Source organism: Melitaea cinxia, chromosome 2, assembly GCF_905220565.1.
Source record: "Melitaea cinxia chromosome 2, ilMelCinx1.1, whole genome shotgun sequence".
NCBI classification, from domain to species: Eukaryota; Metazoa; Arthropoda; class Insecta; order Lepidoptera; family Nymphalidae; genus Melitaea; species Melitaea cinxia.
Genome location: NC_059395.1, coordinates 1212435 through 1356613, shown reverse-complemented (window position 1 = coordinate 1356613; position 144179 = coordinate 1212435). Strand labels below are relative to the sequence as shown.

The 144179-nt window shown below is 34.5% G+C and overlaps 1 protein-coding gene and 2 long non-coding RNA genes across 3 annotated transcripts; all 3 read left to right on the top strand.

Moving 5' to 3' along the window:
- Positions 1-11394: 11394 nt before the first annotated feature.
- Positions 11395-34568, top strand: LOC123659606. The gene is made up of 3 exons (XR_006744040.1): positions 11395-11493; positions 20289-20294; positions 34558-34568. It is a non-coding gene; the product is annotated as an uncharacterized LOC123659606 (long non-coding RNA).
- Positions 34569-44338: 9770 nt separating this feature from the next.
- On the top strand, positions 44339-119653 carry LOC123662811 (neuroligin-4, Y-linked). The gene is made up of 11 exons (XM_045597610.1): positions 44339-44789; positions 60345-60500; positions 78846-79043; positions 100402-100518; positions 106696-106821; positions 109992-110130; positions 110500-110712; positions 110968-111106; positions 117464-117615; positions 118173-118331; positions 118801-119653. The coding sequence occupies exons 1-11, from the start codon at positions 44339-44341 to the stop codon at positions 119651-119653; spliced, it is 2703 nt and encodes a 900-aa protein (XP_045453566.1).
- On the top strand, positions 86801-87526 carry LOC123662823. Its single transcript, XR_006744543.1, has 3 exons — positions 86801-86982; positions 87086-87175; positions 87278-87526. It is a non-coding gene; the product is annotated as an uncharacterized LOC123662823 (long non-coding RNA).
- Positions 119654-144179: the final 24526 nt, after the last annotated feature.

Genomic DNA, 144179 nt, shown 5'->3' with positions numbered 1-144179 from the left:
CTTCCTTCTTGTATCGTCCTATGCCAAAGGTTATCTGGAAGAAATTGCTCTTTAGCGATAAGATCGCCCTTGTACATCTAGTTTTGTATCTTTTCTATGTGTGTTTATATTTCTGATCACAATAGGAACTTGTGTTTGCTCACAAACGAAAAAAAAGCCGACGTCAATTACATCGACAAGTAAAATAACGTAAGTAGACGAAAATACACAACACTGTGGTAAAGCCAACCCTACCATCCAGCTGCTGGCTTTCAAATGGACAGACTGAAGACAGGCAGCAACGTCATCGGTGCGACAAAGCCAGCCCTGCGGTCACCAATCCGCCTGACCAGCGTGGTGACTATGGGCAAAACACATGTTTTCACGCCATTTTTGGCGCGAACTTGTGGAGGCCTATGTCTAGCAGTGGACTGTAATAGGCTGAATTGATGATGATGATTAGACGAAAATATAGTCAAATAAATACGCGTTTTAAAAGATTTTTAAGAAACTAAAGACAAGCTTTCGGTTAAACTAAGAATTATCATAATCTCTACACCCCAGTAACAAGTTATGAGGTATAATACAACGTAGGTCAATGAAAAAACGTTGAAGTTTGGGGGTGCGAGGTACAGGGTTTGAAATTCCTCAGCCACCAATGAAAAGGGAGGATCCTACAACTAGATGGCTGTTATGTCTACTGGGCTACTGCCCCAAAGATTGTTTTCGGGTTCTTGTATATATACTCAATCGCTCTGATAACTTTGATAGCGCGATATAGGATACGTCAGTTTTCTCTAGTTTGTATGTCGCGAGATAGATGTCACTACAGAAGTAAAATCGCATTATTAGATATAACTCAAACAGAAGTTGTCATATCTCGATCAAGTTTAAATTGGACCACTTGAAAAGCACAACCTTTCGATTAAAAAAAATCTTTGAAATCAGTCCTCACAGTAAAAAGTTCTGAGGTAACATACATAAAAAAACACAACCAAATTGAGAACCTTCTCCTTTTTTTGAAGTCGGTTAAAAACTTACAATATTAATTCAATCGATTTTCCCTGTATATTTCCTTATGCAACATTTGTGTATTCTGTCAATCACTTAACAAAGAAAAGAACTGTCCTGGGAGGTTGTAGACGGAAAAGATGTGAAAACGTTTAGAATATCTAAATATAGACATTGAAATGAAGTTGTGTCGTATATAAACAAGGGTCTTATAGAAGTAAATACCACGATAGATATATGTCGAGTTGAATACATATTACTTTATAAACTGAAAATTAAGGAAAATATAAATATAAAACAATTTAGAAAAATTCGAAATAGGTACCTATTTTCTAATTACTGGACTTTCTAATTACTAATACTGGAGTTTCAAGTACAAAATATTTTGATTACACTTTTGCTTGCAACGAATTTAAGTAAACTTTAGGAAAGACTCTTACTGAGGGTACAGCAGGAAATATCCTCGTCAAAATCTGGCACAGCCCGATTGGGGAAGTACCTCGTCCTTACAAAAGATCACGGCTAAACACTCGTAATACTGCTTTAGTAGACAGGTCCTGGAGTGGAGACCGCGTCTTGGCAAACGCAGTGTGGGACGTCCTCCGGCCCGTTGGACCGACGATCTACATAAGATTGCTGGTGTAGGCTGGATGAGGATTGCGGAAAACCGGATGTTTGGCGCGAACTTGGAGAGGCCTATGTCCAGCAGTGGACTGCAATAGGCTGAGCTGACTGACCGACTGACTGACTGCTTTAAAACAGTGTTGTGTTCCCGAGGTGAGTAAGGTGACCAAAACTCTTGGGGGGATTGGGGTGGGGTCGACAGCGCACTTGCGGTGCTTCTGTTGTTGCAGGCGACTATAGGCTATGGTAACCACTTACCAACAGGTGCGCTGTACGCTTGTTTACCGACTTAATTTTATAAAAAAAATGATGAAACCTATATGTTTCTCACAAATTCCCACCCAATAAAGTTGATGAATTGATTGGTTTTATAACAAAATAACATTTTTTTTAAACGTTACAAACTATAAAAGTAACCACAAACGACTATCTAGTTACAGTATTTATAACAAAATTATTAATAATAATAATTATAATCCAGTCTAATAATAATAATAATAAATATCTATAATATACACACACGACTAACTAATAACGACAAAATCTACTGCAGATCGTTCTGCATGATACGCAAAAGTAAAAATTTCAAAAAATATATGGAAGTAACATATTGTAGAAAATTGAAAATTCAAACTAAAAGAATGTTAACATCACTCGAAGCGCGAGCAGATCTTTCTCGAAAGTTCCCCAGATACGAGTAATTAAGCTAAGTTCCTTCGCTAAGCGTCCTTATAAACTTTTTCCTCTTTTGCCTTCCACAAAGCAACTGTTAGCTCACCTACATAACCTAGAATTTTTAATACTACCCACCTGAGTCTCATTTGTAGAACAATTATATGGAAATGAGGCTCTGGGAAACTTTCTTGAACGCATTTCGACTGGAACTAAGTTTCGGAATCAAGTGTGTGTAAGATGGTCTTCTATTTTAAATGTTTTAATAAAATTTAATTTTTTCTTTCATTTGAATTCAGAAAAGTATATTTAAAAAAACGAGTGTAATTCTATTTTTGTAAAAAATGTTATAGTTGGCCATACAGATATTAGTTTGTGCAAACACTGGGTGGTGCAGTCCTTGTGGGTCTCCCCACCGTGCGTCGACGTAGAGTACATTAAGCCGTCACCACCTGATAGCAATCGTTGCTGATAGTAGGGAATATATCCGCCAACCCGCAGAGAAACAGCGTGGTGGATTAAGCTCTGACCCTTCTTGTACATGGGAAAAGAGGCCTATACCCAGCAGTGGGGTATTACAGGCTGACGCGTGAAGCGTGATAAGTGATTCTTAGCCTAAGTAGGAATATTAGGAGTTCATGACTAAATTTACTTCATATTGGGAATCGTATTACAAGTATTTTTGTATTGGTTTAGTTGTCCTCTATCTTTCACCTCATTTTGACTTAAAAGTGGTGATATAAGTCTAGCGAGAAATATGATATTTTCATAAAAATTACCAAGGTGAACATTTGGTTCATAAATTTATTTATATCAAGAACATTGTCACTTACCCTTGAAAATGAGTCTTTTTATCATAAAAATACTGTTAAATCTATAAACATCTAAGTCTGCCAGCTATAATCATAATTATTAAAATTAATTAAAGCAAAAAATCTTTATTTTATTACTCGAATAAGTCTTAATAAAACAGTTATAAAAACCAAAATTCAATAACAACTCATTTAATATTCGTACTTCATTTTATTCCCAGAACTCGCCTTGAAATAAGATACTATTAACCCGGTTAAAAGAAAAAAAACCTTTACTTAGGTCTTCGTGACGAATCCGGGAAAGGGGACACTTAAAGTCGCTAATGGACCAGGCGGATGTATCGCTTTTACGCAAATAGCTACGGTTTATTGGTAGGAAATGTGGTGCGAAATGTTTGAGTTGCGTTCCTTTTGTTTTCGATTCTCGCGTTATTTTGAACTTTGATAGTGCTGCAGATGTTTTCTTTTAGCTCTGTCACGCAGTTCGTGAAATTTCGATTTGTATTAATCAACGTATCGTAATATATTGTGACCAGTACATGAGCCATAAATTAGTAAGATACATTCTATTATCAATGATAAAGATTTCGTGATTTATGCTGCTCTGGTACTACAAATTTACGTCTTAGATTTTTTACGACCTGCACGAATTCCTTGGGTTGTATTTTCAGCGCAATGCATGAAATGAACTTTTAAACAGATTTGGATCCTAAAAATTCAGCAATACCTGATTGAATTTGAGTCTGCAACCTTTCGACCACTGCCAGGCACATTGCCAGCGAAATTTCAGACGGATTTTTAATTTAGTTAGTGTTATCGCTATGTTAACATTAAGATTGTTAATATTTAACCATTAGTGTATCTTTTAAAGTAAAAAGTATTGATATTAGGTTAATAGTAGCAATGCTGAAATAAAAAGAAGTACATCTTTATTACCTATACGCTAACACTATTTAAAAGTTAAGTAGCTGTAATACATTTATTTTTTTATCAATGATAAAGGTTTGTGTCTCTACCATGCTACTAACGAAATGGCAAATTAACATGCCGCTGATTTCGTGAAACATTTAAATTTAATCATAATGTTATCCGTCACAAGAAAAAAATGTGAAAAGATTTGAATCAAAATCACAACTGGAACGATCGTAAAGCGTGATGTCGACTTCATCTTACAAACGTGATTGGAAATTCTGAAACGGCAAATCTCAGATCAAAGGTCGTGTGACACCAAACCCTTTAACGATGACGACACTTGATATTTACGACATTATCATAATAGGGCATTTCTTTATAAAATTTGATATTACTGAAAATTTATACTCAAGAGTATTAAATTTAGGTATTTTTATCAATAGAATAAAAATAATAATCTATAAGGAAGAAAGTGATCGTTAAAAAAGTACTTAAGTAAAGTGCTTATTACTTTCAATAAACAACGAACTATAGCATATTGGTATACTAATATTGGTTTACTCGTATATTTTACTGTTGTCAGTTAATTCAAATTTATTTATCATGGAAACGTTCTACTGATTTTTTTAATTTTTGGAGCACCAACCACAGATGGCGTTATATACTACGCCCATGACAGAACCCAATAATTGTATTTGCTCGCAAACGAAATAAAAACGACTTCAATTATATCGACAAGTAATACAACGTAGATCGACGAAAAAATAGTCAAGTAACTACGCGTTATCAAAGATTACTCAAAAAGTAGTCATCAGATCTCAATAAAATTTAAATATGACCACATGATAAACATCAGCTTACGATTAAATTAAAAATTATCAAAATCGGTATACCCAGTAAAAAGTTATGCGGGTTTTCGAGAGATTCCCATTATTTTTCTGGAATTCTATCATCAGATCCTGGTTTGAGAATTATCAAAATCGGTACATCTAGTAAAAAGTTATGTGGTATATAATACAACGTAGGTCGACGAAAAAAGCGTCAAGTAAAAACGCATTACTAGATATAACTCAAAAAGTAGTTGTTAGATCTCAAATAAATTTAAATGGGACCAATTGACACACACCACCTTTCGATTAAAAAAAAATTGTCGAAATCGGCCCACCCAGTCAAAAGTTCTGAAGTAACATATATATTAAAAAAACAGTCGAATTGAGAACCTCCTCCTTTTTTGGAAGTCGGTTAAAAAGGAAATTTAAGTGCAGATATTAACATTAAAAGAATATTTATCGTAGACAAAAATTTAAAAAAATATGTATCATGAGATTCGGCCTTCCACCAATAATAAAGGTTTATTTAATTCCATACAAAATTCATCAATAAATTAAACAAGTTTTAACAAATTTAATAAATTAAATTAAACAAATTATATAAAATAAACAAACATAACAAAATTAAATTAAACAAATTAAACGAATTAAGATTAATCAAATTAAACAAAATTTTAATTCAACGAATTAAACAAAATTAAATTAAACCAAGCTAAAATTATAACCCTAAAAATAAATGATAATTATATATAATAAAAAGAATATTTACAATTGAAAAGCTCCTTAGCCAACTCAAGATTTATCGTACAAAAGATAGACATTTGTGTAGTTAACATAAATAATATTACCAAGCCTCACGCAAACTGCTTGTTACAAAGGTTTATTAATACCCAAAGGCTAACTCCAAAATCAAATTCCCTACTATATTATAGTGTTCAGTCAGAATATTTCGTGATTGAGTAAAGCATCAGCACAGATTCTCATAAATTTTGAGCCGGGGTTTTTGAAAAGAACTGTAGGATTAAATGATTATATAGACGTTTTGAATTGGACTAAACGAAATGTGTGAGGAAAGCTTTTATAATAAAAGAACAAATACTGAATGGTGAGTGAATATCTATAGAAATAAATAAAATTTGAGTGTCTGTTTGTAATATTAAAATAACCGCTTTTACTAAATGCATGTGGTATACACGGTACTTATATCAAAATAACATTTTTTACAATTTTTATCTGTGTCTGTATGTCTGTTTGTTCCGGCTAATCTCTGAAACGGCTGGACTGATTTTGACGGGATTTTTACTGGCTAGCTGATGTAATAAGTAGTGCCTTAGACTACTTTTATTTTAGATTTTTTTTTGTTATAATTGCGAACTGGACAATATTTATTTTGTTGAATTCCACGCGAACGAAGTCGAGGTCACAGCTAGTAATGAATATACTTTAAAGGTTTACATACAACGAGAATCTTGAATCGAATGGTAATTTTCGAGTGTACCATATCTTGCCTTGAGATGTAAAGTGGTGCTTAGGGTTAACTGTGTGGTTACGGCAGTAAAGAATATAGGCACCCCCTCTCTTCCCGTGGGTGTCGTAAGAGGCTACTAAGGGATAACACAGTTCCACTAGCACCTTGGAACTTAAAAAGCCGACCGATGGCGGGATAACCACCCAACTGCTGGCTTTCAACAAACAGCAAAGCCAGCCCTGCAGTCACCAACCCGCCAGACCAGCGTGGTGACTATTGGCAAAACACATGAGCTAACGACATTTTTGGTGCAAACTTGTGGAGGCCTATGTCCAGCAGTGAACTGCGATAGGTTGAAGCGTGTGTGATGCTTAAGGCCTATGCCTGACATTGCTTGATTAACTGGCTTTCTGACACAATTAGATTTTTACCTAAAGCACAGTCTTCGTTTTATTATTCAAATCTTTTATGACTAGATTGCTCAAACAAATTGTTAGTTTATTTTTAATAGCATAATTTTGACGATGCGTTGACGCAGCGGTCACAGCACTGGCAGTTCGTTCCGCTCATGAGTGACTTTTGTATTGGCCACATAAATATTTATCGTGATCTGGGCGTATATGCATTGTGTGATTTAGGACTTTTTTTATGTCACTAGGTCGGCAAACAAGCGTACGGCTCACATGATGGTAAGCGATTACCGTAGCTTATAGACACCTGCAACACCAGAGGCATCGCAAGTGCGTTGCCGACCCAATTCCCAATCTCCCCAGGAGCTCTGGTCACCTTACTCACCAACAGGAACACAATACTGCTTGAAAACAGTATTATTTAGCTGTGGTCTTCTGTAAGGTCGAGGTACTACCCCAGTCGGGCTGCTCCATATTTTGAGCAGGAAATTCCTGCTGTGCCCTACCTCAGTAAACTAGGACTATATTATTTGGACCGCTGATATAGGTGAAAATACCGTGAAGCGCTTATTTATTATTTTATTTAATTGTAAATGTTAATGTAAGAAGTATCCATTTTAGATTATCACACACAGCAAATTTTTATATTTATTATAGAAATTAATGATATAAAATATAGCAAAATTACCTTAGGATAAAAAATACAAACTTGTTTCCAAATGTTACCTCTGAAATCTTTTACTTTCCTTTTTCACTTTCAAACAGAAGCGAAATAAATTACATCGTAATGAACAGGTATTTCCCAGAAATGAGATCCTTTGATTTATAAAAGTCTTTTGATAGATTTTTTAAAGATATCGGTTGCTTTTTCATACTAAGGTTTTAAAGGAATGTTTAGGAATGAAATTAATGATATGGAAGCGTTTATATTCGGTCATTTAGGGTATTAATTAATTGATATTAATGGAGTTGCCAATGAGAATTTGTTACGTACATTAATTTTTTGGTAAAATAGCAATTTTAGAAACCTACTAAACTAACCGACTACAAAGAAGAGATGAGGTCCTCAATTCGAGTGTTTTTTTTTGACTAATATATTTTTAGTAAGTGTATTCTTGTTTAAATTTGAGCGAAATCTGATGAGTCATTTTTTAGTTTTCATTAATAACGTGTACTGTACGGAGCATATTTCCTCCTGTGCCCTACCTCAGTCAAAAAAGTTTTATTCTAAAAAAAACCTGTTTACCGTACAAAACGACTCTTCGTACAAGTTAATTGTATAATTATGTCCATATACCCTACATTTACGTACATATATAGATAGAATAGACGCCGCGTTGGCGCAACAGTCGCAGTCATGGATTGTGTCGGTTGCGCTGACGGTTGCGGGTTCGATCCCCGCACATGACAAATATTTGTATCGGCAATACAGGTGTTTGCCATGATCTGGGTTTGCTTGTGCAGTCCTTGTGGGTCTCCCCGCCGTGCCTCGGAGAGCACGTTAAGCCGTCGGTCCCGGTTGTTATCATGTACACCTGATAGCGATCGTTACTCATAGTAGGAAATATATCCGCCAACCCGCATCGGAGCAGCGTGGTGGATTAAGCTCTGATCCTTCTCCTACATGGGGAAAGAGGCCTATGCCCAGTAGTGGGATATTAGAATGTGTCTGTATATTCCAGTCAGTGAAGATATTTGTAATATAATTACATACCAATAATACATTGATGAGATCAAAATCCATTTGGTCTTATCAAAAAAAAAAAAAAAACAACGAAAACATTTAGCTGTGTATAAAAAATACACCATTTACACTTCTCCAATCGAATAAAACGGTGAATCCGTAAATCTTTACGTAAAGAACGAAGGTCAAAGGAGTGGAATCCTTCGGAATTAAAACCAATACATACACATAATATCGGGACTTACTCTAATACCAGGATTCGAGCAATCTTCGACATACTCGGCTTCACTTTTATCTCTTATGATTTATTTGCTAGCTTTGCTTTTAACCAATTACGAAGAAGTGGGCTTTGTTTTTATTTAATTTACTTTTTATAATATCCTATTCTCTGTATCCTATCATGTTCCAATGTAAACAATTTTTCTTTTTTGGTGGGTAAGAGTCGACTCTTTTGTTTTTGTCGACTCTTTTGTTTTTATTCGAATAAAAACAAAATTAAATTGAAATACAAAGCGATGAACGATAACATTTTAAATTGATACCTGAATTCGTGTGTTGTCGAACGTGTTATGTTCATTGGGACATCATCCATTCTTTCCATATACTTACAGCCTTACTTATAAAGTTTAAATAAGAGAAAATAAACGTATCACTTTATTTTTCTTATGTAAATATATTAACTTATGTAAAGTAAAACACTTAACGCAATATAATTCAGTTCAACTTCTCGACGACAATGCTAATCGAGAACTGGCCCACAACTTCGGTGTATCTGTTTTTATATTGCACGCCATCCACTGCGCCGGATGTCAATCTACAACTATATTATTTTGTCTTTCGTTACACTTAAAAAGTTACTGTATTGTAGGCTCTCCATAGCAAAGACTACATTTTGAGTCTGTAGTAGATTTTCTTTAATTATATACTTCTGACGTGGCATGTATATTATTGCGATGACAAGGCGTTCATTACTCATAATATTATATAGGTAACTTAGGTAAATAATTCAATAAGAAGAAGTACATTTAAGCATCGACCTATCCATTTAAGGTTTAGGTCTTAGAGCAGGGAAGAGCTTACAGGCTTTTCACTTCAGTGCATACAAGAAGCTCCAGGGCACTCTAGTTGCTAGTTCAGACCTGCAATTGTTCTCAAATATTTGTACTGTCGTATCGGACCTCCCTTTACAGCGTCGAGTGTAATTACAGTTGAGTGTTACGGTTCGTAGCGCATCGGTAACTTCAGACCTGCTGATTGTCATTGCATTGTAAATATACCAGTACATATTTGACATTAAATGTTCGCTTTTTTTTCCAAAATGTCGCGTTGTTTTTAATTATATTTTGGTTACTCTTAATCAAAAAATCAGTATTGTTTTAAACAAAAAGATAAAATCAATTTTACGTGGAATATCAAGATTTATTATTTATTTATTTATTTGGAGAACGGTACAGAAACCATAACAAGAATAGCAGCGTAGCATAAAACAGAAAAATAGATACAAATTGTCCCCTTTATGTTTCACTAAGAACATAAGGATAAGACTTACAACAAGGACAGTAAAGATGATTAGTTATTACTATTAATAGTCTAGAGCTAATGAAAATAATCAGGCTATTAATTGATCTAAACAAATAACTCCCTACCTTTAATTTTAAAAAGATGCCGGGAGCGTGAAAATATATCTTTTTCATTAAATAAACTATTTTGTAGGACACACGTTGTGTGAAGTGGCGCGCGTTGACCTATATTTGTTCTAGATAATTCTATATGGAAAAGATGGTAATTATAAACATAATTAATAACTATTGGATTAAGTTCCGTTCTTTCTCCTGTGTGGAGAGAGAGGCATATGCACAGCAATGTGATGTTACAAGCTGAATCGTGATTATTTGAATATTACAATGTAGATCAGGGTTGTCAAACTCAATTTCGCAGAGGGCCATAAATTAAATTTAGAATATGTAGACGGGCCAGATTCAAATAAAAAAAAAATTGTGTGCGCAATTAAAAACTTCCGTATAGGAATAGAGTGAAGTCATGATTCTTATTTCGGCGACACATTACGATCGTGGGCCGGGCGTACAGCTCGGGGGCCGAATGCGGCCCGGGGGCCGAATGCGGCCCGCGGGCTGTACGTATCTTTGTTGTACGTATGTTTTGTTTTTTAAATCACTGATGCTTACTTGATTTATGGAGAAATCAACAAATTACCTTACATAGGTACAAGATTATATTAGTCGAGCTAAGGCAATATAACCGCAATCGTATTAACCATTTTCATTTATTAATAATTACTATTACTAAATGCTTTACAATACGAGTATGTTTCAATACTCTATATATGAGTACTAGAAATAAAATTTTGACGTAAATTCCATTCAAATTATGTTAAAAATATATCGCTAGTCAATAAAATCAGAGACAAATAACAGTGTGATTATGAAATCTCAATCACATGACAATTATAGTGAAAATAGGTGTAATCAAATTGTGTTATTATAAGTTTAAATGATTTACTGTTTCATAAATCGCTGTATCTATAATCGAAACCGCATTATCACTGTTTCACAGTTGTCGTTTCAAACACTACACAATACAATACTCTGACCCAGATACTCACTGACAGATCCAATTTCGATTCTGATGATCGTTTTTAATCAGGCCACACGCTTGTTGAATTTTTATCAAACTCTGAAGTTCTTGACGTCATGAAAAAAGTAATAGCTGATATAAGATCCAATATAAAGGATGTTTCAACATTGGTTACAAATAATGGTATTACATACTTATTAGAATTATGATTTTTTCGTTGTGTATCGATATGAGTAGTATGAGTTTGTCGATCTCGATGTGGCGACATCTATCGCGCGCATTACGTACGACTACAAACTACGTAATTAGAGAAAACTGACGTATGCTACATCGCGCTATCAGAGTTTTCAAAATCATTAAGTATATATACAAGATCCCGACAACAACCGTTGGGGCGCAGTAGCCCGCCAGACACAACACCCGTCTGGTCGGAGGATCCTCCCTTTGCGACGGCAGACGAGGAACTTCACAACCTATTCCTCATACTTCCAAACTGGTGACCCCGACGTGATGTGAGCCGCGCGTCCCCTCCAATACGACCGTTTCGCCCTGGACGCTCGCAAGGATAAATTAAAGTGGAGCGCGCGCGCAGCCTTCCGGCGTGGTGATCCGTAATAGACTGCCGGGCGAGGGAAAACCGATCTCGTACGATGAATCGCGAGGCGCGCCCGAGTACAGCGTCGGCCGCCTAACGGTGCTTTAACCGACGCTGATGATGGGTGGTAGTGTATTTACTCGCGCGCCACATCAGCCCCCCCGGAGACCGTTAAGGTCGAAAAAAATCTGGGAATCGTACTCGTCTTCCTGATCGAGTTCGACGATCCTCGATATTACTACGGTATCTCTCCTTTACATTTGGGGCTTCCTCCTTAGACGGAGTTAGGTCACTCAGCAGATATGCTGGTTTCAGCCTGTCAATTGAGACGGTGGTAGGTTTCCCTCGAATATCTATAGTGAAGAATTTGTCTCCACGTTCAACGACGACACAAGGTCCAGCGTACGGTGCTTGTAGGGGTTTTCGAATAAAATCTTGCCGTAAGAAAACCTGTGGTGCAGATTTTAGGTCTTTGCTGATGAACACAGGTGCTGTTCCATGGTGAACTACTTGCGTGGGCTTCAGCTTCCGTATGTTGTGTCTCAACCGGGAAAGAAAATCGGTGTAGTCCGTCACTTCTACGGGAGAGCTATCGAGATCGAAAAATGCACCAGGTAAACGTAGGGTCTCTCCGTAGACGAGCTCGGCTGATGATGAGCTTATGTCTTCTTTCCAAGCCGAACGTATTCCTAGGAGTACTAATGGAAGCACTTCGATCCAATCATCCTTGGCGTGGCACATGATCGCCGCCTTTAGCTGCCGGTGAAATCTCTCCACCATTCCGTTTGCAGCTGGGTGGTACGCTGTGGTCTTTAAGTGGTTTACACCTATTATACGTGACAGTTCCTTAAATAAAAATGCCTCGAACTGCTTACCACGATCTGTTGTGATCCTCTCCGGACAGCCAAAGCGTGATATCCAGCCAGTGACAAAAGCATTCGCCACTGTGTCAGCTTTGATATCATGGAGCGGTATTACCTCTGGCCAACGTGTAAATCTGTCTAGGGCTGTAAGACAGTATCTATAGTCCTGTGACACGGGCAAAGGTCCGATGAGGTCTATGTGCACATGACTGAATCTGTTCGACGGAGGAACAAATGTATGTACAGGGGATCGAGTATGTCGTGAAACTTTCGAACGCTGGCACGAAAGACAGGTGCGAGTCCACGCAGCGCAATCCTTCTTTATATTAGGCCACACGTACTTTTGTGTAACCAATCTTGTTGTTGCCTTTACACCGGGGTGACTCAAACCGTGAATGCAGTCGAACGCTTGTCGACGGAACTCTGGAGTCAGGTAGGGTCTCGGCGATGAGCAGGAAAAATCACAGTAAAGTTTCTTACCAGAGCCAGTTTGGAAGTATGAGGAATAGGTTGTGAAGTTCCTCGTCTGCCGTCGCAAAGGGAGGATCCTCCGACCAGACGGGTGTTGTGTCTGGCGGGCTACTGCGCCCCAACGGTTGTTGTCGGGATCTTGTATATATACTTAATGACTTTGAAAACTCTGATAGCGCGATGTAGCATACGTCAGTTTTCTCTAATTACGTAGTTTGTAGTCGTACGTAATGCGCGCGATAGATGTCGCCACATCTTAACACATCGAGTAAGCGTGGACGTGTGTGATGGAACATAGCATTAAGAATACGTCTGAATAAAAATAAATAAATATTTTGCACTCAACGGCCCCCAGTGGGATTTTATCCTGTATTGGGGATTTGGAGACACACAATACACAAACACAAATTCGTAGAACACCACAAATATCTATAATTATGGCCAATACAAATGTCTGCTATGTCGAACCAACGACCGCCAGCGCAATAGTCACTGCGGTGATGGCTGGGATAACGCCTCGTCTTTACGCCACGTTACAATTTAGCCTGTAACTTCCCACTGTTGGGCATAGGCCTATTCTGCACGTAGGAGAAGTTTTTGAGCTTAATCCAACATGCTGCTCCACTGCGGTTACGTCATGTTATTTAGAATGTGGTCCCAGTATAGTTTGTAGGTGCAATGTTTATTTGATTGCCACGTTCTTGAAACAAGAAAAAAAAAACATTTAATTAATTCACAATATTTTTTTTCAATCGTCAAAATTACCCTTTTCAATGTTGTGCATCATAATCGTGTAGAATTAATGGCAAAAATATTTAACAACCGAAATTGATTTCACTAAGCGAATTAAATGGTATAATAACATCCTCGTAATAAAATCCGCTTAAACAATATGTATTATAGTGTTCATCTCACTAACAGCCGATAAATAAACAGTTTGTCTAAACAAACAATCCAATTTAGCGCTGAATCTACCTAAGAAAATTATTTAGGTTTTGTCTGGAAATAGTCTTAATATTCAATTTTTTAACCGACTTCCAAAAAGGAGGAGGTTCTCAATTCGACTGTATTTTTTTTTTTTTTTTTTTTTTTTTTTTTTTTATGTATGTTACATCAGAACTTTTGACCGGGTAGACCGATTTCGACAAATTTTGTTTTAATCGAAAGGTGGTGTGTGCCAATTGGTCCCATTTAAATTTATTTGCGATCTAACAACTACTTTTCGAGTTATATCTAATAATGCGTTTTTACTTGACGCATTTTTCGTCGACCTACGTTGTATTATACCGCATAACTTTCTACTGGATGTACTGATTTTGATAATTCTTTTTTTGTTGGAAAGGGAATATCCCTAGTTTAGTACCGTGGTAAGGAAACCAGGATCTGATGATGGAATCCCAGAGAAATCGAGGGAAACTCTCAAAAATCCGTAATAACTTTTTACTGGGTGTACCGATTTTGATAATTTTTAATTTAATCGAAAGCTGATGTTTATCATATGGTCACATATAAATTTTATCGAGATCTGATAACTACTTTTTGAGTAATCTTTGATAACGCGTAGTTGCTTGACTATTTTTCCGTCGATCTACGTTGTATTACTTGTCGATGTAATTGAAGTCGGTGTTTTTTTCGTTTGCGAGCAAACACAATTATTATATAATAACAACGGCGTCGCAACGGCTAGACGACACAATTGTAGCTCTTGTTTTTTTCCCACGTGTATTGGTATAATAAAAAGCGTTCTGATATCGTTATAACGTGAAATTTAATTTGGTATTTCTTTCGTTTTTGAAGCGATTTAAAAAAAGGAGGTAGTTACATTTACACAGAGCGACTTCAAAAAAGGAGGTGGTACATTTACACAGGGATTTTGATATATTTTTTTTTCTGTCGGAAAGGAGATATTCCAACTGTGTACCATGATAAGGAAACCAGGATCTAATAATGAAATCCCAGAGAAATCGAGGGAAACCCTTGAAAATCTTAGTGACGACTAGTGCGTTTGTTAATTTTTTTCGTCTATTTACGTTTTAGTAGTTGTCAATGTAATTGAAGTCGGTTTTTTTCGTTTGCGAGCAAACACAATTATGTAAGTATCTTTTAATTTTAAAATCTTTGATAAGTTAGCAATTTCGACGTTCATCTGTACGTTTTAGGAGATTAAGAATTCCACTCATAATAAATCGTTGATTTGATTTCGGTTTGGTGCATATTTACAATACATACATCTACTTGTGTTGTGCACACAACCTAAAGAAGACAGCGGGAATACGCTGGATTCAGAGAGCACAAGACTGGATAGAGAGGCGAAAATTAAGGGAGGCTTACGTCCAGCAGTGGAGTTCTAAAAGCTGATGGATGGATGGAGAATAAAATTTGTATATTATATAATAATAGTATTTTAGTACTAAAATTTTTTCTGGTTAATTTTTTTTTTGTGTGTCCCACATTTATTCTTATAGTTCTCTGAACCGTGCTTCAGAGTGTAAAGCCGTTGCGTGTCCTCATTGTCGTACGTAGTGTACTATGTTAACCTTCAACCTTACTTCTGGACAGAACAATTGTGTTTGCTCGTTACTAAAAAAAATCCCCAACTTCAATTACACACACAAGTAATTCCACGTGGGTAGACAAAAAAAAAAATACTCAAGTAAATACGCATTATTAGAGATACCTAGCTCAAAAATTTCTTATCAGATCTCGATTAAATTTGAATAGAAGTGTATGACGAGCACCAACTATTGATTAAAAAAAGGAACTCGAAAATCGGTCAACCCAGCAAAAAGTTTTGAGGTGACATAAATAAATACAGACGAATTAAGAACAACCTCCTTTTTTAAGTCGTTTGTAATATGCCTTTGACCTACAACGTGACATTGACTGGCTTTCACTTCTATAATAACCTATTTATGTTTTAAAAATTAGAAAAAAAATACCACAGCTTATTTAAAAAAAAAATAATATTAATAACACTCACACATTAAACAAATCATTTGTATGTCAAGATTTCCTCTCGAAAAATACGATTAAATACTTAAAAATTAATAAAAGTGCTAGAACAAGGACTACAATCAATACAAGCTCTTGGATTGTTATTAACGACCTCTCGTGAAATATCATTCCGTTTTTCCCATAACGAAGAGCCCTGATCACAGGCGGGAGATAAATGGACGACATTAGCCGGCTTAAGTGTGTTTCGGTATTAACAAAATAATCAATGCTCCTAGACAAGAAGTTGGACTTTTTAATAAAGATTTGGGCTAGCAATAATGAAAATTAATTTAAAAAAAGTAATCAAATGACAGTATTATTAATTTTCTTTTATATGTTAAATTTTTTATTTTTTATTTTTTATTTTTAAAAACTGATAAAAGAGAAATATTTGACAATACATAGTTATTCCGTCAGCATCATTTACGACATACAAAGTAGAAAATAATATATAAATAATTAATTTAAAATCGAATGTTGTTTTTTTTAAATATGTGTATGTGTATATTACATTTAACTTAATTTCAAATTTAGAAAATAGTCTTGATAGATTATAAAATATTATTTTTAAAAAGTGATAAAAGAGATATATTTGACAATACAGAGTTATTCCGTCAGCATCATTTACGACATACAAAGTAGAAAATAATATATAAATAATTAATTAAAAATCGAATGTTTTTTTTAAATATGTGTATGTTTATATTACATTAACTTAATTTCAAATTTAGAAAATAATCTTAATAGATTAAAAAATATATTTTCAAAATCAAATTTTTGATTGAATATGTATTGTTTTTATTTTATTTTTTTATTTATTTATTACATACCCACTACGTGAATATTGATCACTTTGACTGCAGTATTTAGATGACATCAAAATAACAATTTATTCCATTCAGAATCAAATGCGAATTCGTCCAAACCCGCTACACCAAATACTCTACGAAAGTAACATTTACAAATTTAGTTACAAAATACGAAATACGATTAAACGACGATTTCTGATCGCTTTTAACATATATCTGATGAAACTACAGTCAGAATTTCCTGACAGGAACGACTGTCTCTTGCGTTTCTAAACTCGGTTTAATTAAACCGCTAGTTCTAAACTGGCAGAAATAGTTGGAAATGCACGCGTGCGTCGGATTCAATCGATGTACATATGGTGTCAGTTTGGCACGGAGAACCTGAAACTGACCTCAATGCAGTCAATTTTATGTTTGAAATAAACCTGGATTCGGTGCCTCGATTCGGAATTCAAGCGTTAAATTATACCTAACAAATATCGTTTCTATTTTGAGATTTGAATCGTGTGATTTATAACAGTTTGTATTTGTATCAACCCATAAACTTAAAGGTTAAACTATCCAACTGATACTATAAATGTGAAAGTTGTGAGGATGTATGTATGTACGTTTGTTGTTCTTTCACGCAAAAACTACTGGACCGATTTTAATGAAACTTGGAACGTAGATAGCTAGAGATCTAAAATAACAAATAGGCTACATTTTATCCCGACGTTCTCACAGGATTGGAAATTACGCGGGTGAAACTGCGTGTTGTAGGTACAATCGTATATATCTACTTATCAAAATCAAAATTCCGTATGGTGTCGGCCGAGTAGAATAGCACCACCTCCTTTCTTCCGGTGAGGGTCGTAAAAGGCGACCGAGGGATAAACCTGGCTCAAAATAATCAGGGTCCTGGAGAAGGAAAACTTCTTTTGATTCCCGGAATGGGGTCTCCGTCAAACATTCGTGGCATAGCTCTAAAATACGAAAGACTCCTGCAGCCGAACTGGCTCCACACGTATCGACTCGTCGTTCCTGTGGGCCTAGCCAGTGAGGTCGAGAGGGTGGCGCAGAGATTAGGCAACTCTGCGTTTTCTTGAAGAGTGTCATAGGCGACACAGTGTCTGTCTGACACTGTCTAAATCATCTGCAATAGACGGACTAAGGCTAATGATGATGATGAAAATCAAAACTTTATTCAAGTAGGCTTTAAAAGTACTTCGTATCGTCGTTTTACGAATAAAAATTATGTTTGTTTTTTAGTAAATGAATTAAAGCTATTATCAAGGTGTCACCAAATCCAAATGTAAATCTTGCAGATAAGAACGCGCAAAAAAACATCGCTGCAAAAAATCATAAAATAAGATTTCGTAAACGTCTCACAAATCTTGAAGGTCTCGTCTACTACGAAAGAAGAGACATGAAACTTGCGCTATAACCAGGCACTCTATTCAATCAAGGCTTAGCGGAAAAACACATCACAATATTGTCGCGTACGTACTTCTACATATAAATATACTAGCTGGTATCCGCGACTTCGTCTGCGTAGGATTTGTAAGTACTTCGAGTAGATTATTATCTTCTCAATATCTATCCTTATACCAAAATACATCAAAATTGGTTCTGCGACATAAAAATCAATTCGTTACTACCAAATGTGCATTAGAAATATATTATCAATCTTTATTATATTTATGGTTGCCTGTTTTTGCGATAATGGCTTACTCATAAAAGATAGATATATGCTGTCGCTGACTTTTTTGTACGACTAATTAAGATAAATATTTCTCTTGGATAATAAATACGTGTGAACTCTATAGTTTTTGCAGCGTACGTCAGCATAGCTCGCAGATGGCAAATTTTTCGACTTATTTGGATATTGTCGTTATATTTTGTACAATTCACACACTATCTTTAAAAATTATAGCCTATGTGTTATTCTAATGTATAAGCTATATTATTGCAATTTTTCAGTAAAATCCATTCAGTAGTTTTTGGGTGAAAGAGGAACAAACATCCATACATCCATCATCATTTAGTTAGTATATATAGGTATATATGTGGAATGGATAGGTATATGGAACGACTGCTTGTTTTAGTTATAGGATCAAAATCGTATTATAGCTACTTAATTCACAAAGAATCTGTACAACTGTGGTGATTTTATATGAAATCTATTGTGGCATTTAGATAGCAATAAATTTATCGTGACATCAAAACGTGACATACAATTCACTCAGTGTCTTATATTGTTTGTAATATTTTTTTACCATTTCCTTTATCTTTTCCTCGTCATTTCGTAAAATGAACATTTCTTACAGAAGCTTCATATTGTACAGTTGCTATTTTTGTAGCTTGTGTTAGATTTGTCTGAATTTTTTACAGTTTCTGTCGACAAAGTTGATATGTGATGTCTTTGTATATGTTTTTTTTTGTAACGTTCATTTTTCGAATCAGAATTATAATTTCACCGACAACCGTTGAAAAAAGTGACTTTTTTTAAATGTTTATTTTGACTTCATTCATTATTTATTTTACTCTTTTTTTGTCTATTCTAAATCACACTAGATGTCCTTCGCTGTTTCATTAGCATTGCCTTTTAATACTCATCACATTGTCGATATTTATATAAATAAATCATAAGGTTAACTGAGGACACAGCAGGAAATTTCCTGCTCACCTTGACCTTACAGAAGATCACAGCTTAATAATATTGTTTTTAACCAGTTTTGTATTCCTGTTGGTGAGTAAGGTGATTAGAGCTCCTGGATAGATATGGGATGGGGTCGGCAACGCGCTTGCGATGTTTCTGGTGTTGCAGATTTCTAAAAGCTACGGTAATCGCATATCATCAGATGAGCCGTACGCTTGTTTGCCGACCTAGTTATACAAAAAAAAGGTTGAATATGATTTGACGGTGATGTGATGTGTGGTGATAATTTTATTTCTTACAAATTATGTTTTTAGATAAATGTTGAATATATTCCTGTTCTGATTTTATTATTTATTTTATTAATCTTTACTTAAAATCCGAATCTCAACGGGCGTGAACAATAAATCAAATTGAATGATGACATTGATTAATTGCCGATGAATTTTAAATATTATTTTAATAACCTCCGTAGCTACGATAGTTATAACAAATCATAAATTTATTATGATTTTGTGTCTGACTTTAATACTCATTTCATTAATCCATTCCACGATTTTCATTACGGGTTATGTTATCCATACTAATATTAATTTGATTTAATGGTTTTGAAATTAGAAAGTTATGGGCTGTAAATAATATAACGCGTTATTACTTTGTTTGGCTCGTTGGCGCAGTTTGTAGTGGGCCTGCTTTCTGCTGGTTCTAGGTTCGATTCCAGTCTGAATGTGGGTTTAATATATAGATGTATTATTTATACTCGTATTTATCGTCGTTTATACATTAATCAACAAAAAAAAGTGTGTGTGCTTAAGACCGCGTGGCAGAAGTGAATACTTCTTTTGCAATCGTAATCAAGCAATAACGCAATTAAGTTCCGAGTTCACCCGATCAAGCCTTTCACCGGTCAGTAGCGAAGAGCAGCTATCTGTTTTTCTCGTTCGGGTACGTTCGGTGGTCCCGAGTTCACCCGATCGAGCTTTTCACCTCAGAGCGTGACGGATCAGCCTGACTTACTACCTACGAGAAAATGTCTACAATGTGCGGTGTGCCAAAAGAACTTTTCACTTCAAAAATATGTAACTATAACCGCTGTTATCTATAACACAAGCGTTAAGTTGCTTACCATAGGAACAGAAGACTGTGTGACTGTGTGTGTGTGTGTGTGTGTGTGTATAGGTCAAAAATATTAATTAATTTATTTATTTATTACAGCTAGTAAATGACCTATAACATGTTATATCAGTTCAGACGTTTAATCTGGCGTTATTGACTTAAGTTACTATGCTACGGAGAGATAACTGTCACTGCAGATAGTGCAACATGAAATACATACTTGATTGTTATTCAGACTTCCTAGTGACTACCTACTATGATATATGTAACCCTAGTACTGAGATTGTTCTCTATGTTATGAATAAGTACGTACCGATACTTATTTTTAATGTTTTTAAATTTTAAATGTCTTGTATCTATCTATCTATCTATTTATCTAATTCTGAAACGAGTGCAGAAAATTCGATCATTCTTTTTTGTCTTAGGATAGAATTTGGTTACAAAAAAAACTAATTAATGTATATATTATGTATGTAAGTTTCCATGTATTTATTACGTAGATTACGGCTGAGGATTTATGGTAAAACCCAAAATGAAATTCACAAGAAACAAGTATTCAGAAAAAACTAGCGGTCGTCCAGTGGTCGAAATTCGACCATAATTGTACCACAGACTAAAAAGAGTATATATGCGTGTGTGTGTCAAGTACGTGGTAGTGTGTGTAATTTTTATTTTATATATTTAGTTTATTTTTTTAATAATTAAAAAAAATAGGATTCTGCACTCCTCTATATAAACTATAAGTGCGCGCTCCTCCGTCCGCGCAGTTTTAGGGATACAAAGTTTTTGTTTCACGTATTATCACGTATTATTATTAATACATATATAAATAGAATGATTAGTTCTAAATTGTGTATGTTTATTTGTGCGTTATAATTTTAATAAAATAAACAAAATATTGTAGTTCCGGACCGTGTCTACATTTTGTAAGCCAGTTCACAGCCGTAATCGGTTAAATAGGCTGCGTCTCAATAAGTAATTAGATCAGCCGTAATTCCATAATTAGATTTCAATTATAGTATAGCGACATCTATCTCGCAACATACTACGTATCCTACATCGCGATATTAAAGCTATCCGAGCGATTGAAGATATATACAAGAACCCGACAACAGCCGTCGGGAGGCTCCTCGGTTTATAATATCGGTTTATAATATTAACATAATATAAATATCAGTTTTCTAAGTTGATATTATTATCTATAATATAAAAATGAGTCGCTGAATGTGTTGCTAAGCGCAAAACTCGAGAACGGTTGGACCGATTTCGCTAATTCTTTTTTTAAAATATTCCTTGAAGTACGAGGATGGTTCTTACGGAGAGAAAAATTCTAAAAAAAAAAATTTAAATTTCCTGAAAAAGTCTAAAAACAACACTTTTCTATACTCCCATACAAAAGATTTGTGATAATACTTAAAAGTCAATTTGAACTTTAATACCATACGATAAAGTTTGTGTTAGGCGATACGAAGTTCGCCAGGTCAGCTAGTTATAAATAATTATTTTTAGTATTTTACGAACTTCAGAGGAACTTTGAATGCTTGTTTACTTTTTAAAGCATTTTGGCATTATTAAAATAATAATTCGCATCGCTTTATTAAGTTTTCATCGCTCAGTCGGGGACGAGAACGCATCAATTATTTATGAACTTCGAGAATAAACTTCAAAAACGATTTCAACATTCGCCGTGGATAATAATAAATTCTGTAAAATTATATTTTTATAAAGCAAGGGAGAGGAGTTTGCATACATCAAAAAAAAAAAAAAAAAAAAATTTAAAGTTTCATCATATTTTTATTTAATGTTGCCAGTCTTAACAAAATTAACGCTATGAATGCCCATGTGTGAAAAAATACCCCATACACACACATGTAACATGCATTTGCTGACGTATGCATGCATGCATATTAACAAGAGTAGCATAACAGAGGTATGAAATGCATATGCAACAAAAATAACATTCGTAATTGTTATGACTAACAAGGCAAAGAGCGCACATAAAGCGCTTCAAGCCAGCCAACACGAAATTGAACAATCGATCATAAGCAGACTGAAAAAAAAAAAACTATTCAAAACATTAAAATCATTACAAGCGCTGTTTTGTGGACTCCAATAATCGTGTATGTGGGTTAATGATACTTAAAAATTTGCAAAGTCAAACAGTACTGGAAAAAATATGAAATAAAAAAAAATGTGAACGTCTGCATAGCATGCGTTTGAATATAGGTCGTTTCGACATTCAGCTACAATGTAAAGGATTTGCGTGCAAATAGAATGGAAAAAATATTTCCAGAATATTCGTTATTTTACTGGTATTTCTGTATAAAAGTTCGACTCGTCACTATACCTCGAGTTATCCGGAGCTTCTGTATAGCATCGTTGGCTATACTATCGATTTATTAATTAAATTGTAGATTTATCCCAACTAACACTATGAATATGAACTACATTCATACTACATACATATACAGACGTGACTTTGTTCACAAATGAATTAACATTTGTTTATTTGTTCTACACCTATAAAATATGAACGGACAGAAGCACACTTCATTACATCTTATATCGCTTAAAAAGTTACAAATCCATTTTCGTAAAAAAAAAAAAAAACAAATAAAACAAATGAAACTCAAAGATTACAAAATTTAAACGAAAATCGCTTTAATATCTAGTAACTATTTTGTATAAATAGGCTGAAATTATACATGAGAATTATATTTTATATACGAACAATAATTTAAAAAATAATTATATTAATATTACACCGCCTGACTATCGTACAATAGTTGTTTTTTTACAATAGCTTTATAACACCTTACCTTAATGAGCAAAAAAATAATTTTAAATTTCGAATATAAAATTTATTTACTAGGATTCTTTTCAAAGATAATATTTATATTTGAAAACCACCAACCGTGATTAAAACTGCTGAGCTAACTTATGTACAGATAAATATATCGACGTTTTATATATATCGTTAAAGATAGTAAAGGAATATTCGTTTATCCGTAATGACGTCCATATCGACTCTCGAATGCGTTTGATTAACGATGTAGCCGTTAATCGAGGATCCTTAATGACACGATACTGAGTCATTGGTCTGATGCTGGACGTAATAGCGTGCGAACTGATAGCGTTAGTGTAATACAATTGGATAGAAAATGTTATTCTATTTATTTCATCTTTTGTAGGTTGTTTTGTCGTATTTTTTTTTGCAGTAAAGTTCTTTACGCACGAATTACGTTTACCAAAGCCGATGGATGGAAAAAAAATTACTTTTAATTTTTTTATTAATAGAGTTAAATTATATTAAAACTTATTCTAAGAAACAATAGTGCTCGACGCTAAAGGCTCTATTGAATTCCTATCCTGTGTCCTATCTGGTGTCTCACGACACCATACGGTTTATTTACATAATTAATTTATTTCTTCAGATATATTTTTATCTATAATTATAAGACTCACTCACTCAATGTTGCAAAAAAAATTAAATAACCTATCCTCAATCTTGTTTACTAACGAGAGATTTTTTTTTAATATATATTAATTATAAATCTTGTAATATTCAAGGTATTCGCGTAAATTCATTTCAGTAATTACTCGATGTTTAAGATTAATGCCGTAACGTCACAATTTCCTGAAAGTGGCCTCGCTGCAAATTCTCTCTGTAGGGTACGATAATAATCTTCGACGTTAAAATTTACTGTACAAATCTGTTCTTTAACATTTTATAGTTTTTTGAAGTAAAACTTCTTTACGCTTGCTAGATTTGGGGAGTAAGATGGTGAATGATTAACGAGGGCGTTACGAAAAGTGTGATCGGACGAGGCGAACGCAGCAAGAGAGGTGCGAGCAAACATTTTCTTTCTCTCTTCCTCTCATAACCAGTTACGTTTCGTTATTGCTAAAGAAATTTTACTTTAGTCGTGGGACACTTATTTTTTATGTTTTTTCATCCTTCTCTAACCGATTGAGCTGTATTGATAAAATTGATAAAACAAGTTTATTGTTATTTATTTATTACAAAAGTCGCAACTATAGGATCAAAACTTATCATTATTAACCCCTTTATTCCCCTCTCCCCTTATAACTTAGAGGTATGAAAAATAGATGTTGTTCGATTCTCAGACCTACCTGATATGCACACAAAATTTCATGAAAATCGGTCAAGCCGTTACGGAGGAGTTTAACTACAAACACCGCGACACGAGAATTTTATATATTAGATAATTATTTATATTTCAATAAGGATGCAAAACTAATTTTAAAAATATGGTATACACATTTTTTTTTTCCTAGTTTTACGTGGTACAGTATCAACATCTACTGTATCACAATAAAATGCACATTTTTTTTCTGAGCTAAATTAGCTCTCATTCCAACAAAAATACAGTAAGCGACATAGTTTCATGAGTTCTTATAATAACGACCTTTATGTCCTTCGTCGTAAGGATGATTGTGAAAAGGAATATTTTGTGGGTTAATATTCTCAGTGGTCGCAATTTCCTGAGAAATCTCGCTCCAGGCGGTTATAGGATAGACAATACGTCCCGTTTTAATTTTAAAGCTACGGATAGTAGCAAAATTTTAGCAAAGAATGTACCAGAAAAATTGGTAAATTAAAATTACATAGAGCTAAGAAAATTAATAGTATATTGACTTATTTAAATACAAGCAATTGTGATTTTTTAATTACTTTTTTATAGATTATTTTGTATTCTTAATTGAAAATTATGATTAAATACTTCGTACTATCTTCGAATGAAATCTGCGTTTTATTTTAGATATATAAATAGGTCGGCAAATAAGCGTACGGCTTACTTGGTGGAAAGCGATTACCGTAGCTTATAGACGTTTACAACACTAGAAACAACGCCAGCGCGTTACCGACCCTGTGCCCAATTCCACCCAGCAGCTCTGGTCACTTTACTCCACCAACAAGAGCACAACACTGCTTGAAAACCGTATTATTCAACTGTGATCCTCTGTAAGGTCGAGGTACTACCGCAGTCGAGTTGCTCCATAATTTGAATGAGCAGGAAATTACCTGCTGTGCCCTACCTCGGTTTATTCATATAATTGTTTCTGATTAATAATTGGAAATACGAACTGAAAAGACAGCCTTAAATGTCTGGTCCGATAAGCCATTTTTATATTGCAAGAAGATCAAACAAAAAGTCGTATCTTTGTTACTTTTTGAGTTGTAAATAATGCTGCTAATCATTTCAAAAGTTCTTGTAGATCTTTTTTTTGAAACTAAACAGTTACCTAAGCATATGGTTTAAGCTCAGACTTATCCTTCCTTCTTGTGCTAATTTGCTTTCATCTCTCTCTCTCTTGTCGGTCCCTCGTGTCTGAGGATCGTGGTCAGCATCAGGGTTGCATCTGGAGCGGATGATGTGCCTCCACCGGTCTCTGTCCATGGCGTCTCTTACGACCGTGTATAACTTAGTGGCAGATGAGTTTTTGACCTGGTCTGCCCATCTCATTGGTATCTCTAGGTTCTGGTTTGGTTCTTTCTGGTTTGCTTTCATACACACATCTTATCAAGCAACCTAGTTTCAAATCCTCGCTCAATGGTTGTGATCTGCGTGTTTTTATGTAAGATTAGTAGTTTTAGCTGGTGAGCTATCTTAGTTTTAGCTAGTTAGCTACCTCGACCCTTAAGCTCTTTTGTCTGTAAACAAAATCAAAATCTCATAAATTAACATTGTTAAGAGGGCGGAAAAATTTTCTGGAGCGTACATAATTGGAACAAATAAAGCATTTCAGACGTTTCCCGTTAGCTTAGTGTGGGTTAATGGAATAGCTTGGCTGTTTATTAGGGGTAATGCTGAAAAAGTCTTCGACTTAAGTGCAGGAATGTTTTCTAGTCAAAGTGAAGGATCGCTTTTATCCGCAAAAGGAAACAGACTTATACGTATTTTATGTGTGTCTGAACAAACATGTTGATTTTATTTAACTAAGACATCGAGATAAGTAATTTTCTTCGCTTTTATTTTGGTACAAACTGTTGGAAAACAAATAAACAAATTTGTCAATTACGTCACATGATCTTCGACGTCATTTGTTTTCGATCGCAAAGTGATTCATGCCATGGTTGAATCTTAATAGTTTGACTATTTTTAATTATCACTTCAGCCTTTTATATCCCACTGCTAGGCGTAGAGCTCTTTTCCCATGTAGGGGGAGAGTCATGTCTTAATCTTCACCACGCTGCTCTAATACGGGTTGGCGGATATATTCCCTACTATGATTAGCGATCGCTATCAGGTGTAAATGATAACAACCGGGGCCGACGGCTTAACGTCCGAGTAACGGTTGGGAAACCCACAAGGACTGCACAAACGCCCGGACCACGGCAAACATCTGTACGGCAAATACAAATGTTTGTCATGTGCGGGGATCGAACCCGCAACCGTCAGCACAATAGCCACAAACTAGTGCTGTGACCGTTGCGCCAACGCGTCGTTGTATTTAATTAATATACTTAATTATCATGTTTTAAATATGTCCGCAGTGCTAAAGACTGAAAGACCTGACGAATTTGGTATGTACATAATCCGAGCATATTTGCTTAAGGTGTGATTCTCATATATCTATACAAATAATTAAAATCGAAGTGTCTGTTTGTAATATTAAAATAACCGCTTTTTACTAAATGCATATGGACGTATACACGGTACACATACCAAAATAACATTTTTTACAATTTTTGTCTGTCTGTCTGTTTGTTCCCGCTAATCTCTGAAACGGCTGGACCGATTTTGACAGGACTTTCACTGGTAGCTAGCTGATATAGTAAAGAGTAACTTTGGCTAATTTTATTTTGAAAATTTATTTATTTTATAACTCTGCGAACTGAACAATAACTTTTTGTTATTCCACGCGGACGAAGTCGCCGACACAGCTAGTTTTTTTCGTCAATCGTTGACTTTGGAATTTAATATATGTAAAATTCTACGTACACGAAATTGGTTAAGGTCGGATGAGATTAAAAAACGTAGCTGCCGATTTTTAATTGGCTCAGCCAATCAGCCATGTCTGTGTTCAACATATTTGTAAACTGAACGATTCTATTGTTAAGTTTTTGTTACATTTTCCATTCGTTTCCATTGTGTGACTAAAATCCATCGGATTCGTTGTATTGTTTTCCTTTAATCAAAATAAAGTTTTTATAGTTGACATAGGTTTCTAGACTGACCTGACTGAGTGACTAGTGGTTATCCAGTGGTCGAAATTCGATCATAATTAATAATTTAAATAACAAAAAAGCAAAAAATGATTTAAAAAAAGAACTTTTTTTAAACTGTCAATTTGACTAAAGACTTAAAATAAATAAAAGAGTATATATATGTGTGTGTGTCAAATACATGGTAGTTTGTGTAATTTTTTTTTTTGTTATTAATTTAATATATTTTTTATGCATAATTAAAAAAAAAATATTAGCATTCTGGTATTCTCTATATAAACTATAACTGTGCGAAACCTTCATACTCCTCCGTCCTCGCAATTTTCGTATAAAAGAGTACAAAGTTTTTGCTTCACGTATTAATATGTAGATTTATTCTATATCTTTTTTTAAACCTTTTTGGAGTTCCCAAAAAAAAAAAAAACAATAAAAAGTAATAAAGTTTAATTATCTCTCCATCGTATCGCACTTGTTATAAATTTAATTCTATAAAATAAAAGATTAAGTGTAACAAAATAACAGATTAAATAGAGAACACAATAAATTAACGCGTAAAAAAAGCTGACTACGTCATTACGTAGCAAATTGAAGCAAAACAGCGCCATAGACGCTTCAATACAAAAAAGAAATATCCAATATTAATTTCGATCCAATATATTGGAATCCAACGCCTTCGTGATTGGAAAGACCTTATTATTCATCGAACGTATCAAGTACTGGCTTTATTGCTTCTGGACTTTTTACGACTTCTCGAACTTTCCGTCCATCACGCGCTATTTTTATTACTGAATGTTTTATATAAATTGTAAGCAACTTTACCGATATTGATGCCGTAATTTTTATTTACGAATCGTTACTTTTTCGTCCGTTTCAAAAGCGGCTAAATGGATTACCTCCGGTCTTTGAGTTTGTGTATTTGATTGAAATTCTATATTTTTTTTTTTGTATTTTTCCTTTAATAACTTGTATTTAAGACGTGGTCATTATGCGAATTAGAAATAAAAAATATAAAATAAATCGTATTCGTCCGATATAATTATGTGGTCCAAAAGCTGTCTTTTGACAATATAAGCAGATATAATCTTATATATTTTTGCACTTCATAAATGTTTGTTGTTGTATTTTAGCAGTTCATGTACTTGAGTAATAACACAATTATATTCAAGACATGATGATGATGATGATGAAGACTTCAATATTTTTTTACACAAGCTAAAAAATAACAAAACAGAAATTTTTGAGTTAAATCGTATGAAACTTGATTAAACTTGATTTGCCCTTAAATCATACTAAAATGAGTCTGAATTAGATACCCTAAATAAAGAAACATCAAAACTATGTTTCAGCGTCGGAAGCGAAAAATGATTTCACATACAGACACGCTCCTTCAGTATTATACGTAGCTATGGATTGTTACTCATCTGACTGCATTGAATCGCTCTGCCAGCAATTTCCTGCAGACGTTTCTCTCGTAAGTTTACTGAATGTGACTGACAAATGACGTCTGATTTATGCATCGATGTTTGTGCATTGTAGGAAATTTTTATACAAAACGAATATATTGCAGATACTTAAAGATAGAATCTGCTTCTATCAAGACAATTTTATTGGAAAAGTTTCTCATTTTGCCAAATTGTTATCTCACTTTACCGTTACTAAAGATGTTTTGCCACTCACTTAATTTGTTTTTAGTTATAAGTTTTGCCATTTTCTATATAGTGCTATCTTGAATCATTATGCTGCGGTTTTTAATGTGAATAGTTAGTTCAATGTTCGGGATTTTGACCAAGTAACAGCTTATTGGAGTGTGAGGAATGGCATTTCCAACAATGCCAAAACTGCAGTCAATTATACGGATTGGGATATTTGATACAAGTATTATATAGGATTGATAAAATTGTGTTTTTAAATAACTGTTAAATTCCGACAGCTTGTCTTACAAAATATTATGTTAATTTTATGATAAAATCTTTTGTTCGTTAAAATGTATTTATGTGACTAAATGAAGATGAAATAACCAGTCGCGTAAAGTTAGTATTAACATACATACGTTTAATTCATTATTATTTTAATTTCTATAACAAATAGAAAATCTATGCATTGACATTTACTTTTAATGGCTACTGCTTATTTTAATCGACTTTCAAAAAAGAAGGAGGTTCTCGATTAGTCTGTTTTTTATGAGTGATACCTCCGAACTGGGAAGAGCGATTTAGATGATTTTTTTTAATGGTCCCATTTAAATTTAATTGAGATCTAACAAGTATTTCTTAAGTTATATCTAATAATGTGTATTTGCTTGACTATTTCTTTGTCGATCTACGTTAGTATTATACCGCATAACTTTTCACTGGCTATACCGATTTTGATGATTCTTATTTGAATCAAAAGCTGATGTTTGTTCTGTGGTCCCATTTAAATTTGATCGATATGTAATAACTACTTGTAATTGAAATCTTTTTTTTTTTTTGGTTTGCGAGCAAACATAATTATAATGAAACGTATAATTGGTTAACCTACAAGTTGCCTCACACTGGCTATGGCTTATAACCGTAAAACAATTTCTATATTTCTTTCTTTTAATCTCGAATTTAATGCTTTTCACTTGAAAAAGAGAAAGAAATAACTATACACATGAATTCTAGTAACACGAATCACTACACAACATATTACGTATTTCAAAATTCTATATGAAAGTGCTTACCGCAACACAAAATCATCGTACTCTACTAGCGATGAAATCAACTACCGTACACAGTAAAGGTTTGTAAGTTCGTTTAATTCACCCAGTTGTAATGCAAATGACAAGAGCGCGGTTGAACGGGTAGCGTTTGAATGCGCTTATGCGTTTATCAAACATGAGATTCATTGCTCGCAAACGTCATTTATCAATCGTGTTTGACTTTCATTTCAATCGTTAACGTTTTGAATTGGTTCGAATTTTTATTGAGTATATCGTTTTTCGAGCTGTATTTGCGGACGAAATATGTGAATATATTTCAGAAACTTTTTTGACATTTAAATGTCAAACTGTTTTGGCTATGGCCGTAATCATATTTATTACAATCTGACTTACTTGATATTTAATAAAGGCTTATATATTTAATATAGGCTTATTTAATAAAGGCTTACACTTTAGGCGCCTTTGACTAAGCTAAGATGTTAAAAATAATAAATGGCTTAGAAAAATGAAACGGTAATGTAACAGAATAGTTCATAATGTATTTATCGTTCTTAGATTGTTATGTAAAACAAATGTACTGTATTTATTTAATCATTTTTTTTAAATCAAATATAAGATTAAACTAATAAATTTCATTTAAATTACCAAACAAATGACACCTTTTTTATTATATCAGAATATAATCGATTCTAGAACAATCTCTTTCCACATAATCAATTATTCTGTGATCAAATGTATAACTTTTTACGCCCTTTCTTGATGTAATTTCCCAGTTGCTCAACATATTGGGACTTTTTTCTAATCGTACTTTTTAATCGACTTCCAAAAAGGAGGAGGTTTTCAATTCGATTGTATTTTTTATACGCTACCTCAGAACTTTTGACTAAGTGGACTGATTTTGATGTTTTTTATTTATTTCGATAAGAAAATTTTAATCGAAAGGTGGTGCGTGTCATTTGGTAACATTAAAATTTATTTGAGATCTAACAACTACTTTTCGAGTTATATCTAATAATACGTATTTACTTAACTATTATTTCGTCTACCTACGTCGTATTACTTGTCGATATAATTGAAGTCGTTTTTTTTTTTCGTTTGCGAGCGTTTGCTCGACAATTATTATTCAATCGAATGATATAATATTTATTCACTTTCTATTTTATTGTAAAATTAAAGATAATATAATACCTAAGTTAAACATGTATATATTTATATAAATAATTAATATAGATAGATAAATTGTTATATGACTGTTATATTACTAGCCTGTTGGCGCAGTTTGTAGTGACCCTGCTTTCTGCTCCGAGGGTTGTGGGTTCGATTCCCACCCCGGGTCTGGGTGTAATATAAATATTTATTTATGTATTTATATATGTATTATTTATCGGAAAAAATATATGTAGCTATACCAGTCGGCTGTTACCTTATAACACAAGCATTAAGTTGCTTACTTTAGGAACAGACGACCGTGTGTGTATTGTGTAGATATTTATTATTATTTATTACATGTATGTATATAATTTTCAAACGGCAGCACCGAAGAGGAACATTATTTTTTGTACTCGTTATTGTCAGAACAAAGTAAAAATTATAAAAAAAAATATATAGCATAAAAAATGGTGGTACCAAGTTAGCTGGGTCAAATATTAATATTATATACACGTACGTTTACTTAACGCAGTAAAAAATATAAAAATTCATACGAAAAATCAGAATCCAATGCATCAATATCAAAGGTACACACGAACTAATTCACAGCCGCGGTCCGTGTAAATACAAAACGCATAAAACCAATATCCCGAATGTAAACAACGAAGTGTGACCACTGTGGCGGATTAATTTCTCTTATTCATCGGATAGACGCTTTCAAATTCCGGTTTTAGATATGAAAAGCTTTGTTATCATAGCTGATTGCTATTTTGTTTTTATTAAATTACCACCTTCCTTTATATTCTCCTATACTCATGAATACTCCCCAGACATATATGGAGTTTTCGGAGTTTACTGCTAAAGTAACATAAGCAGTAAACTTCAAAAACACGTCAAATGGATAAGCAGTGGATAAGCAGTGACTCTTGCTAGAAAGAAGAGTTTTAACAAGAAAACTCCACTCCACTCCAGTTGCATCTTGGAGCTGACACGCGCGCTATCCTTTTCGTATAATAGTAGTGGCAAACAATCTTGAGATCCGCATAACGGTAAACGATTACAGTAACATTTGAACGTTCGCAACATCCGGAGAGTCATAATTATTAATTATTTTTTAATTTTTAATTAATTTATTTTTTAATTTTAAATTTATTCTTTTCTTAATTTTTAATTTTATGTATTTTGAATGTTTGAATTTTTTGATTTTTGATTTTACTTTTACGTTTTGTTGTACTAACCCAATATGAACTTAAAATTTAGTCTGAAATAAAGTATTATTATTATTATATTATTATTATTATTTTGACCATATTTAGCGCTTGCCAGAAGTTCTGGATAAGAACACAACACTATTTAAGTGTCGTATTACTTAGATGAGATCTTCTAAAAGGTTGCGGTAATTCTCTCATCTACTCCCAATTTGGAGCTAAATATTTGCTTGTGCGGGAAAAATTGTGCCAAATATAACGCTATGAGAAATATCGAAGTTAGTTGTATATATTTTTAAACATTTTTGATAGATTATATTCAGTCGAGAAAACCTTAGATTTTCGATTCACGCACGACTGCACAGACAATATTATGTTCATCACACGGACGCACGTGTCATTCGTTCGTGCGTACTTTCCTTAAAATATATCTGATGTTCTAGTCCTTTTTCTGGGGAACGTTTTTTTTTATTTATTTACATGTCTCACACTAAAATATAAAAAAATATTTGGCTTTTTATTTGATATATTTTTTTAATTAGTACCTCATTGTTTCTTGTAGGTTCTTTGCCCTAGAAATATATTATGTTATGACTTTTTTTACGTTATGACTTTTTTATAAAACGGAATGATCATACGTCTTTTATACAATTGATACGTTAATAGCTAAGGAATAAAGCGTTCTTGTATTGTGTGTGTGTGCATGCACGTATTTGTGTATGGTTTCATTCCGAAATGTCTTGTGTATGTTGTGTGTATATGTGTGAGTTAGTTAAAAAATGACCATCTTGTCGCGTTACATATATTCTAAAAATATCATACATCAATTCGATTCAAATATAACGGATTCTTTCTAGGCGTATGGATTTAAATCCGCCTTTTCCGTCGGAGGTTTCATATTCGATTGTACTTTTGAAGTTCTTTTGGCGCACCGCACACACATTTTTTCGTAGGTAGTAAGTTAGGCTGATCCGTCACGCTCTGAGGTGAAAGGCTCGATCGGGTGAACTCGGGACCGCCGAGTGTACCTGAGCGAGAAAGATACAGTCAGATGCTCGTCACTGTTGTGTCGCTGGGTTTAGTATAATAATACTTAATAATTGTCATTATTATTATTAAATTATAAATTGATTGCTATTGTCAAGGCAGTTTCACTGCTGCCGCGCAGTCTTAAGCACACACTCTATTTTTCTTATACATAATGTTTGTATGGTTGTGTAAGGAAAATATTAAAAATTATTTTTTAAACGTTTGTTAATTTATGCATGTTCATACAAGGCATCTCTTCTGTATTAACTGTTACGTTGGTAGTTACTCCTACTGCTCTAGAGAAAAGAGCTTATAGAGTATGATGTAAGGTTTGACATTCTTTAGAGATGAAAACTTACTAGTTAAAAGTTTTGTTTAGTCATTAAACTGCTTTTGAATATTTTCATTAAGTTTGTTCCTTTGATGATTTTTAGCAGCCCGTGAGATTCTTATTTTTTTTTTTTTTTGAGCGATATATGACATCGAAAATTGTGTTTGCTCGCAAATAAAAAAAAAAACCAACTTCAATTGCATCGACCAGTAATAAAACGTAGGTAGACGAAAAAATAGACAAGTGAATGCCCTTATTTCTAGATAAGTCAAAAAGTACTGGTTAGATCTCAATTAAATTTAAATGGGACCACATGATAAGCACCACCTTGCGGTTGAAAAAAGAATCATCGAAATCGGTTCACGCAGAAAAAGTGCTGAGGTACCACAAAAGAAAAAAAATACAGTTTGATTGAGAACATCCTCCTTCCTTTAAGTAAGTTTAAAATGTAATCAAATAAATTAAATGTATTTTAACACTCTTAGTGAAATAAAAAATATTAATAGTGTTTTGAAACACTCACACAGATATCAGGAAACTTGTTAACTAACTCATATTTTATCTTTATTCTACTCCAAAAAAGTTATGGGCTGTAATAGTGATAGGCTATAAAGCCTAATATCTTTTTAGAAAATAATTTTACAAGAACTGTAACTAAAATCAAACATCATATGATAAAAAAAATCCAGTGGAAACATTATTCAGCAATTACACAGCCTGTGTACAAAATATTATTATGAAATATAATTTTTAAACCATAATAACAGTGAGTGAAACTACAAATGACTAGCTGCGCCACGTGGCTGCGTCCGCGTGATTTCCGATTCCGTATGAATTTCGTGATAAAAGTAGCCTATGTGTTATTCCAGATGTCCATCTATCTGCGTATAAAATTTCATTAGAAGACAGATTTTACGTGACAGAGTTCCAAAAATACATTCATTTATCCTCACAAATATGTGAACTGAATAACATATAATTGGAGACGTCGGTACGTAATTTTAGGTCTAAACACATTGCATGAATATGCAATGAATGTTTTAGTTTTCGTTGAATTTTGTTTTTAATGAGACTGGCCATAGAAAGTACGAGACATATTCGAATAAAAAAATTTAAAAAAATGTAATGTCTGTTGTGTTTTCATTTTGAATTTAGAACATGTTTCAATTGAATAGACGACGTTAATTATACGACAAATTCAATTCATTGTATTCAATTTATGAATTTGGAACATTTTAATGAGCGGATAATGAGCGTGTTAATTAAATTACCTTTTTTATTTCGACTTTTTTTAGCATAATAGGAAGTTGAGTGAATAGCTCGACATACATTAGATAAAAAAATGTAATTCCTAATTTAAAATTTATAAAATCCATTGACTGTGGAAAATGTGACGTTAATTAATTTAATTTCAAATTCGTAACTAAATTTTATCCCTTTGAAAATATATATATTAAAAACAAAAATTATTTCGTCAAATAATTGTCTTTGCAAAAGAAGAAAACCGACTTCAAATCACATCGACAAGTAATACAACGTAATGAAATAAATACACATTATTAGAGATTCTCGTAACTCAAAAAGTACTCGTCAGACTGATCTTGATGAAATTTGAATGGGACTTCATAACAAGTACCAGTATAAAAATCCCTAAATATTATACAGAAAAAAAAAGTGTGTGTATAAGCTCCGACACACGACTGGAGTTTACTCCTTCAGGTCGACTGTCTAAATAAGGCTAGTCTAATAAAAAGATTAATACCATATCAAATAATAAATAAACGAATCAAATAACGCCAAGTTTTCAACAAAAGATTAATATAGATTTGATATAAAGTATAATGTATTCAGTTCCTTCATCTGCTAATAGATGGCGTTGTGCGTCCGACGCTAAGACTGATGTATTTAGTTCCTTCATTTAGAAATAGATGGCGTTATGCCGTCTGTTAAATTGCGCTGTCAAGATTATTTCACAGAAAGAGACTTCTGATTGTATTTTTTGAGTTAGTTTAATTATTAAACATACGAGTTAAGTTAACGTGTGACTTGTGAGTGTTTTATTTTTAACACCAATACATCCAATAGATGGCATTAACAAAAACGTAACGAGGTCATTCGTTCAATAGATTTTGCGCCTAATATTTTTTTTCATACCTGGAAAATCGATTCTTAAGTAGTAAATTTCAAGTCGGTGTATCTAATAAAAATGTTTTGAGTTAAGTAAGATTTTATTTTTCGGCTCTAGCCAATTAAGCTATGGAACGACACGGTCAGTCGGAGACGCGGGTTCGATCCCCGCTGGAGCGGTCAATTTTTGATATGATATTCAAAAATGTTTAGAATTCCTAATGTGTGGGTAACACAAAAATAAAATCGTTCATATTAAAAATAGCATGGTGTCGTCTCTTGTCAAAGATTTTCATTGTAATATGAAACTTTGAATAGTTACGGGGTTCTGTAAAGAACTCACTATAGAAGGTGTCACGGTTCGCTTAAACCGAATATAAAAATCATCATATCAAAAATTTCGATCTAGCGGGTACATCGTTCCATAGTTTAATTAGCTAGAGCACCGGCACGGTCAGTCGGAGACGCGGGTTCGAGTTTTGAGTTATATGGCTACTTACGTTGTATTAATTTAATAAGTAAATTTAAGACGGTTTTGTTTGTTTGCTTTTTTTGATTAGTTCAACTTCAAGTAGCCATGACTTAGGTTATCATCGCGAGTGGAACTACTAGGTATGTCCAGTAAACAACAAAATCGAATCTGTTTTGCGTAAAGCCGAAATCAAGGATTATCTTATTCCAGTATCCGTTTTGTTCGTCCATACAATAAATATTCAGAAACCCTATCTACGGGTTTATGTTCGCATTCGAGAGTTACAAGATTCCTTTGTAGGTTTTACGACAGTGTATGTTTATCTGAGTTAAATTTATTGCACCAATAACTCGGAATGTCGATGTGTGAGTGCTTTTTGTACTTCTTATCTCGTACACAAACATTTACGTGTTTTATGTAACTGAAAATAAGACTAGATTAATATAGCTTTTAACTTAAGACGGGAGCTTAAAACTTCGTCTTTTCGGATTTGCTGTGCTGTTTTGTCTTCAAATTTACATTACTGAAATCGCTTTTATTCGAGGTTTATGGTGAAGGCCTCTCCTCCGTATAGAAGGACGAAAAGGAACTCCAATTGTTATTTTTGAAAAGTCTTCATTATAATTTAAATGTATATCACAATGAGGATCACAAGAAATTTAATACTGTATAAAAAAAAACTGTAACATTAATTAATGTGAAGAAGAAATTTATTTGGTTGTCGAGAAATAATGAATTATTTAGAATTCTCGTAAAAACATCTCAGTAAAAAACTTATAGTCATGAAAAGACAAATTGAAAAAAAAATCTAGAAAAAAAATGTCTTACCTAATTAACGATCTTGGAGCTCGAATTTCCCTGCGGATAGTTATTACAAGGTTGACGTATCACTAATTTATTTAATATCTATCTATTTTACTATTCAATTACTAAAAAAAAAATCTTACATGAAAGACATTGCAACAAAACTGTCTTGACAATTAGTAATTAACCCAAAAATCTTTTTAACAATCGTTCCTCAGGCGAAATGAAATAGTTTACGCTCAAAAATTAAGATTACTGACCTTTCAGGAACTGCAGAACGTGAACTTAATGACCACAATTAGTAAACTCGACTCGTGGCCCGCCTCACAGCCATACCGATATTGATTTTATGACCCTCGTTGTTCCTAAAAATAGCGACTCCGAGAAGCCCCGTTATTACAAGTTTTTCTTAACTTATGAAAAAAGTATATTTTTCTTATTAGTTGATTTACGAGCGAAATAAAAATATTTTATGAACGGTAAATAAACGAAGCATACTCAACCCTATAAGCTTTAAGATTTACTCTAGTGACGGGGGTCCTCATTCTACATTACGTTACATTTCGGAGAGTGTGCTCTAGAACTATACAATTTGGTTCCACCATCACCTTTCTACCACCGAACTGCAAGGCATCGCATGAATCAGCACCGCTATGTGGTTGAAATCCCACGATCTCGCACTAAACGATTTGCTTCCTCGTTCCTAATACGCACCGCAAAAATTTGGAATGCCCTTCCGGCTTCCGTTTTTCCAACGAACTATAACTTGGGTATCTTTAAATCAAGAGTGAATAGGCATCTTCCAGGCAAGCGCACACCACCTTAGGCTGCATTTTCACTTGCCATCAGGTGAGATCGCAGTCAAGCGCTAGTCTATATATAAAAAAAATACATCTGTAACACATTTCTACAACAAAAACGATATTTAAATGACTCACAAAAAATTTCGTTGCGATTGTAAGTGTGTCAGTCAGTTGTGGTGACCTCTGCACCAACATATCTTCAAATCGTAATAAATTCTGAGGACAAACAAACAAAAATCGATTTGAATAAATTTCCAAAATATTTTTTGTATAAAATGTCGTAGAAATGAAGCAGCCTTACTGCCTACTACTGGATAAAGATCTCTTAATTAAAGAGAAGTTTTCAAACTTGGACCATTACATTGTTCCACTAGAAATTGGCAGACAAATTCTCTACTATGGATAAGAATCGCTATGAAGTACCTGTAGTAACAAACGGAACCCAAGTACATCTGGAGACAAGGATACTCATAATTCAAAGATATACATTATACAACCATATCGGTAGCATATCTGTGTATAAACCTTTTATTTTACGTGGGGAAAATCCATCTTGGATACCCTCTAGCGCGGGGGCGCCAGAGGGTTATGTCAGACTCCTACTAACTAAAAAACCACCACGTGTGAGCAGTCGCCCGCCTAGGAGATGGGGTCGCGCTAGTATTCGCCACCTCGCCCCAACGGTAGGCCTGGACGAAGCCTCCGGGTTAGTTCGTTATATTCCTGACCCAAGCAGGAATATAACAAAACTGTATTACAGAGGAGAGTAAGCATACTGTACAACAAAGTCCTAATAATGTTTCATTAATGATCAAAAGTCACTTTTTGACGTGACGACGTCTAATAAATCGATAAACGCCAGCTGCATGCACGAAAAATGATGACTCATTGTAGGGTTACACTCATTGTACTATTACGCCGCATCTATCTCTCTTCCACTCGATTGTCCTATGCGTCCGAGATGTTTTGTTATGACGCTATCGCGTTAAACTATCGTCCATAAAGCAACTTTACAGACAGTCAATTTTTTAAGACAACTAGATCGGCAAACAAGCTTACAGCTCTCCTAATGTTAAGCAATTACCGTAGCTTATAGACGCCTGTAACATCAGAAGCATCGCAACACGTTGCCGAACCTAGGAAGCATTACCCCCTGAGAGTTTTGGTCACCTTACTCACGACATGAACACAACACTGCTTGAAAGCAGTGTTGTTTAGCTGTGATTTTCTGTAAGGTCAAGATACGTAAGCAGTCAGGCTGCTCCAGATTTTAAGCAGACTATTCCTGCCGTGCCCTACCTCAGTTAAATTCGTTACTCGTTTAATGTAAACGAAATAATAAAAAAAAACAATACATATATATATGACTAGCTGACCCCGCCAACGTTGTTTTACCATATATGTTATTAACCCACTCAATCCTCCCCCCCATAATTTAGTGGTATGAAAAATAAATGTTAGCCGATCTTCAGACCTACCACACATACAAAATTTTATAACAATCGGTCCAGCCGTTTCGGAGGAGTACTTTAACTAACATTGTGACACGAGAATTCTATATATAAGATTTCATTGCAATATATGGTCTTTCGAGTCATATACATAAATATATATATACTGTATAAGTTCTTGTATATAATTATATATTAACATCGAGTTACGTCAGGTGCGTGTGATTTAAAGATGATGTATGATATATGATGATTGATGACACGTAGAATATTCCTACGGAATAATTGTAAACATATAATCACATATATACGAATGTTGAATTTATTGAAGTAAGTACAAAATATTGTGCTGTACGTTTGTGTTTTAAAAATAAAGAAGAAAATTTTAAGAATACTATATTTATTTAACTTATAATCAAATTCTTAGTCATATTTTTTACTAATTATAGAAAAATTGAAATTGCAAATATTTTTATCCGATATATTTCAGTTCACAGAAGATTAATATATTTACTCTGAGCCAATAAATTGAACTGCTCTATAATATAATATATAATATATATGTGATTCAAATCCAGAATCTCTTTTGATGTAATTTCTAAATAAATTATCTATACAACTAAATAAAATTGAAGTGTCTGTTTGTCTGTTTGTAATATTAAAATAACCGCTTTTTAATAAATGTATATATTATATAATGTATTATAAATAATATAATAATTAATACATTTTATAATGTATGGCGGGTCGGTGACCGCAGGGCTGGCTTTATCGCACCTAAGACGCTGCTGCCCGTCTTCGGCCTGTGCGTTTCAAAGCCATCGATTAGATGGTTATCCCGCCATCGGTCGGCTTCTTAAGTTCCAAGGTGGTAGTGGAACCTTGTTATCCCTTAGTCGCCTCTTACGACATCCACGGGAAGAGAGGGGGTGGCTATAGTCTTCTTTGGTGCCGTAGCCACACAGCACATTCTTTTATATATATTTTATATATCGTCATTATTCAAGGATAAATTTATAGCAACAAAGTCACACGAAGACTTCCCAAAATTTTTCTTTAAATGCTTTCCAGAAGCTAAAATTTTAAATGTTGCTCGCAATTTTATAAAACTTCGATATTTCGAGCGAAAAGAGCTTAGTCTTTCACGGTGTGTCTTCGATGATAAATAGTGCATATATTTATCGTTATAAGAGACGGGTCAACTGAACGTGAATAATTCATGATCAGAATTGACCCAGATAGTTTGAAATCTCGTACACTTTAAAATGTGCTCCAACTATTCGTTGATTTACAGTTCGAAAGGCGGATCTGCTGTTATGAGAAATAGCTCTAATAGTTACGATAACATAATCGTAAAAATTAACACTTAAAAAAAAACCTTTAATATCAAGGATAAGACTTTTAATCGCTGTCAAATAGTATTGATCTTCCAAAGATATGACATAATATGTCTAAATAGACCTTCTATAATCATAAATATAAGACTAGGTTAGGTTAGGGGGTGGGTTAGGTTAGATGGCAAATGCTAGCGCGACCCCATCTCACCCCACCCAGGCGGATGACTGCTAACACGTGGTGGTTTTTAGTCAGTAGGAGTCTGACATAACCCTCTGGCGCCCCCGCGCTGGAGGGTATCCATGGTGGATTTTCCCCACGTAAAAAAAAGGGGGGTGGATTAGGTTAGAGACTAGGTTTTCGGTAATTGATTCTTATTCCAGTATAACTTTGCAGCAGACACTTTGATTTTCAATTACTAAACCTTTTTTTATTATTAGTGCCCCCATTAAACTATTTAGCTTAATGATGATAGTTCAAATCACTAATATAGTCAGCTACAGGACTTGAAACTTTTCACAAGACCCATAGACAGATTATATGGGAAACCATCTGAGGATCTGACAGAGCACATGAAGATGAAATCATACCCTTTCTCAATGAATCACAAACCTTTAAAATGTACAACGAACAGCTTACGGAAAATACATTTTCCGGTCTCACTACTAGCTGTAGTTACATTGACCCCGTAGTATCCTGTGTACGAACTTTTGTAGTATGGAACCTATGAAGTATTTTTAATACAGCCTTTTAATGGCGTCATCAAAAGTTGAGAAGTTGTATTCTTAGCGAAATCTTTGCAACTAACATATACTTACTGATGAACTTCTTCTTCTTCCTCGTTCCCTCAATTATGAGGATCGCGACCACGAATGATATGTCTCCATTGAAGGCGATCGTAAGCAGCATGTGTTGCGCGGTGAAAGCTGTCTCCCACTGACTGCTGATGAACTACAACATTCCTTCTAACTATTCTTTAAACTAAAAAAAGATATTAATAAATCCGATCAGCCCTATATCCGCAGACAAGTGCTTTCAAACAAACTTAATGCACTCGAATGTTATTTATTAGTTAAAAATCTTTGCCCGCGACTTCATACGCGTCATCATCATCATCATCATTTCTGCTTATTGCGGTCCACTGTGTTCGTCCGTGGAACTTAAAAAAAAATATTATTCAATTCAGAGATTAGCCGCAATAAACAGACAGGCAAAAGTTGTAAAAAGCGTTATTTTAGTATATGTACCGTGTATACATCCATATGCATTTAGTAAAGAGAGGTTATTTTAATATTACAAACAGACACTCCAATTTTATTTATTTGTTGTAGATATATGACTAGATTGTACTACATCATTATGAATACTAATAAAATACTAATAAAGTATGGCATAAGAAATTTATTTTAAATTCTCTTGTCTGCATCTTAATAAAATTAAGATGAGTATTTAATTAGACACAAGATGTCTCCATAGCTAGTTGTGTTCAAAGACAATCTGTCCATTGATCTTGGATACAAAGGGATGCCTTAATTAATTATACAATATGGTGAAACATGACTGACAAAATATCAAATTCCCTTGTAATAATTTTAACAACCCAAATGTAAATCTGAACAAAAAGGTTATTAGCTCAAATCAGGGTTAAAACTGTCAATGATTTATCAAATGCTTTTGTATATTCATCTAATGCTCGGGTTTAAAACAATTTATAATATTAACTAGCTGACTCGGCAAACGTTGTCTTGCCGCTAAACGCTGTTTAAAAATAGGGTTTGGTGGTAGAAGGGTGAAAATTTAGGGTTGTATGTATTTTTCAACGCCAAATCATAATAAAATAAAAAATAAATCATGTATCTAAAAATTAACATACCTTTGACATTTAGGGGGGTGAAAAATAGATGTTGTTAGATTCTCAGACCTACCCCATATGCACACAAAATTTCATGAAAATTGGTCAAGCCGTTTCGGAGGAATTTAACTACAAACACCGCGACACGAGAATTTTATATATGTATTAGATATATTAGTAAAAAAATATTCAACTAAACTTTATTTTATTTAGTACTAGCTGTGCCTGCGACTTCGTCTGCGTTTTGGGTATTTACGTGTTTAACGTGCTTCTTTAAATAGGCATAGCTTTTTATTTATAATCCGATAGACATGAAACAAACTCTAAATGTTAAGTGAATCTTACCATACCATAATAGTGAAAACCACATCTAAATCAGATAAGCCCTTTCTGAGACTAACGTGCACAAATGCACAGTCAAAAAGACAAACAGACAAAAATTCTAACAATCACTGTTTTGGGTGTTATTTTCGTTGATAAAGTTCCTAATAATATTTTTTTCTCGTGTATCTTCCATGTACAGACAGCGATCCATTACATTTTTATTCTATGTATTGATAAATACTAGGTAGGAAAATATGAGTACCGATTTCATGATTCAGCTAAAATATATTCTTCGAAAGGAATATACATAAATTGCTTGTTTAAAAGTACAAAATAAAATTACATTTTTTTTTTAACTAAAAAAAAATTGAAATTATATATTATTTTGGTTAAAAATAAAATTAAGTAATAATTTAGTAATTAAGTTACATTAGAATATATAAGTTCTGATTTAATTATAACGAGAAAAATATAGTTATTTTTTCCGCTTATAAAAATGGAAGACTTAAATAAAACATGAAGCAAATATTTTGAAACGTTCATTCAGCTTGCTCGAACCCCTCTTGACAGTTTTATGTTATTCCGAATTGTACATTTTCGTTTTGAGGTCGCAACGCGGAAACAAGACTTACCTACATGCGATGGATTTTGAAAGCAATTTGACATGAAAATGGGTCACAGCATGACGGTTGAATGTTTCAGAAATGCATGTAAAGAGCTAAATATTTTTTTATTATTTTGAATCCTAAAATGTTTTCAAACTAAACAAATTAAACTGTAATATTTTGTTAACAACACATTGATTCCACTACTCCAGTAATGAAAATCCTAGAATAAAATAATGGCCGTATACATGAATATAGAGGACCTTAAAGAACGAGAAGCGAAAGTAATATCACGGAACCTCATTAAGCGTAATGTTGACAACGAAAATAAAACCTACTATCCAATTGCCATCCTATTTATTCAATGGGATAATGATTTCCATTTTGTTACAGATAAAGCGGTAAATGGTCCGGCGAGGAGATACGAAATTGCAAAATGGCAGACTTATAGCACCAGACACTGTGGTCTACCTCAAACGAAGTAAGCGGAAAGATGCTCATACTGATCATAGTACACTTTGTCACTCTACCCGCACTGACCTCGAAAATAGTCAGAGGGGACACAACAATGGAAGATAAAAGTCTACCGTTAATTAGCTCAAGAGTTGTAAGAACTAAATATGGTGATATCAGAGGTTTTATTGTGACGCCTGAATCAAGGTATCTTGAGCCAGTTGAAGTTTTCCGAGGTATTCCTTACGCATCACCGCCAGTTGGATCTTTGAGGTTCATGCCTCCCGTGTCTGGTGCTCAGTGGTCTGGTGTCAAAATAGCTGAAGAGTTTAGTCCAGTATGTCCGCAAGTTTTGCCTGATATAAGAAATGAAACGGCTGTTCTGAAGAGGATATCGAGAGGAAGGCTTGAGTATTTGAAGAGAATTTTGCCCTTTTTGACAAATCAATCCGAAGATTGCCTATACTTGAATATCTATGCTCCGGCACAAGGTAACTACAAATATTTTTTTTCGGTCTTAGAATATTTAAAACTAACTTTTATCAGCTTTATTTAAAAAACTGGAAGTATCATCGACGTTATAACTAGTTATTGTTGACATGAATGGAATTAATCATCAATTTCTTTTCATTGAGAAATCCTAACTTGAAGAATTACTTTATTCTATTTGAGACAAATCAAAATAACTTAAATTATTATTGGCAATCTGATTTATAATTACAAAGGGCGAAGCGTTGAGTTGAAATAATTTCAAAAGCAATTTTGTCCTTCGAATATAATCACGATATTCGATTGAACCTCGAACGAATCGGAATAAGATGGAATTAAATAGGACCCGAAATGCTTTCTAAAATTTCTTGGACATATTATTGCATTTTCGATTTCTAATCATAAGGCAATGTCAATATCATTGACAATTCGACTTTTTATTTAATGGGTGTAATATTTGTATGAATGATATTTATATAATGAAAAAGATTCGTCGAAATGTATGTACGCCCATAACTCCGATCACCTACAACGAATGAAGTTCGTTCTTTTTTATACTACTAGGTCGTTAAACAAGCGCACGGCTAACCCGATGGTGAGCTATTATCATAGTGAGCTAGAAACCTGCAACACCAGAATCATCGCAAGCGACTTTCGAATTTTCGACCTAAGCTCCCCCCCCCCCCCCACCAGGAGCTTTGGTCACTTTATTCACCACACTAACACAATAGTTCTTGAATGCAGTATAATTTACCTGTGATCTTCTGTAAGGTCGAAGTATTTCTCCAATCGGGCTGCTCCAAATTTTGTGCAGGATCGTTCCTGATGTATCCTACTTTAGTTGAAATCGTGAGGTAATCGTTTAATAATAAAGGAAAGCCTGCCTCAGTTCGTCATTATTAAGACACATTTTGTATCAATTAAAAAAAAAAGAAATATTCATGTGAAATAATTTTTATATAAAAAAAAGCTGTACAAAGTTTGCCAAAGCTAGTTCGAATACATTCTATACTACTCATAAGTTTTCGATATCTAAGAAATACCTCTATTAATTTCATTGTGATTTTGGGAGGTTTATCTTGTATTTAATCGAATTGGAGGTCTTCTTTAAGGAAATCCCTTAAAATCAATTTGTCAAAGAGCAATGACGGTCTCGGGTGCGTAAGATAATTGAGGTGATAGGATTATACTGATTTCTTAATTAAATAAAGTAGATTAGGGATAGAAGAAAAAGGAACTAGCATATGGAAAACTACTAGAGTAAAAATCATTGAAACAAAACTTTTCAACGCACGCTTGACTTGGGGGGTAAGCTTGACAATGCGTGACGAGAGCGTTACGAAAATTGGGATTGGGTGAGGCAAACGGAAGTTGAGAGGGGGATATAAGTTAGTGAAGAAAGAAAGAGAGAGAGTTCGGTCTAAGGCGGTGTGCCTTTTTTTATTAACTACAGATGAGTCAAAAAATTACTTAACTTTTTTTTCATCATTGTAAAATATAATGAAGAATAAATCGGTGATTAGCTACTTCTAAAAAATAACAATCAGTTCTTTAACTTATTCATAGATTATTATTAAGATAGCAAAGACAGCGCGTCGCTTTTTCTTCTTCTTCTGAATTGATTGTACAAGCGCATCGGTAGCAAATTGCTAACTATCGCGTCATATATTTTGTATCTACCTTCTTACCATTTTTGCTTTCTCTTCCAATCGTCACGTTCGTGGGCACACGCGCTGTAAAATCCTTTGTTCTTAAAAATATACCCGGATATACTTGTGCAAATGCACAAGTTTGTCTGGGTTTCATTTAAACTCCATTACATAAAGCACAAAACGTTATTTAATAAAACAAATAAATAATAAACAAACGTTATTTAATAAACAAACAATTGTGCAAATGCACAAGTTTGTCTGGGTTTCATTTAAACTCCATTACATAAAGCACAAAACGTTATTTAATAAAACAAAAGTCTATACTAATAATATAAAGCAAAAAAAATTGTAAAGTTAGTTGAGAAGATTTAGTTCAAAAAGTGTGTCTGTGCAATTAACACACGGCAGAAGTGAAACTTCTAAGAAGTAGCTTGCGAGGGATTTTTTTCATCGAGTATATAAAATACTATATCCTATATCATTCACGCCGCTAAACGCTATTAAGAAATAGGGGTTGGTGGTAGAAGGATGAAAATTTAGGGTTGTATGTATTTTTTAATGATGTATCATAAAAAATAGAAATTAAAAACTTTGTCTAAAAAATAAAAAAATAAATTTTAGGGGTGGACTACCCCTAACATTTAGGGGGATGAAAAATAGATGTTGGCCGATTCTCATAGATACCGGATAAGCACAAAAAATTTCACCAAAATCGGCCAAGCCGTTTCGGAGGAGTATGGCAACGAAAACTGTGACACGAGAATTTTATATATTAGATGTGTTTGTTTATTTATCGTGACGCATTCTCGTCGTTTCACTTCGATAAATAAAGTTTCATATTCATATAACTTATGAGATAGAACCCGTAAAAATACACAACAAATCACGGAAGCACGAAGTTTTCAACATCCGATACGAGAATTGTTCCTGCAGCGTCGTAATAACTCATCGATACTAATCACCGGAACCCTAAATACGGTGCCTCAATTTCAACTACATCTGCACCGAATAAAAGCAACAAAGGCTTACCCAAAAAAAGGAGCTCGCTTAGTTCTTTCGATATTACGTCGAAATGCCAGGAATACATTTCGACGTGGAGGTTTTTTTTTTGCTTTTGTTACGTACGTACTAACGGCGCTTTTTTCGATTGATGTAAAAGATCACTTTGCTCTATGAATTCGACGGAAATGCTGGAAGTGTTTTTGTAGCCATGTTATAAAATGATACAAATATTTTTTGTTCAAGTCGAAAGTTCGAGTTTGATGATGAATCGGTTTTCTTATACACCATTTATATTAAAGTACGAAAGAATTGAAAATAAGTCATCCCTTTAAGCAGGATATCTAAAACAAAGTATTACTTTAGAAAAAAATAATTCCGTGCAAAAATTGATACTAATACAAATTAAAAAAAAAAAAAAAACGAATATTCATTAAATTATCACTAGTACGTCATCAGTTTAATCGCAAACCCTGTGCAGAATTCAAATTTTAAAAGTAAGTTTTTCTAATTTAAGTTGTGCAAATTCGACTTATTCTACTAAAAGGTTGCACATAACACTGGGTATATTACCTAAGTTTGTAATGTATCCAATGTTAAGATATAAATTATTATTTTATTGTTTGATTTTTTGCTACCTAAACTTTCTTTTGTTATTGTCGAGTTCTTTTTTTTTTAATTTAACTGTATTTATTATAACTTTTGTAAATAACATTACTTTGACTTTCGTTAAGTGTGTATATCACCTTATGACGAAATAAATGTTATCGTTTCATTTTATTTCAAAAGACAACACAAGTCAAATACACACTTGCACTACATCACTGATAATAATTATGAACGTATCCTCATATATCTACATACCATATATCATGTATTTCTCCGAAATATGCAAATTTGGCATCTATAATAATTCCCTTCGTTAAAACTGTGATTAATTTTAAACAAATAATGGCTTGAAAAAACTCTACATCATTGATGGCTTTAGTAATCATGACCATTTCATGATTCACAATTTCTTAAATGTCGAGGAGTCACCAATGATTAGTATTTTATACCAGTCTTAGCTTCAGTTACCTTTTAGATAAACACGGTCTTTCAATAAGCCATGTCTAGACTGCCGTGTTGCTTTTACATTTAACAAGAGTCGAGAGCTTAATAGTAGCCTAGCTAGGCTTCTGCGCCATGTCGTAAATAAGACTACCTATTCCATATCTTGAATTAAGATTTTGTCTTCCTATATCCCTAGTGTATAATAATTCAAAACCAGTTTAATATATTTTTTAATTATATATTTGGTCACCTTTGTTCTTAAACAAAAAAAAAACTACGCATTTTAAGAGATAGCTCAAAATTTATTAGTCAGATCTCGCTCAAATCAAATGAAACCATATAACAAGCATCAAACTTTGAACGAATAAAATCCAATCTAGGTAAGAACCATCTCATTTTTAGGTCTTGAAAGCAGGCGTAACTACGGAGGATTTATTGTAAATAAATTCTCTACACTCATAAAATTCAACTATCCAAGATTGGGGACTAAAGTGATGAATAAGCTTTAATAATCCTTTCAGTTCATAGTTCAAAAGAAAAGTAAAACGTGAAAGATTAAAAAGTATCAAATAGGAAAGCAAATCTCTTCGCGGCTAAAGAACTCGAAAACGAAATATCATATTGTAAAGACCGTTAAATCCTCATTGACGTCTAACCTTTACACATAATACTCGTACATATGTTTCAAACAGGTATTCAATTTGAGAGTTTAAAATACCTTTTATAAGCGTTCAAAATCTAAATCTTGATATACAAGGCGTCCTTTGCAATTTCACTCGCGTTACTTTTCGATATTTGTTAGTGAGTCAGTGAACATTTCTTAAATGTCTTATGGAAAGACATTATGCATTACGATGGCATATCATAGTTGCGATTAATTATTGATTGTCACTCAATAAAATATAAAAAAGACCAACTCTTAATAATTAATGCAGTAACGTAGCTTATATTCATATAGTGCGAAAATACTGGTAAAAATAAAAGTCGGAAGCGTTAGAACGTTTAAACCGATCCCTTACGTTGTTTTTGATCCATTACAGTATTTTTTTGTAGTGTTATTTTAACTCATTAGAGGATTTTTATGGTTATCAAGCTTGTATAAAATAATGCATTATTTGCGAAGGTGGTTTAATAGACATGAGATAAATCCTTACCCAAATGAATACGTTATAAATCACACTTATTTCTTTTTTAACAAAATTGTCCTAGATATTCCATTTCAAGGAAAATCTTGGAATATATCTTACATAGTTTTAAAATAACTTTGCAATGAATGAGTATCACAAAAAATTAATAGGTTATTGCATTTTATTAGTCAGGAATATGAATCCTTACTAATAGGAAAGACTCCATCAACAAGATAATTTTATAAAGGTAAGCTTTGTCTCTTCGTCTTCTTTTAATTTGGATCCGTAATTTAGGAAATAATCTAGAACGAAATGAAGCGTTACGTCGAGCGTCTTTGTAATTTGCCCGAGTTGCACAGTAACGGTTTAAAAATATTTTAATACCTTTTTTCTTCAAAATAACGCGGGTGAACCGCGGGGCACAGCTAGTGGTTTGTAAAGAAATGACACACATTTTAATTGCTAAGGACAGATCCTAATGATATTTATTAACTAAATTATTTGGGCATTATAAACAAGCTATGAAGAGAACAAACAATTGAATCAGACTAGAACTAAACAACTACTATTGTGCTAAATCGTGTGAACAAGAAAGCGGAAGTTGTGTACGCGGTTAAGAAAGAAAGCTTGAATACTTCGGCCACATCATGAGAAGTTCTAAGTACCAGCTGCTTCGACTTATTATCCAGGGCAAGATCCAGGGCAAGCGCAGTGTGGGTCGTAGAAGAACATCTTGGCAAAAAAATATACGCCAATGGTTTGGGAAAAGCACCCGTTCGTTATTCGGGGCTGCGGTATCAAGGATACAAATTGCCAAAATGATCGCCAAACTTCGTGAGAAGACGGCACTTTAAGAAGAAGAAGAACTAAACAACAGCAGACCGCCAGATTAATTATGTTTGTCAAATGGAAATAAGCAATCATTAATTACTATCTTTAAATATCTTTAATAATTAGGATGTTATAACATCCTAATAAACAAGAGAGTATAATAAAATATTCTTTAAAAAGGCAACGAGAAAACGCATTCTAAGCGGATCTTTTCGCTTTGAACAATATCTTAGAGATAAAATCTTAGGTGAGCGGATAATTATATTAAACAAGTCGAGGTGCGTCGTCTCATTGGATATAATACGCAGATTTTAACTTAAAAGCCGCAAGCGTAAATTTCAGATAACCTTATACTAACGTAGGATTATAACCGAAAATCACAGCAAATTTGTTTTAAGTGTCATAATATAATAACTTAGGCTTTTTAAGTATTGCGCTAAGTATCACGTGAAGTATACGTGAATAGTTGCACTGTTCCGACTTTTGTCATAATCATTTTGTCCTTATTCTGGAATTGGACACTGATATTTATACTGTTACCTTACAAAAGAACATAGTCCAAAAATACTATCAGTGTTGTTCTGGTGGTTATTAAAACAGCCAGATTTTCTAGGGATACGCTGAGGACAGGCTGAGAGATTTTGAGGAGAAGGATGACTATTGTGATGCTGCTGGTGCTGCAGAAATCCATTGGCTTTGGTAACTATTTAGCGTCAGGGGAGCCGCTTTTTGTTCTAGTAAATCAATAAACAAGAAATTTTCATTTGATTTTGCACGCCTCCAGGGAGGCTGTGCTTCATTATCACAAAATGAAAATTACGGGAAGTGCTTACTCTTAAGCCTTTATATTTTTGTAACAATGTCAAGTTTTGCCTTTTTTTAATACTATTATATATAGTAAAGGGAATCGAATCGGTCGAAATCGACTTCAATTAACCATCAAATCAGGTTAATCATTTGGCGTCAACTTTTTGGATGTATGGATGATAGTAAAATAACGCGAAAACCGATTTACGTAATTAGCCCTTTTTTTTTCTTATGCTAGAAAACTATGAGTTAATACTACAATAATTTATTTTTTATTATCTTCGAGCCAGTAATTCAATTATTAATTATACGAACTTTCGTAGTAAGCTCAATAATTAAAATTTCTAGTAAATAGAAGTTGGGGGCGTGCACTTTTGGATTTTCCAAACTATTTTGTATTCCGATATATTTGGAACACCACATAATATCTAAATGTCGAATAATTTCGAAAAGTCTGCCCCCTAATTAAATTGTGTTTTGTATTTAAATTATTTACTAATTAAAAGTGTACTTTTTTCAAAAAATTCTGTTACCTTTCAATTTATAAGAATTTTTCGGTTCTTTATTCAAAAGTAAAAACATTAAATAAATACGAAAAATGAAATGAAAAAAATACTTTATTTTCTTACCCGCAAGTAAATTCGTTTAAGAATTTTATTATAAGAAAAGCATATATTTTAAGCAAAATAAATAACGTTTGTAAACGACATACATAAGTAGGAACATTTGTCTGAATCTCATGGATATTTATGTATGTTAATGCAAATACAATATTTCTAGTGAATAATGTCAAAAAAAAAAAAAATACGTTCTTCTTGTATGAAATTTTTAAAATGTGGTGGATGTTATATGTGTTATTGGTGATGTGTGCTGCTGCTCGTCGTATGCCTCGATTGTTACTTGTCTTACGCATAGCATGTAAATTCATGTAAGTTCCCTGGTATTATGATTGCAATTTGAAACAATTGTAATGACATTCATTACGCTTGAAAATCTAATTGGAGCTTCACTTCAGCCTATCGCACTCCACTGCTGGACATAGGCCTCCACAAGTTGGATATTATTATATTAAAAACTATGTTTGCCATTAGTCGCCTCTTACACCCACGGGAAGAGAGGGGGTGGCTATTTTCTTTAGTGCCGTAACCACACAACAGCTTAATTGAAGCTTACTACTTAAGAATTGATTTTCATATAAGACCCCCGGTATGAAAAAATATGAGGATTAAAATCCACTGAACGAATGACCTCCTTACGTTTTTTTTTTTTTTAATTTTTTAATTTTTTTTGTTTAATTTTTTTTTTTTATTGAAGAGGGGGCAAACGGACATTTGGCTCACATTGGTTATCACGTTGACATTGGTTGGGTATCTCGTAACGCCATCTATCGGAACCCAATAGGGTTCTTTGATTCGTTATTTACCATTTGATGTGGTACTGGTCTTTTTTTTAGACCTGTCAACCTGAAGGACTAAACTCCAGTCGTGCGTCAGAGCTGAAAAACACAGTTTTTTCTCTGTTCTTTTAAATTCTCATCTCCACAATTAATAAAAAATAAATAAATAATAAACGTCTCACACCCAACGGCCCCTCTAGGATTCACTGCTATGTACAGGGTCCGAAAACACACACACACACACACACACGCACCACACAACAAAAACACAAACGCCCATACCACGGCAAACACCTGAATTGACAATACTATTGTATATCATATACGGGGATCGAATCCGCTACCGCCAGCGCTAATTTTAAAATTCTTTAAAAACGTAGAGCTTTTCTAAACAACAAAACTTTTAAAAAGCGTAAAGCAAATCTCATCTTTAAAAGTTAGACAACGACCCCTGAGCAATGAAATCCTAAGTATAAGTAAAATAAATTTTAGCGTTAATTGTGTGTCATTAAGGTGTCAGTAGTGTTGTCATGCGATTGTATTCTAGTACGCGTGGTAAGATTTCATATATGATGGTAGCTCACGTCATTTACTTTAATTATATATCTTATAACCCTTACTTTAAGATTTATATTCTGGTAAAGTGATGATGACCCATAACTCCCATTAATGTTCACGGTTCTATAATGCAGCTGAAAACTATAAAAATCGATCAGATTTTAAAAATATTATCTGATAAGCTTTTCTAAGTCAATCCTTATATTAAAATTATATCTTTTGGATTCACATATTACGAATAGACATCCAATAAATAAAATGCAATTTGATGGTGGAACCTGCCAGTACCAATCAGCATCAGTTCCTTTCAGCATCTCATTTTAATATCATACATTTCCTATAATAGTAGTCATATGAATTTTTCGAAGTGATCTCATAAAATCAATTGTAAGAATTTTTTTTTTGGGTTTTAGAAGCAAATAAATAAAATTTCATTCAGTGTTGCAGTTACACAAAAACTTGCTAAAGAGTTGATAAATAAAATTTAAACGAAAACAGAAAATAATTTTCCAGCCTTACCTTTTAAATTTCAGGAGTTTAAATTTAAATATTTGATGGATTAAATCAAGAAAAGTTTTATCGTGAAGCATTCGTAAGCCTGCCAAGCGGTTTAAAGTTTGAAAAAATTAGATCCATTCCCTCTCTGTGTCTACAAAGAGTTTCACACTGAATGCGGTATTACGCTGTATTTATACATCGATTGAATTTAGCTTCCTAAAATTCATGGCAAACATCTTCGTCATTTTATATGCACCATTTTTTTATACTAAAAAGAGCAGCGGATACCTATGGATTCCTGCAATACTAGAAGCGTTATAAGGGCGTTGCCATCACTAGAAAGATTGCTCTCTCCTTTGTCTCTGGGTACCTTACTACAAGAAAACAATAGAACTTGAGTGCAACATTATTTGGTTTTTATTTTATGTAAGATTGAGGCACTTCTTCGGCCGGAACGATGAAAATTTTCTACAAAATATTTCCTACTGTGTCCAAGCTCATTTAAAAATTTCAAATAATAGCCATTATTTTCCTATGAAAATTTAAATCCGAAGATAATAACAATAAATCGTTATGAGGTAAAAAATATGTCACAATGGCACCGCACCAAATCGCGTTCGATGTGAATTCGCCTTAAAGCGTTTTCTTAACAAAAACTTGATTTATTCCGCGATCCATCATTGCCGCGATAAGGCCAGCTTGCCAATTCTGAACCTCCGAGGCTCTCTTTTTGTAACGGCCCGCATTTGAATGGGAGATACGAACTTTGTTCCTGATAGGTATTTGATATTGTTCCCTTTTAAATAAAGTACTAGATATAACAATAGATTTAGGTCTCATAGAAATAGATTTAATCATATTTTGTGGTATTCAATACAATAAATAAGCTTTGCTTGAAAAGGGTATAACAAAACATCACGGGACAGAAGCGTATAATTCCAATTTATGAGTATGTAGTAGATTGGCTGATATTTGTTAGTGACCCTTTAAGTGATGTTGTTATATGGCTTATATATATTTTTTTTTATATAACTAGGTCAGCAAAAAGTATACGGCTCATCTGATGGTAAGTGATTACCGTAGCTCATAGACGTATGCAACACCAAAAGCATCGCAAGAGCGTTGCCTACCCCATTCCCAATTTCCCCAGGAGCTCTGGTCACCTTACTCACCATGAACATACTGCTTGAAAAAAGTTTTATTTTGCTCTGATCTTCTGTAAGATCTAGATACTACCCCAGTCGGGCTGATCCATATTTTGAGAACGAAATTCTTTACTTTACCCTACCTCAGTTAAAAAGTTACTAACATCGAATGTATGGTCCCATCTATCTATGTATTTCAGCTCTAAAAACATTGACCATGAACTTTGAAAATGACGAATTCTTATAAATTGTTATTGGTACGACTATGGAGTATCATATTGTAATTATATCGGATCGAATAAAACATATTTCAAGAATATTGTTTTACTACACTTATGACACTTTGTGAATAATAAAATAATTTTCGAAGTAAAACTTATTTACGCACGCTTGACTTAGGGAGTAAGCTGGTGAATGCGCGACGAGAGCGTTACGAAAAGTGTGATTGGGAGAGGTGACTGGAAGTTGAGAGGGAGATATAAGTTAGTGAAGATAGAAAGAGAGAGAGTTATCTTTCGTATTTTAATGGGACAACTTAAGTGGTTTTCCTTCAGTCGTGTGGTCTAAAATACACTCTTTTTTTTTTACTTGTGCGCAGAGGAACATTACCGACTAAAAGTTTGGATAGGCCATACTAATATTTGAATTTGTTCAGACCCTCGTTTTTGTGATGTGTGTTTTCCGGATTCTTGCTCTGCTGAAGACCGTTTATTGTAATGCATTTGATTATTATTTCTAATTTTATCGTTCAAACTAGACTTGATTATTTACATTTTTTTATATAAAGTTATGTCCACAGGCTTAAAGTGCCCATGCTTTTGTTATTCCGATTTTTAGTTTTATTACTGATCGTTTACTTGTTACACTACTGCAGCTTACATTAAGAGAACTAATTATTCTGTCTTAGTATCCCTAATGCAGACGTGAGTCCACCGACCAAAATTATGCTAAACTTAATTGATATCTTACATGCAAAAAGACATAGAATTATATTGCGCCTTACTTTAATTATTGTTGTCACTATTATAATAATTATTATTATCTATGTTTATATATACACTTACTTGCTATCAATAATATATGTACACTTATTGTCTAGTTAATGTATATGTACATTATGGCCTACTTGGTTTGGATTATTTACATTTACATTATTAGACGTGTAAGCTTTGTATTAAAAAACTGTAATCATCGCAGTGGTTCCGGAGATTATCATCCACACAGTCAAATTCTTATAAATATTTCTCTCATAACCCTCGACCTTTTGATGTTTCATTAATCAGATAAACCTCTTAAAGAGACGTCAAGTGACCGTCCTTTGCTCGTCAGATAACTCGTAAACATAACATATCGGTATAATTTGTTATCCTTAACTGAACAACTTTGAGATTATTTCATTGATATTGATATTGTTATTTTTAGTTGTTTTATTACTTTTGTTTTTTACTGATTTTGTTTATTTTTTTATTTCAATTTATCCACCGTGCCTCGGAGAGCACGTTAAGCAGTCGATCCCGGTTGTTATCATATACGCCTGATAGCGATCGTTACTCATAGTAGTGAATATAGCCGCCAACCCACATTAGAGCAGCGTGGTGGATTAAGCTCTGATCCTTCTCCTTTATGGGGAAACAGGCCTATGCCCAGTAGTGGGATATTACAGGCTGAAGCGAGGCCATTTATTGTGGGAGGCAATATAGTATTAACTCAACCAATAGTAGAAGAGCATGAGATATACAAACAAAATTTCTTAGAGAAATTTGGTTTATATGTCCGTATATCTTGTTCTTCGTTGGAAGCTTGTTTACATATAGCAAAAAAGGTCGTCTTTACGCCTTCCTTGTCTGCTTTTCATTACCACTTACTTGTTACAAAGTTAACAATTATCTATAATATAAAAATGAGTCGCTGAATGTGTTGCTAAGCGCAAAACTCGAGAACGGTTGGACCGATTTCGCTAATTCTTTTTTTAAAATATTCCTTGAAGTACGAGGATGGTTCTTACGGAGAGAAAAATTCTAAAAAAAAAAATTAAATTTCCTGAAAAAGTCTAAAAACAACACTTTTCTATACTCCCATACAAAAGATTTGTGATAATACTTAAAAGTCAATTTGAACTTTAATATCATACGATAAAGTTTGTGTTAGGCGATACGAAGTTCGCCGGGTCAGCTAGTCTTCTATATAATAAATAAAAATAAATGTTGCTAAGCGCAAAACTCGAGAATGGCTGGACCAATTCAGCTAATTTATTATTTTGTATGTTCCTCAAGGCCCACGGAAAGTTTGAATACTAAAAAAGGTGGACAAATAATAAAAATAAAAAATAATTTTACTATTAACTTTTGACAGAACAAAGTCTGTCCGGACAGCTAGATGATATGATAATTTGAACAGTTTTATGATACAATTAAACAACAATTTCGTAGAGATGACGAGAGCAAAGCTATTACAAATATCCAGCAGCATTCTATAAAACCGTATGCGTTAGTTTTCCAACATGTGCTTCGTTATTAGTTGGAATGGTGTTACAAGTTTCGTTCTGCCTCATAAATTGTTTTCAGCCAGTTTTATTGTTCATCGTTTATTGGTTTTGATATATACGAAAAATTGTTTATGATCATATCGTAACTGTTATATAAAAGTTATCAGACGAGTATTGTTGTATTTATTGATGGATAATCTTTGATGGTATTGTAGGCTAATGTTTGTGTGACTTACCGAGTACATAAATGATAAAGATTTGTGAACTTAGTGACTCTATATTTCATACAAAACTGAGGTAGGGCACAGCAACTGAGGTAGGGCACAGCAGGAATTTCCTGCTCAAAATATGGAGCAGCCCGACTGGGGTAGTACCTCGACCTTACAGAAGATCACAGCAAAATAATACTGTTTTCAAGCAGTATTGTGTTCCTGTTGGTGAGTAAGGTGACCAGAGCTCCTGGGGGGATTGGGGATTGGGTCGGAAACGCGCTTGCGATGCTTCTGGTGTTGCACGTGTCTATAAGCTACGGTAATCGCTTACCATCAGGTGAGCCGTACGCTTGTTTGCCAACTTAGTGACATAAAAAAAAATACAAGATATTATTTTTTTATAAAAACACAGTTAATATATTTTTTTAAAGTGTAACTGCGGAGTTTCTTTCCAGTTCTTCTCTTCAAATTCTGTATTCTCAAACGATTAAATTATTATCATCTCTCAATATAATTGATTTCAAGTAAGGCATGAATGAGAGACGAATACTTTTGAAAAATAAATTAAGCACTTTCACTAATTAAATATGCAATATTCTCACTTATCTTTCAATTAACATGTAAATTTCTTTCCCATACATAAAAAGTACTTCAAGCAATTCAGCGCTGAAATCTGAACAATACAGCAATGCGAGAAGATTTAAACCATCCATAATTATTTCGAGTCAAACGTAAATATATATCAGTATATATCAAATTATTAATAGAACAAAACAGTATTATTTACTTTCAAATAAGTTAAGTGACTTTATTGAAAAAATTAAAAAGCTATATTAAAGTTATAGAAAATATAAAATATCCCATTAAACTCCTAACAATGGAGCAGTTATGACAAATGTCAGATACTTAAAATTTAACGCTTTGGGTTATCAAGTTCTTTATGTGTTCGAATATTAAATCATATAGCAATAATACGATATTATAATAATTGCATGTAAATTGTATTTTAAAATGAAATAATAAATCACTATTTGATTGGTGTCGATATTTTTTTTATATTATTCTTTTCAATTTGTCGAACTTATTTTTTTATATAATACCTATTTTACCTTACAAAGGCTTTTCTATTGAAGTTTTTCGAGATTAATAATTTTCTTATACAACTGTCACATAAAAAATTAAAAATAGCAGCATATTTTTATCGTGTTTTAAAAATTAGTATAATAATAATATGCTTATATGTATGAGCATCCTTTTTTAAAACTTAAGTCAAGATTAATAAAAATATTAAGCTAAGCCAAGATATAACGAAGTTATTAAGCACTAAGTAACGTCTGGTCGTTCCTTCAGATTAAGTATTATAGCGTTAGAATACATAAATGTAGATAAAACATAAAAAGTGTGACCGTACCCGCGAATGATGGCCGCAGGACGCCATTTTATTAAAGCTTCCATTTAACGAAATGGCGTCATACGGCGGCCATATTCTTTTTATATCCTTGGACATTGGCGGAGTGATTTAGAGATATTACTTTTTTTTTTAAATTGTAATTCTCTTTATCACTAGCTTATCTGGATAGTTTTCATATTGCGAACATTGTGTGTTGTAGCATTACCTCGTACACTTAAAGATAACACCCGATTTGTGGGCAAAAATGCGATATTGTCAATAATTTAACCATTAACCTCTCTAGATCTTGTCTAGCTGTGTTTTCTTACTATTCAAAACGCAGAACCTTTGTTGATTTACAGGTTGCGTAAGGACCAATATTTGCATTTGATTTAATATTCCTTACCATACAAAAACAAAATAAATTTATCAATCTTTTAGTAACTACAGGCAAGAGACGTGATTTTCTACGAAGAAATGTTGGAGCGTAATTAGGCACACTACTCTTATACGGAGTGGCGAATATTCATGTTTCCGAATTTCTTCTGAAATGTGCATCATAATGTTTAAATATTTATATTTGCTTTTCCCGACGAACCGAATTTGCATAGTGATAACTATATTTCGCATTTCAACTAAACCGAAATGGAGGTTATACGGGAGTTCCATAAATTTTTAACGTGAATAGACTGAATTATGGTATTAAATAATTACAGATTTAGATATTTCTACTCTAATACATAAAACATGACTATTCGAAATGGTACAAAACTATGATTACTATTGACGCCACGTTGGCGCAACGGTCACAGCTATAGATTGTTTCTGTGACGCTGGCGGTTGCGGGTTCGATACCCGCATATGACAAACATTTGTATTGGCCATAAAGGTGTTCGCCGTGATCTGGGTGGTTGTGCAGTCCTTGTGGGTCTCACCACCGTGCTTCGGAGAGCACGTTAAGCCGTCGGTCCCGGTTGTTATCATGTACACCTGATAGCGATCGTTACTCATAGTAGGGAATATATCCGCCAACCCGCATTGGAGCAGCGTGGTGGATTAAGCTCTGATTCTTCTCCTACATGGAGAAAGAGGCCTATGCCTAGTAGTGGGATATTACAGGCTGAAGCGTGTTATGATTACTATTCAAAATTAGTTAACTTTGAACTGTTACTAACTAAATTGTGTTCAATTTGATTTTATTTAAATCTAAGTAAAAAGATAATTTCAAGTACATATTTTTAAGCACCTATTCTTTTAACGACCCATATCTATCTAAAAAATAACCATTTAATTACAAAGTTGGAACCAAAGAATGAAGAAATAATGAAAAGATAATTTTTTGATATCTGTTCCAAGATCCCTCTTGTCACTAAAGACTGTATTAAATTTGAGCCATTCTTTCAGCTGGTGTTCGTGACGCTGTAGCGAGGTATCCAGTTCTAGTCTTCGTGCACGGAGAAAGTTACGAATGGAGTTCTGGAAACCCATACGATGGAACCGTCCTGTCGTCCCACGCGGGTCTCGTGGTGGTCACCATAAATTATAGACTCGGTATTTTAGGTACGTACGATTTTAATTCATAATTAAGTGAATAGCTTTGAATAACAAGCGCTTGAATTAGCAATAATTAGTTTCAAACGATAAATAACTATAAAATTTAAAAATTTAACCATCTCGTTAGTTGTAAAAATGTAAATACCCTTTAAACAAAGTCGCAAATAGAATGTAAATAATAAAACTTAAATCATTCCAGAAATTAATATCAGAAATAACGATATAAACGTAACAAAAGATACTAAAAGATTTACTAATCGTAAAGACGAGTTAAGATCTGTAGATGACAACAATGAACATAAAAACAAATGTAATTTCGTGGTCCATTGCGTACGAGACTTGGCAGTAACTGACTTTTGATTTGCATAATATAATAGTTAATAGCAAATATGGGCTATATGGAGAAAATTAGAGACATATCCTAGCTCATAAAGTATATGGACATATCATGTGTAAACATTTAGTAGGGCTTGTCGCTGTGATTACTATAATAACCAACGCGCAATAACACGGAGTTTGATCATGCAATATTGCTATTAAAGATTCCATGTTATTATGATGCCGGTTTTAATATTGTTTACGTAAGTAAGCTTGCAAATTGTACATGGTAATTTGATTTCGTTTTTTGTGTCACGAGGAATATTAAGTTTTATTAGCTTGTTAATATTGTGTCAAATATGCTGTAAATTAAATTTTAGACGTGTTTTTCTGGTTTAGAAAAATTATAAAAATATTTTTATTAGCTTATTATTCTATATAATATTTAAGATGGACCAACGACTTGAGGAGGGTATATGGTAGTAACTGGATAGCTAAACCGATTGATTGGGTCATGTGGCGTACCCTGGGGCTTACATCCAGCAGTTAACTTTAATAGGTTGATGATGATGATGATCCCTCAATAATTATGTAGTAGACCTTATTTAAAAAAAAAGCTGTTGAAGAATTAATGCCATAAACACATTCGCAACTCCTATATCATTGCAGATATCTTAGCTAGTATTAACTTAAATGCCAGGTGGACATATCTGATCATTTGCACACCTTATATGAAAAATAAAGTTATTCTATCTTATATAGGATCTTAGTCAATCTTATAAATTTATTACTTACTTGGAAATACATAAACAAAGTGACAATCGAGTGATCAATTGATCGCAGATTCAAGTCAAGACTTATATAAATCATTAATTAGTCCAACTGTGTCAACGGCTTCTGACGGATTAATATCCAATCTTTCTTCTTCGTTTGAAAAAAGAAGACAAATGGAAGTGGATCATTCGTAATCTTAAACAACACAACGAATATCTGCTGAATAGAATTGGATTAAATCATATTGTATAAGTGTACTTCAGTGACTTTAAACAAAACAGACCAAAAGATGGAGGCGGGGAGACAGAAGACGTTTTAAATGGAACCGTTAGGTACTTTCAATTAAAATTTCATCGTATTCATTTTTTGTGTCGATTATAAAGTTAGGGATTGTCATTTATGTTGATAAAAAAGTTTCAAACATTTAATTCTTTTAAAAAATAAAGCGAAAAAATTTGTATTGTCACCAATTCTACAATACCACGTTTCTTAAAATTATCTTTTAGTACACAATACTTGTTGCAAGTACCAAAGTATTTGTTCGTTGTTTGAAATAGTACCCTCATTACTATAGGACCTTGTTATGGTTATATGTTTCTGGAAAATTATTTTTAACCTATTTGTCAAACTTTTGTTGTTCGAATAAAAAAGTTATGTTTAATATGAAAAACAAATAAAGACATTTGTAAAGTATCAAAGTGTATTTGTATTCTTGTAACGCGTATACGGATGACGGTATCCGACAGGTGAAAGTTTTTGATTCATTATTCTGGTTTTTTAACATCGAATTCTACTACATTTATTAGATATTTCTAAGTTGTAGTTTATTAATTAAGGAGAGATAGATTCTACTGGCCTATTTTATCTGCCTATTTGTATCGTCATCCCTCAAACAGAGTATTCCAAAGCTGGTGAAAAAGGTCCTAAACATAAAGTTAGCGATAAAATTTAAGTCACTTATATATTTTTTTTAATTTTAATGGTCACTATGATAATCAAAATATTTTATTTCGAGTTTTTGATGTTCCGGTACTAATACAATCGCCGTGATTAAACGGGGGCGCTAAAGTTTTTGCGGGTAGACGTTAAAATATTTATTGATATCGTGCCTACCCTCTTTGTTTTTCGTTTCGAACACAAGTGTCAAACCAAAATCTTATAGTTACATATGGGCTTTACCTAATAAAGTCAGTATTTCACAACTTATGTCTTACAACACAAAACACTTTCAAGCTATTGTGACATCCCATTTCTTCTCAAAATATTACCCTAGATATCTCTTCGAAAGGATTATTTGTAAACCCTAATCTAATATCAAATTATTGCTTATAATATCTTTTATATTCCTCAGGAACAATCTACACAATTTAGACAAGAGAAATAATGTTTCTCGAGCCTTTTAGATTAGACTGTTACGTTTGTAACGTCTTTTCTGGAATTATTCCTATATTTATGAAACCATCAATGTCAAGTATATTACAGGATGTCTTGTTTTCTGAAAATGGGATTGTTGAGGATAAATGTTTACTCGAGTTAGTGGGGTGAATGAGATTTTGTTCCGTTTATTTGGTCAAGTGGTTGGTTGTTGTTACGTTTCCTTGAATTGCTAGAATTGGTGTAATTATAATTGGGATAATAGCCATAGAAAAAGGTTAAGTGTGTCAACTTCCAGATGTTATATTTTCAACAGTTTTTTGCAATTGAAACCCATCATAAATTTACGTTATACGTTTTAATAAACGTTTAACTATACGTTTTAACTATAAATGAACATATATAATAATTAATACACGTAGAAATATTTTAATATTTTTAGCAAAATTTTGATTAATGGATTTTTGGTTATTAAATCGATCAGTAAAAATGTATAAAGTTTCCTTTATTATAAAATTCAATTGTTTATTTATTGTTTATCATCAATTTAATAAGCGTTTCGAAATAGTTAATTTCGACTGCTGAATGATAAATTATTATTTAAAATTACAAACAAAATTCAATAGGCACTTTAATAAACTCAAAATTTATACTCGAGTCTGATTAAAAATAATTTATATATATATATACTAGCTGTGCCCGCGACTTCATCCGCGTGAAATTTAATAAAAAAGTTATCGTTCAGTTGGCAGAGTTATAAAATAAATAAATTACTAAAATAAAAGTAGCCAAGTTACTCCTTACTACATCAGCTATCTGCCAGTGAAAGTCCCGTCAAAATTGGTCCAACCGTTTCAGAGATCAGCCGGAACAAACAGACAGGCAGACAGACAGACAGACAGACAAAAATTGGAAAAAATATTATTTTGGTAGCGGTAACATTAAGCGGTTATTTTAATATTACAAACAGACACTCCCATTTTATTTAGTTGTATAGATATTGATGCGTATTCTATAATCGAAACTAGTACATAAGGAAAGATTGTCGTCAATTTGTAAACTCTTAAAAAAAAAAACTCTAAAAAGGAAACAATGACACAGAGTGTACCATACAAAAGAGTCTGTGCGAAGCGATTGGTAGATTCGGCTGTTAGTAGAAGTCAATCAGAATTATTGGGCACTCGCTATTAGGAAGCGAGTCAGAGTGACATTGTGGTATTCCTTAGTTGGAAGATACACATACATATAGAAGATCACAGCTGAATAATACTCCTATCAAGTCTTGGTCGTATTTACCCTAAGGCCAAAAGGGTCATCGCCTGAAGCGGTACCTTGACAGGGGTTACGCAAGCCTTGCACGAGGGGCGGCTTAAGCCGAGCATACATAAAAAAAGGCTAGCGAAAATGTATTACAGATATTTGCCTTTTACACGATGTATGGGTGGAAAGAGAGGCTAAAAAAGGTCAGCCGAAGAATTTCAAAGACAATAATCAATTTTATTCCAATCATCCGTAATAATTATATACGCTGCTTCTGGGACGGCAAACGGCCCGGGGCACTGTTTTAAATACGCCATCAATCATATTATAAATTGTCAGTTAATATTATGTTCCTGGTGATATGAAAAAACTAATAATGGAATTTTCCCTATTCCATTTTCAAAATAAATATGAGATACCATATCTCATTATGGCTGGCCCACTCGTCCAGTTGTTGGTGACCCTGCCTTTCACTCCAATGGACGTAGATTAGATTTCCGATTTGAGTCTGGGTGTAATAACTAGATGTAATATTGTAACGTAAACATATATTTTTGAAAAAATATATTTGAAAAATATTATCAGCCGGCTGTTACCTAAATCACAGGCTATAATTTGCCTTTTATAGGAATAGATGATGATACATTTAAATCTATTACTATCTAATACTTCTAGACTAGAATAATTGTGTTTGCTCGCAAACGAAAAAAAAAAACTGACTTCAATTACATCGACAAGTAATACAACGTAGATCGACGAAAAAATAGTCAAGCAACTACGCGTTATCAAAGATTACTTGAAAAGTAGTTATCAGATCTCGATAAAATTTATATGTGACCACACGATAAACATCGGCTTTCGAATAAATTAAAAATTATCAAAATCGGTACACCCAGTAAAAAGTTATTACGGATTTTCGAGAGTTTCCCTCGATTTCTCTGAGATCCCATCATCAGATCCTGGTTTCCTTATCACGGTACCAAACTAGGGATATCCCCTTTCCAACAAAAAAAAGAATTATCAAAATCGGTACATCCAGTAGAAAGTTATGCGGTATAATACAACGTAGGTCGACGAAAAAAGCGTCAAGTAAAAATGCATTATTAGATATAACTCGAAAAGTAGTTGTTAGATCTCAAATAAATTTAAATGGAACCGATTGGCACACACCACCTTTCGATTAAAAGAAAATTTGCCGGAATCGGTCTACCCGGTCAAAAGTTCTGATGTAACATACATTAAAAAAAAAAAAAAAATACAGTCGAATTGAGGACCTCCTACTTTTCTGGAAGTCGGTTAATTGTCTTCGAGTATTAACAATATATCGAGTATTATAATATAATTTTTTAAACTATCTTCAATTTACGGAATTCGACATATCACAACTTCGTGGTAAATAAAGACAAATCAATCAAATTATTTTATAAGAATAATTGACACAATACATGCTTATTCACGTAACACTTCGGGCTTTACTATGTCTCTATAAATTTAAGAGCGAGCTTGGTAATATATAATTCATGTTTCTCACGGCGGACGTCCGATTTTGCGGGCAACACGTATCAAATAAAGTAATGTATCTCATTTCTTCTGTAGATCCCTAGAGAAACTAAGTTGCTGACGTTGGCTGAAATATTACACGTATTCCTGTTTACTGTTGTTTTCTAGATTCAATTGAATTCTAGATGTACTTTGCCTGACTTCGGTTAGGATTTTATACTTGTTATTTTAACTCTAATGGCATTAGTTTTTTCTGTAGAACAATTTTACTAAATTTTATAGATTGTTGGTTGTTAAAATTGTAACTGCGAAGTTTTGTTATTGATTCTTTCACACAAATTTACTTTCTGAACTGTCGATTTATTTGTTAAAGTGGATTTGTAAAATTGCAACAAAAATCTACTCTTGGACTCTTAAACAAGTAACACACAAATAAAAAACACAAAAATAAAATCGTACATATCCTCTATATCGACAGAATGAAAACGGAATTGAGTATTATTTATTTTTGACCGAAGAGAAATTTCAGCAATAGTATTGTCTCTAACACTAGGAGTCAAAACATCAACAGTGGTGAAATAGTTGTTGAGTGTGTCAAGATCAGTTGATTTACAAATATTATCACGTTACCTCCCAATCCCTAATGTGTTCAGAAACTTCCAAAGTAAGTACTTAGTAATTACAATCCCTTTTAGAAGCTTTAATTAAAATAACAAACTTGAAATCCATATTTTTAATTATTAAGCGATGAAAAAACAGAGGAGGTTCTCAAGTCAACGTATAACTTTTTACGAAGTGGTACGATTTTGATAATTCTTTTAAAGTGAAACTTTTAGGCGCATGAGGGTAAATTTTCAACGGATAAAACGCAATAATAATAATATTAGCGACACGAAGATGTGTAACGTTTTTGTCGAACAACAGAGCCACCTAGCGTGTACTGTAGAAACTACAAAAGATTTATTATATTAATATCGATAGTATTACATAGCAAACTAACTAGATGGCGCTGTAACGGAAATCTAAAGCTTTAGGTTTGTATAAATATAGACGAGATTTAAAAAATAGTTTGCCAAAGAAGTTTCACTCTGACAGGTGTACTTTGTAAGCACGCACTTTTTTTATTGAATTTTTATACCACAAAGTTGGTCGCATATAGATTTGGGAAAAAAATTCCAACCCTAAGAATGGGAAAACAGGGATGATTTATTGTTCACTCACAGGCTTTAATACTGAGGTGTATATTTTTTTCTCATTATTCGATTGTTCTAAATATCCTTTGTCATTAGTAACATTTTTGTAGACCTACCCATATTGGTTATAAAGCCTGTTTTCAAAGTATTTATACTGTGGAACAAATAATATGTAAAGTAGGATTATATAGCAGTTAATAGTTAAAGTAGCTTAAAGTAAGCTTGTAGTAATTAGTAGATTATATATACGATATTGTTTTGTTAATCTTGTACCTACGTATTTTTATCCCATTTAATAAAGTACACGTTTTCGGGAATAATTATGAACAATTGAACAAAATATTTTCGCCTTTGATTGTAAAACTCAATCGGGCTTATTATAAATGTGCATTATTATAATTGGATAATTATCTTTTATCTTTTGTCAACATATCTGACGTTTGAACAACAGTACTGATATTAATTATACCAAAGTCAAATTCAGAGAAAATCTATTTGTAAATTTAATCTATTCAATAAAATAGGCTATTTATAAATTTTCCATTTATAATGTTAATGAAATTTTTAACTGAGGTAGGGCACAGCAGAAATTTCCTGCTCAAAATATGGAGCAGCCCGACTGGGGTAGTACCTCGACCTTACAGAAGATCACAGCAAAATAATACTGTTTTCAAGCAGTATTGTGTTCCTGTTGGTGAGTAAGGTGACCAGAGCTCCTGGGAGGATTGGGGATCGGTTCGGCAACGCGCTTGCGATGCTTCTAGTATTGCAGGTGTCTATAAGCTACGGTAATCGCTTACCATCAGGTGAGCCGTACGCTTGTTTGCCGGGTTTGCAAATAACAGACAAGTATATTTTTTTATATATATTGACTTGAAGGTGAAAGTTCATGTAATAACTAATTACACACCAAATCTTTTCTGTTTGTATTATTACTAGCTGTGACCGTGACTTCGTCCGCGTAGAATTTAACAAAAATGTTATTGTTCAGTTCCCAGAGTTATGAAACAAATAAATTTCTTAAATAAAAGTAGCCTAAGTTACTTCTTATTACATCAGCTAGTGAAAATCCCCTCAAAATCAGTCCAGTCGTTTCAGAGATTAGCCGGAAGAAACAGACAGACAGACAGACAAAAATTGTAAAAAATATTATTTTGGTATAAGTACCGTGTATACATCCATATGCATTTAGTAAAAAGCGGTTATTTTAATATTACAAACAGACACTCCAATTTTATTTATTTTTATAGATAATTCTTATGCTTACAAATAAAAAAGTACTGTATGTATGTCGTCGTTATTATATTAAAATTAAACTTCAATTTCTTGAAAGTAGTAACGCGTCGAATTTCAAATTGGCTTTCCGTTTTCGCAAAACGAAAATGTTTTTCATCGAAGCAATGAATATTAAATAAGTCCCGTTATTATTTACAGAAAGTTGCCGAAACAATTTACGTATAAATTTCGTATTTATTCAAAGCAATTAATTGAATATTTCCGTTCCTCATTCCTTGATAACTTTATGAACGGTTCTGTACTAGGCCTGATTAATAGGACTCTTGGTTTCGTTCGAAAAGTTCTGGAATAAAAAAAAAGTTGATATACTTACCAAGTTCAAAGTTATTGAACTGAGCCCAGTCATTTGCATAAGAATGGGCCAATAAAGCACTCATATCCGCAGTTCAAACGTAAAATACAAACTAATACCCATTTTAAAAACATACGATATTCAGGGATGCTTTTCTGAGTATTTTCTTAGGTGATACCTTGTTCGAGTTAGTGAGTTAAGGTAAGCAACTACAGATTAAAAATTCGTCAGTATCTCTCTATGATGTACTAATTAGTATAATTAGCTCAGTTCTTAGTAGTAGTTCATTAGAAGTTACCGCTAATCAGTACGCAGTCTTCAGTAGGAATTTCATAAGAATTTCTGCAAAAACTATATATAATGTATCTCTCTCTTGTCGGTCCCTCATGTCTGAGGATCGTGTTCAGCATCAGGGTTGCATCTGGAGCGGATGATTTGCCTCCACCGGCCTCTGTCCATAGCGTCTCTTACGACCGTGTATACATATACCGTGTATATATAATGTATAAATAATTTAATATCATTCATAATTTCAGCCTATCTCAGTCCACTCCTGGACGCAGGCCTCTACAAGTTCACGCCAAAAATAGCGCGAACTCGTGTGTTTTGCCCATAGTCACCACGCTGGGCAGGCGGGTTGGTGACCGCAGGGCTGGCTTTGTCGCACCGAAGACGCTGCTGCCCGTCTTCGGCCTGTGTATTTCAAAGCCAGCAGTTAGCCCGCCATCGGTCGGCTTTATAAGTTTCAAGGTGGTAGTGGAACTGTGTTATCCCTTAGTCGCCTCTTACGACACCCACGGGAAGAGAGGGGGTGGCTAGTAATTTAATAATGTATAAATAATTCAATGATAATAAAATAATATATAATAAAATAATCTACAACTAATGTTATTAATTATTGTATTGAACCACATTGATATTTAATATTTGCACACCGTCACGTAGAATATGTTTGGACTGTACTAATGCTAACCTTGTACAATTTCAACACTATTTTCTTGCAAATAAACAATTATTATTATTATTATTATTATAACATCAGTTTTTCTATGTTACTTTTATTGTGAATATCTATACAAATAAATAAAATTGGAGTATCTATTTGTAATATTAAAATAACCGCTTTTTACTAAATACGATTTACTTTATCTCTTGTTAGTTTGTAGGGAGAACTCTATTTTGGGTGACATTTTAAGATCACTGTAGGCGTAAAGTATAGTACATATTAAATTTTACAATTCACTGCGAAGGAGACTGGTGACATAAATTTTCTTAGATTTGTTTATCACTCTGTAAAAGGTTTACTTATGTAATTTTAGATTTAATCCAGATTACTAAATGTATTATTGGAAGTATTATTTGTCATTTATTATTAGTACACGTATTTTTTTTGGCACTCATAAGCTCTGGAACAAAAAAACGATAAAAAAATTAAAGAATTTCGAAAAAATATTTTAATAAATATAAAAAATATTTTTCAGAATAAAATATAATTGTAAAAAAAAATTGAAATTCCGAAAATTGTATACAATTTTACTTCGGAATTATTAAAGGTTAATTAACAAGATTTATATTCATTGTTTTATCAGTTCGAAATTCTCAAAGTTTTTCCTACTAAACGACAATGGCATTTGTTTGATGAATGATACAGCTGAGTAAGTGAACGTTGTGAAGTTCCCTGATAACTGAACAGCCTGCGGTGGTTTTAAATTAGATATTTATTTGAAATATTTATTTCAAATTGTTCATTTTTTACCTTATCTTAATATTTAATTGTACATATTTTTTCGTTATCAAATCATTGGTACATGTAGAATTATGTATGGTCTAATTAGACCATAAACATTTTTGAATATCATATCAAAAATTGACCGCTCCAGCGGGATTCGAACCCGCGTCTTCGACATACCGTGTCGACGCTCTAGCCAATCATATCAAAAGTTTCGCTCTGGCGAGTATATCGTTCCATAGCTTAATTGGCTAGAGCGTCGACACGGTATGTCGAAGACGCGGGTTCGAATCCCGCTGGAGCGGTCAATTTTTGATATGATATTCAAAAATGTTTAGAATTCCTAATTGTGGGTAACACAAAAATAAAAATCGTACATATTAATTAGACCATGTAATTACATGCGCATGCATAGTTATATGGACACATACAATTAGATATATCTATATACATACAAACGTACATTCTTAAGGCCAGAATTATAAAAAAACCTGTCGTGTCGTGGGAGTGGAACACCAGATGGGAACGAAGTTCCTTATCATAAAATATTAATTTCAAGTTCTATTCGAGCTATAAAGAAAATAATTATAGCAATAATAATAGCAAACTGCAATAATAATAACAATCATCTCGTAGACAATACACTAGATAGTGTATAGCCATCATACATGACTATACATAAAAATCTTACGCTTTTTTTAACGTTACGGACGTTTTTTGCTGGCTAGGATACCCCTCCGCAACGCCCCATAAGGAACTTCGTTCCAACATTCACCCACACTTCTTTAAAACATTATATTAAATATATTTAATAAATCCAAATAAAACCAACCAACCAATAACCTACTTGCTTTACTCGTCTCCATAATAATATTTAAAATAAACAAATTAAGTTTAAAATAATAAAAAATTATAATGAAAAGTGAAGAATTCGATATCACCTTTGGCATCCTTTTGAAGACGTCGCGGGGAAGTTGTACCATAATTTCGCATAACTCCGTTCACGTCACGAGACTCGTGGCTTAGAACAATGCGAAATATTTCGGTTAGCTCTTAAACGCTTACATATATACATAAGTATATATACAAAGCAACGTCACATTAAGGCTTAGTTGTTATGTAAACAAATTGCATGTAATTTCGTAAACAGAATTAGGGGGAAGATATATTTATTTGAATAAATGTTTGGAATTTACAAGTTGAACAGTGATACAACTTGACTTATGTTAAACTACTTGCGCCTTGCGGTTTTCCTCATATAATTTAATATCTCTGGATCACCAACTATCTACGTGCCAAATTTTAATATTGGTACTTCAGTAGTTGTTGCATGAACGATATACAAATATTCACCCATTCATCCCCACCAACTTTTTGTATATAATATTTGTAGGATAACATTTTATTCTAATAATAATTGTGTTTGCTGGCAAATTAAAAAAAACCAACTTCAATAACATCGAAAAGTAATACAATGTAGGTAGACGAAAAAAAAGTCAAGTAAATACGCATTATCAAATATTATTTTAAAATTTGTAATCAGATCTCGATGAAACTTAAATGTGACCACATGATAAACATCGGCTTTCGATTAAATTAAAAATCATCAAAATCAGTACACTCAGTAAAAAATTATGCGGATTTTCGAGGGTTTCCCTCGATTTCTCCGAGATCCCATCATCAGATCCTGGTTTCCCTATCATGGTACCACACTTAGGATTTCTCTGAGATCCCATCATCAGATCCTGGTTTCCCTATCATTGTACCACACTAAGGATATCTCCTTTCCAACAAAAAAAGAAGTATCAAAATCGGTTCATAAACGACGAAGTTATTCCCGAACATACATAAAAATAAAAATAAAATATATACGGTCGAATTGAGTAACCTCCTCCTTTTTTTGAAGTCGGTTAAAAAAACCAATGCCTTGTCTGTGACGTCCGCATGAGCTAAGGTGAAGTCAGACGCGGAGGTCTAAGGTATTGTAATAGCTAAATAGCGTTATTATAACCTCAAAATTTTAACCATGGATATCTTCATAACCATAGAATTCCCCAGGGCAGGAGTGGTCCCGGCGGGAGCCCACAGTTATATCTAGTTTACGTAATCAGACAATTAATAATGGAATTATTAATCGAAATACCCACTCTGCTGAATATATAACCTAGATAAATACAAAATCCTATTTCAATTTACTGCTCACAATTAATTTTCATACGTGTATCGGATAGCCAAGTACATGTTTACTCTAATTACAGCCGCTCTGGTTAATGTGGTCCGAGTAGTCGCCTAAAACAACGACGATTTGCAGGTTCGATTCCCGCTCGGGATGGAGATTTGTATGAGTACAAATATTTCTTTCCGGTTCCGGATGTCTCGAAGAGAACGTTCGCCTTCGGCCCCGTGTGTTGTCATAAATAACTGACAGCAATTGTTACTTGCATATCCGCCAACCCGCAGTGGGGCAGCGTAGTGGATCCAATCCTTCTCCTACATGGAGAAGTAGGCTTATGCCCAACAGTAGATAGGTTCTAGGCTGAATGCTGCAATCTTAAATTAGGCATTAATGATAGAAATTTTAGTAGAAATATGTATGCGAAACGCTACCGCTTACTTTAAAAAACATTTTTGTTATATATTATTGTCATTTTAGCCACAAACTCACCTTGTCTAGTACTTTGGGGCAAATTCATTAAATTTAATTTTAAGGCAATCATACTTGTCTAATAACACCGAAATTCAATTTCATAACCTTTTACTATGTAAATGTTATAATTAGTTCACAAAGTAATAATCCTTTTGTGTCATCATAAAATCTGTTTAGAATGAAAAAGGAATTTCAAAGGACCCATTATACCGTTGTTAAACCATAATTGTTATGGTAATTTGTCTAACAGCTTTTACATTGTTGATGACAAAGAGTCATCACTTTTAAACGTATCAAAACTCCTCACTCTCCTCTTTTGTGGCACCCGTTTGACTTGTTTTCTTTGACATTGTATTATTTAGGTGTCTTTCAACGACCACTCTGATGTAGTGGAGAATGTACAGCGCCCAAACCCATGTCTGGGTGTCTTTCTTTGTACGGGAGAAATAGACCCATTCCCTAGAATTAGTTGAACATTAGGTAAAAAAAAACATTATATTACATTGTTTGTTATTCTATCAGTAAATTAACCTTTGTCCATAAACAGATCTCACACCATAAAAATAAATGTTAAGAACAGATTAGTAGACTATAAAACAGTTACAAAAAAAACGAAGAAAAGTTGCCAGTCTAACGGTCTTTTACAGATTGTACTTTGGGGAGTGTGCCCTGGAGCTACACGAGCTCATACTCACATCTCCTTTCTTCCATCGGACTTACAGACGTACTGCAGGCTTTCATCCCTACCTGATTGATATACCCTTCATACGTACAAAGCGCTTCGAATCATATTTTTTAATACGCACGGCCAAGGAGTGGAATTCTCTGCCGAAGCATGTATTTCCGAGTTCATACAACCCGAATATGTTTAAGGCTCGAGTGAACAGGCTTCTTCTGGGCGAGCTCCATCTTCGACCTCGTCTTTACTCTAGAGCTAGACTGGGGTCAAGAGTAAGCCATTTCTTCCGCTTTACTATACTTTTATCGATGATTAATGTTTTTTATTTTCTTATAAGCTGGCTGACCCTATCTCCAATTCCCTCCAAAAGCTCTGGTCACTTTACACACCAACAGGAATACAACACTGCTTGAAAACGAGTGACATACTAAATGTGATCTTGTGCAAGGTCGAGGACTTCCCTAATCGGGCTGCTTAGATTTTGAGCAGAATATTTTCTACTGTACCTCAGGTAGAGACAAAATGTGTTCCTATTCTTTAAAACAAATTAAAATGCAATTAATCATCATTATTAGATGATTATGTAATACTTACCCCTATTTTGGCCTCTCATTTATTTCATAGACAGTCAGTTAACATAAACATTTACGCTGTAACTTAGATATTTCTCAGAATGTTAAAACTTTAGTTTCAAACAATATCAACATCGCTATTATATAACTAAACCAACAATTACTTAATCAACTCCTTATCTGCAATGCAAAAATCTTGGGACTTAATGTTTTGATTAAATACAGATGTAAATAATTTAGTAGGAAACTATTCTTTATCTATAATCTATATCTATAATATATATAAAAGCGAAAGGTCACTCACTCATCACGAAATCTCCGAAACTATAACACCTATAAACTTGAAATTTGGCAGGTAGATTCCTTATAAGAAGTAGGCATCCGCTAAGAACGGATTTTACGAAACTCGACCCCTAAGGGGGTAAAACGGGGGTTGGAAGTTTGTATGAAAGTCCTATGTTTTTGAAGTAAGAGACTTGAAATTTAAAATGTGAGCTCTATAGATGGTGAAAAGGTGTTCAAATAATGAATCTTTAGAAATTAAATCCCCTTTGGGGTTAAAACAGAGGATGGTAGGCTGACTCACTCATCGCGAAAACTCTGAAACTATAATAGCTACAAACTTGAAATTTGGCAGGTAGGCTCTTTATAGGACATAAACATCCGGTAAGAACGAATTTTACGAAACTCGACCCCTAAGGGGGTAAATCGGGGGTTGGAATTTTGTATGAAAGTCCTATATTTTTGAAGTAAGAGACTTGAAATTTAAAATGTATGCTCTATAGATGGCGAAAAGGTGTCCTAATAATGTATCTTTGGAAATCAACTCCCTTTTGGGGTTAAAACGGGGGACGGTACGCTGACTCACTCATCGCGAAATCTCATCGAGTTTAACATATAAATATATTTATTTAACTTTTTGTGCGCAAATTCTAATATGATATATCGTTTTAGTTGGAGTGAAATACTTTTTTGAAACCTTTTTTGTGGACGTGTGTAATAATCTTAGAAGTATAATAAAGTACTTATGATAATCAAACAAAGAATCATGCTTACGCATATATACATAACTAGCTGTGCCCGCGGCTAGCTAGCTGCGGCATGCAGCTATAGAGCATGTATATTATATTTTTTTGCAATTTTTGTCTGTCTATCTGTCTAGCGGTATGTTCCGGTTAGTCTCTGAAACGGTTGACCCGAGTTTGATGGGACTTTCACTGGCAGATAGCTGGTGTAGTTAGGAGTAACTTAGGCTACTTTTATTTTAGAAATTTATTTATTTTATAACTAAAAACTGAACAATAACTTTTTTGTTCAATTTCACACGGGCAAAGTTGCGGGCGCAGCTAGTTGTACGATGTGTATGAAAATAAAGAACCTTTTTTTTAAATTTTCAATTTGACTACAGACTGACAATCAACAAAAGAGTATTATTATATGCGTGTGTGTGTCAAATACATAGTAGTGTGCGTAATGTTTTTTTTTTTTATTGGTTTAATAAATTAGTATGCATATTTTTTTAAAAATATTAGCAGTCTGCACTCCTACTCTATATAAACTATAAGTGTGTGAAATTTCATACTCCTTTGTCCGGGCAATTTCCATAAAAAGTATTAAACGACCGCGCCGAATTGGATAATTATATTACTTTTATGCTCGTTACCGTCATGACAAGATTTATATAGATGTAAGAAAATTCATGGTATATTTGAGGAAAAAATATTTATTTATTTAAGCATACTAACAATATACATAATTTTACATTGATATAAACACATCAAGTATACATTAAGGTCCTTAATACATATATCAGTAACTAGCATATTAAATTTTTTTTCAGCTTGCATAACAAAAAATAAGACTATTAATTATGTAAAAAAAAGAATTACAAAAGAGAATATTAATAAAGTAAAATGAAACTATATTATTTCTGAAAATGAGCTATAAGTTTCCTTTTAAATGTATTAATAAGGATCACCAAATATGTCAATGCCTGATTAAATTATTGCAAAATATGCTGGTACATAGTGCGCGGGGAAGATTATTACGTATATTTTTCTAAAAGCATATTCATAAAGCGGTTTATAGACTCGTCTTATCACAGTCATCAGATAAAAATGTCAAAGTATATTCATCCGTAATACGAGTAGTCCGAAATAAAATGTGAATCCGGCAAAGATTCCATGAATAAATCAAATCTTTCAGGTAATTCAATGGGACTGGATCGATGAATCGTTGATGAATAAGTCTCCTAGACCAATTCAAACATGAATTCTTTTATTTTTTGTTAATTCGTAATAAAATACCATAGCATTGATGTTCGTATTTACTTTAATTTCGCATTCTAAAATGGTTCATTTTCGCTACTTAGAGTGAGTATCGTTTTCATATGTCCATATACAATACAATACAATACAATACAAATATTTTTTATTGTACACTATCACAGAAAAAAATTTACACCAAAAAAGAAAATACAGACATGTACAAAAGGAGGTCTTATCGCTAAAAGAGCGATCTCTTCCAGACAACCTCTAGCATGAAAAGGACATGACAAAAGAATTAGACGGCATGGAGGTGTACATATATAATATATACATATTAGTGTAAAAACTGGACCCGGGGCAAATAACTATATTTAGATATTTTTATTTATTATTTAGACGACGTATTGCCACAGCAGCCACATGACTGATTTCTGCGAGGGCTCAAATTCCATCAATGTCAAACATTTGTATAGGCCATACAAGCATTTTCAATAGTCTAGTCTGTCTAGGTCACATCACACAAAACTGAATCAAGAAATGAAGAAGAAACGCACTAAAAAGCCTTAGAGTCAAAAGGCAAACTTAAATTTTAAAAATAGTTTTACATTGTTTCATCGTATTCAACTTCGCTTAACATTTTTAACTTCGTTACAAGTTGAAAAACTAATAATTCGAAAAACACAATTTGAAATTCAAGACGCTTAAATGAATGTTAATTATTTCATATTACCGTGTACTTTTGTAGTTTAACTTCATCAAATTTCAATTAGAGAAAGTTTATAAATTTTGTATGCTTGATTGATTTATCAGGCAATCAGATTCAAATTAGGTAATATTAATTAAAAGTTTTCATTTGAAATTTATAATAATTTTACATACCTAATTTTATTTTGGTCCACCAGATTTTTTCTTTTGTCTTGTAATTGGTGAATATTCAAAAAAGTCTACTTTAGTGCCTATTAGACATTTTATCTTTTTCTTTTCATTTTATTACTGAAAAGTATTCAGAGATGACTGATGTGCTTATAAATTACCAATTCCCGTGCAAATAATTCGCACTAAATAAGTAAAATATAATTCCGGCCGTCAATCATGTCGACGTTGTTTCAAAATTAAAGCCGTCATAGATATAATTTTAATAATTAATTAATTTATAAAAACAAAATCAATAATAATTTTTTGGTGGTTGTCGGTAGATCAAGTAATTATCTATAAAATTATATATAATTCATGTTGAATACTGTGAGGTTTTTTCTAAAAAGGGAGGCAAACATCTTAATTTTAACGTATTAATATATATCATGATGGCCAATGGAATGACTATATTAAAATATTGTGTAAAAATACTTCAATCAAAATTCTAAGAAGCTTAAATTAAAGATTTTTTTTTATATATATATTATAATCCAAATTATATTAAATACGAAAGTTGTTCGTCGCTTTTCATCGTGAATCAAGTTATTTATTTATACGACAGTTAACATTATTATATATTGAGTTAATATTTTTACGTAACTTTTTTATTACATAAATTTGTTCGCTCTACGCTTGTATATCTTTGAAATTTATTGACTATATTCCTGGCTGATATACTGATATTATTTTCTACTTAAGATAAACTTTTTTTACGTACCTACATATAATAACATAGCAACTGTATGATTTGAGGTAAAGTACATTAGAAAATATTTTGCCCAAAATCTTGAGCATACCGAATGCGGAAGAACCTCAATCTTGCAGAGGATACTAGAGTTCTCAATTTGTATTTCATTCCTGGGTTAAGAAAGGTAGCTTATGTTCTGATAACGTCGGAGCTAGGGTCTGAAAAGCGCTTGTAATACTGCAAATGTGACAGTTATGTATAGCCTGGGGAAAATCTATCATGGATACCCTCCAGCGCGGGGGCGCCAGAGGGTTATGTCAGACTTCTACTGACTAAAAAACCACCACATATGAGCAGTCGTCCCGCCTGGGTGGGGCGAGATGGGGTCGAGCTACCATTCGCCGCCTCGCCCCGGTGGTAAGCCTGGACGAAATCTCCGGGCCCCGGTACAATGGTGGGGTGGCCTCGCTCACAACAAGGCCACCCCTCAGACGTGTGGGGTCGTGTCATGCGGCCAGCTAAAATCCCCCAAATATCGACCGGCTACCCCACTATTACGTGGGGGGAGGAGGTTGACGAACCGTCTCCCCCTTGCCCCCGTACGTCTTCGCCGGGGTGGGCCTGCGAGGCGTCTTCCTCTCTAGCCCGCTCCGCGGTCTCCTTCTGTGTCATTACCTCTTCGTAGAAGGAGACCGCCGAGTTATGTATAGCCTACGGTAACTACTTACTATGAGGCGGCCCACCATACGCAGCAGCATGTTTGCAGCCTTTAGTAGCTTGAGAACTTAGCTATTTTGGTTATAAAAAAGTTGGTAAAGATATGTTTCTAAATCATATTTTCTTACAGGTTTCCTGAATCCTCGATCAGACGATTTTCCAAGATCTCCAGCAAATTATGGTCTCATGGACCAAATAGCAGCACTTCACTGGATCAAAGAGAATGTGGCGGTGTTTGGTGGTGATCCAACAAACGTGACGCTGATGGGACATGGAACTGGTGCAGCTTGTGTCCACTTTCTGCTCACATCTCTCGCTGTACCTGAAGGTATTGTTTCCACTCTATTAAATTGATCTTTATTTGAAATTGTACATATATTAAAAATTTATATAAGCTTATTAGAAATACAAATTACCAGTTTTTCGTCTTCGGTTTCATCTATTTATTTATTTATTAGGATTACCAACAGAAATTACAACAATAATAACAAAAGAATTATTTTACACAATTGATCAAAAGAAGTTTAATTATATTTCTTTTTAAAGGTAATCACAACATGCAATAATCAAATAGCAAATATGAAATAAAAATATACATAAAAAAAAACAGCAAAAATTAGATTTAATTATTGAATTAGATCAGATTTAATTATTGAATTAGATTATCATCCGCGGAGAAAACACGATTTTAGCTGTCCTTTTTTTCTCATCAAAACATAATCTCTCAAGAAGTTCTAATACAGCATTCTTCTAGTGAAAAGTTCTTGAAAACGGTTCGGTAGCTTTAAGTTCATAAAAAAACTTTCCTTTTCGTAATATTAAATTTGGTGCCAATTCTTGTTACAAAAAAATCACACTACTAATATTGTTAATAATTACAACCAACGTAACATTTACAGAAAAAAGAAATGTCCAAAAAAAAAACGAGTGTGCTTTAGACCACATAAATGAAGAAAAACTTTTCATCTTACTAACTGATATCTCCACACTCTCGTTCGCTTCACCCGATCACACTTTTCGTCTCGTCGCGCATTAATTAGCTTACTACCCAAGTTAAGCGAGCGAAAAGTTTTACTTAAACAAAAAAATGAAAATTGAATACAAACCATTTCACAGATAGCACAACCCATTTGAATATAACAGATAAAACGGAGTCCCAAAAGCCGTGCGGTAAACACAGATTTAGGCATTTAATTCTCTTCCCCAAATGTTCCTGATGCGACTGCTTTCATGGAAACGTCGAGTATAGTTACGAACCCAAGTTTTATCGTCTATGTATACTAACAGTCCTATGTAAACTGACTTCACAATATTAGCTTAGACAACTCGCTGTTTGTAAATAAGACAATTTCAATCCTAAGCACTTGTATTTATGGTTAGTATTCCCTTACTTGGTTATACGAGGGGTATTTTGTCTAAATATGTTTGTTTTGGTACATGGTATCGGTTTATATTGTTCAACGGATCGTTTGTATTTCGAGAAAGTAATATCTAGAGATATTGATCATTAGTATAATCTTCACTGTTGGACAAATAGACCTTAATGACCCAGCATACATAGAATCACACCTCTTTCCCGTAGGGGTAAGCAGAGACCACTTCTTTCCACTTTCATTATTCCCTTCATACATGCTCTTCGGTTTAGGGTACTCTTGACCTGGCCTTTTTTCAAGCCGTCCCTTATTTGCTCTCGGACGGTCCGTCTAGGTCTACCCCTTCTAACCCTTCCATCCACACTCGCCTTATACACTTCTTCGTGACCCAGCAACCTAGTGTTAAGTAATATTGAACCTGCGAACAGATTTTATTAGTTTTTATGAACTTATGGTAAATATAATTGATTAGTAAATGTTACTGTGTATGGTTACGGCAGTAAAGAATATATCCACCCCGACTCTACCCGTGGATGTCGTTAGAGGCGACTAAGGGATAACACAGTTCCACTGCCATCTTGGAACTTAAAAAGCCAACCGATGGCGGGATAACCATCCAACTGCTGGCTTTGAAATACACAGACCGAAGACCGTCTTTAGTGCGACAAGCTAGCCGTACGATCACTAACCCTCCTGCCCAGCGTGGTGACTGACTATGGGCAAAACACATGAGTTCACGCCATTTTTGACGCAAACTTGTGGAGGCCTCCAGCAGTGGACTGCGATAGCGTGAAGTGATGATGATTATGATGAGTTAATGTTACAATTTGGCCTTATACGAGTATTTGATTTCAGTTTCATTATAAGTGTCTTTAAATTTAGTTTCAAACTATTCTCTATTTAATCCAAAAATATTTGTCGATGTGTAAAATGGAGGTTTGAAGAATGTCTAAACATTTTTGAATATCATATCAGAAATTGACCGCTCCAGCGGGATTCGAACCCGCGTCTCCGACTGACCGTGACGGCGCTCTAGCCAATTAAGCTATGGCACGATGTACCCGCTAGAGCGAAATTTTTGATATGATGATTTTTATTTTCGGTTTAAGCGAACCGTGGCGCCGTCTATAGTGAGTTCTTTACAGAGACCCGTAACTATTCAAAGTTTCATATTACAATGAAAATCTTTGAAAGGAGACGACACCATGCTATTTTTAATATGTACGATTTTACCTTCATTTGGTTCGCTTAAACCGAAAATAAAAATCATCATATCAAAAATTTCGCTCTAGCGGGTACATCGTTCCATAGTTTAATTGGCTAGAGCGCCGACACGGTCAGTTGGAGACGCGGGTTCGAACCCCGCTGGAGCGGTCAATTTTTGATATGATATTCAAAAATGTTTAGAATTCCTAATGTGTGGGTAGCACAAAAATAAAATCGTACATATTTGAAGAATGTTATTTGGTTACTCAATTCGACCGTTCGAATTATGTATGTTTGGGGATAACTTCGTCGTTTATGAACCGAATTTGATCAATCTTTTCTTCGGAAAGGAGATGTCCCAAAGGTACCATGGTAAGGAAACCATGATCTAATGATGGAATCCCAGATAAATCAAGGGGAACCCTCGAAAATCGTAATGACGACTAGTCCGCTTAATTTTTTCGTCTATACTTACGATGTACTTGTCGATGTAATTGAAGTCTGTTTTTTTCGTTTGCGAGCAAACACAATTATTCATTAAAATTTCTCCTTCCTTTAATTCTGTTCTAAATTTATGAAAAATGATTTCTATAACACAAGGTAACGCTTTTACATTAGAAGATGCGTGTCATTTTCCTTATATTATACGTACCTTATTATCCTCAGCAATGTCATGGGTTACATCGTCTTGCTTTGTACAATTTGTATGTTAAATAACATTGAATTTCACGTAAAATATTCGTGATTATAAAGGAAAAATGTCTAAATAAATTATTCAATATAACTATGAAGATTTCAAGGAGAGTGAAATGTTTTCTATTTATTTATTTTAAATGTACAGTCGTTGAAGTTCTAATATAACATATGTGATTGGTGGTTTTGATATTTTGGTATCGTTTGCCTAATTTTAGACATTAATAGTAATGAAATTAATGTTTATTTTTATTGTTTGTCAGATTTTATACTAATTTGGACTGCTGTTAAGTTGACGTTGGATTCTTCGTACAGTTTCATTATTGACCTCTGTTCTCAATACTAAAAGTAAATATGTGAAACATTAATCAGATGTACGAAAATTGTACTAAGCCAATAAAAATATGATCGCTTCAGCCTGTAATATTCCACTACTGGGCAGGATCAGAGCTTAAACCACCACGCTGCTCTAATACAGATTGGCGGATATATTCCACACTTATGAGTAACGATCGCTATCAGGTGTATATGAGAACAACCGCGATCGACGGCTCAACGTGCTCTCCGAGGCACGGTAGCTAGACCCACAAGGACTGCACAAACACCCAGACCACATGTCTATCATGTGCGGGGATCGAACCCGCAATCACCAGGGCAACAGCCACAAACCAGTGCAGTGTTGCGCCAACACCAAAATATGATACTAAAGAAAAACTTTGTTACTTATTATACAGAATAAAAAATTAAACAGAATAAAAAACGCTGAAGATCTTCAAGCCATATAAATGTTTGAATTCGGAACGAAACACAGATTATGCAGTTGATTTTAGACTAGTTTACTTATTTTAAGATCCCGGCGAAGCTCTCTAGACCTAGATTAACTTTTATGAATACTCAAGAATCTGAAGTACTTAAGAAATATTGTAGTAGAAAAAGCTATTTCATTTTTACAATTCCGACCTACTTTTTAAAAACGTTTTAGTATTTTTTTTTTCTATCTATAAACGTTGCGAAGTTCAAAATTTGAAATGTTTGAAATCTTTGCCAGTTAATTAATTTATTTTTGTTTATTTTTTGTCAGTCGTGTAATAAAAAAAAAAAACGAAAAAGTCTAGTTAAAATATAAATTCTTTAAGAATATTTTTTTTCAAATCAAGGCGTCCTTACAAACTTGAAACAGTGTGATCAGCGCTAAAAATAATTATTTTTGAATTGTTTAACATCTCGTTAGATTACGTAGCTATAAAATGAAAAAAAAATGGACATAAGGTAGGCATTAACAAAATTTAATAGAAATTTTAGCGTTTCAAATAATAACTATTTTAACAAAGGTTTTGATAAAAGTATTATAAACACAATTATCAGTCTATGTTTTGTTCAGTTTATGTTTTGTATTATTATTGATATAAGAGGTTGGCACTATTGTAAAGTTGTGATTTATTCGATTGTTTTCGCTCTGTTTCATTCCTCCGCTACGACGCATTAAGCCGATGTGCACTTACACAAGACCTTTGCGAATGTTGGTTTCGAATCCTTTCACGGCTTCTCTTATAATGGTTTCAAATCAAACACCTGCATGGTTTCTTCTTGGCTTGTTGAATGGATTTAGAATCGTTTAGTTATATGTGTTTTTTAACTGACTTCAAAAAAGGGGTAGGTTATTCAATTCGACCATTTTTTTTAATGTAATTTCGTCGTTTATGAACCGATTTTGATAATTATTTTTTTTGTCGGAAAGGAAATATATGGTTGGTATGGTATGGTACCATGATAAGGAATCCAGGATCTAATGATGGAATCCTAGAGAAATCGATGGAAACTCGAAAATCCGCATAAATTTTTACTGGGTGTACCGATTTTGATAATTTTTAATTTAATCGAAAGCCAATGTTTATGATGTTGTCATATTTAAATTTTTCAGATCTGATTACAACTTTTGGAGTAATCTTTGATAATGCGTATTTATTTGACTAATTTTTCGTCTACCTACGTTGTATTACTTGTCGATATAATTGAAGTCGGTTTTTTTTCGTTTGCCTACAAACACAATTATATTTTTTTATTTAGTTATATGTACTACTACGTTTAAAAAATCCAACTTCGAAAAATAAAAAGTTAAAATAACTTAATAAATGTTTAATTTGAAACACGTCTTCTTATGCAAACCTATTTACTTAATAAAAATGGTATTATTTGTATGTGATATCTACTGATGGGCTTGAAGTCGATGCCAAGCCAAACGTAACTCTTGCCGGACGTCTAGAAAAAAACGACCAATCGTTGAAGGAATTTCATTACAGTAACATACCAGTATTCATTAAAGCTGTTTATTATATTGCTAAAGAAGAATTTTATACTAATAAGAGATTATTCTGTCTCTTAATGATATTTATGTTATAGGTGATATTTTAGCAATTTATTATGTCAAGTATGAACTTCCGCGTAACACAGTTCCGCTACCACCTTGGAACTTAAAAAGCCGACCGGTGGCGGGATAACCATCCAACTGCTGGCTTTGAAATACACAGGCCGAAGACGGGCAGCAGCGTCTTCGGTGCGACAAAGCCAGTAAGTACTGCGGTCACCAACCCGCCTGCCCAGCGTGGTGACTATGGGCAAAACACATGAGTTCACGTTATTTTTGCCGTTAACTTGTGGAGGCCTATGTCCAGCAGTGGACTGTATAGGCTGTAATGATGAAGTATGATGAACTTTCTCAACTGAGGTAGGGCACAAATCTGGATTAGCCTGACTGGGGAATTATCTCGACCTCACAGAAGATCACAGCTCAATAAATGAGTAAGGTGATCAGAGCTTCTGGGAGGGATTGGGGGTAGGTTCGGCAACGCGCTTGCGATGCTTTGTAGCAGGCGTCTATAAGCTACGGTAATCATAGACCATCAGGTAAGCCGTACACTTGTTTGTCAATCTAGCTGTATAAAAAATAAATTATTGTATGTATTATAATTTAGCACCTGTACATACATAATAAAATTTCTTTAAGTAAATTTTTAAATTATATATTAAATCTAAAAGATATTCTAATATAACATTATCGTACGTATTTCGAAATGTTTGTTATTAATTACACCCAGTCATTCTATTGTCGAACATGAATACACGAAATAATAACAGGGACCTTGTTTAAACATCACCCAAAGCACACACGACATAATTTAAACAAGAGTATAGTGTTGAAATACATAAAGGAGAATGCTACGATTCCTTACATTTTTGGGCCAAAATGTAATGAAATGAAAATAGTATCAATTAATGCATTTAGGCTTATTGATCCTTCGCTGAAAATTATCTATATTTTGGCTATCTGAGAGTGGAGTTATTAGACTTTTTGTAAAAGTGAGGTTATGTTACAATGTCTATAAAAAACCTCGATCACTAAGTTCTTAAAGCAATAATATTTATTATATTTAGTGAAGAATGTTTGAAAACTCATTACAAATATCACTAACTTGAAACCATAAATAAATATCAGGAATGGATTTATCGAAAAGGAGTCCAGAATAAAAAAAAAGCCTTTGAATTTATTTCATATTTTATTCGTCTTCTATTATTATTAAAATGTCATCAAGAAATTGTGCAGGTGGAACTATATTTTCCTGGTACCTAGCCCAGCTTAAATACCATATAATACACATTATATGAGCGCAGCAGCCAACAGTTCGTCTGCCTACAATGCAGTTGCAGTAATACATAAGAATTGCTTCCCTTCCTCTACGAGAGCTGTCGATTAAAATATAAACAAAATAAGTTTTTCGACTTATATGTCGGGATTGTATGCGACCCCTAAGTAACCACGAAGTACTTGAGGCCGACAGCTCTCGAATAAGGCTGCGGCTGACCTCCCTGCACACTTCTATGATAAAACCATCATTTCCTCTAATATGTTCACCATAATAGGAACGTGCCTGCTTTATTTGGTATGTTCCTAAAGAAATAAGTATAAGCTCACTATCGGAGAGCTGTGGGAAATCATTTAAATTATCATTATGTATTGTGATACTTTCAAAATTAGCTTGATGCCTGTTATAATTATTTGTTATAATAAAATCAGCTAATACATTTTCTGTATTCATATATTTATCTATTTCTTGTATTATTTCCCCAGCATCTACACGATCAACTATAGGAGGGTGAAACTTATTTAAAAGGGCAGCAGCCACCTCAAAATCTTTCATGAAAGTTTTACTGGATTTATTGAAATAATTTTGGCGAAATAATTTAAAATCACGTTTAAATCTTCCATTAACAATTTCAATAACCCAACGACAAATGGTGACTGCTCTAGATTTATTGGCCTTGCTAGTTGATAGCTGTCTTTCACCCTCCTCCAACGAAGCAGGCACATATGTCCTATATCCACATTGGTGCAACAAAGGTAGTGAATCACGAAAGCCTCTATCTAATATAAATGCATCACCTCGTTGGAAATATTCTTGCAAAGGTCTTCCATTTGAAAATTCGTTTTTCATGATGTCAGCATCAGATGTTGTAGCTGGGTATGGGCCCAAAACATCAATAATATGGCCATCAGTACACACAATTAAAAATGGTTTTAAAAGATTTCTATATTTGTGCATGCTATATGATTTTTTTTGATACAAATAATTAGAACTTTTTTCTACATAACAATAGGTGCCATCAAAAATTACTACTGGCTTTTCAACACCCTCAAAGCTTCCAAACAGTGAGTTGGGTATTGTTAGATTTCTATCTATTATTTGTTGCCTGTTTATATGATTTAAACCTAGATTGGCTGGTACAAAATACTCTGTGAGTAATTCTCTTACATTTTGTAACCACTTTTCTACACTTCGCCTACTCACTTTTAGCAAAATTGCCAATCTTTCAGTGGAATCGCCAGTTCTGAGTTTCATAAGATAAGCAGCCAAAGCTAATGTTGCATTTGGAATTTCTAACAACTGAGGAACTTCAGTCCACATCTGATGGAACTGAGCTTTATTCAATCCAGTCCATGTATGTACAATATGGTCTTCCATATCATTTATATTTTCAAAATGAAGTAATCTACCATCTAAAACTTCTTTTAAAGACATCATGTCTTGAATGTGTTTTGCAGTAAAAGACTGTACATAATTGGACCTTAAACTGTCAAGAAAATCCCATGCTTCGATAATCAAATGTTGACCACAAAGACGGTTATTTTCAGGTATGTAATATTTATATTGATTAAGCAACATTTTTCTAGTAGAAAGTGGAACCCTGTATCTGTCTGTTCTGTGGCATCTTTCGATAAAGCATCTACTTTCAGTTTCAGAAGCTCTCATGTATTCTGGCAATACAATAGTAGGTTCTGGTTGGTTGCCTCTAACTTCATCATTGGGGGACACAGTAGCAGGATTGTCTTCTTGAGACCTGTCTTGTTGAGATGAACAAGACGGGCCTGAGACCATGTGAACAGCAGCTCTGTCTGCAGCCACCCAACAACCATGACACACACGACTTCCTGCTTCTATCTGTAACAAACATACTTAATTAAAATTGGAGTTTATTAAGATAATTAATTTGTTTTTTTTTTTTTATTATTACCTACATCTACAAGCTTTATCTCTTTATCTATACCTTTTATTTACACATTAATAAGTTTGTTTATAATATAATTATATATATTGCTGTGCTAGCCTTATTGGCTATTTATTAAATACCTGGTTAAGCCCACCTTATTATTTTAATTAGTTTAAATATTAAAAATTGTGTGAATAATGTGAATTTAATGTAATCAACATGTTAACATGTATGTTTGTTAATATATATATATATATATATATATATATATATAATTGATAATAATAGTAGTATCATGAGTCCATTACTGTGGTATTACGATTCCTCATGGCTATTTTCATATTGTAGTTTATAATTTCAGTCATTTTGTGGTTAGTACCTACCTAACTTCATTAATCTGTTTGTGCTTACAGAAAATACAATACAAACAATGATAATAATTGTTCTATGGCTTATGACAAAATAATTTCACCAGATATGAGTTTTATTTTATTTTAGCGTACATAAACATTCAATGGAACTTCTCTGTGTATTTAAAATATTGGCAAAGACACATTGTTGAACTTTGCAACATCATTTGGAGTCATATAAGGTTAGGCCATGTTAAGCTAATCTTAAGTTCAGCCAGAGAGTATAGCGTGCCAGCAGACCCAACTTTGTAACTCATGGCTCACTTTTAGGCCCCTCTAACGGAGAAGTAGTACCCAAATATTTTATGACTTGCAGTGAACAACATTTAAATTGCTACTACTTACAGGTAATGGTATAATCCACTCCAGTATGACATTATAAATTCTGGATTCACGGGTTGAATCGCTATGTAGAAGATGACTGGTTTTTGTTGCAAGAGAGTGCCCACAGCGGATGCAGACATTACGGTGGCCAAGTAGTCTTCTTTGGACATCAACATCTGGGCTCTGAACCAAGTCCCAGCATGCATTGCAAATATAGTCATTACTATTTACCTAAAAATTGCAAAATGTTTTAAATCCTCACAAATACAATAATATTATTAACCCATTTCAATAATAATGAATGACTGAGTGTGCAATGACATTATTTTAAAATTAAACATTTTACAAAAGTTATAATTATATATATTATAAGCCTGCCATTTGGTTAGATAGGTAATAGGTTTTATATACTTACAGACTTATGTGCAAGCCACTGCTGTATCACTGACAAAATTGTTTCATCATCTAAGCGTCTTAGGCTTAGATTATTGCAGTGATTAGTTGCTATCCCACAATTTATACAGCGATCCATGCTTTGAAGTATATTCAATCAAGTCGGTAGAAAAATCCAAAAGAAAAATCTAAGTCAAATACGTAAGCAATCTTCAGTGTCCAGTGTGAAAGCAAGGGTCGTTCAATGGAGGCAGGGTCGAAATCCGTAATTAACAAAGCGGTGGTCGTTGAAAATAGAAAACAATAGGAAAAACACTCAGAACGCATCGGAATACAGCAAACGAGTAACGGGAGTCGGACACGGGAGGAGTTGTCAGTCAGCTGTCATTAAAAATATGATGTTATTTTAAATCTAAATAATACGATATCGATTATCATTTTGGTTTATCAGATATTAATTGATATTTTCGCTATTAACGTAAGTAGCTTTATTTAAATACACTTTATTTTTTAAAACTTCAATTATGCATCTATATACTTTTAGTTAATAAACTAGTGCAAGCAGTTTATTTTTGAATTTTGTAATCGATTATAGTTGAATCGATATCCAATTAATTTGGCAAAAACTATCTTTCTCATTTTTCTCCGCTTCCAGATTCAGAATTGAGCTGATATTTTATATTTTAAAATAAAAAAATATGACCAATTTTTTAAACCATATCTCTTCTTATTACATTTTGGCCCAAAAGTCCCTTTCTCCTTTAATTATTATTTTCGTAACACGTGCGAAATCTCTCGGCTCCTACATATCTTCCCTCTACCACCTGTATGTAGACGATTATCCAATATACCCCATGCAAAATATATTGACTTACCTTCTTCCATAAATAAGTTAAATGATGACATGAACAACATTCATAGTTGGGGTTAATCATAGAGTCTAAACACTAATCCTTCTAAGTGTCAAGTCATCATCATCGGTACCTAGTTCAAAATTAGTGTGTCGAATTGACTGGTCACTTATACCGCACGTCATTCTTAATAACATTGTGATTAATTCCATAAACTCTTTATACACTTCCCTACCGCTTCTCATTCTCTACGTCTGATCCTATGCCCAAAGATTGTATCTTGTTGCAATTTTTTTTCAGTTTTTTTCTATATAAAACAAGCTCACATCCATGTTTCGCGTAGCATCTCTATTAGTCAAAACATCATCTAACCAATCATAACTTTTCAAACTCATAAGAGTCTAAAAGTTATCAAAAAAGCTAGTGAAATTACGCAAACCCGCATTAGAGCAGCGTGGTGAATTAAGCTTTGATCCATCTCCTACATGGGGAAATAAACCTATACCTAGCAGTGGGTTATTACAGGCTGAGGCATTTACACTCATGACAATAAAATCAACGTCAATTATAGTTAGGTACATTATCGCTATCTTAAACAAATACTGTACACCAAATACTACAATAGTCATTGTAAATAGTTCTAGACTCGATACATTGTAATATAAACCTTATTACGTTTAAATAAATTACATATTTGTTAAGAGTCAGATTTGAGTTGAGTACGAGAATTAGGTCATAGTTGAACAAAGAATGATATTCGTGCATATGAAATGAATTCAGATTAAAATGAATCGGGTGTTGTTTTAATATTGTTAATTTTTTTTTTGTGATGCGGATTATTAGAGTTTACTCCATTTTCATATAAAACACCCGGTATAAAAAATATGTGGAGTAAACTCTACTGAACGAATGACCTCGTTACTTTCTTCGTAACCCTATAGGATTCCGATAGATGGCGTTATTTAATTCGTTTATTTACCATTTGATATGGTAATAATCTTTTTTTTTTTAGACTAGTAAGCATTTTTTGTACCGATATAGACAGTCGATCTGAAGGAGTAAACTCCAGTCGTGCGTCGGAGCTGACACACACACTTTTTTTTATTTATTTATAATATCCAAATTATATTAGTTTCAAGCATTTTTATTAAAAATTCTTACTACCTAATAAAGTTCGGTATGTCAGCGAGGTGAACGCCTGTCATTTCATTTTTCAGCCCAATTTTCCTTATAATTTTACACACGCTTATAAGAGCTATATTAAAATTACTCATTAAATGCACTACCATCTGACTGCCATAGAACAATCGGAAATACACATTTGAACCACATACTAGGGGTTTATAGAAAAATATTTATTTTAATCCCACACAGGTTTATATAACGATAAAATCAAACGCTGTCTTATCGATAAAAATTGTATCTCTTTCTCATACGAGAACACGGCAGAACTATACGCAAAACATACACTAATACATATGCATCCTCACACATACACACCCCCACGCGTGTAAACGCTCACGCACCCGCTCAAACACAGGCTAACGCTCATACACTCACAAAAACACAAACACACATACAGCCGTAAAGTATAAATACTTCAACAGCGCGCTAAACAACGCTTTATAATGTGAGTTAGCGACAATCGCGACTTGAACTTCAGTTAAGTTCGCGTGATCCAACGCTTTTCAGTTTTTCAATACAAATCAAAAGGGCGTGCATAACCTTCGTCGCGGCTTGTAATTAAGCGCGGGGTTCTAAACATATCATGTAGAGTGCACGATGACATAGCATAATAACGACGCCGTAACGGCGGTCGAAAGCGCGCGAAGTTATGCTAGTTATTACTGTTATTATATTCTTAATTCCGCATTGATAGACTGATGCTATATTAATTACAGTTTGCGTTTATTTTTAGTTATAATTATTATTAAAGGCTCGCTCTACCATCCTTCTTTTTTATACGACTAGCTCTGTCGGTGAACAAGCACGTGGTCCACATGATGGTAAGCAGTTATCATCATATCAGCCTATTGCAGTCCACTGCTGGACATAGGCCTCCACAAGTTCGCGTCAAAAATGCGTGAACTCATGTGTGTTGCCCATAGTCACCACGCTGGGCAGGCGGGTTGGTGACCGCAGGGCTGGGTTTGTCGCTTCTAAGACGCTGCTGCCCGTCTTCGGCCTGTGTATTTCAAAGCCAGCGATGAGATGATTATCCCGCCATCGGTCGGCTTTTTAAGCTCCAAGGCGGTAGTGGAACCTTGTTATCCCTTAGTCGCCTCTTACGACACCCACATGAAGAGAGGGGGTGGCTAAACTCTTTAGTGCCGTAGCCACACAGCACAACACCACGCACGCGTCCCTTTAGAGTAGTGATTCTCAGCTACTTTGCCGTGGTTTTTTTTTTGGTATCGCAGGGGAACCCATTTACGGGTGATATCCAGGATGCCCGGGTAGGCATTCCTAGACCGTATATCGGCTTCAGCACTTGGGGGTGCAATACCGACCAAAAGCCCTGCGGGAGCCTTTAGCCACTTTAATTGGAGGATCCCGGATCTGCAACAGGACCCATATATAGATTTAATATGTTAATGCTTTAAGAAAAAACTATTATACACAGTGAATCACTTTTATATCAAATTGTAAATTTATTATGTGTGCCGCCAAATTATGAAATCTTGACAACATTTGAGAAGTTATTTTAACACACATGCGCACCTTGAATGTTTGTCGATTATAACTACATGACCCTCCTCACACGAGTACGTAATTAAAGGCATCTGTAGAGAACCATTTATTTATATTACTTATATTGTGTATTTGTATTTAGTTAGAGAGTAGAATAAATTCTCTTCCACATTGAGTCTTTAATTTTAAAATTATATTAAGTTTTAATATTCCAATAGCTGTTTGTGTAGATTGAATACAGCAGTACAATTACGAAGCATTTCGCTTTTGATAGATATGTTTTATAAATAAAATAAGACAAAATGTTATTTCTTAGTAATTTTTTGTCTGACACAATCATGACAGGAATATATTTTATTGTATAAATGAACCTCTTTCGCATGAAATATAAATTACCTACCGCATATACCTGTTCAAAGTCAAAGTTTTGTAACCATTTACGTATGATAAAATAAAATTTGAATTTGGAATTATTTATCGATGCCTGTCATTGATACTCGTGATAGGAATTCCAACTTTTTTCTCGTTTAAACGACATAGCTATTAATTTGTTTTACCATTAAGCCTTTGGTCTTGATACGAGTAATAGTATATCTCAAACAGGTTATTGAAATAAAACCTCTTTGTGCACGCTTGACTTGGGGAGTAAGTTGATGAATGCGTGACGATAGCGTTACAAAAAGCGTGGTCCAGTGAGGCAAACGGAAGTTAAGAGGGAGATTAGAGATTTAGAGCTTTGTTTCGTAAGTTTTACTTCAGTCGTGTGGTCTAAATCACATTCATTTTTTCATAGTTTTGTGGTTATTCTTGTTAATATAACATAGGTGACAATTTAGTTTAGGCGGCGGTCTCCTTCTGCGAAGAGGTAATGACGCAGAGGGAGACCACGGAGCGGGTCAGAGAGGAAGACGCCTCTGCTGGCCCACTCCGGCGCAAACGTACGGGGGCAAGGAGAAGGCGGTTTGCCCACCTCCTCCCCCCCTCGTAATAGTGGGGTCGGCGGCCGATCGTCGGGGGACTTCGGCCGGCCGGACGACACGAAGGCATACGTCTGAGGGGTGGCCTTGTTGTGAGCGAGGCCACCCCAGCATTATGCCGGGGCCTAGAGGCTTTGTTCGGGCCTACCGCTGAGGCGAGGTGGCGAATGCTAGCGCGACCCCATCTCGCCCCACCCAGGCGGATGACTGCTAACACGTGGTGGTTTTTAGTCAGTAGGAGTCTGACATAACCCTCTGGTGCTCCCGCGCATCCATGATGGATTTTCCCCACGTGAAAAAAAAAGGTGACAATTTAGTTCGGCCTATAGACCTTTAACGCTTTTGACTCTTTATATGAAATGTGTTTGGCTTATGTAAATTGAAAGGAAACGTATTTAACGACCTATTTATAGTTTTACATATAGAACCTCTGAGGGCCCTCCTTTTCTCCCTATTCAATGGTTAAACTAGAACAATATTTGGAACGCAAAATCAACCTGAATTATATAGTTAAATGTTAGTTTAGACAGAGCTCGTCTGTCTCTTTGTTGATTTTGTTTTAATACGATATTCTATTATTTTCAAATACAATAATGTCTGGTATTCAGAAAAGTATATGATTTGAAAACTCGTAAGGTTTTCTGAAAGTAATCACTAGTAAATGATAAATAATAAGACCACCTTATTATTATTTTATGTATTTTATATATAATTATGTATTATTTATTATTATTACTAGATATAGATAACAAGAAAGAAAGAAATAAGTTAATTCGGGACTTCAAAACACAGACAGTTTTTATACAAAAAAAATTAAAAAAAAAATACAGTTAAAAAAATTACAGTTAGAAAAGAAACCAAAAATACTTATTAAAAAATTAATATAATCTGTACATTACTTTCTATATAAAGTGTAAATTATGTGTTTTATTTAATTTAAACTTCAAAAAATATTAATCGTCATTTACAAATTATTTTTTTATTTTATTTTTTTTAAATTGAAGCTAGTGCCGATTCGGAATGCGGGTTCTGAAAAAAAAATCAGCAAGTAACCTCGCAGTTACTCCTTAACCCATATGTGCTCACCGCCCCATTTTTAAAACGGCAGGTTTTTAATTTTCTGTGTCGAACTAAAACTGTGGTTTGATTATTGAATGGTACTGTTCGCTTTGTTTACATTTTGGCATTATAAAAAAAAAAAAACGAAAAGTTGCTGGCGCCATTTTTTCTGATTTTTGGAAGAATAGAAAGTGCAAGTGTGGTGTTCACGATGGCGGGAATAAAAAGTAAGTTTATTTTTTATTTATTTATAAGTAAAACCGTGTAAAGCAGTTTTTTTATATGTATTATTTTATATTTGATTAGTTTTGTGATAAAAATCGATTCTTTCGGTTGAGATTTAGTTTTTTAGAGGCATTATTTATAACGCCCCATTATTGGGGCGCTGGGCACGTACTTGCATGTTGACTTCAAACTTCATAGTATATGTGTTATATTTTATTTACATTGTTTATAGCAACTTTCAGTTATATTGGTACTTTATATGTTATGCTTTTATATTTATTATGTTGTTTTAGGTTGAGTTTGGCAGAAATTATCGACTTATTGGAGACGGAAGATGAGGACACTATCTACACATAGCCCAGCAACCAAATGTTGACGAGAGACTGCGATAGTGACGAAGTAAATGCGCTTGTAGGTAATATCAATCACATGACAGGCAATCAACTACGAGCCGAGGCGCTGCTTGTATGTGTGCGCAAATCGGGTTCACTTTTACAAAGATAAGTTATAGAAGTGGACTCGATTGATGATGACAAGATATCCCTATCGGGAGATACATCCACTTCTGCGCCAAAAAGAGGTAGCACAGGTAATACTAATCCCGATCTAGGTGTTGGAGGATCTGTCATTACGAACTTGGCGGCCAAATTGCCTACAGATTTTCGAGTTCATGTTTACATAGACAATTTCTTTACATCGTTTAGATTGCTTATCGCTTTGAAGGATTTTGGTCACCAGGTGACATGAACAATACTGACGAAAGGGTCGAAAATGCGCTTCTAGAGTCAATCGACGACATAAAGAAAAAACAGCGTGGGAGCTATGATCAACACGCCTGATTTTTCATCAAACCATTGATGAAACATCAGGCGTGTCCCTAGTGCGATACAACGTCAGTAACGTCGTTACCGTAGCTTCGACCTGTGAAGGTGTTTCTCCAGTTGGATCCGCAAGCGATAGTCAAGTGCTGAAAAAAAAAACCCTCGATTCAACAGCCCTTTTGTGTTCAAATGTATAATCAATATATGGGCGGAGTAGATCGTCTAGATCAAAACATAGGCTGCTAACGCAATAGCATAAATAAAAAAGTGGTATTATTCTGATGTTGGGATGTGTATAAATGTTCTTAGATGTAATAAAAATTTATTTACAACCTCTATAACAGTTATTTTATTCATATTACCCTTTAAAATAAATGTAATTGAAAAAATTAAGGAGTGGTTATAGACGTGATCTGCCGTGCTCAGCGCCCCAAAATTGGGGCGGTGAAAATGTCCAAAACGGCATATTTTTTTTATTTCATTTTCAGAATACCTTTATTTTTATGCTTATTGGACTTAGAATAAAACGAAAAAATATCAGTTTTTACGAAAAAAAAAAGTTGAGCACATATGGGTTAAAAAAATATACAAACTGTGTTTTAATACAAAACTGGGAATGTAATTTTGAGCGGATCGTCGTAATTGGTCATGATTATATTACCTTTTGTTTCTTTTATAACTTTTTTCGTGAGGTGTACCCAATAAATACGAATATTATAATTTGACGACGCGTTAGCGCGGCGGTCGCGGGTTCGATTCGCGCTCACGACAGACATTTTTATCGACCATGTAGATGTTAGTCGTGGTCTGGGCGTAGTGTTTGTGTATTGTATGTGTTTACGGACACAGAAGAAAAGCCTACTGGGGCATCCGTTGAGTGTGAAGCGCTTATTAATTTTTTATTAATAAATAAATATAGATTTTAATTCTTTCTTATTCAAGTTATGTTTCACAAGTATCCTTTAGTGCCGTGAAATAAATATATACTATGTACGATTTTATTTTTGTGTTACCCACACATTCGGAATTCTAAACATTTTTGAATATCATATCAAAAATTGACCGCTCAAAAATGTTTAAATATATACTATTATGCGCATGTATTTTTGATCAACAATAAATCAAGCTGAGTCAATAACACTGAATATAATATTATAGTCTAGTCATTTATTGCAACATGAAACAGACCATACACTTTGCATTTAAATTACATTTAGAATTACTTACATCTATTGTCGGGTCTAAAACTGTGTAGATAATATTATTAATCGCTTGTAGATTTTATTTTTAACCGACTTTGAGTCTGAATGAATTTATTTAATAATATTATAAATTTATCTTCTAAGTATATACAAAATTAAAAGTTTATTACATAACGATTCAGCCTGTAACATCTCACTGATGGGCATGGACCTGTTTCTGAAGAAGAAGAGAAGGATTAGAGCTTTATCTACCACGCTGCTTCACTGCGAGTTGGCGGATATATTCCCTAGTATGAGTAACGATCGCTATCAGGTGTTGAGGCATGTGCTTGTTGCGTCAGTAAAAATAGTTTTCTGGGGGTTAAAACCGTTGATAACATTGCTCATAATAATTGTGTTTGCAGGCAAACGAAAAAAAAACCGACTTCCATTATATCGACAAATAATACAACGTAGGTTGACGAAAAATTAGGTCAAGTAAATACGCATTATCAAAGATTAATCCAAAAGTTGTATTCAGATCTCGATGAAATTTAAATGTGACTACATGATAAACATCGACTTTCGATTTGATTAAAAATTATCAAAATCGGTACACCCAGTAAAAGGTTATGCGGATTTTCGAGAGTTTCCCTCGATTTATCTGGGATGCCATCATCAGATCCTGGTTTCCTTATCATGGTACCAAACTAGGGATATAAACGACACAGTTATCCCCGAACATACATAATATATATATACGGTCGAATTGAGTGACCTCCTTCTTTTTTGAAGTCGGTTAAAAATAGGGAACAATCTATTAGTGGATGTATCTCAATCATACAGAAGATCGCAGCCATATAATATAGTTCGTACGAGTGTTATGTTCCCTCAGCTATGGAGTAAGATAGTGAAAGTCGGGTTTCAGATTGTGAATTTTCCCAAGATTTTTCTATACGACTAGGACGGCAAACAAGCGTACTCACATGATGATAAGCGATTCGCGTAGCTTATAAACGCCTGTAAGAGATGCATCGAAAGCGTGTTGCCCACCTTACCCCCAATCACCTTACTCACCACAGGAACACAACACTGCTTGAAAGCAGTATTATTTATTATAGCTGTGATCTTCTGTAATATCGAGGTGGAATGGGGTAGTAACCCCAGTAAGCAGATACAAAATCATCATTTTCATCATCATAATTTCAGCGTATTACAGTCCATTGCTGGACATAGGCCTCCACTAATTCGCGCCAAAAATGGAGTGAACTCATGTGTTTTGCCCATAGTCACCACGCTGGGCAGGCGGGTTGGTGACCGCTGGAATGGCTTTGTTGCACTGTTCAAAGCCAGCAGTTGGATGATTATCCCGCCATTGCTCAGCTTTTTAAGTTCCAAAGTGGTAGTAGAACTGTGTTATCCCTTAGTCGCCTCTTACGACACCCACGGGAAGAGAGGGGGTAGCTATATTCTTAATTCCGTAACCACACAGCACAGTTATAAATACCAAAATTAAATATTAAAAACGAAATATAAAACAGACATAGAATAAATAAATTTCCTTCATCCTAAAGGCAAATACAATAGAGTAAGGTAAATTAACTGATAGTTAGCAGTCGTCATTAAGTTGGAGAGTTAAGTATATTTGCAAATCCTTAGCAACAACGTGTCGGAATAAACTCGCTATCTCTTTACGACACCTTCGCGCTGTATTATTATTTTCCTATACTAGCTATACCGCGTCATTTTACTTGTGTAATTCCAGATTATATGTAAATTCTTTGACAATTTGTAATCATTTTTTTTTTTTATATTTTGAACCAGATGTAACCAGACAACAACAGAAATAATGAAAATTAATTATTCCAAATTTAAATCATTTTTATGACAAATATTTACAATTTTTCAGTATCAAATTATTACATTGTTAAATTTCATTGGTCGAAATAATTATGAATCGGTGTGATTTACGTAAACCGCCGCAATTGGTTAAAATATCATGAATTTTATTCGTAAATGCGTTTGCGCGGTTTCGTATAAAACGAATATCATTTGTTTTAAGTAAATTGTAATGATTTTATTTATACCCACGTAAATGTAGCCTCGTTAATAACGAATCCATTTTTGGTATTGCTTAAAATATTTACCTGAGGCTTTAATTGAAATTATTATGGGTATTTTGAAATTATTTTAAAATATTTAATAATATTCTCCATAATATATTTTATTTAGTTATTTTGTTAATATTAACACCAACAAGATATATACTTATAAAATAAATAATTGTGTTTGCTCGCAAACGAAAAAAGAACCGACTTCAATTGCATTGACCAGTAATACAACGTAAGTAGACGAAAAAAAAATAACAAACGCACTAGTCGTCACTACAATTTTCGAGTATTTCCCTCGATTGCTCTGATATTCCATCATCAGATCCTGGTTCCCTTATCATGATACCACACCTGAGATATTTCCTTTCTAACAAAAAAGAATTATCAAAATCGGTTTTTAAACGACGAAGTTATCCCCGAACATACATAAAAAGTATATATACGGTAGAATTGAGTAACCTTCTCCTTTTTTGAAGTCGGTTAAAAAAAGAACTTAATCAAAAATATTAAGTATAAGTGTTGCCTTAATTATAGGTTATAAGATTTTTAATATCATATCAAAAATACCGACCGTTCCAGCGGGGATCGAACCCACACCTCCGACTCACCGTGTCGGGGTAGGGCACAGCAGGAAATTTCCTGCTCTAAATATGGAGCAGCCCGTCTGGGGACTGTTTTTAAGCAGTGTTGTGTTCCTGTTGGTGAGTACGGTGACCAGAGCTCTCGGGGGCATTGGGGATAGGGTCGGCAACGCGCTTGCGATGCTTCTGCTGTTGCAGACGTCTATAGGCTACACGCTACAATAATCGCTTACCATCAGGTGAGCTGTACGCTTGTTGCCGACCTAAAAACATTAAAAAAAAATGTCTTCTTAATATTCCTTAAAAAAATATTTAAGTCATCAAAGAACAGTTAGTTGATTTTCATTAATACTCAATTAAAATACTCCTAAAAGATGGTAAATGTGTAAATTGCCTGATAAAACTTCGAAAGAAACTCTTTATATTTTAAGGAGGCTTATTAAAAAATTCTCAAACGAAAATTACATCAAAGTGTAAACGTAAATATATAAATTAAAAGTCGTAATAACAACATAAAGTAATAAATTGAAATTTAATAAATAATGAAAATTGTTTTCATACGTTTTAATAACAATTACATCGTTTTATTATAATAGACGAATAAGTACTAATTTCAATAAAAGATATTTTTTCGTACGATTTATTTTTGTGCTACCCACACATTCGGGAATTCTAAACAATTTCTTTTTATCTAGTACCAGTTTTTATTTAGTTTCCTAGTCATCGAAAATTACAACAAGGTTCGTTATTGAAAGATATTACTGAAAGAGATGAGTGATAATGGCATAAACTCAATTGATAAGTATTCATACGTCATTATTATACATGACATTCTAAACTCTATTAGATATAAATAATATCGTTATCAATAATCAGATAAAGACGGCAATAGAAGTTGTCAGATCGATCTGCAAGCGAAACTAATCTTTATCACCTTTGAATCTGCAAGCGGCATTCAACCTTAGGGTGGTACACCACTTTCTTGGCCGGCGGTACCTGTTGGATCGAAATTTTTGATGTAATAATTTTATATAATATACCTTTGTCATTCTGTGCTAACGTAGCAATTAACGTAGCACCTTGGGATTTTTTTTTTAAATAGATCAAGTAGATTTCGATTTTTATTCGTTATAAAAATTGAAAAATAAGAAAATACAAATCTTTCTCCTGATAACATTAGCATAGATTAGAATGGTAAATTCATCCGTTCATTTACATAATGCCTTAACGATTATCCTTGTTTCAGGTCTCCTCTTCCACAGAGCGATCTTGATGTCAGGTTCGGGTCTGAGTCCTTGGTCGCTAGTGGCCGACCCGAACAAATACGCTGAAATTGTCGCCACTCACGCCAATTGTTCGCCTGGTAAGCAAATTCTGTTTTTACCTTAATTTACGAATTGTTTGCAGAATCTTCTAAGTATCCACACAGACAAAATACATTTTATTGAAAAAAATAGTGGGTAAATTAAGTCTACGTGTCATCTTAATTAGTTTTTATTTTTGAATACCTTGTTTTTTTAATCCTGTGATTTTTATTGATTAATTAATTGGATGATTAATAATTATGATTGATTAATTGGTTCAGCCACTCCCGACGCTCCGAACTCTTTCCCGACGAACCCGAGGGCTTCGTGCCCCCCAGGATGGCTCGGCAGACGCCGGACGAGGAGGAGGGTGTTCCCCCACCCGTCACAGAGGCTGAAATGGAGGCGGCGTTGTCCCGCCTTCGGAGTAAGAAGAGGGCGCCGGGTCCAGACGGGGTGCACGGGAGAGTACTTGCGATCGCTCTCGGGCACCTCGGCAACAGCCTCCGGGAACTTTTTGACCGCTGCCTGCGGTCTGGTCAGTTCCCGGGGACCTGGAAGGAGGGTCGGCTCTGCCTACTTCCTAAGGCAGGGCGGACACCGGACTCGGCTTCGTCGGTGCGACCGGTGGTGTTGCTGAACGAAGCTGGGAAACTCTTGGAGAGAATAGTGGGTTCCCGGCTCGTTCAGCACCTGGAGGAAGGCTCGGGACCCGGACTATCAGAATCTCAATTCGGGTTTCGAGCACGCCGGTCGACAATCGATGCCCTCAAACGCCTGCGGGCGGTGACGGGTGAGGCGGAACATGGGAGGGAGGTGGTGGTCGCGGTGTCGTTGGACATCGCGAACGCCTTCAACAGCCTCCCGCACGCAGTGATACGGGAGGCACTGAAATTCTTCGGAGTGCCTCCGTATCTAGGGAGGCTGTTGGAGGCGTACCTCTCCGATCGGAAAGTAGGCCTCGAGAATCGGTCGGGGTCCGTGGAGTGGCGGCGAGTCGGCTGTGGTGTCCCGCAAGGATCGGTGCTGGGCCCGATCTTGTGGGACATTGGTTACGACTGGGTCCTGCGAGGCCGTCTCCTCCCCGGGATGGGTGTCATCTGCTATGCGGATGACACCCTCGTTTACTCTCGGGGACGAGACTACAAGGAGGCGGCGCGGCTGGCCGAGGTCGGACTCGACCTCGTGATCAGCCGCATAAAGAGTTTGGGGCTTCGGGTCAGAATTGACAAGACCGAAGCCCTCCTCTTCCGCGGGACCGGACGTAAGGGACCCCCACCGGGGGCTACCCTGCAGATCGGAGAGGGGAGGGTCAGGATGAGCTCCCAAATCAAATATCTGGGGCTCATCCTTGACGGAGGGTGGACCTTCGGCCCACACTTCGCTGTGGTGGGACCGAAGGTCGTGAAGGTGGCGAGTGCACTGGGCAGACTCCTCCCGAACCTCGGAGGACCCAGCGCCGCCTGCAGGCAGCTATATTCCGGAGTCTGCCGGAGTATGGCGACGTACGGTGCCCCGGTTTGGGCGGATCGCCTCACTGCGAGGAATAAGGCCGCGCTGCGGTCTGCGCAGAGGATCATCGCGGTGAGGGTGATCCGGGGGTACCGTACGGTATCGTGGGCTGCAGCACTGCTCTAGCCGGCGATCCCCCGTGGGAACTCGTGGCGGAGGTCCTTGCCGAGATCTACTCATACGTCTCGGGTAGGAGGGCTCTCGGTGAGAACCCCACGTTGGACGGGATCCTACGGGTGCGCCGGATGGGGCAAGAAGCACTAATGCGGAGGTGGGGGGAGGACCTGGCGGAGCAGCCGTATGGCACACGCGTAACGGCTGCCTTGCGCCCGGTCCTTGAGCGGTGGATGCGCCGTAAGCGCAAACCCCTCACCTTCCGTCTGACGCAGGTTCTCACCGGGCACGGCTGCTTTGGTGAATACTTGTGTCGGACGGCCCAAAGGGAGCCGACGACTGAATGTCACGATTGTGGCGCAGCGGTGGACTCTGCCCAGCACACCCTCGAGGTGTGCCCGAGATGGACGGCGCTACGTCGCGATCTGACGACAGTCCTCGGAGGGGACTTTTCACTGCCGAGCGTTATCACCGCGATGCTCGGCGACGACGAGTCCTGGAAGGCGATGGTCTCCTTCTGCGAGACAGTAATGTCCCAGAAGGAGAACGACGAGCGGATGAGAAAGGGGGCCGCCGACGAGGCCTCCGTCCGCAGGCGACGAACGGGGGTGCGTAGGAGGCGCTACTTAATGCGTTTCCAGTAACGCCCCTGTGCCCATGTCGGGCCGGGATGGGAACCCGGTCCTGCTAGACATGGCATCGTCGGGATTGTTCAGAGGTGAGCTGGACAGTCCCATGGAGGAGAAGTCTGGTCTTTTCGCCGAGGCCAGCCTGTCGCTGGAGGGATCCTGTTGCCTGCAGATCCGGGACCCTCCAATTAAAGCGGCTGAAGGCTCCCGCAGGGGTTTTGGTCGGTAGTGCACCCCCAAGTGCTAAGCCGACATACGGTCTAGGAATGCCTACCCGGGCATCCTGGATATCACCCGTAAATGGGTTACCCTGCGATATCAAAAAAAAAAAATTGGTTCAGCCACTAATACCCTAAGATGCAACCACGTAATACTTTAACTTCATCACTCTCACTCAAGTGATAACACACAATTGCTGTTGGGTCTCATTTGATCGAATTTTTTTTTCGAATTGTGGAGTGCTGTTAGCGGCCTTTACAGCGTCACTGGTGAGAGGGGCCGGGCACTAAAGGCTCCGGCCGCGAAGGAAGAAGGGGAGCCCTCTGGGAGGGCTCGGAGGGGAAAAACGCACGCCCTAAGGGTGTCTCCTAGCGAGATCGCACCTCGGCTTAGAGCGTCGTCGTCGGAGTGGAGGAGGCGCTATGCGGAGCGCTGAGACGGCCTACGGACGGTCCGCTATGCGCCTAGGCGCGTGCGGGGACCTCGCCCTCGCCGGCGGGGGCGGTGTGTGTGTGTCCTGTGTGTGGTGGTGTATATGGCGTTGAGCTCCGTGATCCTATCGTCAGGGTCGGTTAAGACGTGCATGGGACATCTTTGTACTGTCTGTAAGTTACCTAACCTATGTATTTGCAAGCCTCTGCTACAAGAGGATTTGGGTGACTGCGCGCCCTCTCAAAATACGCTGTAGCGAATATTTTGAGATGCGTCGCGATTGAATCGATCTTAAGGTCGCGATGTAAGTCGACATTACGCACGTACCACGAGTACGTGGCAGTGCATAGAAACTTGTTTTGAATGATTTGGAGCCTATGGATGAAGGTTGGCTCCACGTGAGCGAAGACAGGGCACGCGTAGGTTATAATAGGTCGTACGCAGGCCTTGTATAATGTCGTCTTATTTCTAAGAGACATTTTACTCCTCCCGCATAGCAGCATGTGCAATCGACCTAGTACGAACGCTGCCCTGTTTCGGATCCGGTTGATGTGGGCTTTGAACGAAAGTTTACTGTCGAGAATGACGCCTAGGTACTTTGTTTCCTTTAGCCAAGGAATCGGAGTGCCGTCCGATTCGTTGGCTTTTTTTTTTTTTTTCGAATTGTAGAGTGCTGTTGGCCCTAGCGGCCTTTACAGCGTCACCGGTAAGAGGGGCCGGGCACTAAGGCAAACCGGCCGCGAAGGAAGAAAGGGAGCCCTCTGGGAGGGCTCGGGGGGCAAAAACGTCCGCCCTAAGGGTGTCTCCTAGCGAGATCGCACCTCGGCTTAGAGCGTCGTCGGAATGGAATTCCTTGGCTAAAGGAAATCCGACCTATATATCACAATCAAAATGAAGCGTTAACGCGATTTAATTAGATACTAGCGACATCTATTAATATAATAATAAAAACTCTAGCTCGTCATTGCAGTGACCTCTATTGACAGTATAGTGAATTCAAGCACGATCTTATGATGCTAGTGCTATCTATTTGCACAGTTAGGAACTTGGATCAATACTTTAATCAATTTTGTTTTCATGTTTTCCTCAATTACAAAATTCAACAAAGCTTATTTATTAATTTACTTAAGATTTAACTCGATCAAAATTATGTTATTATAATTAAAATTAGATACCTAAAGATCTGTATTACCTGTTTACCGTAGGTTATCCATCACGCTGCACTGCGGTTAAGGGATGATTATAATATATTTCTTAAATTCAGTACTTTGGAATATTTTTAGCCAACTTTCAAAAAAGGAGGAGGTTCTCAATTCGACTGTATTTTTTTTTATGTATGTGACTTCAGAACTTTTGACTGGGTGGACCGATTTCGACAAAAATTTTTTAATCGAAAGGTAGGAAAAGGTGGTATGTGGTCCCATTTAAATTTATTTAGGATCTAACAACTACTTTTCGAGTTAAATCTAATAATGCGTTTTTACTTGACGCTTTTTTCGTCGAGCTACGTTGTATTTATACCTCATAACTTTTTACTGGATGTACCGATTTTGATAATTATTTTTTTGTTGGAAAGGAAATATCCCTAGTTTGGTACCATGATAAGGAAACTAGAATTTGATGATGGGATCTCAGAGAAATCGAGGGAAACTCTCGAAAAACAACATAACTTTTTACTAGGAGTACCGATTTTGATAATTTTTAATTTAATCAAAAGCTGATGTTTATCATGTGGTCACATTTAAATTTTATCGAGATCTGATTACTGCTTTTTGAGTAATCTTTGATAACGCGTAGTTACTTGACTATTTTTTCGTCGATCTACGTTGTATTACTTGTCGATGTAATTGAAGTCGGTTTTGTTTCGTTTGCGAGTAAATACAATTATTAAATTAATACTTTCAGTTAATTCGTATTAAATGCAAAATCAAAAATGAACTTCAATATCCTTCGATGACAATAACAACAATTTCAATAACGACCTTCCCCCCCTCCCCACTTTCACGTTTTACTAGAACGCACTCTGACTATGATGTCACAAATATCACATTCAACTTCATGCTTAAAACACACACAAATCTAGTCAAGCTGTGTATATATCATCATTACAGCCTATACAGTCCACTGCTGGACATAGGCCTCCACAAGTTTACGCCAAAAATAACGTGAACTCATGTGTTTTGCCCATAGTCACCACGCTGGGCAGGCGGGTTGGTGACCGCAGTACTGGCTTTGTCGCACCGAAGACGCTGCTGCCCGTCTTCGGCCTGTGTATTTCAAAGCCAGCAGTTGGATGGTTATCCCGCCATCGGTCGGCTTCTTAAGTTCCAAGGTGGTTGGGGAACCTTGTTATCCCTTAGTCGCCTCTTACGACACCCACGGGAAGAGAGGGGGTGGCTAAATTCTTTAGTGCCGTAGCCACACAGCATCATATATATACATCGTATTAATTTAAGCTTGTGTTTGTTACACCAACAATTGTAGATTCGTATGATTTGTGTTATGATAGAACCCGAGTATTCCAATGACTTAGTTTTAAATTTGCTATCAAACAAATCCAGCAATGGATAAAAGAATAAAATACTACCAGAAACTATGTATTTAGAATGATTGCTAAGCAACTTTACCGGACTAAGGCAGGCTTTAATAAGTACTGTATATTACGCAAGTAGCGCTAAAAGTTGCTAAACTCTCTATAACATCATATCATCGCTTCTATATACCGATTTTAATAATAATTTTCGCTTCAGCCTGTAATGTCCCACTTCTGGGCATAGGCCTCTTTCTCCATGTAGAAAGATCAGAGCTTAATCCACCACGCAGCTCCAATGCGGGTTGGCGGATATATTCCCTACTATGAGAGTAACGATCGCTATCAGGTGTACATGATAACAACCGGGACCGACGGCTTAACGTGCTCTCCGAGCCACGGTGGGGAGACCCACATGGACTGCACAAACACCCAGACCACGGCAAACACCTGTATGGCCAATACAAATGTTTGTCATGTGCAGGGATCGAACCCGCAACCGCCAGCGCAACAGGTACAATCCATGGCTGTGACCGCGGCGCCAACGCCGCGTCATAATAATAATTTTAGACTGAACAATTAAAATAAGAAATAATGACACAGGATGTCATATAATATACACATAATTTTTCACGATTTTAACTCAGTCTAAAATATTAATATCAAATATAGAAACATTTAGCACTTGAACCTTTTTAATGAGTATCTCAAAGCTAGTCTCGTTTATTTAAAAAAATATAAAGCTTAAGAGATTGAAGTATATTTTTATTGTTATATTCTAAATATAATTCCGTTCTCAGAACTCACTCCGCCCGCTTTGCTGCGGTGTTTACGAGAAAGGCCGCTAGAGGCTTTGTTATCTGCGCCCGTCAAAGCTCCAGATTTCGCTTATGCCTTCGGTCCGAGCGTCGATGGAGTTGTTATCGGTAAGTTAAGTTTTAAACATACATAAAAATAAGACTGTTCACTGAATATGTAAAGATATCTTAGAAATATTTACATACTAGCTGCCCGGGCAGACTTCGTTCTGTCAAAAGTTCAGTCAAAGTCAAAATATGGAGCAGCCCGACTGGGATAGCACCTCGATCTTACAGAAGATCAAAGCTAAATAATACTGTTTTAAAGCAGTACTGTGTTCCTGTTGGTGAGTGAGGTAACCAGAGCTCCTGGGGGGGGGGGGGGGTTGGTGATAGGATCACCAACGCGCTTGCGATGCCTTTGGTGTTGCAGGCGTCGATAAGCTACGGTAATCGCTTACCATCTCGTGAGCCGTACGCTTGTTTGCCGACCTAGTTGTATAAAAAAGTGCTAGCGCAACATAGCTTTAATTACTTTAACAACTGCGTCAACCCCTAGTTGCTCTATGCGTAACATAATGTTCGAAACTATTAGACATATCGTCTGCTTGAAAGAAAGAGTCTATAAAATTAAGAAATTGTCACGTTGAAGAGACTGATATTCTTCAAAGTAAAGCCCGGTTATAATGTCCAGCGTGAAAACTGTGACCGAAGGACAAACAACGGGAAAAGTTTCAGGAAAATTCTCAAGTACGAATGGACGGAACGTGACGTGAATACAACTTTATACAAGATAATTCTGTTTAGTCGTCTCTCCACAACTTTGTTGTTTCGGAGGATTATGCGATGTTCAGTTAGTTAGAGATTCATGTTATGTTAATAGTGAACAGAAAGTTTGATTTTAGTTACTGAATAGGGTTTTGGATTCGGCGTTTGTAATACGATTTTTATTCGACATTTTTGGTAAATCGGATAGAATTACTCTACTCGATTAAATTGGAGTGAAAGAGTCTGTATTTTATATTGTTGAGTAATAGTTTGACTCCAAGTTTCGAAACGATTATATGTACATATATTTTTTTTTCTTATAAGCGCAGAGAACGCTGAAATTAGAATGGTCGAGCGAGCGCGAATTTAAATATTAGTCAACTGTACGTTTTAATGTATAGAATTTGTAATAATTATCCTAATATTAGATGATTCAGTATTTTTTTTTTTTTGTAAATAATAAATATCTACACAATACACACACGGTCGTCTGTTCCTAAAGTAAGAAACTTAATGCTTGTGTTATAAGTAACAGTAAACTTACTTATAAATAATACAAATAAAAATAAACAAACGAATATTTATATTACACCCAGACTCGGGTTGGGAATCAAACCCACAACCCTTGGAACAAAAAACAGGTTCGCTACAAACTGCGCCAACGAGCTAGTTAATATTGTGTCTCTACTAACCTTGCCTTGGAGATCAAGCTCAATCCTCGGTCCCGGTTGCTGTCATAGAGACCAACACTTCTTCTGTATGTGAAATAGGCCTTTGCCTTGGGCAATGAATCTTTTATAAGGTGACTATATTCATTCAGATGTACATACGCAATAAAATCTTAAAAAAAATTGAAAGAATAAAACGCGTAAATCTAATGAAAACGAATGTTGAAATATTACTGGATATGACGTCAATGCGATAGCACAAAGCGGAATTTATGCAGAGTTTGTTTTTGTTTGTTTTAGAAATAAGTTACGTAAACGATGACATCATATAAACGCTTTAGCCTGTAATATCCCACTACTGGGCATAGGACTCTTTCCCCATGTAGGAGACGGATCAGAGCTTAATCCATCACGCTGCTCCAATGCGGGTTGGCGGATATATTCCCTACCATGAGTAACGATCGCTATCAGATGTACATGATAACGACCGGGACCGACGGCTTAACGTGCTCTCCAAGGCACGATGGGGAGACCCACAAGGACTGCACAAACACCTAAACCACGGCAAACACCTGTATGGCCAGTACAAATGTTTGTCATGTGCGGGGATCGAACCCGCAACCGCCAGAGCAACGGTTTTTAAATATAAGTTTACCTGTTTCCAAAACTATGGAGGTAAATATTAAATGTTATTAGTTTTGAATACGTTAATATTATACACATGATCGATTTTAAGCGACATGTTTACGCCAGAAATCTTAAGAACAAACATTACAGGCTAAAATATGTCATGCAACGAGTAATAAAAGCCAAGTACGTACATGTATATAAGTTTGTCATTTCTAATATAAATACTCGTACCAAATTTATTTTACCCTAATTAAATATTATCATTCGAACCACTGGATTCAAGGTCTACCCTTATTCTGTGTCTTGTATCTGTAAATGATAGTTTTTGCGGATTCCGCAATTGTGAACGCAGAAATACTCGGTTGACAGGCCGTTCGCGTCCGAGCTTCGTTATTAAATTGTCCCACGAAGTTTTCTCATCTCGTTCCCTTGTGTCGTCGATGTTTTCAGTTATCTCGGTCGGTTCAACGAGGAATTCTTTTGATTTTTGCACTCACTTCTCCGTGTTTTTCAACGTCAAAGAGAAAATTTTTTTTCCAGAAGTTTTAAAAGGATTTTTTATCGTGTTGTATTCTGATAACCTTCGATACGGGTGTATTTCATTGGCTGATTCTGATTTATGATTATCTAACGGCACTTCTCTTTTGCGATCTGGTTGTCCCAATGTACGTAAAACTTACCTCGCATAATCTGCACAATGTCGTACCTAAAATTTTCACTAAAGTCGATACGAAAATACTTAAATTTCCGTATACGTTAATGTAATCCAAATAAAACGTAGCTCAAACTTTATAATGTATACTAGCTGTTCCCGCGTTAAAATAAATAAATTTCTAAAATAAAAGTAGCCTAAGTTATTCCTTACTATATTAGCTATCTGCCAATGAAAGTCCCGTCAAAACCGGTCCAGCGGTTTCAGAGTTTACCCAGAACAAACAGATAGACAGACAGGCAAAAATTGTAAAAAAATGTTATTTTGATTGTATGTATCGTGTATATATCCATATGCATTTAGTAAAAAGCGGTTATTTTAATGCTACAAACAGACACTCCAATTTTATTTATTTGTGTAGATAATATAAGATTTATTTTAAAACACTTCAACGAATAAAAATATACTGAAAAAGTGATCTCTTCAGAGTAGCAATGTATTATCAGGTCACGTATGCTTAGAAGTGTGTTCAGATCTCGTCTGTACTTGGAACGCCTTGACCTTTATATTTTTTTCCACAGATACTGGAGATATGCTCGTCAACCCCGAGTCAGGGTATGAATGGCAGGTGGCGCGGGCCTCGCTCGGTAAAGGAGCAACTGCGGTTAATATTATCAATGCGGTGTTAATGCGGAAAAGTGCTATTGCTCAACTTACAAAGTAAGTAAAATTAATTTAACACTTAACTACACAGCACACCATGTAGGAAATTTTATTTTTGTTTGAAAATCAGCACCTTTAAGGATGTAGTCTAGAGGTAACATCGAAAAAGTTAAGAAAATTATTGGGAAATAGGTTTTTCACCGTACTGCAAAACGGTATCTTTCTCCGTGAGAAGAATATTATTGTTTATCGGAGACATATTGTACAGAAGTGTGCGGTGTTGTCAACTTGTTGTCTTTTTCTTCCATCGTTATGTAAATCTACTTTAGAATGTAAGGTTTTGCCAAAATTCGATGTACGTGCTATATTTTTATTTTCAAAATTAGCTTGATATGTACATAAATACTTATACTCCTTTCCTTACAGGTACGATCTCATGTTAGGAGTAACGAAAGCGGAAGCCTATTTCGCTTTCAGCGGTGATGACGTCCAATATGGAATAGAGGCAGATAGGAGGTCTAAGATTTTAAAATCCTTCGTAAGAAATACTTATAGCTATCACCTCTCGGAAATCTTAGCTACTATTATCAACGAATACACGGATTGGGAAAGACCTGTGCAGCATCCTATCAATATCAGGTTCAATTATCTTGAAATATTTTTCTGTTGTTTTTTTTTACATAAAAATAGTTTTTCAATTTGATAGTTAAGTTTGATAGTTAATTGTAATTATACATCGTGTAAAACAAAATAATGTAAATTTAACTTGACTTAAAAAATAACTTAGAATCGAGTAAGTGAAAATAATTATGTTAATAAAGTTTAAGTGTAAGTGTTTCTAAATATTATGAGAAGCAAAATTCAATATTAATATAACGCTTTAACTTTGATCAGGGATGAAACTCTCGAAGCCTTAAGTGACGCGCAAGTGGTAGCACCAACTGTTTTGACAGCGGATACTCACTCAGCCCTAAGACGAAATTCGTACCTCTATGTTTTTGACTATCAAACTAAATATGGAGACTATCCACAGGTAAGATTTAAAAAATCTCTATTAGAGTACATTTAGTTTAAATATATTTCAAGACAATATATAGGAGGTCTCTTTATACTTACTGACAGTTACCAACATCATCTTCCTGCCCTTATCCCACTTATGTAGGGTCGGCACAACATGTTTTCCTCTTCCATTCCTCTCTATTATTCGTCACTTCAGTGCTTACTCCTTTCTTTCTCATATCCTCACTCACACAATCCATTCATTGCTTTTTCGGTCTGCCGATCGCTCTTCGTCCTTCGACATTCATCCCATAACAGTTACCAACAATCAACTCTAAATTAGTCGGTCTTGCATCACTAACAGCGTAAACAAACTTGGACTAATTCGATGTACAAAATGGAAAGCATTGGTACAGTTGGTACGCTTGCAGATAAAGTCTTTTTGACCCATGATAAAATGATATTCCTAGAATTGAAAGCTTCGATTGTTATTTGCTAAGTTACAAATTTATTTTTAAACTTTTAACTGAAAAGAGTATATTTTTAAAATAAGTAGATCACTAAATATGTTGAATAAAATTCTAAAGACTCATTAAGTGCATTAGGGGTTGTGTCCAAAAATAAAATCTTGCCAAATTCGATGCTCAATTCACTATGGGAGTCCAACCTGGCAAACGTAAGATGCCTTTTTATAAATTTGCGACACAACTTGGCCAGTTAATATTATTTTCTTGCAGGCTTTGCCAAAAAGCATAATCGGCTGAATTCCTTTCTTATTTATTCATAGCATAACTAGCGTGATAAAACTTTGGTTATTGGTTGCCAGAAAATATTGAATGATAAAATATGTTTCGTTTGTAGAATTTTAAAATATGACCTTGTTTTATTTATTGTTTTGAGTTAGTTTGTTTTGAAATAAATCAAATATACCAATGTAAATATAAAGAAATGGAATACATTGTTTTAGAAAGTAACAATCCGATGAAAATGTACTCTTTGTTCAACTATGATACCGAAGGAAATCTTAAAGGATAATATATAAATATTTACTAATTTAAATAGCCTTATAATTGATGAGATTCGGTAAAGTAAATATTTAAACCTGAAATATTAAGTGACTTGAACATAAAACCGTTTATATTAACCGTTGATAATTTTATAATATACTACCCTTAACATAGTTAATTTTAATTTGTATTCCCTTAAATATTTTAGTATGTTTACGAAACGCAAGTTTTTAGAAACTCATATTCAAATTTAATTTCGGTTAAAGTATCGTAATTTCAAATGTTTGTAAATACGCTAATCAAATTTTCATAGCTGAATAAACGAACTTTAAACTTCCGATCACTATTATCTGAGATATGCAAAACTTCGTTCTTTATAAGCGCTTTGTTAGCGCGAGCTATTAATAAACTGGAATATCTCAGTTATAGTTGTTGTTACTAACGAGTTACCGAGCCAATGAGGTGGTCAGGCTACCTACTATCTAAATTACAAGCTCGTTTGAGCTAACGTACTTTGTTTACTAGTTTAAAATTGACATTTATTTTTCTTTCATTGGCAGACGGTTCAGTTAACGATTTTATATACTATGTATTATTATTGAACACAAATACATTTTTTATTGTTGGTGTGTTTATTTTAATGGCTTTTAGTGCGACTTAATTAAAATCTTTTTTCGTATTGGATTAGTTTTGAAAAATTTACTTACAGTAAAACCTTAACTAACGTAACTCTCTCTCTTTCTATCTTACTAACTTATATCTCTCTCAACTTTCGTTCGTCTGGCCTGATCGAACTTTTCGTAATGCTCTCGCACGCATTCACCATCTCCAAGTCAAGCGTACGTAAAGAAGTCTTACTTCGACAAATGCTTCAAACTCAACGGACCCAAGTAAGACTTTCTTGTGTGTGTCTCCAGAAACATACACAATGCACAAACACAAATGTCAAAATGTTTGTCACGAGCGTCGTCATATGTATACTGTATTTTAACACAACTTTTAGATACATTCGGTATAGTTGCAATCGCTTTTAAGTTAAATAGATCGTGAAGTAGAATTTACCGATTTTCCTGATCTGTCCTCGCCAAATTTAAATCTATCGCAGAACGAATAAACTATGTTATTTTTGGACTTCTGCCAAATGCATTTATTAGTTGAGTTTGGTAATATACCGAATCCTTTTAAGGCCTTATTTATCGTATATCTTTTACTTGCACGCGATATTGATTTAACGGTGTATTCTTTATATCCGATTTGAGTTATTTGACGTTATGTGTTGTAACGTTTATTATCTATAACTTCAAATTCGGTGCTTGTTTTATTATTTTACTAGCTGTGCTCGCGACTTCGTCCGCGTGGAATTTAACAAAAAAGTTATTGTTCAGTTCGCAGACTTATAAAATAAATAAATTTCAAATATAAAAGTAGCCTAAGTTACTCCTTGTTACATCAGCTATCTGTCAGTGAAGTCCCGTCAAAATCGGTCCAGCTGTTTCAGAGATTAGCCGGAACAAACAGACGGACAGACAAAAAATGTAAAAAATGTTATTTTGGTATAATTATGTACCATTTATTCATTTGCATTTGCTCAATTTTATTTATTTGTATAGATAACATCGTCTCAACATTCCAATTAGTACGTGTCATATCATATATGAAACTTTAAAAACCTTTCTTTGTATGTGTTTATTAAAATAAGATTCAATGTATTTATTAACCGACTTAAAAAAAAGGAGGTTACCCAATTCGACCATACATATATACATATATTTTTTAAATGTATGTTCGGGAATTACTTCGTTGTTTACGAACCGATTTTGAAAATTCTTTTTTTTTTTTGGAAAGGAAATATCGCAGTAAGTGTAGTACCATTATAAGGAAACCGGGATTTGATGATGGAATCCCAGAGAAATCGAGGGAAACCTTCTAAAATAGTAGTGACGACTAGTGCGTTTATTAATTTTTTTCGTCTAATACGTTGTACTACTTGTCGATGTAATTGAAGTCGGTTTTCTTCGTTTGCAAGCAAACAAAATTATTGTTACAAATTCAGCGTATGGTCCGCACCGCAACAACCGCTCTGGTGTAGTGTTGCGAGTAGTCGCCTAAAGCACCGACGGTTTGCGGTCTCGATTCCCGCTCGGGATGGATATTGATATTTATACAAATATTTCTTACCGGTTCAGCTGTCTGTCCTTGTGGGTCTCCCCACCGTGCCTCGGAGAGTACGTTAAACCGTCGGTCCCAGTTGTTAACATAAATACCTGATAGCGAATATATCCGCCAACGCGCAGTGAAGCAGCGTAGTTGATTAAGATCCAATCCTTCTCCTATACGGAGAAAGAGGCCTATGCCCAACAGTGGAATATTACAGGCTGAAATCTGTAGTAATTTCAAAGACATTGAATCAAAAATATATTTAGAAATTTCGAAGACATTTGGACAAATCGTCATCAAACCAACATTTTATAATTTATTTATTTATTTATTTACTTATACGTGTACCATACACAGCACAGAAAAAATTATAAAACAAACAAGAATGAAATATAATCAAAAAGGCCAATTAGGACCATCCATCCGCTTAAAATTTAAATTAACAAACGTGAAAAAATAAAATACAAGGAAAAACGCAAAAAAAAACTTATTTTCATATTAAACTTATAAATACCCATGGGAAGTATAATTTAAATACAATTAACTTAATATGGAAGGAAGTATAACATATATAATAATGATAATAATAATAGTGAACATTATATAAATATTTATGAAATGTATATAAATATATATATATATATATATATATATATATATTTAGTTGTTGTTTTTATTTATTTTTTAAAAGAACTATTGTTTTATTTTGTTTTGAAAAATATTTTTGAACCGTTGAAAATATCTACGTCTTGAAATTTTAAATATACTTCGTTGAGCATTTCTATGTCAAAACGACCGTAACATAATCCGTGTGACATAAATCTTAAGCGTCTTGCCAATCTCGTGTACTTTAGATAAACTGCACTGTCAATACAGCTCCAAACATGTCTCTTTAATATATTTTTTTACATCTATAACATTCACACACAGTCGTCTGTTCCAATAGTAAGCAAATTAATGCTCGTGTTTTAGGTAACAGCTGACTTTTATAGCTAAATAGATTTTGATAAATATACATAGAAATAATACATTTATTCATCATCATCATCATCATCATCATTTCAGCCTATCACAGTCCACTGCTGGACATAGACCTCCACAAGTAGACGCCAAAAATGGCGTGAACTCATGTGTACATTTATTAATAAATGCAAATATTGCACCCAGACTCGGGCGGGAATCGAACCCGCAACCCGCGAACCAGAAAGCAGGTCCACTACAAACTGCGCCAACTGGCTAGTCGAAAAACACAAAACATTTCGATCGGTAGTATGGAAAGTTGTAAAAGAAATCATCGCTCAAAAGCTGCCGCGTCTTTCATTTGAACGTTGTATGAAATGAAAATGTTACCTCACATTTTAATATTACCTTTTGAAAATCGGAACGTAGCTGGAAGTCAAATATTGAGCATTGTAAAACTCCATCTCGTTCTATATTTATCATTTATTCATCACTTCAAAGCCGTTTAATATAACGGTAATTTTTTCTTTGTAAATTATTTATTTCTTTTTTACTTTAATGTAATTGGTCTGTATCTACGAGTATATATTGTTTACTAGCATCCCGCCCTGGCTTACTAACAAAAATTTTAAAATATTTTTCCCCCAAATTTTTTTGAAAATATAATAAAGCCTATGTCTATGCCTATGTGAAAGAATTTTTCAAATCGGTTCAGTCATTTCAAAGCCTATTCAATGCAGACAAACAATTAAATCTTTCCTCTTTATAATATTTATTGTTTACAAAGGTTTGTAATAACGAATTATAAAGTACATACTAACATATATAATTATTCGTACGATTTATTTTTGTGTTACCCACACATTAGGAAATTCTAAACATTTTTTTTTAATTTTATATCATATCAAAAATCGACCGTTCCAGCGGGGATCGAATTTGTTTAGAATTTCCTAATGTGTGGGTAACACAAAAATAAATCGTACGAATTAAAAATAGCATGGTGTCGTCTACTGTCAAAGAATTCATTGTAAGGTGAAACTTTGAATAATTACGAGTGCTGTAAAGGACTCACTATAGACGGCGCCACAGTCGCTTAGACCGAATATAAAATCATCATATCAAAAATTTTGACCTAGCGAGTGCATCGTTCCATAGCTTAATTGGCTAAAGCACCGACACGGTAAGTCGGACATGCAGGTTCGATCCCCGCTGGAACGGACGATTTTTGATATGATATTAAAAAAAAGTGTTTATATATAATTATGTAGAAATAGTAAGATTTTTAGAGATCCAAGCTAAACAATTTAATTATTCATAAAATTAACAAAATCTACGTAACACACTGATATGACTTTACAATTCGAAATCCGAATCAAAATCATAAGCAACTTTATTCAAATAAACTTCAAAAGTACTTTCGAATCGTCAATTTACAAATTAACATTTTAAAGTAATTATTATTATTTTTTAATTGAAGCCACCGATTCGGAATGTAGATTCTGCAGAGAAGAATCGGCAAGAAACTCCGCAGTTACTCTTTTGAAAATAATATATAAAATGTATTTTAGTTCAAAGTTAGTATCTTACATGGAATACCGAATCAAATCAAAAATAACTTTATTTAAATAGGCTTCAAAAGTACTTTTGAATTGTCATTCATCTTCTATATGTTGCCATGCTATATTTTTTTAGGTTTATTTTATATGGATACAAAATTACACTCAGATTAAAGATGGATTATTGTGAGTTATGTTTGCGAACATTAGATCTTTTACTCATTAAAATATATTTTCCTATAATATTTATACATCTTACATACGTGAAGCAAAAACTTTAAACCCCTTTTTACGAAAATTGTGCGGACGGAGGAGTATGAAAATTCTCAGACTTATAGTTTATATAGAGAAAGAGTGTAGGATGCTCATACCTTTTATAAAATACATTCAATCAATAAAAAAAAACATTACACACACCACCAAATGTCAAAATGTCAAATGTTGACACACGCACGCATATTATATTCTTTTGATTGTCAAAGTCTGTAGTCAAATAAAAAAAAATTAAAAAAATGTTCTTTATTTTCATAATATTTTGGTTTTATTTATTAAAAATTCTAATTATCGTCGAATTTCAACCTCTGGGCGACCACTACTTAGTATGATTGCGAGGGTTTTGTTTACATGGATAGAAAAGTCTTAAGGGAAACGTTTATATGTAGTTTGATAATGTTAAAATTAAAATTAAATTTATTTATGTGTTTAAATCAGCGTCAAGGTTGTATTCACGGCGAGGAGCTTCCCTACATATTCGGAGCACCTCTCGTCGGTGGACTGGCACATTTCCCTCGTAACTACACGAAATCAGAAGTGTCGCTGTCTGAATCTGTCATGCTTTACTGGGGAAATTTCGCAAAGACTGGGTAAGATTCTTTTTTTCTTTTACGCTCTAACCATATTATTTAAATTATAAATAAATAAATAATAATAAATGAATATCCACACAATACACACACGGTCGTCTGTTCCAACAGACTGGTATAGCTACATTTTTTTTTTTCGATAAACATTTATAAATAATACATATATAAATAAATATTTATATTACACCCAAACTTGGGGTGGGAATTGAACCCACAACACTCGGAGCAGAAAGCAGGGTAACTACAAACTGCGCCAACGGGCTAGTCTTTGATTGATTCTTAATGAATAATTAGAGACAAATAAAATAAAAGTTTGCAACGTTTTATACTTTGTATATTATTTTAATTCCTTTTGTAAATAGCAGTTCAGACTTACAATTTTATATCGTATGTTGTGAACTATTGAGACGAGCCGAAAATATAATTTTTTTTGTTACTAATTAAAAAATAATTGTCAAAAACATTTTCGAGTGGTAGAACAAATTATCACCAATCTTCGAAATTTAAGAGAAAATAAAACATATGTGTAGTAGTTAGTGACACTGTACTTGTTCTAGGAATCCCAATGAAGCTCAAGAAACTGATCCAATAAGAGCGGGAAGGCAAGAGAGAGTAAGAATGAAAAATATTGAATGGACTGCGTATGAAGCGGTTCACAAGAAGTATTTGAATATCGATATAAAATCAAAATTGAAGAATCATTATCGAGCTCATAGGTAAGAATTATTTATCGAAGCTATACTTCTTTTGGTACGTTAGGGAAAAATGACGAGAACAAATTTTTACAATGCGCGCGCACACCGTCGCAAAAAACTGACATCCCGAAGTTAGCTAGTCAACGAAGAAGAATCTAGTAACGTGAAGTTAGCTAGCCAATGAAGTATAACTTCTTACGTGCGTACATAACACACGCTTTTTTATCGATATGACTACCTATATAAAAATTTCCATATTAAAGTTTTGGATGAGATAGATTACTTGCGATTATTGGGATCATGATTTAGCCATATGCCATTGCTGAGCATAGGCCTCTTTCAACATGTAGGAGAAATAATTGGAGCTTAGTCCACCACTTCATTGTGGGTTAGCTAACATATTCATTATCTTGACGGAATTTTCCAGATATTTTATTACTTGTCAATATTAATTACTATATGTACCTTACCAAAATTATATTGTTCTCAGACTATCATTTTGGCTAAACTTGGTGCCTGATCTCCATCGCCCCGGTGGAGAAGACGTGCCTCAGTCACATCATCAACTTGAAAACGAAGATTCTTCGTTGCAACCTACGCTTAAAACATTTACACCGCCATTTAAGAAAGTTACAGAAATGGTGCTAACCGATTCTGGTGTGGCTACTAAAATACCATTGTTGTCTGTTTTGAATGTTACATCACCATTAAATTTTAACATTGTGGGCTTAAGTGCTGTTACTCAAAGTACTATCGGAATGTCTGAGGTTCATACAAAAGATGGATCAACGACGTCGCCACCAGAGGATGGCTTCGCAGCATATTCAACGGCTCTAAGTGTAACAATTGCTATAGGATGCTCATTACTCATACTTAACGTTCTCATATTTGCTGGAGTGTATTATCAGCGAGACAAGACTAGAATGAATGGTCAAGACCACCTTAACGGATCGCATTTAAAAAAACGTGTAGAGAATGGCCAGATGCCGAACAACATATGTGGTGATCTGGAAGGTGCTTTATCATTTCAAACGAGTTTAAAAAATGATCCAGCTACAATCTTAAGTCATCACCATACACATTCGCATCATCAATTACCTCCACCTGAATTTGCCGATCTACCTAGCAATAACGTCGCGGGCATGGCGACATTGCCACGAGCACCTCCACCGCCTAAAATAGGTAAAAGTAACATAAATACACTAGCCAGTGGTCAGTTGCAAGAGAATCAGCCGCTGTTATCGGCTCATCAAATGCAAATAATGAATACTAGTACTCTTACAAAGAAAAATACGCAGTTAAATGCGAAATCCAACGTGACTATGGAGGAGTTGAGGGTGTGACGCCAGCGTGCCTGACTGCAGCGCGCCGGCAGTTGCAGTGACGTGGTACATCACGATGAGATCGTGTGACTCCCGCCGGACCTTCTCAAGTGCGTTACAGATTATATTTAAACTTTGAACGCGCTTGCATCCAGAAGGCGTTAATAGTGACAAATTTAAAAGACGTGACTTTACTAGTGAATGTGACGGTATAGACAATCCACATGAAGTAATAATATTACCATATCTATAAAAGTTGATAGTAAATCTAAGTCAGATTGAAGTGTTTAATGACGATGTAATGGACGTTATTGGTGTATTCGATGTAAATGTTTGTATATACGTAGTATGTAGATTGTAAGTTTGTGTACATAATATACGATAATGAGGCTCAGCCGCATATCCATCCTAATTATGAAGGTTTACTAAACATTGTCGAACTAAAGTGAGCAATGTTTCAACTAAAATTGATAATATTAATTTATGTTTCTATTCGAAGTCGATTCAAAATTTAAATGGACGGTTGATAAAATTTTAAAACAAAATTAAATTATAGATAAATAATGATAATATAATTTGAACGTTATAAGGAAATTGGAAATATATAGAAATTAAATAAGAGTTACGTGTGAGACACCAATTTTTCAATCAATTAACTGAATAGTAGTTAAAGCAATAAAAATTATTTCAATTTGTCAAATTTATGTATTTTGTAATTGCTTGCTATATTTATTTAAAAAAAAAAAATTATGTGATCGAGTTGAAAATAATTAATAAGTGCTTTTATTTCTAAATTACGTTATTACATTATTTTTTACATAGAAGGACCAATAGTTTTTGTAAATATGTAAATATACTTAGCTAACGGTATAACAGGTTGTAATGACGCATTTATCCTTATTCGACTTACAATGACATCGTCATTGACTGATTTAATAGATTCTCTGAGTGTTATAAGAGTTATACTAAACATTTTATCTACATTCACAAAATTTCGAATTAGAGCCCTGCAATACGTTAGCTTAATACGATTACGTGTTTCAATTTTTTTATTATTTTGTGAGAGTAATTGCACGTCGTATGGATGTTTAAACGTGTTTACAGCGAGGTATGGAGTGTTTTGTCCCATTTGGCGCATCCTCTATTCTACATTGTTTTCCGCATAACCTTGCCTTTCAACTGTCTTTTATGTACCATACAAAATGATTATTAATAAAAACATAGTGTTTTTTTTAATTGTATCAGTTCAATGATTTTATTTCTAAAAATGTGTTTACGTATATTAAATTAGACATTTTCCTGTGTTGATTTAATAATAATTTTATTAGAAGATATCATTTTAAAAATAGAAATTTCGTTTTTTAATTTATCAATTGATAAATTCCGTGCAGCCTTTGAAATGTTTTCACGTTCTGTCATAGACTATCATTGGATATCCAATTCAATAGATTTTACTTTTGTATTTATTTTAAGTCAATACTTATTTTTTACATTGAATCACTGTCATGTATAATATTTCAATCAAATCTTAATAGAAGTCACATAATGATTTTGAATGAAATGTTTATGCTAGAATCAATTGTGTTAACAGTATTTCGATATATGAATCCGTTATATAATAGTCTGTTAAGAGACAAGAAATCATTAAGTTAATGCAGACTAAAACTTTTAATAAAATCAATTAAAAGTAACATGTATCTTTTATTTTGTTTTCATACCTCACTCTATGTCTTTATTCTATTTTTTCTATTTGAGAATTTACTGAGGTGGGGCACAGCAAGAAATATCCTGCTCAAAATCAGGAGTAGCCCAATTGGGGAACTACCTTTACCTCACAGATCACAGCTAAATAATACTGATTTTAAGTGTTGTATTCCTGTTTTGTGTTGTGTAAGATGACTAGAGCTTCTGGGGTAGATTGAGAATAGAGTAGGGAGTAATATAACTATTTTCTTACAAACTACACACTTTCTTCAGATAGTACAAACTGACTTAAGGGCAATATTTCGTTGTAATCTTCTGTAAGCCTTACGTAGGTACTTTATAAGTCTCCTTATACTAATATCATACGTATTTTCGAGTCTGTCCCGTACCGTGATACAGATTCTGCATAAACAATGATAGATACAAAGAACAAAATAAATGAATAGCTCAATAATCAAGCCACGTTTTCTGTTTGTGTGATTGAAATCTTTACACCAGATTGCTATCCTTACAAATAATACGATTCAGACTGTAACAATGGTTATCAGCCCATATGTGTATTTATGATAACAACTGGACCGATAGCTTAACGTGCTCTACGAGGCACAGCGGGGAGATCCACAAGGACAGACTCAGAAATCCAATCTGGAAAGAAATATATGTACAAATACAAAAGTCTAACCCGAGCGGAATCGAAATAGCAAACCGCCGGTGTGTACACGTGCCACTACACTAGAGTTACGGATACGGATGCTACAAATACAATATAATGTTATTTTACAAATGATAACTCGTAGTCAATTCGTAGCGTCACTTTCAACAACATACCATCTTTGCATTTTAAACAAAAAGATTTTCTATAAGGTATTCGTCAGAACTGAATTCGATGTAAATATCTATTTGGTTACCAACTTCCATATTCAATTTCCGTACACTAGTAATTATTTATACTAATAAAACTAGGAGTTTACATGTATGTACAAAATAGTAAAAAAACCTAATATCAGAAAACTAAAATTAGCCCTATATCAAGGCGCATTCCTTTACAAGAAATAAAGTCTCAAGACGGTATTATTCAAGAATTTCGCTCTACCATTAGTGCTTAAATTCAAAGGTGAATTCGAGCAAGAGCTTTACAACGCCTGCAGTAGCAATTAAAGTCTAACATTAAATACTCGTTTGAATTTCCATTTCTTCCTTGTACTTATTACGAACAGAACAAATTTAATTCTTAAAGGTTAACAATATCCGCACTCATTCAAATGGCTGTAAGAGCCGCTGTAGTCATTTTTGGGTATGGCTCAAGTTATAAGTGATTAAACGTTTTTGAATTCATTAACTGTCTCTGTTCGTAATTTTTCTAAATGAAATCATTTATTTACAGAACAATTTAAGTATTTAAACTCTCTCAAAAGCTCTCGTCAAATACATATTTAATTATATATATAAACACAAATAAAATTGAAACTACAAATTCTTTTTTTTTCCATAATCAATTATATTTTAAATTTGGATTAAAATTTTAAACAGTATTATTTTATTTTTAATTTATTTCATTTTGGCCTATGTCCAGCACCGGATTGCAATGGGTTGAACTGAATGACTGACTGAAATCTTATTTTACAATTATTCCAGATTTATTTAAAATTTGGGTGTTTGCTTTCAAGTCGCTCTCGCTAGTAATACGTACCATACGCCAAAGCGGCTCGCTAACAGAAAATGACATCGTTAGAGTTAATGTTTCAACATTTGTTTACAGCGCGAAACTCGTAAACTTTCATCAATTTAGATAATAACTGCTGATATGACTGACTCTTGCTTACATATTGCCGGAAATATCATCGAAGTTTCTAATTATAAATTTATGATCTGAAATTAACGATTCTGTAATTCAATTTGTACTTCAGAGCAAATAATAATTTGGCCTGAAAGATAAATTGAAGATAATTTTTTAAATTTATTTTAATATTTTTTTTTTTATATCAAATATATAAAATTCTTGTGTCGCGGTGTTTGTAGGTAAACTCCTCCGAAACGGCTTGACCGATTCTCATGAAATTTTGTGTGCATATTGGGTAGGTCTGAGAATCGGACAACATCTATTTTTCATCCCCCTAAATGTTAAGTATAGTTCGCTCCTAAATTTTTTTTTTTTTTTTATTTTTAGATATATTCTTTATTTTTTATTTTATTCTGATTTGGCGTTAATAAATACATACAACCCTCAATTTTCACCCTTCTACCACCAACCCCTATTTTTAAATAGCGTTTTGCAGCAAGACAACGTTTGCCGAGTCAGCTAGTATTATTACAATATTTTTAACCGACTCAAAAAAGGAGGGGATTTCACAATTCAACCGTATATATGTATTCATATTATGCATGTTCGGGGATAACTTCGTCGTTTATGAACCGATTTTGATAGTTCTTTTTTTGTTGGAAAGAACATATCTAAGTGTAGTACCATGATAAGGAAACCAGGATCTGATGATAGAATCCCCGAGAAATCGAGGGGAACCCTCGAGAATCGTAGTGACGACTAGTGCGTTTTATAATTATATTTTTTCGTGTACTTATGTTGTATTACTTGATGTACTTGAAGTCAGGTTTTTTCGTTTGCGAGCAAACAAGCATTATTTGATTGAATTTGATCCATTCGATTCGAAATATGGTTCGCTTCAACATTGTTATTAAGAGCCATTTCACAATTTTACGCTCTGCAAGTTTAGGTAAAATTGGTCGCATCGCGCGAGTCGTATGAGCCGCGCGATCTTTGTGCTAGTAAGTATAGTGTGACAACCAAAAGACCATCTTGATCATTTTCTGATGTATAATAAAAATTATAACTATGGTATAAAATGTTTTTTACATAATTAATTTGTTAAAAATTTCAAGTATGTTATATAACAACAGTCAATAAATTTAAAATAAAAATAAAAAATCAATTTTATGAAACAATTTTTTTTAAATTGATTTAGTTTTTTTCAGTTTACGAATGAATCTAATATTTACGATATGAATAAAATAGCATTTTATGACATCGACACCGACAAACATATTAATTAACAAATAACAAGACAAACAGATTGAAATGCCTATTGGTATTGATAATGTGAGAAAAGAAAATTAAATTATACATTTTGTTCCGTACCGGAACAAGATCTTCGTATTTACGTACATTTACAGGATAACATAAATTGGACAATTTCAATTTCATATTATTATTTTTTCTTTAATTGTTAATGGGTTGCTTAGCGATATATTACTGTATCCGAACGCACCGTGTTGCGCGCCCTCTAGTAAGGGCGCATGGACAGTCCCGAGAGAACCGTTGCCGCAAGCGCATACGATACTGTTACCTACCGTTTAACTCGATCGAGGATTAAAACATATATCTTTCGCTGGAGATCCGAACTGGTGTGTCCCTATGGTGGTGTTCGCCATATGAATTGGAACTATTAGTGAACTGCCGAGTCGCTGATCTGCCCAGACCGAGCCAGCTCACGTGTTGCAACGGAGATCGGTAAGTCGCTAGTGACCCCAGTTTAATAGCGAACACATTTGTTTACAGAAATTAGCATTATATTATTTTACAGTCATTTTCGTAATATGTTTATTTTATTTATATTTTATTATGAAAGTATCAAATGCGGTTTATCCGCTATAACAACGGGCGCTTGGCGCGTGTGAGCGAAAGAGACGGCTGCGCAGAATTTGGCGTGGACCTTACCTCTAAGAGCGCTAGCGCTCGACTGATTTACTGGGCTTAATGCGTGGTAATATATACTATCTTTTTATTATTTAATATAAAATGTATTAAAAATGATTACATCTTTTAATTTTTTTTTTTTGTATTCCTTAATGATGTAAGTTTACTTTGATGAAGATAGTTCGTTAAAATTTCTTAGTTTTCTAAGAAAAATATCGCTTTTAAAATTGTACTTATTTGGAAAATATTCGTAACTTTAATTTTTTTTTATCGTTTAATAGAGATACAAATTGAATAAAAATCTGCGATAGTGCGCAACAAAATTATATTCCACATATTACGTATTTTTTTAAAAATGGTTTCAACGTAGATGTTGTTGAAAAGGAGGACTTCAAAGTATACATTGCGACCGTTTACCCAGGGAGGAGGCTGATGAAAAGGTTAATAATTTTATACACATAATATAAATCAAAATTCTGATCTGACTATGGACTACAGCAAAGGTTGCTCTATTATATTTCAAGAATATAAAAACATGATTGCATCCAACACTGAGATTAACGACGTCAAAATATTACAATTTCGCGGATTGTTACCGATTTTTGTGAAATGGCTCTTAATAAATATCTGATCTCAAAACACATTTAAAAATAGTAATTATTATTTGTTTTCTTGCAATTCAGTTACATAGCCCATAACGCTTATACAAATTGCTTAGAATAAGAAATATGTCTCATAATATAATACAATTTTAAATTCTAGGCATCTGGAGATTTTTCTTACACCGTTAGACTAATGCTGAGAGTCTAACTATCCACTAGTCATTTCTTCTGATTCTTCTGAGTTTACCAATGGTAAGACCTCAATAAATATTATACCTGAAACATAACTTTATTTTTCACATATCCTGTATTCAATTCAATTATTCCGTAATATTTTAACTTAACTTACTGTCTGTGATTTATTGGATAAAAAATTCAATATACAATATCATTTCCATCTGTCTGATATTTGAGGATATGGATGCAACTTCCGTTATATAGTTTGTCAATTTGTGCTTGGTTCCAATTTTATTTTAAAATACTTCAAAACACATTTTGTTACTTTTAAAATAGCTTTTAAAATTTCTGAACGCATCTTTGATTGTAAAAGTAATCGTTCCTTTTTTCAAGGTCTTAATCTATGTATACAAATAAATAAAATAGGAGTGTCCGTTTGTAATATTAAAAGAACCGCTTTTTACTAAGTGCATATGAATTTTTACACGGTACATATGCTAAAATAACATTTTTCACAATTTTCTCCTGTCTGTCTATCTGTCTGTCTGTTTGTTTCGGCTAATCACTGAAACGTCTGGACCGATTTTGACGCGAGTTCACTGGCAGATAGCTGATATAATGAGGAGTAACTTTGGCTATTTATTTATTTTGTAATTCTGCGAACTGAACAATATTTTTTTAAATTCCAGGCGAAAGAAATCGCGGGCACAGCTAGTAATGTAAGAAATAAATTAAGAGCTCTGAATACTTTTTAACTGACTTCAAAAAAAGGAGGAGGTTCGAAATTCGACTCCATATTTTATTAATGTAACATCAGGACTTTTTTACTGAGTGGACCGATTTCGTTGATTTTTTTTATTTGTCATGTGGTCTCATTTAAATTTAATTGAGATCTGACAAGTACTTTTTGGACTATCGCTAATAATGCGTATTTACTTGACTATTTTTTCGTCTACCTAGTCGATGTAATAGAAGTGTATTTTTTATCATTTGCAAGCATAGTTATTGTCTATCACTATTTGTTTTTAACTATAAAAAGTATAAGAGTATAATGGATATGTTATCCGTTGTTAATACGGTTGTATTATTTGAAAAATTGTCCTTGTGTTCAGCTTGCTCACCCTCATCCAAATTACGGACAAATCCTTTTACTCCTCTGTTGGGTAAGTAAGTCAATGTAAAAGTATTAAAACTGAGCGTTGATCCAATTGCGAAGGACGATTAATCTACGTACAATAAAATCAGGACAAGATCAATATTATTCTGTCCACTTTTTCTATCAATAACTTGGTCGATGTTTCTGTGTAGAAACCAAATTAAGCTCCGCATGCACTTTTAAAAGTGTTAGAACTTTCATAGAATGTAACATAACAAGTTTATAACATCCATGAAATTACCCGAAATAAAATCACACGCTGCATTTGCACAGTAAGCGATAAGCTCAAAACTGATTAGATCGCATTAACGAAGTCAGCTAATTTTCGCAAATATTTTCCTAAACGTCTCTAAATTCTCACACTGGTTGACTAACCCATAAATTCGAACATCATTACTCTCGGGGCATAAAACATATATCCTGAAATCACTCGTGACACTAATCCAGCTGACATTGACGAGGGTGCGTAAGGCCTAACGCACGGGTTCAGACTGTGGAGGTTACCTAGACTATTGGGATTACTTAGACCGTCTTACAGTGTGAAGTAATTTGGATTGTCAGATTCTGAAATACTACGCAACAAACTTGATTTGTTTTTGAATTACAGATTCTGGCCCCACTTGGTTATGTCTATACAGTTATGAATATTTCCTTTAAAATATCATCAAGTCACATTAAAGTTCAAATAAAAATTACTACCTGACCTCTTCTTTCTCTCTTAAAAATTAATTAATTTGTCGTAAATAAATTTAATTTTTAATTTCATCATCATTACTGCCTATACAGTCCACTGCTGGACATAGGCCTCCACAATTTTACGCCAAAAATAACGTGAACTCATGTGTTTTGCCCATAGTCACCACGGTGGGCAGGCGGGTTGGTAACCGAATTCGTTTGTGTGAAATTAATTTGTTTGCCTAAAATATATTATTATGCCTAAATAATTTTTTAATAATAATTATTTAATTATTATGCCTATTTTAAAAGTGTTATATTATTTATTAAATTTATTTAAATAGATAAATTAAATGGACGTAAAACGATACTAAAATCCATAATTACTATTCAACAAATATTTAAAAAACTTTGACTAGCCCGTTGGTGCAGTTTGTAGTGACCCTGCTTTCTGCTCCGAGGGTTGTGGGTTCGATTCCCACCTCGAGTCTGGGTGTAATATAAATATTTATTTATATATTTATATATGTATTATTTATAAGTATGTTATCGAAAAAAAAATATGTAGCTATATACCAGTCGGCTGTTACCTATAACACAAGCATTAAGTTGCTTACTTTAGGAACAGACGACCGTGTGTGTATTGTGTAGATAAAAAAAAAAAAAAAAAATAAAAAAAAAAAAAGTATGAAAGTAATGAAGTAATAAAATGTGACTTGAATCCCTATAAAACATTTAACTTTTAACTATAAATTTAAATAAAACTCGTAGCATTGTAATAACAACGGTAGTACGTAATAAATTTCAGTAGCGTAATATGTCCGCGACATTAAAATTCTAATTTACTACGAGAGCATCAAAACTGAACTTGCGTACTGAATATTAAAAATATTATAAATCATAACAAATTAAATTTCACAATAAAAGTCTTTTTAATGTGTGTCTGTTTGAGGTATTTTATGAATTCCATTTTTTTTTTTGTACATTTTCCCAGTCTGTTGCAGAATTGTATAGAAATTGTGACACCAGTGTCAAATATTAAATTTTTACTGTTAACACTTTGAATGTACGTGCATAGCGAATATTTTTATCATTTTTATTATAACGAATTTTTCTATAGACAAGTGTTCTTGAGCATCATTAATGACACGATCACGTGGAATGAAAATACGAATAATGAGATCTGCAAGAGAATTAAAGTAACCAACATAGCCCGCAGAATTAGAAAGTTGAAGTGGCAGTGGGCTGGTCACCTGTGTCGCAGGACCGATGGCCGTTGGAGCAGACGTGTCCTAGAGTGGAGACCGCGTCTTAGCAAACGCAGTGTGGGATGTCCTCCGGCTGGACCGATGATCTACGTAAGATTGCCGGGAAATCTGGCGCGAACTTAAGGAGGCCTATGTCCAGTAGTGGACGGCAATTAGCTGAACTGACTGACTGACTAATCACGTGGATAGTCTACAATTCATTCTTATTATCTAATAAATAAATAAAATACTACGTGTTGCTCCTATGGCGAAGGTTTGAAAACACACAATACACAAGCACAAGCGGCCAGATCATGAAAAACATCTGTATGACCAATACGAATGCATGGCATGTGCGATTGAACTCGCAAACGCCAGCGCAATAGACATAAGTCTGAAAAAAATTAATAATAATACCACAAAATAACACAAAAACTATTTGATAGATAAAACTACAATGTTAGCTTCAATTAATTAATTTAATTAATTGCTACAAATACAACGCAAAGACAAAAACTTGGCAAGGCATGATTGGATGCGTCTTACGCTTGTAATCATCCTAATGTTATACTTCATGTATTTTTGTTGTGTAATAACTTTAGCTCCTAATAGAGAACTCGTTTCACCTCGGGGCAATCGCTTAGTAATTTTGATTTAATAATTAATTTGATCCCGTTTAGATAAACTAGTATATATTAGTACGTGAAGCAAAAACTTTATACCCCTTTAGGCCTCCCCAAGTTCGCGCCAAAAATAACGTGAACTCGTGTGTTTTGCCCATAGTCACCACGCTGGGCAGACGGGTTGGTGACCGCAGAGCTGGCTTTGTCGCACCGACTTCTGAGGTGAATAAGATTGACAAAATGTAAGTTGATGTATGGTCTTGACAGTGGGGTTCGAGTCATCGATGCGCTTGCAATGTTCCAACTAACAGCTTATTACTATTACCGTTTGCTACGGTTTGCCTTTAAGCTTTTGAAAATATTTAAAATTGTCAAACTCATATTTCGTTCATCTAAAATTATTCAATCCATCAAATTCAATTGAATCGCGATTAATGAGATTCAATGTAAAATATGATACCCAATACGTTAGAATATATAAGGATTTAACGTTTAATATAAACAATGACACAACGCAGAAAATAAAATCATTTCGACCAAAAAGCCTTGCCCGTTAATATCCGGCGAACAATACCGGCGCTGAAACAAAAAACGGAGATCATGCAAATGTATGAAGGCTTTTTTTTTAATAAAAACACCAATCAACGAGCCAGCTGGATGTCAAAGTTTTTTCGAATATTGACTTTCGTTATTTGAAAAAAAAAATCATTTTGTATCATTGTATAAATGACGAGAAATCTTGTATAGTGGTGAGTGTAGTTGACTAAAACATCGACGGTTTGCAAGTTCGATTCTCGCTCGGGATGGATATTTGTATTTGTACAAATTTTTTTTTTCGATTTGGATGTCTGTCCTTGTGGGTCTTCCCACCGTGTCTCGGAGAGCACGTTAAGCTGTCGGTCCCGGTTGTTATCACAAATACCTGATAGCGATCTTTACTCATAGTAAGGAACATATCCGCCAACCTGCAGTGGAGCAGCGTGTTGGATTAAGCATTGATCCTTCTCCTACATGGAGAAAGAGAGTTAACTGAGGTAGGGCACAGCAGGAATTTCCTGCTCAAAATATGGAGCAGCCCGACTGGGGTAGTACCTTGACCTTACAGAAGATCACAGCAAAATAATACTGTTTTCAAGCAGTATTGTGTTCCTGTTGGTGAGTAAGGTGACCAGAGCTCCTGGGGGGATTGGGTCGGATGCCCAGCTGTGGGATGTTACAGACTGAATCGTATAAATCACAACACTAATACCAAGTGTCTATTTTAAACGGTCGTTTAATGTTTTACACGTGTGATGAGGGTGATGTTTAAATGTTTGCGTTCGTAAATGTATGAATACACGTTTGATTTATTAATGTGTGTGTGATTATACTGTTTATGAAATAGATATAATATTTTCATTTATTTATTTCAATTATCCGTTTATGTTATAATGTATTCTCACCGCATAAAGCTTTTAGTTAGATTACCACTCACATACATGAAGCTCTAGTGTTCAATAGAATCACTTAAGTACTAAAATATTTATACTAATGTCTTATATAGGTATTGTTATTAGGTAAACTCTGAGACGTGTTTTATGGAGGATTATCATTAAAACCACTGTTCCTGACAAAAAGTTCAATTAATTTGTTATTCGAAAGGTATCTTATTTTAACTGTACAAAATGATATTGGTTAATAGGCTGAACTGACTGACTGATAAATTACCATAATACAGTAGCTGAGAAGCTATAATAATTGTCTTTGCAGGCAAACGAAGAAAAACCGACTTCAATTATATCGACAAGTAATACAACGTAGGCAGACGAAAAAATAGTCAAGTAAATTTGCGCATTATCAAAGATTACTCAAAGAGTTGTAATCAGATCTCGATGAAATTTAAATGTGACCACATGATAAACATCGCCTTTCGATTAAATTAAAAATCATTATAATCGGTACACCCAGTAAAAAGTTATGCGGATTTTCGAGAGATTCCCTCGATTTCTCTAGAATCCCATCATCAGATCCTGGTATCCTTATCATGGTACCAAACTAGGGATATCTCCTTTCCAACAAAAAAAGAATTATCAAAATCGGTTCATAAACGGCGGAGTTATCCCCGAACATACATAAAAAATATATATATATAGGTCGAATTGAGTAACCTCCTTTTTTTGAAGTCGGGTTAAAATAAAATCGTCCTGACTTGGTATATTTCTTGATTTTTTATAATTAAATATTAAAATTTTTAATAGAAAATAAATTCTTGTCCAATCATACAAATCTCGCCAAAAGGAATGATCAGCTATTGTACTCACCTCTCTTAACCACACCTCGCCTCGTCTACGTCTCCCGCCTCCCCGCCCAACGTCATACAAATTATACATACAAATAAAGTAAAGACAGGATACGAAGGTAGTACAATTTAAAGTGTCTCTTCATTCTGACATGTTACAGACGTACAATAAGCAAAATTCTATTTATGACGAAGATAAATGGTTTCGTAGATGCCATTCGGAATATTTCTGCACGCACATTGTAAACACTGTTTCCTTTATAAAATTGCGTCTTGTTTGTATATACTTGCTTTCTGCCGTGACTTCGCGTGGATATGATTATGGACTATTACGTTTTCTCTCGATATCAGTCAGTTAGGTCAGCCGCTTGCAGTCCACTGCTGGATATAGGCCTCCCCAAGTTCGCGCCAAACATCGTATAACTAATGGTAATTTATGGTTGAGCTTTTTTTTTGTTCTTTCGACAATAATAATTTAAATATAAGGCTATAAACCTATGTCACTCAGTGATGATATAGCTTTTCCTGGCGAAAGAATTTTAAAATCTTTCTTGTAATTCTTGCAATAATATAACAATAACAAATAATAAAAATCATTTTTTCTCCATTTATAATGTACCAGCTGTGCCCCGCGATTTTGCACGCGTTAGTTTGAAGGAAAAAATAGCCTTACCCTTTCTCGGTAACAGGCTCCAGCACGAAGATAATTTTTTAATTCAAATAAGCAGCTCCTGAGGTAAGGACGCTTAAAAAACAAACTCTTAAGCTTTATAATATTAGTGTATATATCCATAGATAAAAAAGGCGTCGTATAAAATTTAATTATTCCTACAAAGCTAACATAAACCACAAATTAAAAATAAACAACTGAAATTAAAATTTATGCAAATAAAGTACAAAGTGTGGTCTTATCGCTTTAGAACAATATCCTCCAGACCCTATAGGAATAAATAAACCATTGAAGAGATGAAAAAATGTGTAAATACTTGACAAACAAACTTTAAATATATCACATATATAAGATCTATTATGGGAGGATGCTAAGATGGATGTGTGAGAATGCTAAGATGGATGTGTGGAGTAACGAGGAAAGATCGGATTAGAAATGAGTATATAAGGGGAAGTTTGAAAGTAGCACCCATGACAGAGAAAATGAGGAGCAATAGGTTAGCGTGGTATGGGCATGTAATGAGGAGGGATGAACGCTATGTTGGTAAAAGAATGTTAGGGATGAATGTCGTAGAACGAAGAGCGATCGGCAGACCGAAAAAGCGATGGATGGATTGTGTAAGTGAGGATATCAGAAAGAAAGGAGTAAGCACTGAAGTGACGAATAATAGAGAGGAATGGAAGAGGAAAACATGTTGTACCGACCCTACATAAGTGGGATAAGGGCAGGAAGATGATGATGATGACATATATAAAATCTATTAGTTATATCATATGCTCGCACGCACGCACTCACCCACGCACACACACACACACACACACACACGCACACATTGGTTTCATACTGATTCATTATTTCATGAAAAATACTTTCATTAAATTATTCTGTAATTGTTAATTTGTTAATCATTACAGCCTATACAGTCCACTGCTGGACATAGGCCTCCACAAGTTTACGCCAAAAATAACGTGAACTCATGTGTTTTGCCCATAGTCACCACGCTGGGCAGGCGGGTTGGTGACCGAATTTGTTAATAGCCCGAGGGAATGTCGGATAAAAAGTATTCTATATTACTCCGGATCTCAAGATACATACCACGTTTCGTTACAATCAGGTCAGTCTTGGAGTGAAATATTGACAAATAACCATCAATTCTCACAATATTTTGCAAAGGGATGAATTTGCAGGTACACGCACACAGGCACACTGAAACATATTTACATATAAGGCACATCTCAATATGTTCGTCCTCCATACAACGCTCCTGTCAACTTTCTAATCCTACAAAAACATTCAAATATACGAAGTGCGAAGGTGAATTTAAAAGCTTTTCCAATCCCCTTAATGGTTGAGCAAATAAAATTCAACTTGTTCTTATCCTATTGACTTAATACGAAAACGACTATACCTTGCTTCAGGGTTCACTTAAAGGTGGGAGAAATATGGAGAAAGATGAGAATGTTCCTTGATATTTCTTTGACGATTTTTCGTAACAGCCTTTTTTATACAACTAGGTCGGCAAACAAGCGTACGCCTCAGATGGTAATCGATTACCGTAGCTTATAGACGCCTGCATCACCAGAAGCAGCGCGAGCGCTAAACCGAACCCCCCCCCCCCCAGCAGCTCTAGTCATCTTACTCAGCACAGCAACACAACACTGTATTATTTAACAACATTGCTTGAAAGCAGTATTATTTAGCTGTGATCTTCTGTAAGGTCGAGGTACTACCCCAGTCGGGCTGATGTAATAAAATCATATATTACAGAATACAATATTACTTAATCATATGAAAAAATACAAGAGCAATTATATAAATATATTCCATATTTATTTACATTTTACCGGGAAAACGGTTATTTAATATTCTATATCCTGAAGTCATTCTGAGAAAGGATAGTCTGAAGAGATATTGCTGAAATTATGAATGGCTTCGGTTATTATTATATATACTTTTACCTCTTTTATATAAAATTGATTTAATTTATATTCTATATAAACCTTTTTCATAAACAAGAGATATGTTTTGGTCTATCTCGTCACACATTCACCAGCTAACTCAACAAGTATTATATCTAGAGAAAACTGACGTATCCTACATCGCGCTATCAAAGTTATCAAAGTGATTCAGTATATATACAAGAACCCGATAACAATCGTTGGGCCGGTAGCCCACCAGACACAATAACCGTCTGGTCGAAGGATCCTCCCTTTTCGATGGCGGGCACGGAACTCAAGACGTTGTTACTCTCGCTACCAAAGGAGTAACATTATAGAAGCGTTATGTTTTTGCATATTGGCATCTCACTAAATTCAATAAGAGAAGGTTAGTAAGACATAATTGTAATTATAAAAAAAAAAAAAAAAAAAGTTAGTTTTTTTTTTCAAGTAACTAGTGACTCATAAAACAATATATATTTTTTGTAAAACTTCTTGACGCACACTTGACTTATGGAGTGTGGGGAGTAGGTTGGTGAAAGCTGGTGATTGTGACGAGAGTGTTACGATAAGTGTGATCGGTTGAGGTGAACGGAGCAAAAGAGAGCACACGATCACACATTTTCTTTCTCTCTTTCTCTCATAGCCAGTTACGTTTCATATATCTATGATACATATTGCGAAAGAAGTTTTACTTCAGTCGTGTGGTCTAAAGCACACTCGTTTTTTTTTTTTTTTTTTTAATGAATAACATGTACTGTTACATCGAACATCAAGCTTATAATAAATGAGGCTTTACGAAGCCGAAGAGTTTCATTGCTGATAATACAGAATTACAAAAAAAAAAGTCCTAAACATATTAATTACATGTTTCAAAGAAAACTCAAGGCGTCCAAAGAGGAAAACTTTCAGTGCGACCTTTTTGTTAATCCAAGTAACTCGGAACTTTGTTGTTTTTTGTAGCGAAACGTTTCAAATTTCGATTAAATGAAACTTGTTTTTGAACTATCCATGAAAAATCGATGGAATTTCTTAAGGAATTTTAATTATAGTATTTACATAACTTATATTAAAAACTAGCAAAAGTTTAGCTTTATGACTTGGAACAAAGCTTTGTTTACAATTAAGTATTTGACTCTCATTCTCTTCCCCGAGAGGAAATTAAAGATAACCCAATGTAACAAAAGTGGTAGCTCAAATCGTGTCTTATTATTTTAAATTCATTAAGTAATTTAGCGTGATGCATGCCAATATTCTGAAAATGCAATCGCGTTCACCTGAACAATCTCACTGTTGGCCATAGGCCTATTTCTTCATGTAGGAGAAGGAGTTTAGTCTACCATGCTGCTCCACTGAGGGTTGGCGGGTACATATCCGCCAACCCGCAATGGAGTAGAGTAGGAACATTTCTACTATGAGTAACGATCGCTACCAGATATTTATGATAACAAACGGGCCCGATGGCTTAAGGTGTCCTCCGAGGCACGATGGGGGCCCAAAAGATGGGGACATCCCAACCGGAAAGAAATATTTGTAAAATACAAACAACACGCAATACTACCCCAGAGCGTTGTTGTATCTGAAAATTCAAACAGACAAAAATAGGAAATAAATAAAATTTTGCCTTCAATATCGATTCGATCCTAAATATATTTTAAATGTTTATCGTGTCTTTGTGTGTGTAATTGAATTTATTAGCTAACTATAATAATAAAAATAACAAATACTCATTATGGTTAGATAAATAACATTAAACTAAAAAACCTTAAGTATATATATATACATAATATAATAATTAAAAAATATTATTAAAAGGAGTCTCTTTAGGCAAGGTTCCGAAGATACTGGCAGCGTTCCCCCTTTGAATAGCTAGACTAATTCTTTGTCCGAAGTAGCTGCCAGCTCTTCGGTCTCCTGTGACGTCGAATAACCTTTTCGCTATTTCCTTAAAAAGTGTTATAGCACTAAGACCCCACGGAATGGGACAAAATCATATTCGGAGCCTAGACCCCTGTATTTGTCTGCTTTTGTTTTTTCAGCCGCTTCACAAGCCGCAAAATACTCATTATTGTACACCACAAAGAAACACTACAAAAAAAAGTGATACATGCAAAGAAAGATGTACAAAGGCGGTCTTATCGCCAAGAGCGATTTCTTCCAGACAACCTTTAGGACACAACGTAGAAAAAGAGAAGGGGTAGGGAAGTGTACAATAAATGACAAATAATTGATAAAGAATTGGCATATAGTTAACAAGCGATATGATATTAAAAAGAAATAAATATACGTAAATTTTAAATAAATTATATTCACACACCATGCCACAGTCGTAAATATACATACATATAACGATCATCGAAAGAAACTGTATAATACGAGTCGAATAAAACATCACTAAATTGAAGCCTGTCGTTTCTTTTCAAGTTTTATTGCTTTGCTTAATGGCAACATATCACGATATTGTATGGGAGTGTTTTTATTAGTGTTCATACACAAGGAGCGATGTAAACAACATATAGATTATGAAAAAGATAAACAATAAAGTGGTTTTCTTCTATATAAATAATACGATAGAGCCCTCCATCAAAAACTACTGGATACGTTTCAATTTCATTGCATTTTTAACTGACTTCGAAAAAAGGAGGAAGTTTCTCAATTCGACCTATATATTTTTTATGTGTTCGCGGATAACTTTGTCGTTAATGAACCAAATTTGCTGATTATTTTTAACGTGACATTGCCTAATATATCGATGAACGGCGGCTACATGCACGAAAAAGGATGACTCATTGTCCCGTTATGGTCATCGTCCCGTTTCGCTCATTGTACGCTTGCGCCGCATCTATCTCTCTTCCACTCGATTGGCCTATGCGTCCGAGGAGATGTTTTGTTATGACACTGTCACGTTAAACTATCATCCGTAAAGCAACAGACAACCAATTTTTTGTTAGAAAGGAGTTGTTATTCCAAGGATGGCACCATGATAAGGAAACCAGGATATAATTATGGCATCCCAGAGAAATCGAGAGGAATCTTCGTTTGCGTTTGTTACTTTTTTTTTCGTCTTCTTACGTTGGATTTTTAGTGTGTACGTTGTATTGCTTGTCGATGTAATTGAAGTCAGATTTTTTTCGTTTTGCTAGAAAACACAATTATTTATTACGTAGACACTCTGTGCTTGTCTTAAACTATGATTGTGTATTAACACTGTAATCTCAATCAGTCTTAGCTTAAAAATATCTAGAACACGTCCAAATTTTGCTACAATTCTATAGAGAATATACTAGAGTAAAAACATTATTCTTCCGAAGGAATTTGTACATAATACTTATAATTGCTTATTCGTACATCACGTGTATGGTCAAATTAATTAAGTCGAGAGATATGTAGAGCTTGTTTTCTGATATAATATTATAATAAATTCTTATATAAAATAAAATATCAAATATACATTATATTTATTCATATCTATTTGTTTTGTTTTTTGGTGGACACCCAAAATGGCGTAGCGAGGGTGGGAGCAAAGGAAGGCATCATGCTCTGGGCGCTCCTCACAAAGGGGCGCCGAAAATCTTCGCTAAACAAAAAATTGCTGGACATGCTCGTATTATATGGTTTTCGAATGGGGGGAGGCGCTAAAAGCGTATTGTGTCCCGGGCGCAAGTTAAGATCTCTACGCTGGACACCCACTACATTGATGTCAGTTTCTTTCCAAAGGTTGGCTGGAAGAAATTGTTCTATACGATGAGACAATATTTCGTATTATTTCTCTTTTTTAGTTTTTTTTTTTGTCGTAATGTACAATAAAGAATATACACATTCAGCCTGTAACATCCTACTGTGGGGCATAGGCCTCTTACTTCATGTAGAAGAAGGATTGGAGCTTTATCCACCACGTTGCTCCTCTACGAGTTGGCGGATATGTTCCCTACTATAAGTAACGATCGCAGTCAGATAGTTATGATAACAACCAGAACCGACGACATAACGTGCTCTCCGAGACATGGAGGAAAGACCCACAAGGACACACATCCAAACCGGAAAGAAATATTTGTTCAAATACAAATATCCATCTCGACGCCGCGTTGGCGCAATGGTCACAGCCGTGGATTGTACATGTTGCGCTGGCAGTGTAGGTCTTCCCACCGTGCCTCGGAGAGCACGTTAAGCCGTCGGTCCCGGTCAACCCGCAATGGAGCAGCGTGATGGATTAAGCTCTGATCCTTCTCCTACATGGGGAAAGACCCCTATACTATACACTAAGTAACCCCTATACACTAAGTAGTGGGATATTACAGGCTGAAGCTAAAATATCCATCTCGGGCGGGAATCGAGCCCGCAAACCGTCGGTGTTTTTTACTACTCGAACCCCTACGAGTCATTGTAATAAAGAATAAATAATAATAATAAAATAGTATACGAAATTGGGGCAAATTATTTAAAGGCAATTACTGAAAAAAATGGCAGCAGGAATGCTCGCAGCATTTTCCAATTGAAACGCATTTACGATTCTCTAAAAGAAAATGAACCCGTCTTTCTGGTATCAGCGGCAACTTTCGTCTGTTGAATACTGCAGATATGGATATGTAAATAGTATCGCTTCGACTTAGCAAAGAATTTTTGCGATTACTCAAAGAAGGCTATTTTATTTTATTTTCCAGTAGAAAAAAAAGTAAAAAAAAATTAGTCGAAAATTTCCCGATCTAACAAACGTAAAATAAATTTCATGTACCTTATACATGAAATAAGTTATGAAAATAATGATTGCACTTTTTAAACATTACACTTACAAAGCTGTATATTACTCGTAATTGGTGGCATTATGGCTGGTTAAATAATTCCTTTCAAGCAATCTTTTGCAGAGGACTGGAACCATAAACGTGAGAAAGAACGCCAAATAAAATATAAGTAACACAGCCATATACATACATACTTATATTCATCATCGTCATCATTTCAGCCTATTGCAGTCTACTGCTGGACATAAGGCCTCCACAATTTAGCGCCAAATATGGCGCGAACTCATGTGTTTCACCCATAGTCACCATGCTGGGCAGGCGGGTTGGTGACCGCAGAGCTGGCTTTGTCGCACCTAAGACGCTGCTGCCCGTCTTCGGCCTGTGTATTTCAAAGCCAGCAGTTAGATGGTTATATTGGTGGGTGGCTACATTCTTTGATGCCGTAACCACACAGGATACTTATATTAGTTGTATAAAAAAACTATCCTATAATATTTAGCAGCGTAGCTGGAATTAATTTTAACCGACATTCGATGTTATAAGTAGTTTTACATAAACTCCAAACACGTGAACCAGTAAACTCCAGTTCAAACTGGATTATACTAGTTGCAACTAAAAACATGCTGTTCAAACTAGTTTCATTTAGTAAAAACGATTTCAAACAAACGGGTTTTGTCCGTAACTTATATGTAGAGTATACAATCCGTGCGATTTCACCCACTTTTATGGTTATTGCTCGACTTTTACGGGCTTCATCCTGACATTTTGTAAAATAAGTTTTACGTAGATAGAATTTATAGTTCTCATTATTGAATAATGCTTAGATATCTTAAATTATTTCATTTTATATATTTCTATCTAAGTTTCTCTGTTATATTTCATATTAATAAAAACTTTGTAAATTAAACGTTTTAAAGCTCCGAATAATATCAATATGTTGTGTAGTTACGGCAGTAAAGAATGTAGCCACGCCCTCTCTTTCCTTTTCTTTTTTTAATCTCGACCTCACGCTCAAGCGTTAGATTGTATTTACAGTTTTTATTTTCTACTCTTTCACACAGAGCTCACCCTATCACTCAACTATCATGCCGCATACCTAATCTTTCTTATATCCTTCCTCTTTCACACTTTAGCTGAAAACTTTTACCTTCTATACTTAAATCTACTAACTTGGGGACAATGAGGGAGGAAAACAAACAATGACCTTTAATATCACAATTCTAGCTTACTGTCTAATCTTATTCTAGGTTTTTATTTCATTAATCTATTACACTTATTATTACAAAATTTCAGAGGCATTACAATCTTAACTATTAGAAAAATACAAAATGATAATTAATCTAAAGTAATATATGACAAATTGTTTTATATAAATAAAGATTTAAACGAGTGTATTACAATTAGAACCTTATAGCTTTCTTATTTCTATGTTCCTTACATTTATTACTGTGTTGTATATGTTAACCTAATTATACAGACTATAGTTTGCTAACATATCTTACTTAGGCCTTATTCCTATCGTTTACTTTTTTACATATTTTTTTACAAAAACTGAGGAACATGTTTCTATCCTTTCTAGCTATTATTTGGAAAGGGAATTTCGCTCTATTTTAACGGCCATCACGAATTACACGCTCTGCCTTTCGCGATCGTGGGCCGAGCACTTCAGAAAGACGTGGAGGATAGACTCCAAATACGCAAGATTCGCCTGGTATGCCGTACAATAGGGCGGGTAAAGCAAGCTTGAGGGTTTTGTCTTCAGCGGCGTCGGTCCATACGGATAATGCCGCCCCCACCTTGCCCTTAATCTTGCTGCCATCCGTGAAGATGTTAAATTCATGTTCGCTATTAGCGGCAGCCCCTCTCTTCCCGTGGGTGTCGTAAGAGGCGACTAAGAGATAACACAGTGCCATTACCACCTTGAAACTTAAAAAGTCGACCGATGGCGGGATAACCGTTCAACTGCTGGCTTTGAAATACACAGGTCGAAAACGGGCAGCAGCGTCTTCGGTGCAACAAAGCCAGCCCTGCGGTCACCAACCCGCCTGCCCAGCGTGATGACTATGGGCAAAACACATGGGTTCACGCCATTTTTGCCGCGAACTTTGGGAGGGCTCTGTCCATCAATGGACTGCGATAGGTTGAAGTGAATTTTAATAAATTCATAATTATGTTCCTTGATGACTGCTCTGATGACTCTGGCGTAACGGTGCGAGTGTCGTGTCGGCGGTGCCTAAACACCGACCGCCGCAGGTTCGATTCCCGTTTGAAGTGGATATTTGTTTGTATACAAATATTTTTTTCCAGTCTGGTCATTAGTACTTGTAGGTCTCCCCATCATGCCTTAGAGAGCACTTTAAGCTGTCATATACACATGAAACACATATGAAAGTGATCGTTACTCATAGTAAATAATATATTGTCCAACTCACATTGGAGCAGCGTGGTGGATTAAACTCTGATCCTTCTCCTACAAGAGGAAAGAGGCCTATGCCCAGCAGTGGGATATTACAGGTTGAATGCGAATTATGTTCCTAATTATATAGCTTTAGTCTTAAATAAAAACAATATTATGTCTAGAAAATGATTATTTAAAAAAACATAAGAATAATTAGCAAGACCTTAAATAAAATTTGAGTAGAAAAATATCGAATTTTAAGCGTCAATATATCAAATAGATAGACTCAGCTCATTACGTAATATATTTTATTTAATAATTTCACGTATCATCATAAAAAAATATCTGTTAAGGAAAGACGGCGAAACGGCAGCTCACTCATAAATCACAATGGAGGCGTTATTAAAAATAAAAATGTCCGTTTGGAAAAGACTATCGGTTCTGTAGATTAACGTTTTAAAATAAGAATTAAAATTACTAGCATCAGGCGACACTAAAACCAAACGATTCCTTCAGATATTCTAGTAATCCTTGTAATTAACTAAGTTAAGGCAAAGCAGATAATACATTGCTCTAAATCTGGAGCAATCCGACTGGCGAAATACCTCGCCCTTACTAAATAATACTGCTATCAAGCAGTGTTGTATTTCTGTCGTGTATTTGATGCCCTTAGGTGGGATTGGGGCTGGTTTGGCAACACGATTGCGGTACTACTGTTGTTGCAGGCGTTTACTGAATAAGCTACGGTAATCGCTTACTACTAGATAAAAGTTTGTTTGCCGATCTGCTTGAATAGAACGCCAAAATAAGAATAAATTTTTTGGATATAAGTTATATGATAATCATTCTAGTTAGGAAAAAATCATTAACGGTGACGATCATTGATTGAATTTGCGTTCGGAACAGCAGATTCTTGTATTATGGTACAGAATTTTGGTTTTTTCCTGAGGTAAGCAACGTAAGGGTTTTAAGTAAAAGTCGTTGATATAGATAAATGTCAAGCTCTTAACACAGCAAAATGCGTAAACAGACTAGTTTGATATTTTTTATAGTCTCACTATTATATATTTGAGCTTTTTGACCTACCGTCTGAGCACGCAAAAAAGGTTTTTTGAAGTTATACTTCTTTTGGCACATTAGGGAAAAATGAGGAGGTAAATTTTTACAAAGCGCGCACAACGTCACGAAAAAAACTGAAACTGAAGTTAGCTAGTCAACGAAAAAGAAGTCAGCATTGTGAAGCTAGCTAGCCAATGAAGTGTAACTTCTTACGTGCGTACACACTTTCTTTGTATTAATTGTTACTTAAAAAATATGACTACTATCAGTATTTTTCTTTTCAGGTAAATTATTCTCAAACTTTGAAGAATTTGAGGTAAAATTATTGACGAAAGATGACAAAATAATTTTCTCAATTTTGCTTCTTTTATAAGCGATTTCAGTTCGAATCAATTTAGACCAAAACAGAAACTTGAAAAGTGACACATATGAAGCTGACATAAAATTATATTTAAAACCCACATCTGATCAAAAATTACAAACGAATGAAACGATTCGATCAGCATTCACTAAAAGCTCTGGTCTGAACATTTGTGTTAATAAAAGGGAGTATACAAAACTTATACACGACTCCTCGGCAGGTAGGCAGTAAATATATCAGAAATTCTATTCAATTTATGTAGAATATTTTCCTTCACCTTCACGAAATGAAATAACTCATATAAAAGTTAAACATTATTTGAATTCTGAACCGTTTTCATGCAGGATATTAACTTGTGAAAAAAAAGCCTACATTTTATACCAAATCTTCGCACACAACAGAACTATAATTGGGTCATGTCTGTACATGAAATATTTTCTGAAAGGATTTATCGTTGTCGAAAATTATTACCGATACAGCGCCAAAAACACGTATTGTGAAAATATTGTCTGGGCACGCGTCACGCCATCGCGAGATGAATGTTAATGAATCAGATGGATTCGGTGACAACTACACGCCTCATCCACGTCCTATGTTTATTGGGACGCTTGCATCGGATCAGAAATTAGCAAGTCTAAGAGACGAATCAGACACAGCTACGGATGTAATTAAGGGTCTAGATGTTTGTAAAAAAAAAAACGAGTGTGCTTTGGACCACACGAATGAAGTAAAACTTCTTTCGATCCATCTAACTTATATCTCCCTCCCAACTTTTCGTTCGCCTCGCCCGATCACACTTTTCGTAACGCTCTCGTCATGCTTTCTCAAACTTACTCCCCAAGTCAACCGTAAAGAAGTTTTACTTCAATAATATAGATTATGATCTATGTTACATTTTCATTGTAATAATTAAATACTAATGGCAGTTGATATCAACTCATTATTGTAGCTGAAAAACTATGTCCGCAGAAAAAAGGAAACCAGCGTCGTGCTTAAATGTATATTGTGTAAAATATGTTTAAGAAAATTTTAATTAAGTAACAAAGACACACATAAAACTAAATTAAATATTATTTTAAAACAGGTGATAGAACCCAAAAAAATATGAATATAGCAATTCCTAAAACGTTGAATTATAGCTATAAACGGCTTTTGAATTTCAATTTTTATCCAGGATCAATAGCCTCGTATTTAAAAGTCTGACTTCACATA

Coding starts and splice junctions, on each gene's coding strand:
- LOC123662811 (XM_045597610.1), top strand. CDS start 44,339: ATGCTCATACTGATCATAGTACACTTTGTCACTCTACCCGCACTGACC. Junction 111,107..117,463: donor AATATGGAGACTATCCACAG/GTAAGATTTAAA, acceptor TGTTTAAATCAG/CGTCAAGGTTGTATTCACGG. Junction 118,332..118,800: donor AATCATTATCGAGCTCATAG/GTAAGAATTATT, acceptor TATTGTTCTCAG/ACTATCATTTTGGCTAAACT.